The sequence below is a fragment of the Cyanistes caeruleus genome, chromosome 23, assembly GCF_971803275.1.
Source record: "Cyanistes caeruleus chromosome 23, bCyaCae1.hap1.1, whole genome shotgun sequence".
Classification (NCBI taxonomy): Eukaryota; Metazoa; Chordata; class Aves; order Passeriformes; family Paridae; genus Cyanistes; species Cyanistes caeruleus.
The window spans coordinates 4,947,444-5,077,667 of NC_141723.1; the positions used below are offsets into that span (position 1 = coordinate 4,947,444).

Consider the following 130,224-nt stretch of genomic DNA (forward strand, 5'->3'; position numbering starts at 1 on the left):
CAGCCAAAAGCTCTTCCCGGGAAATCAGCCCCGAGAGAAGACTGGGATGGTGGTGCTGCACTGCATCCACGTCTTACTGTGCCGTTGCCAGGGCAGGGGGAAGGAGCAGGAGATGAATGCACAGAAATATTCGTGTGTGTGTGTGTAGGAGCTCCCACCAGTCTCCCTGCAACACGTGAGGGAATTTCCATGTAGGATCCAGGGAAACTGCAGCTCCGAGACCTGGCCCTTGGCTTCTTTGGGAAGAGCGGGGCACTCTCAGAGTCCCGGGAGGGAGTTGTGCAATCCCAGCTGCGTGCAGGGACACAGCTTTTTCCAAAAAACTGTTTATTCAAAAGATTACAGCGCTTAATCTCAGCTTGGTAAGGCGAGGTTTATCAGCAAGGCTGTGCACCTAAACCAGCTGACGAGTGGGATATGCCCGTGCAGAAAAGCTACAGTGGAGCAGTGTTTAAGGTCACTGGAGGTACCTGGAGTTTATTTTTCCCCATGGGAAAGCCACGGTGACTCCCAGACCCGAGTGACACCACCGGGCAATTCCAGCACTCACGAGAGACCTGTTCTGCCCCCCTGCCCCGGGGAAAAGCCTGCTCGGGGTGGCCTCCAGCGAGGAATCAGCGTTCGCAGAGCCAGCTCCTCCCGCTGCCCGCTGGCGCTCCCCACATCCCCGCTCCGCAGCGCCGTCCCCGCGTCTTGGGCGCCGGAGCATCAGCGTAATGTGATGTGACACCTTCCCCCACACTTTGTTATAAATATCGTGTTTCACTGTAACTGTGTCTGACACCCCCTTGGAGGCATTTTCTCATGCTCGCAGCCGGGGTGCGGGCACGTGCGGAGCGGCCCCGGGGAGCGGCGGGGATGCGGTGCCCACCATCCATCCCCTGCCCTCCCTGTGCCCACCATCCATCCCCTGCCCTCCCTGTGCCCACCATCCATCCCCTGCCCTCCCTGTGCCCACCATCCATCCCCTGCCTTCCCTGTGCCCACCATCCTTCCCCTGCCCGTGCCCACCATCCATCCATCCATCCCCTGTCTGTGCCCACCATCCATCCATCCATCCATCCATCCATCCATCCATCCATCCATCCATCCATCCATCCATCCATCCATTCCCTCCCCGTCCCAACCATCCATGCCCTGCCCACCATCCCCTCCCGAGCCCGGCACCAGCTGTCGGTATCGGTGGCACCAGGCTGGGATGTGTAGGCTGATCCAGCCTGCCTGGCCAAGGACCAGCCCTGCTGGAACAGGGATTTCTCCCGTTCTCCTTTCCCAAGCAGAGTTCAGAGCTCCCTGGACTGATGGCTGATGTTCATTTCTGAATTGCCCCCGTGCCCCCCAGCTCCGGGCACCCCTGGGCAGCCACAAGTGCCTGTAGTTAGAGGAAATGCCACTAGATGTCTGTCAGGGTCCTGCACATCGCCTGCTGCGGACAGCCGGGCAAACAGGGGGGACAGGCACGGGGTACAAGCTGTGCCCGTGTCGGTATCCATGTCCCAGACAGGATTCCTGAGATATTTTTGGTGGGAAAAGCCTCAGTTTGCCATTTCACAGGTGCTAGGGATGGGTTGGGTTTGACAGGAGATTGAAGATCATTTTGTTCCACCCCTGCCATGGGCAGGGACACCTTCCACTGTCCCAGGTTGCTCCAAGCCCTGTCCAGCCTGGATCTGAACACCTCCAGGGCATCCAGGACTTCTCTAGGCTTTCATTTCCTTCTAAAAGAACAGAACCTATCCATTCCCTCTCCTCCCTGCAAGGCACAGCAATCCCATTGGGATGCCATGGCTCTGCTCCTGGAATTGCCCACGGCTCTGGGAGCAGAGGCCAAGTCTTTGGATGTGCTGCCCAAAAACCATCACTGAGGCTCCTTCCAGCCAGAGGGCAGCTGCGGCTTTATGGCTTCACCCCTTGGGTATCTCTCTGCAGCAGATGCGGGGAAATTACCAGCACTGCTGTGAGGCAATTACTGCTCGAGCTGCTTGAGAAATGCCAGTTCTTTTTCAGAGGAAATTTGGGATGGAAATCATCTCTTTTTGTGTTTTGGGGAATTTGAGCTTCTTTGGCGCTTAAAAGAAAAGGATGGCAAACGTGCTTTTCTTAATACTGTTGATGTAAAAACATATTAAGGAAGCACAAGGATAAAAAGAGTTTATTTTTGGACATAAACGAAAGTATTTTACATATTTTACTATATCTTTTTTTTTTTAATATACAACAAAAAAATATTTCTTTTCTATTATAAAGGTATTTATCTTGCTCTGTAATCGAGGTTGAATAAAATACTAACCAGCTTTAGGTCCAGGTCTCTCCTGCAGAGGTCAGGATAGCACAGGAGCCTCTGCATTCAAGGCCGTCCCTCCCCATGGCTGCACAGCCCAACTCCAGACCAAAGGAATTGTGACAGTAATGGAGCAGAAAAGCAAATTTCTTTCCCTTTTGCTTCACAGCTGACATCCCAGTATGGGACCAAAGAGAAACCCTGCTAAAACCTCCCAGAGAGGAGCTGGCTGAGTGCTGGCTGGGAGAAAAAGGCAAAAGGCAGTTGAAAAGTAATGGAGAGGACAGAAGGGAGAGACAGGGAGAGATTCTTGGTTCCCAAGATTCGGGGATGGAAGGAACACAAAGCATCTGGAAAGGCTCAGAAGTTGTGTCTGAAAAGCTCCCCTGGCTGATGTGTCAAGGAGCTTCCAATCGCCTTTCAAAAGCTCCCCTTCCCTCCGCTGCCTTTGTAATGGGTGGCTGTTTCTAATTATCTGTAAATGTTAAATGTTCTCTAATTCAATCAGAACAACTTGTTCACAGATGGCAAAGCCTTCATCTGCTCGGCTTTCCACGGAGTCTCTGCCTCAAGAGCCATTGATGTCTCTTCCTTCCCGGAGAGGCTGGCTGGGGACAGGCAGGAGAGGGAAGGAGCGTTCAGCGTACAGGAACAACTCCAGGTCTTTCCCTTCTCCCTGGCCACACCATCCTCTGCTCCTGTGTGACCCATCCTCCCTCCCGGGCGGGGAGCTGCAGCCAGGCTGGCAGAGGAAAGGTTTGGGATGAGGGATGAGGGATGAGGGATGAGGGATGAGGGATGAGGGATGAGAGGGATGAAGGATTCCTCCTCTCCCCGCTGCCGTGGTGCTGCTGGTCTCATCCCCACTCTGCCACAGGTGCCCTGGGTGTTATCCTGGATCCTGGCAGTTATGTCACAGGCTGGCACTTCCCCTCCCCGTGCCTGCCCGCTGCTGTCACCTCCATGCCATCTCCTGTCACACCTGTGCCCCACTGACGCCGATCCCGCCGGACTCTGCGTTTCTCCTCTTGTTTTCTGCCGCCGAGTGGCACATGCCAACGCTCTGTCCCTTCTCCTTCCCTGCTCCTGGCACATCCATCCCCCTCGGCCACAGTGCCTGTCCTTGCTGCTGTCCAGGTTTGATGGTTAGGGCAGCAAACCCTGCCCAACGCCCAGGAACGGCTGTGACAGGGATCCTAAATCAGGTGTCCCCACTCATGACACTAAAATTGGTGATTTACGCCAGGGGCGCGGGGACAAAGGAGGGGGCAGTGAGGTTTTCTCCTCAGACCCAAGGGAAACTCTTTGCTGCTGATTCCTAATGATTTATTGAAGCATCTACTCTTCCTCCCAGGCCCAGAAAAGGGTCTCGCCTTTGATCAACCAGTGACTCACCATCTGCAGCCGAGGTGATTTACGACAAGCACGAGCTATTTCTGTGCATGGAAGGGGAGAAAAATAGGGCTCCTCAGCAGCGGGAGGGTGGGGAGGATGGAAAACAAGCCGCCCACGGGATGTAAGGCTGGCGGGGCTGCTCCCCCCGGCTCCCCACGGCAAAGGTGCTGCTGGAAGGGGCGGTGAGGGGGAGACTCTGACTCAGTCTCACACAGATGGCTCCACGCCAGGATGGGAATAGAACAGCTCTGGTGATGCTCTGTGTGTTGGATCCAGGGCTGGAGAGGGGCTCTGTCACCCGTGGGGTGCAGGCCCAGCATTGACAGACGCTGCTGAGCACAAATCCTGAGCGTCACTCCAGGCCTGAACCTGCTCTTTTCCATGCCTGTCTTTCCCTCCCTCACGGCGTAGCCACAGTCTAATCGCTTCCAGATTAGTATTTTCTGGAAGAGTTTTTCCTTTGAAGATACAAAATTGAAATCCTTAAAGACCCTTATACTTTTTCCATGGCAGCACTAAAAGCCGGAGCATCACCTCCACCAACTCCCTGACTCAAATTTCCTTTATTTTTTAGCTAAAAGACATCCCCCCTTTCCAGGGAAAGAAGATGTCTGGTTGTTCAGGGTGTCAGCAGATTCACAGCTAACATTCAGCCACTGTGCAGAGCCACTGCTCCACCTCCTCCAACAACTGGCTAAGGAGAAGCAAAGTCATTAAAGTGTGTGTTATATTGGCTGGAAAAATCCTTGGGAAGGAGCTCCACACAGAGCCCCAGTGGGCTCGGCTGCTCAGGAGCAGTGATTAGGGAGAGTTTGTTAATGAAGCAGATTTTAGTGACTGAAGGCGAGTGGAGAGAGAGGAGAGGGAGCAGAGTGTTCACTGCTCTCCTGTGGGCCTGCTGCAGCTGTGGCCATAAACCAGCCCAGCTCTCCCAGCTTTTATCAGCTGAGGATGTGCCCCAGGGCACGTGGGAATCCCTGAAGTCCTCAGTACCATCCCACCCTCCCAGAGCTGCTCAGCTCTGCCTGCTGCAGATCCCAAAGCCCTTTGCAGGCATCCAAAGCTGCTTCAGAGCCAGAAAGGTTTTGCTGACTTTTCCAAACTTGCCTTTTTTCCCTGCAATCCCTTTAAATGAGGGGGATCTCCCTGAGGCAGAGGGACCCTGAGTGAAGTCCAGCCAGCCGTGCTGTTCTGATCTCGCTGTAATGAAAATCAGCATCACGCTGCGGATACCGACGGAACACGACCAATTTACTCTGTCTGGGGCTCTGTTCCCAGCTCCCTGGGCCGTGTTTTGCCCTGTGGGAGAGATGAAAGGCTGGATCAGTGCTCTTAAAAGACCCAACACCGTTTTTTGCCGGTGTTTATAGGAGGTTTGCACCCAAAATGCACCAAAAATATGGGTTTTGTTCCCTATTCCCTTTTCTAACCCTCCCCCATCACATTCTTTTCCCAGCCACACAGGGAATTCCCACTTCCTGCAGCAGATTCCCAAATTTTCAGGTATGATTTTCTCCTTTTTTTCCCTTCAATGATGGGCAACAGGAAAGAGACTTGATGGGGAGTTTGTTAACCCATAAGCCCAGGAGGAGCCCTTCCCCCAGAATAACTCCCATCAGGTGATGAGAAACATTCCAAACTCTTCAGAGCACTTCCCAGGGGATCCAGGCCCCCATGGCTTTCTGGAAGTGCCAGCCTTTATCTCCTGCCTTATCCATATCTAATCTCTCTGCCCGTGCTGCATCAGCTGTGACAAGAGGAAATGAGATTTGCTGGGCTGGGTGGTTTGGGAGAGACATCTCTCTTCCACAGAGGGGGAAGCTGGGACACCCAAAGTTTCTGGAAAAGTCATGTGAGGAGCTCTCCTGGAGCCAGGCAGTGCAGAAGCAGCAGACAGAGATTGCAATCAGATCCTGAGCAGCCCTTCCCCCTGTCCTTCAGGCACCATCACCTCAGTTTGGCAGCTCCTAAATCCCCGCAGTTAGCAGGGAAAATGAGGTGTTTCCCCAGCTATCCTTCATCAATCACTGCCCACCCAGCCCTGCTCATCCCGAGGATAAAGCCCATTTAGCCAAGCCCCTTCCCATCCAGCCCTTCATCACCAGGGATCGATATCCTATATCGGCAAAGCAGGGCCCAGCCATTAACGAGTTCATTTTCCATCACTTAGATGCAGATGGATTCCCTCAGGAACCCCGGGGTCACCAAAGTTTCATTAACAGAGGCTGTAAAAGTATTTAAATACATTTAAAAGAATCACTTGACAAATGGAGTGAGCCCACAGCCCTGCTCCACTCAGGTTATCTTGAAAGAGAAAAGAGACTTTTGCTGCCCACAGAAGGACAAAAAGCCCTTAACAGCTTGTCCCTGCCATTATCCATCTCCAACACTTCACCTCCACAGAGCTCCAAATTCCCCATAATGCTCCAGATGGAAACCAGTTACTCATTTATCCCAGCTCTGGCTTAAATAACTGAAAGGTTTTTGGCCTCCAAACTTCCCATGTTTGGTGGTAAACTGAGGCAGGAGATGAGGAAGGCTCAAATCTGGAGAGGTAGGACAGATAGCACAGACAGGCATTGGGAGATCTGAATTCTTGTCTCAATTGCTTGTATCAGGGTAAAATTTTTATTGTAACCAAGCTCAACCTGGCCTTGAACACAGAAAATTCCATGAGAAAGCAGGTGTCAAAAATACTGGCTGAACTCAGGGGTCTCTTTCTGTGGCTGAAAGTTTTCTCCTTGACACAAATCTGTAGAAAACATTGAATTTCACCACTGCCAAACTCTGTGTAGGTGCTGGCTTAGCTGTCTCCTAGTGAGAATGGAATTTGGAACCCAGAAACGTCACTGAATCCCCACCAAAACCCCCTGGAAACGCAGCCCTGCAGACAGTTTCCACTGTGAGCTCATTTTGTGTCAGAGAGCTGGAGCCACGCATTTGAAAAATTTGCAAACAGAAATTTAATGTGACATTTTTTTGTCCCCGCTCGGGAAGAGATGACTCATTAAGTCACTTTGCAGCTCTTAGTGGGTGCCCAGGGTGGCAGGGGCTCATGGCACATGGAAATAGAGCCACACATAGGAGGGAGGGCAAATAAATTTGTCTCCCCAAAATCCAAAGCCTGTGTGAATCCTTCTTCCTCATGGGAAGGCTCTAAAGTACCATTGATACACTGATTTTTTTTCCCCAATATTTTTTTCCCCATCACAAATAAACCCAAACAGAAAACAGGAATTAGGAGCAGAGCCTGTTGGCTGGTGGAAAGTCTGGGGAGTGCTCATGCTCACTGCCAGGCCAGAAGCTCTCCCAGGGAGATGGGCAGAGCCACCCAGGGCCTTTGGAAAGGTCTCAGGATTTCCTAGGTGTCCTCCTCCCTCCAGCATCTGCAGAAGAAACCAGAAACTCACAGATGGAGGAGAACAATCCTCCCACAATGAGCCAGGAGGAGGGAACTGGCCTGTGAGGAGAAGTTTGTCCTCTGGGACAGAGCAGTCGCCTCGTCCCACTGCCCCCTCTGCAGTCACTCCAGGCTGACAGAAACATTCCCCTTGGAGTCTCTTCAAATTCCCATTGATAACTCCTCATACCACAGCAAAATCCCCCTGAATAGACATCAGGCAGGCCCAGTTGGCATTCACAAAACAGGCTGGGAGGGGGATTACTCTGGGCTCACACTGCATTGTTCCGACTAAAACCCCTTCCCTTCCTGGGTGGAGGAGGAACATGCACAGGAAACCTCCCCACAGGAGATCCATGGATGCAGACAAGGTAAACTCAGCCTTTAGCACTCTGTTTATCAAGTATTAAAGCTGACAACCTCGGGCATGATAAATCAGCATCTCTGGGATGTGCTGATTCCCGTGTCCCACCTGGCTCAGTGGATGGGGCAGAGGCTCCTTGTTCTTTGGGACAGCCAGACATTAACGACACAGCTGGAAGAAAGGAAGATAAAAGATAATCTTTGCTGGATGTGCCTCAGAAACAATGGCAAGGACTCAGTGGGGCAGTCCCTCCCTGTCACTGGGGCTGCCCCGTGCTCACAGCAGCGATTGTGCTCAACTCACTCCAGGATTACACCGAAATTCCCATGTCTGGCATGGATTTGCTGAAGTTAATGCATTGGAGTTGCTGCAGGATTACACCTGGTCCAACTGCAAGGTCTCGAAAGGGTGACAGTGGCTTTACCCTGTGCCCCTCACGTGTGGGGTGGCTGCAGGAGCACAGCTCCCCGATCACAGCAGCTCTGCTGCCACAGCATCAAATTCACCCTCTGGTGACACTGCCAAGCCAGCCTGCAAAACCTCCCTGTGTGACCCAGAGATCAGGCCCCAGAAGAGCTTATGCAGGAAGAGAAGCCTATTTGTCCGACCACTAAAAGCAAAAGGCTTATTTCCACTTGTAAATTTGCAGCAAGTCTTGATCCCAATTCAAATCCAAAGCAGAGCGTGTCAGTGAATTTCCAGGGCAGGAGAAATCCTCTCTGTGAGTTCTCCCTCATGGATGGCTGCACAGCAGCCCCTAACACCCTCCGTCAGGAGGCTGCTCCCAGATTTGGTTTGGGACTCTGTCCTGCCTTCCTTGCCTGGGCACTGCCAAGGCCCTGGGGACAGCAGGGCCCAGTGCTGTTCAATAATAAATGCTATTTTCTGATACAGTAACTGCTGCCTCCAAACGAGCTGTGTCCGTGCCTCGGTTCAGATCTTGGAGCTGAGAGAGAATTCCCCTTGCTGGACCTCATCAGCAATGCCCTTTGAAGTGTTTCTGCTGATTTCATTCTTTATTTCTCCTCTGGTTTCCCTTTCCCTGTGCCACAGGGTCCCTGTGGATGCTGTGCCTCATCTGCTGCCTGGCTCTGGCCCTCCATGGACACGCACACACCATCCCCAGTGCTTTGTGTGCATGTAAGAGAGACCTTTTAATCCCTTCTTCCGTATCAGCTCCTTCTGGGAAGACAGCAGCTCCTTCTCTGCGGCATTTCATAGCTTTGATGAAGGAGCTATTCTCTGCTGATGGGAACAGGCTGACACAGAGCCCGCACAAAGCACTGGAGTGCCCAGCACTGCTGGCCAGACCTCGGGCCAGTGCTCTGAGCAGGCTATGGTTGGTGCTTGCATCACTCTTATCCATGCAAGACCCCAAATTCCAGCCCAAATTCCTCCCCAGCCTGTGAAAGCCACTCACTCCAGCCCTTGTAGGGCATTTGCAACCCGTGGGTCCCCCCAAGCCCACCAGCCTTGCAATTCCAGCTGCTTTCCACTGGAAATCCATAGCAGAACTCACCCTGCTTCCTGCAAGGCTGGGATTCCTAATCTCCCTTCTTTTCTCCGTGTATAATGAGGATTACGGTTTAATTCCTGCCTCACAAGGGGGTGCTGTGGGGATGGCCAGGGTTGAGGCACTCAGCTCCACAGCCAGGCTCTTACAAACCCTTCAGCAGAGGGGCTCAGAAAAAACACCCACTGCTGTTTGCAGCCTGCTCGCAGCTCCCATCAGCTCCCATTAACTGGGAGGCAATTTTCTCCCCAGTTCAGACCTAATTCCTCCTCTAACCGCTGGCCCTATCCAGAGAACAGCGGGGCAGGAACGACTATCAGAGCTGAATTGCCTTTTAAAATAGGACTGTGCAAGGAGGTCTGAGGGAGTGTGAGCTGCCTGTGAGGTGTGTATATGTAAGTTCATGTAGGAGGCTGGATCAGGAGAGCTCAGAAGTGAAGCCAAGCACGGAACCAGCTCAGGAAGTCCTTTGCACCTCTGTTCCCCCAGCGCTGGCTGCGCTGCAGACGCATTATGTGTGTTTACAGATGAAAAAGCAAAAATAAAACTGATGCCGGCTTTAAAATTCCATCGAGCGCAGCCTTCTGCACTGATTCCAAATGTTTATAAACACAGGAGTTAATGTAATCAGCACTGCAGCAAATACACACCAGGTACACGGCAGAGACAGGAGTGTCAAACGCGCTCCCAGCTCGGAGTGACAGCTCTCTGCTGTGGGCTCTGCAGCAAACAAAAGCAGCTGAAAAACCCCACCGAGGAATGCTTTAAAGAGCAATCCCTTCCCCCTTCCTCCTCCCCTCCTTCCAAGACTTTCTGGTGGTTATAACTGTAAAAATCTCAGAGAAGGTGTCCATCCCACTGAGCCTTTCAAGTGGCAGGGAGCCACCGGGAAGAGGCCACTGCTTGGGAAGACACTGGGAGAACTCCTGGCTCCCCTGAGGATCATCCATCAGCCCAACCCCGGTTTTGTGCTCATTCCACAGCAAACAGGAGCCACTTTTGAAAGCTTTGGACAAGCCTGACTGCAGGAGCTGTTCCGCCCTGGGGAAGGATGTGCATCAGCTCACCAGGGAAGATCCCATCCAGAGGAGTTGTGCCAGTGCAGAACCCTCACCAGCCCCTCATCCAAAGGAGTTGTGTCCCCACCAACCCCATCCCAACCCCATCCCAACAACCACGTTTTCCAGTTGGGAAGGGTTTGGGCAGGTCCCATTCCAGCAGGTTGCTGAGGAGACGTTACCTCACATGGCAGCATCAGCAGAAAACCCCGGGGCTGGCAGAGCAGCCAAAATGCTGGGAGGACAAAATGCTGTGAGCCTGTTGTTTTATTTCTTTTTTCTTTTTTTTTTTTTTTTTTCCAGCCAAATGTTGTTTCATGCTCTAATGGCAATTTTCAAGAGCAATATTGGCGTGACAACTTATGTAAGTGTGGGCCAAGTTCCTACACCACTTCCAGTGTTTGTACCTAAACCAGATTTCACAGGGGTGCACAGAAAAGGCTTTGGATCTCTGTTTTGGTGGCTACTTACCACCTAAAACGAGACTTTTACCACCCCTAAAACCCAAGAGAGGGTAAATATCGCAGTATTAGAAATTATTTTCCTTGGAGAAGGTGGGATTCTTCACAGCCCAGTCCTATCTGAGGCAGCAGGTGGGTTGTTTTTTCTCTCTCTTTGTTTCTACTGGAACACATTTATAGATTTATGGAAGGGATTTCTGAGTCTCACTGTGCTTCATGTGTTCCTGCAGTAGGAACCTTGAAATCCTCTGTCTTTTCATTGTAGGCATCACTGTCAGGGCTCCTTCTCCACGCCTCTGGCTGGGATGAGTTTTAGGAACCCACTGTTGTGTGGGGTAGAACAAAGGAGTAAAAAAATGGACTCAACCAGCTGATCTAGCAAAACAGAAGGCAGCTCCTCCAGCCCCTCAGAGGACAGGGACACAGAGACCTCCCCAAATTAAAAACAAAATACAAATGATGCAATTAAATGTGTTACATATTATGATCTTCCCCCCCCTAGAAATAACAAAAAACTGCCAAACCAAAGCATTCTGCTCCTGCCTCTCCTGCTCATGCACAAGTCCCCCTTGGGCTTCACGGAAATTTTGGACTCACAAAATGCTGCAGAACAGGGGCCCCATGGCACTGTGTAATAAATCTTAGAAGTTAACAGCCAGAACTGTGCCAAATGTGATGGGTTTTGCTTTGTGCAGGATCATGAAAATAATACATTCTGGCTCAGTAAGTCAGGCCTGATGCACCAGGGCTAATGGTCCACTGCTGCTGCTGCTGCTGCTGCTGCTGCTGCTGCTGCTAAATGGATTTACATTTTTGTCTCACATGGTTGAGGTCTGTGATTTCAGAGGCCAAGGCCCCAAGGCTCTATCAAAACTCCCCAGATTCTTGGAGGGAAATGTGAATTTTCCCCCAGGCTGAAACGCCACCTGAAAGGCAGGAAGGTGAAAGGAGGAGTGTTGAGGTGTGGCTGCCCCACAGATCTCAGGGACATCATCTCGGGTGCAGTGACAACAGAATAAATGGGAGGAAGGGGAAGGTAACACTGGGAATAATGTAAGCTGGAGCATTGTTATTGTGGGGAACTCCATGGTAACTCAGAGAGACCTGCCCAGGGGAACAATGTCTCATTGGAGGTATCTCTTTAATGGAGTTGGGAAAGGAAATAATGAGATTTTATGGATTAAAACTGAAGTTAGATACATGAACACTCCACGGGTAGGAAAACCAACCAGCAACAAGGGTGCTGGAACTCCCCACAGCCTGCCTGTCCACAAGGATGGGGGGTTGCACTCCTAATCTCAGGTCTGCAGCTTTAGAGAAGGGGCAGGAGGCAGAAATCATCAGTTCAGCAGCCTCAGCTCCACAGGCAGGATGTCCAAAGGAATCCCAGCGGCCTTACAGTCTGTGAATCTATTAACTAAACCTCATTACTACGTAATAACTTTTGTTATTTCGGAACAAACCTTGTATCTGGCTAATCCGCTTTGTTACAGAGCTGCCCATCCTTCCCTTGAACAGGAATTAACTTCTAAAGGAATTAAAAGGAGGAGGAGATTGCTGAAGGGGTCCTTAGGGGTATCTTTTTATAGCTGCTGGCTGCCCCCCCCTTTCCCTTTCCCACTATGTGTGGTATCCTTCCCCACTGATTCCGTCCTTTTCTGCCTGCCAGGCATTGATTTGTTCCTGTGTTGTTCTAATGGAGCTTGAAATCAACATGACTTTGTTGTTGGTTGTTGTCATTGTTGTTCACATCTTTGTTTGGGGTTCAGCATCCTTGCAGAGGCCAGGGCAGCTCAGGAGCCGGCATTAGCAGGCTAAACACCTCCTTAGCGAGGGATCCACAGAGGCTGTGGCTGTGTCCACATAATAAAGGCTGCTACAAAGCGCAGCGAAACCGCTGCCCCCTCCTCCTGCGCATCAGCTCTTGTGCCAGTTCTGAATCCCCTCGCTTATCAGCGCGCACAGAGGGTGGCCAGAACAAGCTCCTTCTTTCAGCAGGCCCCAGGAAAACGCTGTGTAGCCACATCCCAGGCGTTTCGGATTGCCGCTTTAGCTTCCACGTCTTTCACAACGCGCGGGGTGAAAAATATGTTCAGTCTGGGAGCCGGGGGTGTCGGCCACTGCCAGACCCGCGGCCCGGGCTCTCCGGCGTCCGAAGGGCAATTCGGGAACAGCCTCAAGTCCGCAAGCCCCGGGCGGCGAGGCGGGAGCCCCTGGGCCGGCCCGCGGCGAGGCGCCCGGGGCTGCGCGGCGCGGCCGGACACGGCGAACAAAGCCCAGCTGCCGCCAGCTGCCAACATCCGGAGGGGCGGGCGGCGAGCCCGGCCACCCGTCCCGCCCTCGCCGCGCATCCCCGGGAGCCGCCGGCCGAAGGGTTAACGCTGCGCCCTCCTTCCGCCGAGCGCTGACATCACGGGCAGGCCCCGCCCGACAGTGTGTGCGTGAGTGCGAGCGCGGCCGCCGAGCCCCGCACCGGGCACCGCACCCGGGCACCGCACCCGGGCACCCCCGCCCCGCGGCCGGCCCGGCCCCGCGCCCCCCGCCCGGCCATGGAGCGCCGCGCCCGGCCCCGCACCGGCACCGCCTGAGCGCCGCCGGGGCCCCAGCGCAGGGCGGGCAGCGGGCGGGGGCTGCCGAGCCCCGCCGCCGGAGCCACGGCACCGCCGCAGCCCGCGGAGGGCTCTGCCTCGCCGCTCTTTATTTGTTTTGCCTCCCCTCTTTCTTTTTCGTCTGGGGTTTCTTTAGGTTGATTTTTTTTTTTTCCCTCAAATTTTTTATTATTTTTTTTTTTTTTTTAAATCGCATTTTTTACCCCCCTCCCTCCACCCTTTCCCTCGTCACTCGCCCGGGCTCTGCGGAAGGAAGCGCCCGCGCTGCCCCGCGGCCGGAGCGCCCCGCGCCCGCCCAGAGGGGCCCCGCGGATGAGCGGAGCTCCCCCCGGAGCCCTCCCGCCCTCCCGCCGCCTCTTTGTCCTCACTCACCTACGATCATATTTTTATTTTTTTATTTTTTGAAAAAAAAAAAATTATTTTTTTTTTTTCAAGCAGACCTGAGCATCACCGGGGGCTGGGAGGGTGGGGGGCCCCGCGGCGCTGCCAGACCGACCCCTGCCCATCGCTCTTAAGGAACTCTCATGGCTTCACGGTTGCATACAAGTTGCCGTGCATCGTGGTGGACTATCGGAGTTTGCATCCTGGCAGCCGCGCTCCTACCAGGTGAGGCGGTCCCCGGAGGGCGCTGGGCTGGAGGCAGCCCTGGAGGGGGTGTGCGGGGGGAAAAGGGGTGCGGGGAGTGCGGGGAAGGCTGGGATCGGCGTTTTGGGGTGCGCGCCCGGCTCTGGAGCAGGTGTGGGAGCATCTGTGCGATGGTGGGAGAGAGCCGGGGCCGGTTTCAGCGTCGGCTCGGCTCGGAACAACACGCTCGTTTGTTTTGGAAGCAGCTGCAGGCAGCGGGCTCCGGAGCCCTGCGAGCTGAGGCCGTTTGTTTGATTTTTGGATCGAGCAGCGTCTAGCGAGACGCGGCAGCCAGGCTTCCCCGGAAAGGCAGCCACGAGGCTGGGCACGGAGCGCAGATGTTTCGGGAGGAGAGCTGGAGGGTTTCGGCTCTCCAGCATCCCCGAAATCCCCGCTCCTCTCCGCACACACTTCCCACGGGCTCTTTTGCGGAGGGGCTGGACCGCTCCCAGCTTTCAGCGCTTCCTTTCACTGCCTTTGAGCTTGGCTGCCTGATGGCATCTTATTCATCGCTTTGGTTCCGATCCATCCCTTGGGTTCTGATCCATCTCTGGAGCGGAGGAGATGGGCAGAGATGTGCAGCGAGTGCTGCCCAGCTGGTTGGAGCCACCCGAGCGGTGGCAGAGCAGTCCGTGTGTCCCTTCCCTGGGCTGGGACCTTCCCCGGGCTCCAGCCCAGCGCTGGGAAGCGGGAGGGTGACCCACTTTGGCGAGTGCCCTGCGGGGACTCATTTATTCTGCTCCAGTGCAGAACGGGTTAATGCCATCCTGGAGGGCTTTCCGGGAGTCGGAGCCGTGGAAAGGGGATCGGCAGTCTGCGTTTACAGCTTGTGAATGAACTGAGAGATGCAAACAGAGCAATGTTTTGCCTTTTTGGGGCTCGGCTGCTGGTGGCTGGGGCTGGAGCGCTGGCAGCGGGCACACTTAGAGCGGATCCAGCCTGTGGCTGCAGCAGCGCTGGGATCTGCGGCTGGACACAAGCTGCGGTGAAGGCAGGCTGCAATTGGCGTCCGCCCTTACGATATCGGGGCTGGGGCAGCGTCCCGGAGCAGCACCAGGCTGGCTGGGCTGTGACTCTGAGATGTGGCCGCGGTGAGCGGGGTCTGGCCCATCAGAGCAAATGGCAGGGCCCAGAGGTGCCTGGCGCTGGCAAGGACAGGGATTGATAACATCAGGGCACGGGAGATCAACAGATCACAGCTGGATGGTCCGGTTAAAATGGATGAGGACAGAGATGAAGTGGGCGGGGGTGGTGATCCAGAAACCGGGGAGGCTGTGAGAGGGAAAAGGTTAACTGGGCGATGAGAAAGCAGGGCTGGGTGCACCTCGGTGCTCCCAGCACAAAGGGATCTGCTGTGCATTGCAAAAAGAGGTGACGGAAGGGACAGCCTCGGGCTCCCTGCACTCCTCTGTGCTTGCAGGCAGGTGCCTGCCTGCGCTCTGGCTCCTCACAAGGAGTCTCGGAACTTTCCATGCTGTTCTTCACCCGGCCTTCCCTCCTCATCCTCCCACCGGGCAGCCCCGCGCAGGAACCCCTCCCCACAGCCAGGGGAAAGGCACCGGAGGGGCAGTAACGCTGTGGTCACCGTGTTGGCTGAACCAAAAGGACTTTGTGCTCCCCTGGGAATTGCTTTCACCAAGGAGACACGTAGTGACCCTGACACAGCCTGGCATCTCACCTTGTCCTGCCAAGAGAGACTTTTCCCTCCGCACTTCCCCTATTTTTGGCTGTTCTTTGGGCTGTGCTGCCAGCAGTCAGGCGGGCTCGTCTCCTGCCACTGCGGTAGCGTGGCACTTTGTCTTGCACTGTCCCGCTGACAGCTCTGCCAGGATAAGCCAGTGGTGCATCTCATGGTGCCTTGCCAAGCCCGGGGTACAGCCAGCTCCGCAGTGTTCCAGGAGGATAATCCTTCCCAAACCTTGGCCCTGAGCTCCGGTGCCCTGCAGCCTGTGTGGGCGAGACTCTCGGCCCGACCAGTTTAGTGGTGGATGCACCGCAGCTGCAGGAGTGTCTGATCCTGTATATTAAATATTTATTCATTCATTTATTTTGTTCATTTGGGTGCTGTGGATGGACACAGAGCTGCAGGGAAGCAGCGAGCCTTCACCAGACCCCAGGTCTGGATGCCTTCCTGAGGCAAGTGGTTCCTCGAGTTCACAATGCATTGTGCCAAAAATCATATATATATATATATAAACATATATAAAGCTGTATTTAAGCTTTGAGTACAGACAGGCTTTCTTAACAAGGAGAGGAAACTCAGGATCCTCTACTACAAGTGAATTAGTAGCTGTGGACTTGTTGGAAAATGTGGTTTCATACCCAACACCCAAGAAGGAGCAGAGCAGTGCCTGCTCTCTGGAAAACCTTTCATGTCCAGCTGATCAATGCCATTTCATTCTGTTCCCACCCACCTCCCCCTTCAGATAATGTTAGCTTTTTTTTTTTTCTCTCTGATAAGGAAATAAAAGTTCCGCTGCTGTAAAAGCTGTAAGGAGTCTCGTATAAAAATCTGCTTTACAAATTATCTTTAATGTGAGCAGTTCAATCGTCCAGAACGGATTCAATTCATGGCTCCTGCAGCCTTCCATGCCCATCCATTTGGAACCAGGTATCAACTCGAGCTCCGTTCAAGATATTGATATCAACAGGGGTTGCTGGAAAGCCATGGGGAAAGGGGAGGAGAGATCCCAGGCAGCTGATCTGCAGAGGTTAAGAACACTTGCAGTTAAATTTATGCTTTACAAGCCTTAACAATCTGTCTGTTTATCCCCGCCATGGAGCTCCTGCAGCTTGAGATGCAGCCACACAGAGCAGAGGCATCGTCTGTGCCTGGTCCTGTCTCTGCACATCTGGGCCTCTGTTCCCAAACGCTGGCTGCAGACAAATTCCTCTCTGCTATTGCTGGGCTACCTCCTCATCTCCCAGAGGGGCCTGGGAACGCTTTGCAAAGTGCTTTGAGATGCTCCACAGGGGAGAGCTGCAGAGGTGGCTGGAGCTGCTTTGACACAGGGCTTTTCCAGCGCTTGAAAGGAGCATTGACTGAGCCGTGGTGACCTGCGGGGCTGAGGTCAAACTTGGCTGCAGCTGGAGGGAGGGTTCATTTTGGGGAGGTACAACAGCTCTCTGGAGTGCTGGCAAGAGCCAGAGCGTGTCACTGCAGGATCTGCTCCATCTTGTACTTCCTAGAGCTGAGTTAATATCGCAAAGTAACTTCCAAAATGCAAAATAGTTGCCAGAGTCTCTTTCAGCCTTTGGGTTGAGTTCTTGGTTGTTATTTTTTCTTCCTCCGCCACCTGCCTCCTCCCAAAACTCACAAACAGCTGCATCAGGCTATTTCAGGAGGCAAAAGTGTATCTTTGGCTGATTTTTTTCTCATTAAACTTCACATAAACCGACCAGTCGGGTTCTACCCTGGCGTGCGTTGAGGAGCTGCCGAGTGTGTCAGCGTGGGTGAGGCGCCAGGCTGGGGCAGAGGCAGCTCAGCCCACGAGCAGGAGGGTGTCTGCCCCATGGCAGAGATGCTGTTTGCTCCCTGAACCGGCAGCATTCAAGCAGGCAGGAGCTCCCAGATTCCAGGGGCACATCCAGCAGCACAGCCAATGCTTGGGATGAGCTGGAGGCCGAGGAGATGCTGGCAGAGCCTGGCACATCTCTCCTTGCATCACCCCTGCTCTGGGCTGCAGCTGGACCAGCCACAAAAGCCAAGCTTAAAGGGAGGCACCACAGGGCTCCTTTGAGCAGGGCTCACACCTCGGCTGAATCATGGAAGGAACCAGAAGAGCCGGTTGTCCCTGACCTGCTTCCCAGGCCTGGCTGCCACTGGCACCTCCTGCCCTCTGCTAGTGCCACTCGGGCTGGGGACAGCCTGGGGGGACAGCAGCAAGTGGCCACCTGAGCCAGGAGGAGGCTCTTTCCCCTGGTGAGTTACAGAGCACTGCCAGCAGACAAGGATGGGGGTGAGCACTGCAGGAAAAAAGGGTTTTAATCACAGAATCCAGGATCATTTGGATTGGAAGGCACCTTAAAGATCATCTTCCAAACCCCTGCCTTGGGCAGGGACACCTTCTACCAGACTGGTTTGCTCCAAGCCAAAAATTTTTGGAAGAGCTGGAGTTGAGCTGTGCCTGAGAGCTACAGGGGTGAGCTGGCCTGTGCTCAGGACAGCCACAGTCCTCAGGGCAGCTGAGGAAGAGTTTGAATCTTGCAACATCCTTGCCCGAGGTGCTAGTGGCTCTTGCTCAGTCCCTTTCACAGGCCAGCCAGGCTTATCAGTGCAAAAAAGCAGAAACAAATGAGGGAGGGACAAAGAAAGGTACTCCAATCTCACAGCCCCTGGAGATCTTGCTTTTTCAAATAACGTCAGATTAAATCAGGGCAGCTCTGCTGAAGGGTGAGCTGGTGCAGGGACCCAGTTTGCATTGGAGACACCTCTTTGTGTTAATTACCAGAGCTCAGGCATCCCAGCACGGAGAATTCCAAGCTCCAGAACCCCAGAGCAGCATTTCAGGTGAAGGTTTGTTTAAGGAATGAGATGTCTCATGACACATTTCCTCCTGGCTGCTGTTAAGCCGTGGATGTTCTCCCAGGTGCACATTTTCCCTGGCTTTTCCCAATGAAGGACTAGTCCAGGCTGGATTGAGGCACATCCCAGCACACACACAGGGTTTTCAAGGGGAACCCCTTGGCTCTGTAGCAGAAGAAAATGCTCAAATGCTAAAGGGCCGCTCGTAGGAGGAAGAAGAATTGGAGAACCCTCTGTCACATGGAGAAATGGGAAGTGAGATTTGCTGCTCTGTGCTGTGTCCCAGCCTCCACAGGCACTTGGGGACACGCATGGAGCTCAATTCCTGCTGCCCACTGAGTGCTTGTCCCCATCTGGGCACCGACTGCAGCCATTCCCACAGTCCCAGGGCATACAAACAGCAGCTCCTGGCCATGGAAAGGGGAGACAGCTTCAGTTCCGTGCTGCCCCCAGCTCAGAGGGACAGGAGGGCCAGGCTAGGAAAGCACAGAGGGCCTGGCCAGCGGTCTCTTGTCAAGTCAGCAGCTTTGTGGGGTGCTGGGGATGGGTGGGAGGAACTGACCCAACCTGATGAACATCTCTTCTCCATTCTCCCACCACAAAGCAGTCCCTGCAGGAGGTTTATAATCCTGCCTTGACATTATTGGTGTGATGCAAGAGGAAAGCATTTCTAAGCATTATCCACCCAACTGTGCCTCTCTCTGCTGCAGGCCTGCCCTCCCTGGCTCTGAGCCAGACCAGTTGGGGGCTGGTGGACAGCACTTCAGCCTCCAGGTGTGCAGGGAGAGCCCAAGAGAGGCAGAATCAGTGTGATTCTCCTCCCCGGGAGTTAAAGCAAAGAAGGGGTTTTCTGTCCTCCATCCCAGCCTATTTGCCTTTCTAGCTGCAGGAAACAGCAAAGTGCTTCCATCTGCTCCCAGCCATGCAGGGATGCTCCAGATGTGGTCCAGGACCTGCAAATCACATCCCTGCCTTGGAGCAGCGGCAGGCACCAGATGGACCACCTGGCTGAGAGACAGCAGGTACTCCCAAGCCTGGTTAGGCAAGAGGACTGAGCCTCCACCTCTCTTCCCAGCAGTTCTCTCCCTACCTGTAATCAGGCTGATTTTGAGGCTATTTTGCTTTTCTCATGGAAGATCCATCCCTCCCTTCCCCTGTGCGCACCCTCTGCACCAAGAGAAATGCTGCTTGAGCAGCTTCCCACTGACCATTTCCACAGCCCAAGGGCACAGTTTGGGGGCAGAGTTCTGGCTGTGGGCTCAGGGTCTGATGCTGATGTGTACAAGAGGCTGGTGTGACTCAGGAGCAGAGAGCTGTAATTAGAGGTTGTTGGGCTGAGTGTCCTGGCAAAGCCAAGGGTTACAAATGGTCCCTGCTGGGCAGAAGTCACAGACCCAGGGCAGAGTTTAACAGGAGAAGTAAGGAGGAGAAAGGTCAGATTTTCTGTCACTTCCTGTTCCTGATTTCTGTGCAGAGCAGCTTGGCACGGGATGGTTTCGCTACCTTGCATGAGGAGCTGTGGCACTCAGGGCAGGAGAGAGCAGCAAGGGAGGGATGAGCCCTGCCCTGTCCTTGAGGCTGCTCAGCTTGAGCCTGGTGCTGGATGAGTTATCAGTTTTGAGTTAACGAGGTATCAGTTCTGTGGAGTCATAACTCACCCAAACCCATGGCCCTGGTGGAGGTTCCCCTTGCCTTGAAACCTCTCCCAGAAATATCACCCTACAAAGCTTGCAGTCAGCAGGACACTTTTCACTGGAGAATTACCTGCATCAAGCTCTGGCTACATTTTTCTTAGGAAGAGGCATCCAAGGGGCTTTACTCTGACTTTTCTTGGGCTACACAAATCAGCAGAGACCCCTTGGAGGGAGTCTTGTTCCCACCAGTGCTGATGGCCTTCCTAACCTGGGGCTGCCAAAACTAGAGGAAATGTTAAGGACAGGTAATCTAGGTCAGTTTAGGAGCTGTAAGAACACACAAGAAGATCTCCCCTATTCTGGAGGGGTTGTATTTCCTTTTTCTTGCCTGTCTCCTCACTTAGCCAAGGCAGTGTGAGCAGAAATGTTGTTTGAAGGGCTGGAACAGGAGTCAGCAGCAGAGTTGGTGCAGATAACTGCACAATCTGCTCAATCCTGGGCCTCTTTGGGCTCTTCCCCTGGTCAGCTGCACCAACAGAGTGTCTAGGGACCCTGCTGGAGGAAGGGACATCTCTGGATACGGGGCAGGACCAAGGCTGTGCCCATTTATGGCTGCTGAGGATCAGGGATGTGTTGCATAGCAGCATCCCTGCCATGCTGTAATTCATATCAGCTGCCAGTTTCCATTGGATACAGGACCCCTCTTGGCTCTGCTAGGCTCGATGGAGTGCTGGATGTTGTACTTGGGAATGGTGAGTTTATTTTCCTGTGCAAGGTGCTGAGGGGAAAGGGCAGTCTTGGATCTCTTTACTCCAGTTCAGCCCCCCAGTATCTGTGTGCTGCCGTGGGAGCAGGAGAGGCCAGAAGCTCTCTGTGTGTGAGTTTTTTGGAGAGACTTTTCCCAGTGATGGAGCTGAGCTTTGCCAAATTTACCTCGTGCTCAAGAACCCAGGGAAAGTGGGGGAGGGTTTGTTGGGATCTCGTGGCACAGGGAGTGATTACAGTGCTCTGATCTTTCGAGGAGGCTTGTTTGGGGATTTGCTGGATGCTGTGATGCCTGATGGGTGTGCTCGTGTATCCCTTTGATAGGAGCTGGATGGGATCCTTTGGAGGATGGCAGCAGTCCTGGGTAGGGGTGGGAGGGAGGGAGGGAGGGAGAAAGGCTTGAAGAGAGCAGAGCTCATAAAAGGGGGAATGTTCTCTGTGCACAAGGAGGGAAAGAGCAGCAGGACTGAGGAAAAGGAAGGCTGCAGTGGCTGCAGGGAAAGGCAGTGCCTTATTTGGGGTTCTCAGAGAGCCAGGCTGGGAGCTCTCACATCCTGTCACCTGCAGCCTCATTCAACCCCTGATCAGTCAGCTCTTGACAAGATTTCCTGGATGTCCACCCAAAAAGCAGCTCACGTGTGCCCACTCCAGCACTGACCAACTTTGCCTGGTGATCCTGCCCAGGCTGATCCATGGACTCCCAGCTCCAGAGCTCAGCTGGGCTCACCAGGGCAGGGACACTCCCCTGGGACATCATCCCAGACACCAAGCAAGCAGGGACAGGGCAGGAGTCACCCCTCAGGATTCCAAGGATTTGCATTTGCTGCTGATTCAGTTCGGAGCTGCAGTAACAATTTGCCAGTGAAAGAACCTTTATCCCCTGACTCCCCCAGTCCTTCTGGGAGTTTGATTTCTCAGCTCACAACAGAATGATGGTGGTAGCAGTGAATTCTCTGGGGCTAATATTGCCAGCTAGCACACTATAGAAAGAAAATTCTTTATTTGTTGGCGTGGCAGGAACAGACTTTGGAAAATGTACCCTGATTTTTAAATACCCATTTCGCCTGTGGTGTAAATACTAAAATGTGTTTTTTCTCTCCCCCCCCCCCCCCCTCTCTCTCTCAGAGTTTAAAAATATCGCCAGCCTGGGGAGGTGCATCTTTCACTGAGATTTATAACGGCTGCTCTCAAGTGATCTGGAAAATGAGCCTCCCTCTGCCCCATCCAGCCTGGCACCTTCCAAGAATTTATTTCCCGTATTTGCGCAAGCCTAAGAATACTTAGAGGCTGCATCTCCACCCGAGCACTCTAATTATTTAAGTTTTGTTTATGGCCACTCTCAGGGGAGCTGGGTACGTCCAGGCTGCTGATCCCTCCCTCCTCTGGGTAATTCAGCCCTGCATTACTGCTGTTTAATAATGGCCAACAAATCACGGATGCTGCACCATTTGCCCAGAATGGATCACCCTGGGTCTGTAAATTGGCCAAGCCCTCAGAGCAGGGGGAAGGAGACGTGCACGGGCTCCTGTGTGAGGAGAGCTTTGGCTCTGAGTCCTGCTCAGTGCCCCTGCCTCGTGCCTCATCCAGTGATCCCCTGCTCACTCATGGCTCTGCCAAAACCCGTGGCTGAGGTGAGGCAGGAACTTGGGATGGCAGGAGGAAGTGAGGAAGAGGAGGGAGGCTCCTTCCCACCTCCACAACCAACCTGTGGCTGCCTCTGGTCACACCCTGGTGCTGCACCCCCTGCCCACATCCCCGGCTCTTCCTCCCTTCTCTGCCCAGCCCCTTGGGGGGTTCAGGCCACCTCTCCTGTGTTCCTGCTCCTCCAAAAGGCGGAGTTTTGGCAGTGAGGGGTTCTTTTCACAGCCCTGGGGCAGAGCTCCCCAGCCCCAGTGAGATCTGAAGGAATCTGTAGTCTCGTGGCCGCCTCTGCTCCTGTCATGCTAGGTGATAAAGAGAGAGAGAGAGATTTTGATTACATTATGACAAGTGACAGAGAGATGGAGTGAAAGCTGCAGTCTGCCTATTGTAATTCCAATTAGCAGGGGTAGTGTGGCCAGAGCCTGACAGCTGTATTGATCCCAACTTTGGATGGGGACAACCTCTCCTGGGGTCCCTGGGGCACGGGGCCGAGCTCAGGGACAGCTGTGGGGCAGGGAGGGGAAGAAAAGTCTGTTTGTAATGGAGCACTTGAGCAGGCAACTGCATTTCACCTTCCAAAATGCCACAGCCAGCCTGGGACTTAAGCTCTCTTCTGGATTTACCTCAAAATCTGTGCTGCAAAACCCCCTTGGGGTTTCTCTCTACCTGCAGGATGAAGCAGGATGAAGCAGGCTTCTCCTTGGTGTGCACGTGGAGTGAGTTTCTCAAGACTCAGGTTCTTCCCTAGACAGAATGTACTCAAGTTAAATAAATCAGCATCCAGGGAACAGAAGCCCAGGGCTGCAAGGGAAGGGGGAGTTTGCCTTTCCCACTTGGAGGCAGCTCCTCAAGGTCAGAGCTGAGGCAGGCTGGCAGGGACTGTGGGCAGGCTGTTTGTGCAGATGCTGTCTCAGCTGTCCCGTCTCTGTGGCAAAGGGGAGGACTCCAATTTGCAGTTTTGCTGGTATTGATCTGAGACCTTTCACTGCCTCTAACCTCACTTTGGAAATAAAAGGCTCAAATCATTCTCTTTAAGTACATATATTTTTTTTTGTATTCTTGACATTTCAAATGCTGCCATGCCCGTGGAGTACCTTACAGTACCTCACTGGAAATAGGAATATCTGCTGCCTCACACCAACTCCTACCAGGCGTGAATCAGCTTTTACTTACAGGGAAAGAATGGCCTGGAGGTGATGGCAAAGGCAGGCTGAGCTCAGAAGGGCTGGCAGCGTTTCCTGGCTTTGCCACCAGCTCCCTGGAATATCCTTGGCCAGCTCACTTCACCTCTGTGTGCCTTTCCTTGTCAGGAGCTGCTGGGAGCTGTCCCTCTCTGCTCTGCCCACACTGCCCCGTGTCTGCAGGGTGCCTTGCACACCTGATCCTCCCCAATCCAGGCAGGAGACATTTGCAGAGCACAGGGAAAGGTGACTCCCTTTTATTTGGTCATTTTTTCACAGCAGCCAGAAGCAGGCGGTTCCTTGCCCGGGGAGTTTAGAAGGCAGGAAATGCTTTTGCATGGATCCACGTACAAATATTCTGTCAGTGCAAGTTTCTGGCTGCTCTGGGTGTGGGATGTGGGGTTGAAATCATGGAATTGAGTGAACATGGTCCATTGGCTTCCCTGCCTGCTTGAATTCAAAGGTCTTTTGACTTCTTGCTCTGAGTCTTGCATTTAGGTCACCTCTGGTTTCCAGGAGAGGGGTTGTAGGTGGGTGAGAGGTGTGGGCTGGACATCTCTGCACTTCCCTGCTCCTTCCCTCCCACAGCCTGGCTCTTTGCTGGACAGTGCACCAGGAATGACTGTCAGGTGTTCACATCCTGCCCCGTCCTTGGGTCTGCCCAGGGTCCTGAGGCAGGAAGGATGCCTTACCATGACAGCAGCAGCGAGTTTTGCTTCTCCCAAAAACTCCCTACACGGCTGTGAGCAGGATTCCTGACACTGACTTGCCCCGTGGTAGGATGCAGACAACAACAGAAACACTGAGCAATCACTTCCAGAACTCTGTGATGCTTCCAGCAGGTAGGGATGGAGCCCAGGCCCACTGTGCCACCCAGTTTGTCCCAGTGTGAGCCTCACGTGGCACCGATTGTGGCTGCCTCAGACAGCAGATGGGTTTAAACGAGTGTCTCTGTGCTGGAAAAGCTCTGCAGTCTCTCTCCTGGGTAGATGACGATTTCAGCCATATGCAAGAGTCTACGGCATTCCAAGGCTGGGAGAAACTTCCCTGGGAAGAACCACAAAGAGCCGCTTCATTCTGTGGCCAAAGGAGCTGCAGGATTCATTGGAGGAAGGAAGGGAGGTTCACATCCAAGCTCAGTGGAGAAGCAGCAGAGTCAGCAGCTGCCTCCTGCCTGCCCACGGAGTCTGTCTGCATCCTCCTCCTCCTCACCCTGCAGCCCCAATGCACCCCAGCACCCCGGGCTGGGAGTGTTCCAGACTGGGGGAGTTATTACAAAATCTTGGTCAGGACACAGACAGAGAGAGAGATGGAGGGTTTAAAGTTCGATAATTGTTAATTATTACCCAAGCTTCCCAGGAGACTTTCTGGGAAAAAGACGTGGCTCTCTTTTGCAAAGGTGTTTCGTGGAACATTAGTCTCTGTCCTGGCCACACTAAACCTTTTCACTCTGCTTCTTTCTGCCTCCTGTGGGATTAATAAAGTGCTGTTGGAGAGCTTCTTATCTCAGAGCTGAATGTTTGCAATACAGGGAGGGGGAGGCAGCTTTGATCCGGGAAAGGGAGCAGAGAGAAGGAAGGAGGTGGGCTGGTGGGGCAGGGGGAGGGTGTGGGGCAGGCGGGCACAGCTGCTCCTGCCCCCAGCCTGCTCTGCGGAGAAAAGCCCTGGCATTCCAGACACCAGCAGAAAAAAAAGTATCTGGCAACCCCCTGTGAAGGAGAGGAAGCCCCCAAAAGGGGTGCTGGTGCTGCCATCCAGCCCGGGAGGCTTTGCTGCCCTTGTCTCTGTTCCGTTCCAAGCTGGCAGCGGAGCGCTCTCCGGGCGGGAGCCCGCAGGCCAAGGGCCACACCTGAGAGGCAGGACGGGCTCCTGAGCTTCCCACGGTGTGGGCTGGGAGCCGGTTGGGCCGGGCTGGGCCCCCAGGCCAGCACCCAGCACCCCTGAGAGCGTGCCAGGGCCACGGGGAGGGAGCAGCCTGGCAGGGAAGGGCAGGGAAGGCAGGAGGGGTTCGGCTCCCTGCAGCCTCCCAGCGCAAACATCTCCCACCCTGCTCCCCATCCTCAGCCTCCTCTGGCTCCTGAGCCCTGAGGAATGCAGCTTCCCAGTCCCAGAATCTCCCCGGGACTCTGTGGGCAAGGAAAGAAGCTGTCTGTGCCCTGTGGGAATGGGGACAGGGCCGCAGAGCTCAGCCCCGATCCACAGGGATTTGTGTGGAGCGAGGGAAGTTGGGATAATGGTGGTAACAGCTCCAAAACTGGCTCTGGAGAGCGAGCATTGCTTTGGGTTTTTCAGGAGAAAATGGGCTCGAGCAGCTCAGCCAGCCTGTGGTAAAGTCCTAAAGGAGCAGCCATTTCTTTTTATTTTTCCTTTTCTTGCAGCAGAGTTTCTTGATGCCTTCAGCTTGTGTTTCCCCACAGAGTCCTCCACCTGTGCAGGCCCAGACAGCTTTGGAGGCTTTGAAGTGTAGCTTCACTCTTGCTGTTTTCCCCCAAAAAGGGAACCAGTTCTGGGGCTGAGCACAACAAGCTGCATCAGGTTTGCAGCTCCGTTTGCAAACAGGGTGAGGAAAGAGGAGGTGAAAGATGAGGTGAAAGATGAGGTGAAAGAACACCCTCTTCTCTCTGGGTGCCCAGGACAGGCCTGGCTGCTCCTGTCAGATATTCCAGAGGAGCTGTGGGATCTCCAGGAGGGCTCAGCTGTTGTTTGCCTGCTCCAAAGCCCCACACCACGGCCCCACGTGGATAGTTAATCCACAGGGAGATTAGTGGCTGAGTTTTATCTTCACCCACCCAGCTCCTCAGCCCAGTCTGGTCGGATGAATCCGTCTGGGAAAGCCAGCAAGGCTGGGACAGCTGAGGCCTGTGCCCACTCACTCCAGGGATGGGAATTCTGTCCCCTGTGCCTGTCCTGTTGTGCAATGCCCTGGTTTAGGGGTTGAGGTTTGCTGGAGGCGGGCAGGGAGATGCTCCAGATGTCTGACAAAATGTGGATTTTCCCAAAGCCAGGTGGATCTCAGACAGTTCAGGCCCCTGGGAGGGGAGCATCCCTGTCCCTTCTTCCTGCAAAACCACTCCAAGGTTTCCACATCCAGGAGGATGAGGGGAGGGGGTGATGTCCCTGTCCCCAGGGCGTGTGGCCCTGAGCATTCCCCTCGAAGGGGGATTTTCCTGCCAGGCCCATCTGTTCCTTCGGCCCGTTGCCATGGCAACGGGGTGGCTTCACATGGGCCAGGGACGTCGGGAAAAAGGAATCCAGGCAGGAAAAATATTCCTTTTTTTTTTTTTTTCTTAATCCTGGGAGGAACTGAAGAGGAAGAGGAGGGGATCCTTCTGGCTCCTCCCTGTGCCCCCCCTTCGGGCTGTGCTGCCCCCAGGCTCCTCCTGCTCTCTGCTTTTCCCTTCCCCTCCAGGTTGGGTCTCCCATTCAGGTGTGTGGCAGCAGCCAGGTGAGGGTTGGGGCTGTGCAGGTGAAGTCTGAAGCTGTGCAGGTGAGGGAGCTGTGCAGGTGAGGTCTGGAGCTGTGCAGGTGAGGTCTGGAGCTGTGCAGGTGAGGTCTGCATCTATTCAGGTGAGGTCTGGGAGCTCTCCTGCTTCCCCTGGCATGGCCACAAGCAGCCAGGATGCTCTGACAGGGGGCTCTGCCTCTCCCCCAGCCCTGGAGCAATTCCCATGGAATCCCAGACTGGTTTGGGTTGGAAGGACCTTAAAGATCATCTCTGCCCAGCCCAGATCCACTCACCTTGCCCAGGTGTGTGGCCAAGAGGAGCCTGGAGCTTGGTTTTAATGCGAAGAGTCACTTGTCAGAGCGAGTTACTCCCATTCTTTCCAGTAAGAAAAGCCTGGAATAGAGTGAAAATGGTGCCCTGCTATTTGTGTGCGTATGGCTCTGCCTGCCTGGGTGTATCTCAAGTGGAAATGGCCTGGAAAAAAAAAAGCAAACAAAAGAGGAAACAACAAATAAATATCTGTTGTTGACAGTGAGATCTGGGCTAACGTTTGACAGACGAAAGGGAAGCGAACACGAAGTGACAGATTGACAGAAAGACAGACATGTTTTTGTGCTAGTTTAGCATCCTGATAGAAACAGAAGATAATTCGGGTGTGCAGGGGACCTTGAGGGGTCACCTACCTGCCTGCTGAGGTGGGTGGGTGTGCTAAGCACCCACTGGCAGGAGCTCAACACCCCTGCTCCCTTCCCCTGGCACCAGAAGGCTGCTCTGAGTGGCAGGAGCTGGTTCCAAACTGGTGATACTGGGGCTGGGAGAGGCAGGGGGACAACAGAAGCAGGCTGGGGGAAGCTCTGTGGTTTAGTGATCAGGGGGTGTTTGTGCAAAGATTGGCATCGATGACCTTGGAGGGCTTTTCCAACCCTAAATGAAGCTGTGATCCTAAACCTAGGGCCCCTTTTGGGTAGAACACTTGCTGCAAAGGCAGTCTGAGGGTTTTGATGATGAGGCTTTTTGTTTGTTCCTCCTAAATCTGGGGAAGAGGGATCGATGGGGCGAGTTGTCCCTGTGCACTTTTGTGGTGGAGTCTGGCTGTGCTGGCTGCAGTCCCAGCTGGAGATTTTCCCATCTCTGGCTTTCCCCCTGCCCTGGACACATCTCTGAACAACCTGGAAGTTGTTCCTGTCCATGGCAGGGGAGGGGGAAGTTGACCTTTAAGTTCTCTTCCAACCCATTCCATGATTTTAGTCTTTGGGGCCAGGGTCCACGTTGAAGACAAGCTTTGTTTTCCCAGCATCAGAGCTGAGACGAGGAACCAGGTGCTCACATGGCCCCTGTGAGTGCAGAGCCGGCTTAAAGTCACCTTTGTGTTCCCCTTTATCCCAGATCTGAGTGCAGCAGGGCTGAATGTCACCTGTTCCCTTGTGAGCAGCGATTTACAAGCGCTCATCCTGCTCCTTGTTTGCAGAGCAAATGCCCTTTTCCTGTTGGCTCTGCCCGCCCTGCAGTGGGGAATCAGCAGATTCTGGGCTTGAAGCTTCTCCCAGATTTATGAGCTTGCTCTTCACCTTGAGAGTAAGGCTCCCTTGCCCTGAGAAAGCTTTGAAACCCAAAACACCAATTGCTGACTTCAGCAAACACCATTGATCCTCCTGCAAATAAAATTTCTTTCTTTTTCCTTTTTAGGGCACGGCTTGTGGGGATTTTGTTGTTGTACTCTTTGTGTTTCTCTTTTTCCTCTGGAGACACGAGTCCCAAATGGTTCTGAGCAAAATCAATGTGATCTGAAAAGAACTCATAGATAATCCTTATGGGGGATATTTCCTACCTGCCAGACAACAACAAAACCCCCACAAAAACCCCTCCTCTCATCTTCCTCTCCTCTTGAAAAGCAAGGTTCTTTAATTGGCTTTTAATCCTGGGAAGAGCAGAGCTGTTTGCATGGAATTGGTAATAGGGGATAATATCTTGCCCTGAGTGATGGGTTATTTGATCCTGTGCGTCAGAAACCTGAGCCCGTGCCTGGGAAATCAGGTGGGGAGGGGGATCCCAGCCTGGCTCAGAGCCCAAACACAGGCACAGCTGCTTTTTTATTTCCAATAATGATTAGGAGTATGATGGGGAACAATCCCCTTTTGTCCTGTTGCTCCAGGGGATGGAATGATGCTGGGGAAAAGCCTTGATGGATGTAGGGGGTGTACAAAGGTGGGGTCACATTGAGGATGTTGTTTTGACCTTGATTCCAGTGCTGTCCCACACCTGGCCCTGGCTGTGACTGCACGGGGACAAACATTGACCCCTGTGGTTGCTGGTGGCCTCAGTGCCTCCTGCACACTCTCATCCCATCTCTGTGTCCCTAAATGTCACTGCCAGGCCTCTGCCAGCCCCAAACTGGGCTTGGAAACAGGCATGAAAGGGTGACAAATCCAGCCCATCACCAGTTCCCCCTCACCCAGCTCTTCAGGTGTCACAGGGGTTTTGCAGTGAGATCCAAAGTGAGGACCACTGACATCAGCAGCACATGGAGCACTCCAGAAAGGGGTGCTGGGAGGCATCTGGAGCTGGGAGAGCTCCAACAGCACCAGGTCCTCGAGCTCTGAGCCCAGTGAAACGTGCTTGAAATGCCCCCTGGCTCCGAGCTGACTCAAGCACACAAGGGGAGCTTGTTGATGTGGATGACACCGTTCGTTCCTGGCTGGTTTTTGTTTGTTTTGTTCTGTGTTTCTTGCTGCAGCTGCCTTTGGAGCAATAAATAGCTGTGGAGCTTGCTTGTGGTCTGTGCAAAGTTGTTAATATTTAATCAGAGGTCTGAACTGGATTTGTTTGGTTGGCAAAAGATAAAAATGGCTTTTTCGAGGTTTAGAGCTCGGGACAGACCTTCAAAAAAATGCTCAGGGTCAGCTTTTAATTAATCAATTATTTTAAGATTGGAGCACACTGGTCAGAGACAGATTTTCTGAACACCTCAGCTCCCAGCAGTTCTAATACATGGCAAAGCACCTGAACTGACTGGCACTCGGCATGCCCCTGGTGTGAAATGTTATTTTCAGAGGAAGCCCTGCTGACATGTGTCAGCAAAGTGTTACCTGCATCCACTCCCCCTCCTCCTGCTCCTTCTTGGGGTTTGGATTCTCCAAAGGAAAACAAGGAGAGAATGATATCCTTCCTACACCAGGGTCTAGCTTCCCTCCCTCTGGCTTTGGTGGGATTAGGGATCCAGCCCTGGACAGCTGCTCCTGTAGAAACCCTGTTGCAAACTCCTGAGGGAGGGAAGTTGAGCTTTTATTCCCCGGTCTTGCCACATACAGAAACCTCTCCAGCAGGCACCTGCAGCTGGATGCCATGGCCAGGCTACCTGCAGAAACACTGGCACACACCCCTAGGAACTGGCTGTTCCCCTCTTTGCTGGGAGTGAATTCTGAGTGTCCTCAGAGCCAGCCAGACCCCAGAGCTCAATCCCTGCTTGAGGAACCCTGTCCCAGCTCCCAGGCTGCGTCCCAGCTGCTCCCATTTGCAGCATTTCCATGTTGACTCTGGCTCGGTGCAGGGATTTGGCAATGCCCAGGGCTCTCCAGTGTATTCTCTAGTGCCAGGTCTGTGGATTATTATCCCTTGGGACTGAGCCCTGGGATGGCCAGGACCTGGCCAGCTGGTGTTTGCCTCGTGGAGGAGGTCACAGCTTATTCGTGAGCAGCACCAAGCTCCAGCTTGTCAGCTCTAGTGCCTGATCCCAACATCCTTCCTGCTAAATCCCAGCCTTGGGATGAGCTCCTGAAGTCCAGCTGTCCACTCCAGGGGCCAGAGCCTTGCCATGGCTTGTCTCTGAGGTGCTGGGGTTTGTGTTGTGCACAGGATAATTGTGCTGACCCTGTGGATTGAAGCACTCCCTGCCTGGGGCACAGAGCTTTTCCACTGTGCTGGTGACACTCAGTGCAGGATCCAGGGAGGGGTAATAATCCACAGACCTGGCACTGCAGGATGGAGATGTGAAGGAAACAGGCTGGGGGTGCAGGTTTTGAAGGATGAGGATGGAAGGGATGTGAGATGGGGATGCAGGGGCTGCAGGATGGGGATTTGAGGGGTGCAGGATGAGGATACGAGGAATGAAGGGGGATGTGAGGAATGCAAGATGGGGATACAGATTCTGCAAAATGGGAATATTTGAGATGTAGGATGGGGTGTTGGGGGTGCAGGGTGGGGATATAAGAGGGCATAGGATGAGGATGTGAGTGGTACAGGATGAGGACGTGAGGAATGCAGGATGGGGAGGTGAGGGATGCAGGACTGGGGTGCAGAGGTTGCAGTTTGGGGATGTAGGGGATGCAGGATGGGGATTCAGAGGTTTCAGGAGGGGGTTAATGCTCTGCACCAAGGCATCCTTTGTTCTGGGCAGGCTGCTGAGGTTTGGAAATGGAGCGCTGAGGAGTGAACACCGCAAAATAGAAACGTCCGCACTTTCTGCTGCTGATTTTCAGTTTCAACAGCTGCTCCATTTGGAACGGATGAAAATGCACTCCGGCTTAGTAGGAGTCAATTAAAAATAAACCGAGGGAGAGGATTGGTGTTGGAGCCCAGCGACGCTCATCGGACATAAAAGTTGCATCCTCTCAAGCCTGGATTTTCGCTCCAATTTGCCACGGGCGGCAGGATGGAACCGGGAGCGCTCATTAGCATGGAAATGCTGTTGGTTGCGCTGAATTCCCGGCCCCGGCGCTTTGTTCCTGCTCTCGGCGGAGCGGGGATGAGCCGCCCCCGGCCCCGCTGACCCCCCCTCGGTGCGGGGCGCTGGGGAGGGGACAGCGCTGTCCCCCCGCGGGGTGACACTGCTGCCTGGCTGCCCGGGCGGATTAGGCAGCAGCCAGAGGACATCTGCAGGGAGGGGGCAGGGAGCCGCTGCTGCCTTTTGTTCTAGCTTTTTTTTTTTTTTTTTACCTTCTGTGCCCGGAATGTGGCCGTGGGTTGTGGCCATCCTTGGGGGATTTGCCTTCTGGCTCCCCAAAATAACAAGGAAAAACGCTGGCTTAGCACTGCACCTGCACAGGTGAGCATCCTGCTGTCTGGGATGCGCAGGAGAGGGATGCTTTGGGAAGGAGAGGTTGATTCTGTTGGCTTCTCTGATGTCTCTGCTCCTGTTCCTGCTCTGAACACCTATTTCTTGGCAAGAAGCCTCTCATCCTCCTGCCTGTGTGTTTGCCAGCAAGAAATTGCAAGCGAGGCAGGGAATCCAGGGTCATCCAGGGATGTATGAGTGGGAAAGGAGTGGAAAAGACCTGATGGCCCACAGTAGGATCCTAATTTTCCTCTCCTTCCTATTATTTCTACATGGATGCTCCACTTGAGCTCTGCTGAGCTGGGAAACAGGGGCAGGTCCTTGCAGTGCCTCCTCCCCTGCAACAAACCCAGCTGGGTTTCCACTGCCTCTGCCTCAGACAGGTCCAGGAGGGCAGGAGGAGGTGGGACCAAGCATCATTTTACCAAGGCTGGGCTGAGCATTGGGCCAAAATGCATCATCTTTAAGTGATGAGCCCGAAATCCTATCTGCAGCCGGTGTCACTTTTCTCTCAGAGGGGGGAATTTGCAAAGGGAGAAGGGGAAAGACAAGTTCTGCTCAGAAATTTGGGCAAGAACCAGTGGTGCCAAAGAGGAGGAGGCAGGCTCAACTGATGTTCCCCTTGTGGCTGTCCTGGTTAAGACCCACTAAAGGAGAGCAGCACTTCAGAAGTCATTTCTGAAGAGAAAAGGCTCTCCTGAAATGAGTTCTCCATCTCAGCAGCTCTTTGAGAAAACAGAGGCTGAGGTCTTCTGTACAAGAGATTTTAGCAGTGGTTGGGGAAGTCTGTGGATGAGCAGAGCTCTCCCTCTTGTCCAGGTCAGTGAGAATTCGATTTCACTGAGAGAGTTCCCTGCAAGACCCTGCTTTGAAACAAAGGGGGAAAATGCAGCAAATCATCCAGACTCCCTCGTGTCCGAGGGAAAAAATAGGCACTTCCAGAATTATCCAGCCCAAGGTGGATTTCTTATGCAGAGTGCCTGAATTAGGAATTTCTCTTCATTGACTTTGCAGTGACTGCAGAGAGCCAAGATGAAGATGTCTGCACTGTGAGCTGGATTTTTCCATCAAGGGGGGCTGCTCATTGTGCAGGCAGAGTTTCTCCTCCTCCTCTCACCTTTCTGCAACTTTAGGACCCGTTTCAGCGGCTTGGAAATGCTTAACACCTTCACAGTGGGGAAGGTGGCCCTTTCTTGAAGCCTCCTTCTCCCCTTTCCTGCTTCTCTCGTGCCTTCCTGTATTTTTTTGTGGTGTGTTTGCATGACAGGAAGAGAAAACGCAAGGATTGGAAATTAAATCTGGATAATAAATGGGAGATCTGTTAATTTATTAATCTGACAGAAGTAATTACTGTGTCTCCAAGATTCATCTCCTTGCCTGGGCTCCCACATGGTCCCAGGAGCCACATAACTGTGAGACCAAGGTTGGGAAGAGCTTCCTGAGGGGGATGGAGAGCAGAGCCAGGCTGGACAGGGCACAAGGGCATCCCATCCTCCCAGATCTGGGCATGAGACAGGGCAGGAGGACAGGGCTGAAGCCGAACCATCATCTCCTGTGCTCACTGCAGGTAATCCCTGCCCCTGGGACAGCAGCCCTGGTGTTGCAGGGGACAATCCAAGCCAAACAACCTGGCTGGGAGCTGCTGTCTGCACTGCAGGACTTGCTCTCTGTAGGTGGACTCTGAGAGATGAATTCTGGCAGCAGCTTCTGGAGTTCTTTGAGCTGCTGTGAGTCCTTGCACTCCTCTTGCACTCCTGCTCCTGTTAATGTGTCATTTAGCACAAGTATGGGTGGAATCCTGCAGTCCTGAGAGGTGCCAAAGCATGCTGATGAATCCCCTGGCTCCAGCTCCTGGCATTATCAATTAAAAAGCCATTTGTCCTCAGTGTGTGCGTTGAAAAGCTCTCAGTTCATTTTATTCTTCATCACCCTCAGTGTAGGAAGGCCTGGGACTCCATTTAAAATCTATTTGAGTGGCGGTTCAGAGGTTTCTCAGTGACTTGGCGAGGTTTCATAGGCTGTGCATTCAGCCAGTGACTTCTCTGCCTCCCTCAAGATCCTTTGCTCTGTTTCCACCTCTGTAAATAAACAAAGGCAGTGGATCAAGAGTTTTCAAACAGTCTCTGTGAATGCTTTGGCCTGATCCTTCCTCATCTGGCAGCTCCAAGCAAGGACAGCTGGGACTTTTTTGCTGTTTTGTGGCTAAAAATTCCTGTTGTGGTGCTTCCAGTCACTAGATGTCTTTGCATTCATGTTTGTGAAGTGCAGAGCTTTCAAGGCAGGGGTGACAGGGAAGTGTTTCTGCAGTGTGACAGGGCCAAGTGAGTGCCCCCTGCCCTCCCCTTCCCACAGCCCTGGCTCCCTGCACACTGAATTTTGCTGCTGTGAATTTGTCAGGCTGCTCTCCCTGGCACGGCAGAGCGATGCTGTTGTGTGCAGCTGTGCCAGAAAGGCAGAGCCAGAGGTGGTGTGGAGGGTGGGAGAAAGGGAAAAGAGATGGGAAGTGTGAGTCTGTCTGTGCTGTCTCTGAGCCTGCCACTCTGCCTCTTCCCCTTCCTCCTGGGAAGGCAGAGCTGAGAGACAGAGGAGCCAGTGCTTTGCTGGGACACGCGAGAGGGAAATCACCCTCACGCTCCAGCCCTGGGGAGAAGGCACCAGATCCAGGCTGAGCAGCTCCAGGGACAGCTCCAGGCTCCCCTTGGGGCAGGGGACAGTTTTCAGTGCCTCTGGGGGATCCCAGCTGTGGCTGCTCACCGAGTCACAGCGCTCATGGAATCACAGCGTATCCCGAGCTGGAAGGGACCCACGGGAATCTTGGAGTCCAGCAGCATCCCCATGGGAGGGTGTGAGCTGTTGGAAGTCGCTCCCTGATGGGATAGAACACAACCCCTGAGAGCAGGCAGCAGGATTTGAGCCTCACTGCTGCAGATTTTGGGTTTGGACCTCTGGCCTGCCCAGGAGAAGTTCTTGGTAGTGGCAGCAGGGAAGAATGGACAGCAGGGAACGTGGCTGGAAGGGGAGCTGCTCCCTGCTGAGGCAAGGCAGGATCAGCTCCTGTCCTGAACACGAGGGCTGGCTGTGTTCTCTTCCAGGTGCTTTTCTAAGGACCTGTGGGGCAGGATGGACCCTCCAGGGGTCTTTGCCACCCCGGCACTGGCTGTAGATGATGCTGCTGTGCCCCCAGCCCAAGGCAGCTCCAGCTCAAGCTAGGTCAGGCCGGGGAGCCTCATCCCTGCTCTGCTCCTCCTGCCCGGCCCAGCTGCGTCTCCAGGAAGGTTTCTCATTTCTGGGCTGGGTTTCTCCTTTGGCTGCTTTGTTTATGGGGGAATAAATGACACAATCAGGAGGCCTGATCTGGTGTGCTGGGAGGGAGGAGAGGCTCGATGCAGATCTCTGGGGATGTTGCAATCAGCTTAGCCATTCCCAGGATCAGGGGCTGTGGAGATCAACCTTGGGAGGGAGGCTGGACCCTGCTCTGCCAGCGTGTGGGTTTTGTGGGAGCAGGACCAAACCCAGCATCTCTAGCCAGGCCTTCCCAGTCTTCCAGCCCTTTATTCCCCACTGCAATGCCCCTTTTCCAGGCCCATCCCTGTGGACAGGCCTGTGACTTCCTCCCCTCCTGTCCCCTCTGTGCTGGCTCGCTCCATGTCCCTCATTTTTGGGGTGTCACTCTCCCTGTGGCTCCCATCTCGTGTTCCCATTTGCTCTGCTGTGCTGTGGGTGATGCCCAGGGAGCTTCAGGGGCAGCACCTGAGCTGTGCCAGCACCTGGAGGCAGCCACTGCCACAGGAGCCACAGCCGGACGTGGGATGGGGAAGGTGGATGGGGAGGCAGCGTGGGAGAAAGAAGGGCCTGTGCATGAAATATTCCAAGTGGGGAAAATTGGCAGAGCTGCTAATGCTCTAAAGGAGGAGGCAGCCCTCTCTGCCCTGGGGCAGATAAGGAGGCAATAAAGGAGAAGAAAACACCAGAAATGAGATCCGCCAAGCTGACGGCCCAAGCAAGCTGAAACCTGCCTGGGAAGGCAGCTTGTTCCAGAGTGGGAAGGGGCAGGTTCCCAGGCAGGACTGGCTCTGTGCAGGGCCTTTCCCATGGTGACAGAGCCCTAGGTTTCCAGGAAAAACTGGCCCTTCGATATCTGGAGAGGAACTCTGCCCCCAACCCTTAGCCCTGACTCCAGGCTGCCCCAAGCTGGAGGAGCTCAGTTTATGGGCAGCTGGAAATGCCAGCCCAGCCCAACAACTCCTCTGTGCAAGTTCCAGCTCCCAGAGCTTATCAGGACCCTATCTGGAGCCACGCTGGGGCTCATTTTCAATGACAGAATAAAAGCAGGCTCATTCCAGCACCATGCCAGGACCTTTCACTCCTGCTCTAGCACAGAGAGCCCGCCAGAATAGGAATGAGAAGAGTGGATCTGCTGTGGCAGCTGGATTTTTCCTTTGGGGAGGACACGTGCAGTCCTAAATATCACCCCACTACCAGGCTGCTTCATGTGCAACTGTGCTGGGGCTGGAGGAGGGGAGGGCAGTGCTTTTCCTGAGCTGAACCTTCCCTTGTCACTGGGGCTGAGAGCCAGGGGACATTCCTCAACAAGCCAGCACAGCCCCCTCCAGCTCCCTGCTCACACATCCCCTTGTTCAGGACAGCTCTGATACGTCCCAAGATGCAGGAGCTGATTCCATGTCCCTGCTGCTTTGCCTGTGACATTTCTCACTAAATCTGCTTTTCTGGGGCAAGCTGGAGCAGGCAGCCCCGGTTCTGGTTGGACAGGCTTTGTTTGTGCTCGGGGAGAAGCAGAGGGGTTGGGAGCAGGGATGGGAGGTGCACAGTTTGTGGCCTGGGAGAGAGGGGACGTGCTGGGACTTGCTGCCCATCACTCCCCCTCTCCCCTGTTCCAGCTCAAGGTTTTGAACTTTGAGAATATGTCCCTGAGAAAAAAGGGGTGTGAAATGGTGCCAGAGGGAAGCAAGGAATGGAAAAGGGGAGCAGCAGGAGTAGGTGGTTGTCTCGTGGGAGTTGTCTGAGCACAGAGTGCTGGTCAAGGCTGTCCAGTGTGGGGCCATGGAACAACCAGCCATCCCCCCTGAGCCAACACTCTGGGCTCTGGAATTGAATGGCTCCTGTCTGTGAGGAGAAGGAATGGCATTGTTTCCCTTTCCCCACTTCCCTCTCTTCTACTCAGCTCCTTCTCCATTTCAAATGTGCTTTTTCTCCCCCAATCCCTTCTCTTCCCACCGCCCTCCTCTCTCTTCCAACCTTTTGTCTCGCTCTGTGTGAACCCCTCTCCTGCATGCCTGCAGAATTCCTGTGCCCAGACACAACAGATGCTGAAGGGCAAGACTGGAACTACTCTAGATGCAATCTTCATTTTGCTCAAGGATCATTAATTACCTCAATGATTAAATACAATTAAAGACCCGTAAGACCTTTCTAATATCAGGGCCTTTAGCAAAGGCAGCTTTTAGGAACCTGCACCAGCAATAAAACAAAAGGAGGAGATAGACCAGTAAATCGGGGAATCCCAATTAAAATCCGTGCTTAGCTCATTAACCTAATTACACATTGTGTCTTGCTGGCCTCAGCTCGGCTGAGGGGAAGGCGAGGCAGCAGTGGGGGCAGGCTGGCTATCCATGTGCTGATCCTATGGGATTGTTTATGTCAGGTCTCCATTGTCCCTTTGGCTGAGAAAATGGCCTTGGTGGGGGATTGGGAGCCGGGGCTGCGGAAATCCAGGAGCGTTTTGTTCCGAGCCCTGGAAGCGGCCGTGTGTGCTCGGAGTACAGCACGTGTTTCCTCTTCCCTGAAATGTTCCCTGTGCCCACACCCTGCTCGGGGCCCTGCCTGCCAGGTGGCTCCTTCCCACACCCAGCTCACCCTCAGCCCTCCATGGAGAGCATCTCAATGGGATGGAAATGGGTTTGAGGGGCTCTCTGGGAAAGGGGAGGATGGAGAATCCCCCAACCAGGCAGATTCCTTTGCTGAGGCTGAAGAACACCAGACCCCCCTGACTTGGGGCTTGCCCTGCAGGGAGTTGTCTGCTCAGGTTATCTGCTGTGGCACCAGGAATGCCTGTCCCTCGTCCCCTTCTCACAGCAGGCTGCACAAAAGCCTCCCCTTCTCCCACCCTGAGGTCCAAGATCCTGCTCCCGAGCCTGGCACAGCAGCCTGCCTTCCCAGGATTACTGGGAAGGGAGTCCTGTTGTCCTGGGCCCGTCTGTCCCACCGAGAGAGGGAACAGGAACCTTCACGGGCTGGAGCCAGGTGACTCACGGGTTTGTGGCTTTTCCACACGAAAGTCTGCGGGTGCAGCTGCCTACGTGGCTGCCTTCAAAGGCTTGGGGAGGAGGCGGCAGGTCTCAGCACGTCCTGCCCAAAACCGGCCCAATTTGAGAGAGCAAGTCGGAGCTGGAGGAGGTCAGGGTGCGGCTTCCCATGCACCAGGGCAAGGGAAATGGGAGGAATGGGGACCCTGAGTCCCGTGGGACCCAGCTGTGGCTTTCCCAGTACCTGCAGGCGTGGGGGAGAAGGGATGGAGGCAGGGAACCAAGGTCTGTGCAGCAGAGCCACTGCCAGCTGGGATGGGACAGGATTCCCTGGATCAGCTTGAGCTGCCCTGTGCTTGGGAAGGAGGCAGAGGGGAGTTAGGCGCAAGCAGCAGTTTCTGACAGCACAGTTTGCCACATTCCTGGTGGGAAGGAGCCCTGCCATAGCCTCAGATGCCTTCACACAAAGCCAGGGTGACCCAAATGGCTGTCCCTGCTTGGGAAGAGCTGCTGCTCAGCCCTGACTCCCATCTGAATCCCTTGGGAAAGATGTGTTCCTTCCCTTCCCTCTGCCCACATTTAAACACACCCAAACACCATTTTCCTTCCCTTGGGTTTTCTGTGGGCATCTGGGGAAGATGTAGGGATAGGAGGAGAACTGCTGGGAGTTGGGAAGAGGATGGGGACAGATGGAGACAGACATCTCTGCTGTGGTAGGAATGGAAAAGCAACAGCTTCAAACCCTGCTGAAGTCCCTTGGATTTCTCAGTGATGTCATCCAGGTGGGAGGTTTGCAGTTGCACAGGCATTGCCCCAACCCAAACACCCAAACATGGGTGCAGGGAAGTTATCCCCACTGCCATAAAACTGTAGGGCAGCTCTCACCAAAGAATTTAATCTAACAGAGGATCAGCAGGAGCCTGGTGAGGCATCCCAGCCCTGCTGGGACAGCAGGGCTTGCTTTGCACATTGGCCATTCCTTGGCTGGTGCTGGGCTTGCAGGTAATTAAAATGGCTTAACCCTGCAGCCCCAGCAGCTGCCTGCAGATCGTTTTCTCTATGCCCAAGGGGCCCTGCCCTCACTGTCTGCTCCAGAGAATCCCCTCTCTGCAAGGAAGGTTTGGAGCATAAAAAGGTTTCATTACACAGGCAGACACTCAAATGTCTTCTTCTACAATCAGGGCAATGGAAAGAAAGAAGGCATGGGAGAAGAGAAAATCCTAGGGATGTGAAAGAACAGGGGGTTTGTAGATCCTACAAGGAGAGAATTCTGAGTGTTTCTCTGTTATGCCAAGTGGATCTGGAGTATTCCCAGAGCAAACAGTGCAATTACTTTGGATTCACACTTTGCCACTGAGTTGTCAGGCCCGAGGTTCCAACTCCCACAGGGCGCTGTGCAGACTTGCAGATGAGCTGTGCTTTCCCAAGGGATGTGGAAGCTCTGAGAGGAAAGGCCACGCTGACTTTTCTGAGGACAGCTGTAAACTTCCTCTTCCTCTTGGGCTTTGTGTTACTTCCCTGTCTGAGTCCCTCTCTTGGGGACATCCACAGTGAAATATGCCAGTCCCTGTGTCGGTGTTTGTCGAGCCTGGCTAGCCCACAGGGCTGGGAACAGCAGCGGGGATCACACGGGGCTGCCTCTCAGCTCACCCCGACAAGAGCTTGTTCTTTTCCTTTTCAGGGCTGTTGTTTCTCTCTGATGGGATCTCTCCCGAGGAAGGTGTGTCCCTCCCCTAAATGAAGGCTCTTCCTTTCCCTTTGGGGCACATCCTTCTCATCCTCCGTGCTCTGTTTGCTCCATCCCTGTGGGTCAAGGCACAGGATGACCTCAGATACAGAACCCACCTTGGACTGATCTCCTCTCCCCCTTCCTGAGTTCCCTGTGGCTGTCACAGCTCTGGTGTTGCGACAGCATCACAAACAGGAGGTTCTCAAGCCTGGAGCAAACTTTTGTTTTATTATATATAACTCCTCTCAGAGTTTTTACAGACAAACCATTCATAGTCCCTGAGACCTCCACCCTTCACTGCAGACTGAACCTTTGAAGCCTCTAAGCCCTGCACTAACAGGGGTTAATGACATTTATCTGCATACTTATCTTCCTTCTCCCCTGCCTCTTGTCACGATGAAGTTACCTCCAGTAACCCTCCAGTAACATTTTGTGGCACCCAGGTGACATCAACTCTTTTCTAGGATGGGACAATCGCTGTTCATACAGGTTCAAAATCTCCTTTTAGTCTCTTTTCCCTGTCTTCTCTTTTAATTCATTTTTCATTTGTTTAATACCCAAGTGCTTATTTCTGGAAGTCTTCCTCCACTACTATTCTGGTCAGTTTTTTACCAGATTGGAAATGGGACTTTCTGTCCTCTTTCCTTTTGCCATTAGCTATTTATAACCTCCCATCCATCTCCCTAGGTAGCCAAGCGTCCAGCTGTGTTCTCTCTGTCACTCTGGTCCCTAAGCAACAAGTAAAGATGGTTCTGAGCAGTTCTTAGCTCGAGCAGAGGTGACAAACAAGTGACACTTGAGCTGCTGTGCAGCCTGGGAGCACCCCCAGCCCAGCTGCCACGTCCAGAGGTGTTGGAGCACCAAGGGGAGCCACAGCCAGGCTGGTCCCATCCTTCTGTGAAGCATCAGGACCACAGGGAGGAGTTTTTGTCTCCCAAGGATTCTTTCTGCACAGTTCCTCCTTTCCATCCTCACCTGAGTGATGGTCCTGGCATGGGAGGTCAAGGCATGGAGCCACAGCATGCTCTGGGTTGGAAAGGACCTTAAAAAACATTTAATTCCACATCCTGCCACAGGCAGGGACAGCTTCCCCTAAGTCCCGTCCAACCTCACCTTGGACACTTCCAGGGATGGAGAGTCCACAATCTCTCCTTGCAAAGCCCAGCCCATCTCCCCTCCAAGCCTCCCTCCTTCTGCCTCCAGTGTTTTGTCTCCAGAGCCATTTCCCCCACCCTGGGCACTCTGGATGGAGGACAGAACTGCTTCTGTGGGAAATGTGATATTTTGGAGCATCCATCCTCGCTCCAGCCCTTTGGGGAGGCAGCAGGCAAGCGGCGTGCTGTGCCGGGGAAGGTGCTCAGGAGTTTCCAGCTTTTCCAAGATAAAAGTTCTGCTGGAAACCTGGAGGACCCTTTCATTCCTTCATTCTTCCTCCCACCAGGAGAGCTGCCTGACATTTTTGGGGTAAAGTTTGTCTTAAAATATGCACAATGTTCTGGAGGAACTGTGTCCATATTGTCATGTCTGCTAAAAAATGTAATAGTCTGGTTTGTGCTCCCTCTCTCTCCCCCCGTCTCTCCCTCTTTTTTGCCCCCAAATCTGAAAGGAACAGGAGTTCTCTCAGCCAGCCTCCCCTGGAGTTGTTAGAGAGTGGAAAGGCGCAAGCAGCAGACGGAGGAGGAGGAGGTGGGCACACCAGGCAGGTGCAGGGTGGGAGCAAATCCGTCTGTCAGGAAGGAGGAATAGACAGGGAATCCAGAGGGAGAGGTGCTGGAGCGGGGCTGTGGGTCCCACACAGCTTGGAGGGCTGGCCCAAGCCCCCAGAAAACTCCTAACCCAGGGACAGGGTGGGATGAAACCCAGGAGAGGATGAATCCAGATGGATCAGAGCCCAGAGTGGGCTGTGGAAAGTGAAGGTGGGGAGAGACACAGGGAGGTGATCTGTGTTTGGGGGTGAGAGCTGTTGGAAAGGTCAGCTGTGGGGATGACTAATGCGGGATGGGCTGGCAGAGTGGGGATGTTGGGCGTTTCAGAGGCAGTTCTCCTTCTGCTTTGAGCTGTCATTTGAAAACTTCCACAGAAAGGAAATTTCAAAAGAAAACTTTGGCCTGGCTTCATGCAAAAATGTCCCTATTCCATGGCAGCCAAAGCACCCCATCCTGACTGCACTCCTGGTTGGTGTTTTACCATAATGCCATTTAAAAGAAATGAGAGTTCACAAGGAAAAAACATTTTAAACTTATCAAAAAGGCCTTTTTTTTGGTGTGGTTTTTTTGTTGGTTTTTTTTTTTTTTTTTTAATCAGATTTTGCCAAAATCAGCATGTTCCAGTAGATGGTTTTGGCTTGGGCTAAGTGACACTTTCCATCAGAAAAATATGCTGTGCTGGAAAATTTTCCACCAGCTTAGGTTATTTTTTCATAGCATGCTTTCCATTTTTGTGGCAGCCCCCAGTTTGAGCTGGGAGAAAGCACACAAGAGTCCCCTGAGAGCAGCTGACCTGATCTTTGGAAGACCAGGATGAATCCCTGGAGTTCTCCCCAGTGGCACAGGAAAATCCATCTGGCATCCACATCCTTCTGCACGTGGTTTGTTGCTCCCTGAGAAGGAAACAGGGAGCCTGGTGCTGATGTAGTTGAGCAAAAGTCAATGAAATCACCATGAAAGTCAATAAAATCTGTCAATTAAGGCAAACTGAGCTGTTTAACCCTGAGAATCCGGGCCTGGTTTCCCTGGCACAGGGCTGGGAATGGGGTGTTGGCTCTTGGCTTGCTCCATCCTGCTGCCTGCTCATGGATCACCATGGGGAGTTGATTGCTTTTTGGTCCTGGCTTGTCTCTCGTGAATCAAGACTTGGGGAAGAGTTTTAGGGCAGATGTGTGATTCCAGCCTGCCACAGGGATTCAGGCCTGTCAGAGCTGCTGGCATCCCAACCTTCCTGCTTGGGCAGGTCTGGGATAAAAGTGAAACACCCTGAGAGAGGCCCCCAAAAGCAGCCCAGTGTGGAGGGCTGTGTTTGAAGGGCCACCTTTGTCCCTGGGCACTGAGGCTCTCAGCACTGGTGTCACTCCACCTCCCGAGGGACATTTGTCATCAAATTCCCCTAAAGTGTTGTGGCACAGCCCAGCTCCTCCCTGGGGCTACCTGGAAGCACAAAGCAACCTGGCTGGAGAATGGGATAATCAGGCATGGACAAATCTTTAATTTCTCTTCCTGGAAGCTCATCCCTGTCCCTCATTGCATTACAATCACTAAGGAGATACAACTTCAAAGTCCCCAGTGAACTCAGCAGAAGCAGTAATGTTCCCACTGAGAGGTGTCCAAAGGGTTATGGGAATTTGTGAAGCCTTCTCTGCAGGACAAATCATCTTCTTATCTGCAGAATTCCCTGCTCCTCCTGCCCTCTGCTCTGGGCTGAAGCTCTCTGTCTCTCTGAGCCCTTCTGGGCAGGTAGGAGTGGCTGTGCCTGTGTTGGTCTCCCAGGAAAGCAAAGCCCAGGCACCCCAGAGAACGGGGTGGGGAGCGTGACCCGTGCTGGGAGGTCTCCCTGCTGGGCTCTGACCCTCCCTCCCTGCTTTCCTCCCCCCTTCCCATGCTCAGTCTGCCTTTAATGGGTGGTCTTGTCACTTGTTTACAGTGCTGGCTCTTGCAGGCCCCTCTAAGCTCAGCAATCACTCCTCAGACAGCCTGGATGGAGGCTGGGAATTTAATGGATGGGAGAGCTGCATCTCCACCCGTGGGGGTCACAGAACGGTTTGGGTTAAAAGGACCTCAAAGCTCATCTCATGGCATGGGCAGGGACACTTTTCACAATCCAAGGTTGCTCCAAGTCCTGTCCAACCTGTCCACAGTAATTCCAGGGATGGGGCAGCCACAGCTTCTCTGGGAAACCTGTGCCAGTCTCTCAGAGTAAAGAATTTCTTCCTAAAATCTAATCTAACCCCGCTTTTCTTCAGTATGTGGAATATTTCAGAAATGTAGGGCTGGCTTTGCTCAGAGGATGAGTGGGACACTCACCCCCAGCCTCAAAGCCTTCCCTAATTTCTGGCACGTTTGTAGCACAAAAGCTCAGAGATTTGGTTGCAAGCAGTTTGCTCATGGTTGGGGAAAATTTAAACCACATTTTGGGGACCTTTAGTGGAGCTCTTGACTGGGCAATGTTTAGGTTTCCACGCTGTGCCTATTAAATGGATTTTGCACTTCATTTCCCTCGGTTTCCTCAGCCGTGGAAACGAGGGTGACTTTGCCATTTGCATTGTGGTGGGTGGGGCTGCAGGGCCTCCCCACAAATGTCTCCATCCCTCCTTCCTCAGGTGAGAACTGCCACCATCCTCTGCAGATCCCCACCTCCAACCAGCTGAGATTGCCGGTGCTTGCCTGGGTGGCCTTGGGCACATCTCTTTGTCATTCAGCACCTCTGGTTTCCCCACCCCTGAAAGCAGGGGTAATAAAGCTTTCCTGCCTCTCAGGGTGTTGGAGGATTAATTAGTTGCTGTTTGAAGAGCCTTTTGAAGATGCAAAGCTTTTTCCATAAATATGCAGAGTGATTCCCGCAGATGGGGCCCGGGTAGGACCAGAGCTGTGTCTGCCTCTGCTCTGTGGAGATCCTAAACCCGGGCAGAAGTGAAATTTGTACAAATTCTTTGCACAGGGGCCTGATGATAAGAAAGCTGAGCAGCAGCAGGCTGGAAATCCATCAGAGCAGTGAATCTGGGGTTATTTTGTACTCACTGTTCTTTCTGGGCTGTTGTTCACGGGCAGGAATCCTTAAACAACCCAGAGAAAGTTGGGAGGTCTGAGCCTTTCCCACTTCCCTGCAGAGATATCTCTGGGGCAAGATAAAAACACATTAAAAGAGAAATCACAGGCAGGGAGCCAGCGAAGGGTGTCTGTCCATTGCATCTGTTGGTGCCATGTTTGCATTTGTCTTGTTTGCAAAGCTTTTCCCTACTTGTCAGCCACCAGAACATATATCACATTCTCCTGGTTACAAAAAAACTTGCTTGTTTCTATCTTTCGAAACAAATTACAGAAGAACAGAGCGTGGCATTCCTGCTTTCGAGAGGAGGAAACATTTCTTTTTAACTTCAGGAGATAGTGAGATATCAGCAATATGTTATATCCTGAGAGATAATGGGAGGAAAGCAAAACCACAGGCAGAAAGCTGTGACTGTTAAACATGCATTTCAGCTATAGGAAAGCAGGAGTTTTGATCTTCTCCATGAAAATTACAGGGCTGGCCAGCACCATCGTGGTTTGGCAGGGATGCATTTTTCACCACGTTTTGGACAGAAGACCAGCGTTTGGATCTTTGATAATTTCCTGTGACCGGGCATCTCTCCTGATGAAAGAGGCTTGGTTTGAGTGGGGACAGAGGGAATTGGCTGCTGGGGCCAGCCAGAGGAGGCTGCCAGTTATTAACCCTGGCGCTGAAGTCACGCCTGAGTCAGCAGAGTTTCGGCTTTGTCCTGTTCCCATTGTGGAGGCGAGTGAGTCAATCCCTACTCCAGCCCTGAGAGCTCCCCCATTTCCTGCTCCAGCTCTGAGCCCACAAACCAGCCAGGGAAGGAAGGATCTGATGTTCTCTCATTTTTTTTTTCTGTGCCATCAAGTTTATTTTTGTTTTTGTCGAATCTCTTCAGTCTCAAGCTCCCTCGGTTCGGAAATGAGGCTCTCCATGGGTTACTATCTTGATCCCCTCTTCACAGCTCCTCATTAAATCTCTCCTTAGCACCTGGAGAGCTCTAATAGCGAGGAGATTTAGCACTGGACCAGAACTCCTTGTACAACATCCAAAGCAACAAGGAAGTCCAGGAAAGAGGCAGAGCAGAGCAAACACTCCTGTGCATTTGGGGACTCAGCCCATCAAGATAAGGTCTCAGGACAGTCTCAGCTTAATTAGCTTCCATCTTCTCAAAGCTCCGGCTTCTTTCCCTTCCTCCACACTTGATTTTCCAGCTTTTCTTCCCCACCCAACCACCAAATAAGCATTGGCTCTGCTTGTGGTCCCCTTTCTTTTGCTTACAGGTTAGAATTGGTAAGCAAAAAGACCTTGTTTTTTTCTTTGCTGGCTGGCAACAAGATGATTCTGGAGAGAAGAGTCTTGGATTTTTGGTTCTTTGTCTTTGCCTGGCCAGATGCCTGCTTTTCCCAGTGCACAATGTCATCATGGACATATCCACTGGTGGAATAGTGGCTGGGGATGAGAAGAGGCAAGTGTCTGAGCTGGAGTGAGGTGGTGGAGACACAAGAGGGGTGGGAAGATTTTTAAGGCTACAAGGGAAGGAGGGCAAATCAAAGAAAGGCACAAGCATTGACCAGCTGGACAGGAAATCCTGGAGACAGGCAGTGGGGAGAGAAGGAGATGTGACGTAGAAACTGCAGGAGAAAGGAGATTGGAGTTGTGAAACAGGGCGCTGGACAGGTGGGAGCAAGAGCACGCAGGAGAAAAAGAGCTGAGGAAGGAGCTGGAGTCACGTCCAGCCCAAAAGGAGAGGGGGAAATGGGCCAAGTGCACTGGGGCAGGCCAGGCAGGAGCATGGGGCAGCCTGGCGTGTGCTCAGGTGTGTGGGAACTGGAGCTGGGTGCCAGGATTAGCTGAGTACGGCGGGGACGGCAGCCTTTGTGCTTTGTTGCTGAGCATGGGCTTTCCCAGCTTTATTGCAGGAAGGCCTTTCCCAGTGCTGTGTCAGCTCTTTCTGCAGGAGCCCTGCTCTGCCAGCCTCCCTGCTTTTGCCATGGGGCATGTTCCCCTCCCCGTGACTTGGGGGGTAAAGCAAAGCAGCTGTGAGAAAGGCAGGGAAGGAACGGCAGGGAGTGAGAGCTGGGAGCAGAGGCAGGCTGCTGTTCCCATCCCACTCCTCTGCTGTGCAGCCCTTTTCCTGGCTGGATGCAGCTGGGGATGTTTGCAAAGTTGAAAAACTCATGGTCTAGTCCAGTGGTCACCAATCTGTGGCCCATCCCACCCTGGCCTCTGCTTTTCTTTCATCTCTTGCTCCAGGAGCACTGGGACAAAAACACGGCCTTGCTCTTGCTTGGGGCCTGTGTGTGAGCCCCAGCGGTGGCTCAGTGACCAGATTTCCCAAAGTGTAACAGGGAATAAGTGGAGCGTTGATGGATCAGGCCCTTTGGGGAAGAGCTTTCATTCAAGGGGCTCCTGAGGCTGCTTTGTGCTCCATTTATCCAGAGAGGAAATCCTGCACAGGCAGGAGAAGGCTTTACCCAAAGGCAGCCAATGGTGGCCTGGCTGGAGGCCTCACTCGATACAAGCCATTGACTGGTCCTGGGATAAAACCATCCCTGCTCTGCTGCCATGGGCTGGATCTGGGTCTGAACCAGTGACCTCGAGGAGAGGGCCCCGTGTTTCCCATGTGCAAGCCAAAGCCCAGCCCAGTCCTTTCTTGTTTGAGAGGGATTTATTTGGCTGAGGGCCAGGCAGGCCATTGTACAATGCTGCCATTTCCCAGCAGCTCCCATAAATCTCTCCCAGCTCCCACTGGGAAGGGGGAAGGGATGCCTGGGCGTGCAGTTTCTCTCTTGGGGTGCCCCCACCCCATCCCAGTGTTATCTCAGGCCTTTCATGTGCAGCCATGTCACCTGGAGCTATAATCTTGCCACATCTCTCTCATCTTCCTTCTAAGGCTCCCCCTCCCCTTGTGTTGGAAACTCAAGTTTTACAATCCCTGTGGTGCTCAGGCTCTGCAGGAGTGAATCACTGGATGACAGGGACACCTCCAGTGAAAGTCTGCTGCCACAGGAAGGGCCTGGGGGTGACTCAGTGGAGCCCACTGACTCACTGGAGCCCACTCCTTCATTGCAATGGGCTCCCAGCAGGGCGAGGCAGGCCCTGTGTTCTTGGAAGAGCAGCAGAATCCTGATTTAAATGCCTGGCAATCAATGCAAAGCCTCCCTGGCAAGAGCAGAGGTACTAACCCCAACCTCCTGGCCAAGTGCCACCTCACACCTTTGCTTCTTGCCACCTGAAATTCCCCTGCTGGGATTTCAGATCCTCTTTCCCGTGTTTCCCACCCTGCCTGACACACCTGGGATGTTTCTTTGGGCTGTTGGAGGCTCTGCCCCACAAGAGTTGTGTTTCTTGTTTTCCTTTGGAAAAGTGAGTTCAGAAACACCAGGAGAGAAATTTTTAAGTGCCACCAAGTGAACAGTTTTGGGTTCCTGTTCCATCCCACTTTTCCCTCATGGAAAATCTGCAGTGTCTGTGAGAGACACGGGACCACGGACATCACTGCCCGTGGCCACAGTGACGTCACAAAATCAGGAGCTTTTTGTGGCAGTTTATGCAGGTTGAAGTGTGATGCATTGATTTGTCCTTCTGGGACAAAGCTGCTGGGACTGAGACCATTGGGAGCGATCCCTGTGACATCTGCATCAGTCATGATATTGCCACACCGAAGGGTGGCTCATCACACTCCTGCCAAGGGCTGTTTCAGTGCCCTTGGGGGGAGATGAGTATCAGGGAACAGGAGGGAGAGAAATTGGTGAGAGGCTCAGCAGAAGCAAAGTTGTGCAAAGCAGAGTGGAGTTCACATGGCTCTTAACAAAGAGGCATTGAGTGAGGTTGTGACAGAGCTCACCCAGAGCCTGGAGATCATTTCCAGAGCTTTCTGTGTGGGGGAGCAAGAACCTGATTTGCAAGTGTGGGAGCCTCGCTGGAACAGCACCTCCTGGGCTTTTAGGAGAAAGGATTTTCTGGCCCAAGAGCCACCACCTGGCACTTGTGCTCCGTCCCCGATGCCCCTGACACCCAGGGAGGGCAGGTCTTCCTTCCCAGCCCGTGTGCCTCAGGGCACCCCGAGCTGTGCCCCCGAGGCCTCGGTGAATATCTGGGCTTGGGATCGTGGGGAAAGGCATCAACACAAACCACTTCAGAGGCCCAGGTGGAGGAGTAGGACCTTCAAGGTCTGCACTAATGAGGTCCTGGCACCAACACGTCTTTGGCGCACGGCTGAGCCCTTTTCGGTCCCTGACAAAAAATAACACCACAAAACTAATGAATAAAACGCAAGTGGGCAAGCTGCAACCTATCCAGCTAATCCTTGCCCGGGTGCTGGCTGCCCCTGGGAGGTGTCAGCATGGATTGGTGGGCACTGGGAGATCTGGCACGGGGTGTGAAAACAGCAGGATCCATCCCAAGCTTTTTCCCTGCCCTACCAACCGCACGGATGGTTCAGCAAAGGAGAAACGCGGCGAATCCCAGCACTTCACACACACACACATCCAGTTGAATATGTTCAAACCCCTCCAGAGGCTGATTAGTGATTTTATTTTCTCCTCCTCTGCCGGCCTTGCGTGCTCATTGCCATCAATTATCTATGCATTTGCCCTGATGAATTATTGAGTGTGTAACGGAGTGAGGGAAGGCCCGCCAGCCCAGCTCAGTCACCTTGCAAACAAGCACTCCCCAGAGCGTGGCAGCAGCCAAATTTGCCCTCTGGCTTCTGATTTAGGATGGGGAGCTGATCCAGCAACTTCCCAAACCCCTTTCTTCCATCTGTCCCCTTTCCTCATCACTGCATTGAGGTGTGGGTGCTCCTGGAGCAGAACAGGTGCATTATTTTCCTGATTTAAGGCTTGGGTGAGTGGAACAGAAAGAGTTTTTCCTGTCTTGCAAAAGAGTTGTTCAGTCACCTGGAAAGGAAACGCGATTTCCGCACTGTGTTTAGGGTTTTTCAGGGTATTTTTTTGTTTGTTTTGTTATTTCTTCTGCTGGGTGTTATTTTTTTGTTTTCCCTTTTCACCTGGAGCCTCGAGAAAGTTTGGAATGTGTTTTTGTCAAAGCTGCTGCATGTAAGGGCCTGAATCCCAGCTTTGGCAGCATTTGGCTTTTGGCAAGCTGTCCTCACTCAACTGGCACCAGCTTTTTCCCTGGCCAAAAAATCTGGCTCTTTATGCCTGGGCACAGGAAGGTTCTGCAGGACCATTCAGGATCAGGATCAGGTTTATCAGCTCCAAAATCCACTTTTTATCCAGTTTATGTCCACACCCAGCCGGTATTGATACACAGATCCCATGGCAGGGGGAGGGTAGAACTGGGAGTTGTTGCTGCTGCTCAAGGTCAAGATAAATAACTTGATTTTTAAAAGAGTCAGTTCATTAATTTGCAGGGAAATCACAGCGTAAAGCAAGGGCACAGTAATGATGGATGGAGTGAGGGACTGGACTGACCTCCCCTGTGCTATCCATCATATTCCCTGCTGGAATGGCTCTAGTTTGATTGACTTTATCTTCATTGAAGGGGCACATCTTGGTTGCCCGTCAGTGGTGGCCTTCAGGCTGGCAGTGCTCATCCAGATGTGCCACGAGGGACTGCCAGCCCTGCAGGGGTGACTCTGGTGGCCTTGCACCCTCTCCTCCCTGCAGCTGGGCTCCTCTGCTGCCGCCCTGGCACCGCTGAGCCGTGACTTCCTGCGGTGGCGGACGGGGCCGCTTTGTTGGGGTGTGGAAATCCCGCTTCAAAGGGCCCCGCTGGGCCCCACGGGGGGTCAGGGAGCTTGTGGGGAGCAGAGCCAGCTGTTGTGGGGAGCAGAGCCAGCTGTTGTGGGGAGCAGAGCCAGCTGTGCCAGCGCCCCAGCCCCGGGCAGGCCCCGCTGGGGACACGAGCCCTTGGTGGAAGAGGCGCTGATGACTCCACGCTCCTCCGGCCCTGGGAGAAGGAGGGAGTGCTGAGCACACCCACCCAGCTGGGCCGTTCCCAAGGCCCTGGCTACGTGATTGAAGTCTCCCCTGCAAGCTCCCACACGCTCGGGGAGGCTCTGGAGCCTTCTGAGCCAGACTGCTTGGCAAAGCTGTTCCTCACCTCGGCGGGTGTGGGCAATGCTGCGAGAGGCTCGCTCACCTCCGGGGTGGAAGGAGCAGCATATGCTGCACAGCGTGGTGGAGACATCTCCCCCCTCCCCTGTCCACCCATTCTTCCCTCAGATCCAGTGTGGCCTCATCTAAACCCAGCCCGTGCCCTCGTTTCATCAGGGAGGGTGTTGTGTGCACAGGCCGCAGAAAAGTCCTTTGCTGTGTCCTGCTGCTGGGACATCCTTCTCCAGAGGGCAAACATGGTCCACATGTGGCTCTCTCCCATCCTCATGCCTCTCCACATGTCAACCCTCTGCTTTGGGGAGGAAAAACCGTGGGGAAAATGGTGCTGGCTGTGCTGGGAGGGGAAGGGTGCACCCTGCCAGCCCCAGAGGACACGGTGGCTCGGTGCGTGCAGGCACATGAGGGCACCAGCGCTTTGCTGTGGCTGTAAGAAGCTCTGGAAAACATTCCTGAGCACCCAGCTGCAGTGCTGGGGTGTGGGGCTTGGCTTGGGGAACAGGGGGCAAGTTCACACAAAGCTCTGGAGCCCGAGTTTCGGTCAGAACTGCTGATGGCTGTGGTCAGCTGGTGGCGTCTTGTGGCCAGGCTGGGTTGTTGGGGCTTGTCCTCGGGGTCACAGGAAGGAGAAGGGAGCAAGAAGAGGCATGGTCGAGATGTGGGGATTAGGATAAGGCTGGGAACAACAAGCAGGGAGTGAGGGGGCAGTGTAGAGTGTGGGTGGGTGGAGGAGAGTTTTGTCTGCCTGCACTTGTGTGTGTGTGAAACTGCAGGAAGGAGACTCTTGGAGAAGTCCCAGGGCACATCTGCCACGAGGACCAACACAGGAGTTTATTTTAGCCTTGGACAGGGAGCCATTCATCCCTGGAAGAACAGAGTAGGGTGACATTTCTGTTAGGAGGTGCTGTCTTGTTTCTCTTGCTCTGCATTTTTCTTTCCCCATCCCCTCTCTCTGTTCCATTACTCTTTCATGTTCTTCACTCTCTGTGCATCTTCCTTTTTTTTTTATTATCCCTTTCTTTCCTCCCCAGCTCCCAGAATCCATCCAATTGCAGATTCTCCCAGAAGCAGGGAGCAAAACCCGCTTTTCTCGTTCTTACCACCTTGCCTCTCTATTGTATTTATCATACAAATACCGGCTGTATAATTACCAGAGCATTATCTCTAAACACACAGATTAGGAAAAGACACAGTGGCAGAAAAGATGAATTTCAGGGTCAGTCTGGTGGGAGATATTTTTCTCCATCTGTCAGGGGAGGACTCAACTGAGACAGAAGAGCTGTCATGAACTGCAGCTCCCACTTCTCAGGAGCACCTTCCACAGAATCAAGGTGGAACGTTCCTAAATTCAGCCACTTCTGGGGTTATAAAAAGGCCACAGAAACGATCTGGATGATACAGGAAGATCGTGCAAGGTGTAGAGGCAGTGCCTTAAAGCCGTTCTCATACGGGAATTATTTCTGCCCTGAAATGAGGGCTGAGTCTTTGCAGCTCCTTTAATTACTGCTGCAGCTCCAATGGGATTAAATGGATGTCTGAGTGTGTGTTAGCATATGTTGGGATGTGCTGTGCTGATAAACATCAGGGCTTTCACATGCCTGCAGACACACACACCCTGCATATTTACCAGAACCGATTCAGTGTCACCCAGAGCTGAAGACAAAAGGGAGGAAGGTGTTATTGATCCAGCCCTGTGCCTTTGGGTGATGATGATGATGATGATGAGCCCTAGGCTGGGCTGTTCATAGCAGGAGGAAGGTGTTTATGACTAAGAATGAAGCTGCAGGTGGATGCAGAAGGTGCCTGTAGCCACAAATTGCTCTTGTATCAGCCATGCCGATAAGAAACAAGTGCAATAAATAGAGGAGCTCCTGGGCAGTACCCAAACGCTCACGTGCTGCTGTTTTGTTGCAGGGCTGCAAGCTCAGACTGTCTTGGTCAATGACAGCGTCTCGGGGTTCATCGGCACCGACGTAGTGCTGCACTGCAGCTTCACCAACCCGCTGCCCAATGTGAAGATCACGCAGGTGACGTGGCAGAAGGCCACCAACGGCACCAAGCAGAATGTGGCCATCTACAACCCTGCCATGGGCGTGTCCATCCTGTCCCCCTACAAGGAGAGGGTGACTTTCCGGAACCCTTCCTTCAAGGATGGCACCATCCAGCTGTCCCGGCTGGAGCTGGAGGATGAGGGGGTTTACATCTGTGAGTTTGCCACTTTCCCAACTGGCAACCGGGAAGGGCAGCTGAACCTCACCGTGCTGGGTAAGGCTCTGGGCAGGCTCTGTAGGGTGAACCTCCGGTCCAACAGAGCTGGAGGAACCTGAGATTCATGTCCTGGGAGCTCAGGGCAAAGGTGAATTCAGGGTGAAAATTGTACCTGTGGTGGATTTTTAAGCTGACTGGGAAGAAGTGAAGGGCAGGGAGCACAGAGCAGGTGGTTCTGAGACAGCTGAGCTGTCACACCTCTTCTTCTTCCCAGGTCTCAGTTCCCCTTTTCCCTCCACATACACTCCTAATGCAGGTGCAGTAACAGTGACCAGATCCCTGTGGGAGTGGTGAGTTTTAATGAGCTGGGGGCTGTCAGGAGAGAAGAAACAACAGATTGATCCTAAACTCAACCAGAGCTTGTCCCTGGAGCTCAGGGCTGTGAGCGAACAGACCCCACCCAAGGTCTATATGATTCATTTTCTCTCCAATATCACTTCCTTTCTAACACAGGGATGGAAACTGGGAGGAAAGGATTGACATTTCATACATCTGTGCATTTAGGGCACCTCCACTATTGTTTCCCTATAAATGATGCAGGGAGATGGTGCAAGATACATAGGCATTGCCATAATGCAATTATTACATGGGAATTATTGCTGGCAATTTGCACAATCACCACAAGCTCTGTCTCAGCCTCAGTGGTGTTAGATAGCTCTTGGGATGTTGCAAACAGAGCAGCATCACTTTTCTAACCATCCCTTTGCACCCTTTTCTCCTCCTCCTCCTTTCTGCACTCCCCTGCAGCCAAGCCCACAAACTGGATGGAGGGCACCAAGAGGCCGCTAATTGCCAAGTCTGGCAGGACAGAAAAGATCTTGGTAGCCACCTGCACCTCCTCCAACGGGAAACCCCCCAGCACCGTCACCTGGGACACGAAGCTGAAGGGGGAAGCGGAGTTCCAGGAGATCCGGAACAGCAACGGCACCATCACGGTGATCAGCCGGTACCGGCTGGTGCCCAGCCGCGAGGCGCACCGCCAGCAGCTCATGTGCGTGGTCAACTACCAGCTGGAGAGGTTCACCGACAGCATCACCCTCAACGTGCAGTGTAAGGGGGCCTGGGCACAGCTGGGAGGGCTCCCTGCTCAGGGCTGGCTGAGGGATATGCTCTGGGAGAACAGGGTTTGTGAGGGGAGCTGCTGCTGGGCTGCTGTCTTGTTTTTGAGGGTGAAAACTGAAAAGATCCTTTGGACTAATGGTGGGTTTTCTCTTTTTCTTACCTTCTTTCTCTGCCTCTGTCATGTCCCTTTTGCTCCCCTACTGTGTCTCTTGTGCACTCCCTCATGTTCCTTGTCCCATCATCTTTCCCTCCTCATGTTATATCTCCTTCTCCTGCTCTCTCATCTCTTCCTATTTCATTTTCTCCCCTTTCCCACAATCCTTTCCTTTTAATCTGTCTCCTTTTCCTACCTGTGCCCCCTCATCTCTTCCCTTTTCTTTTCCTCCCCTTTCCCACAACCCTTTCCTCTCTCCTTTTCCCCTCCTGCTCTCCTCCCTTTCCCCCCACCCCTGCAGACGAGCCAGAAGTCACCATCGAGGGCTTTGATGGCAACTGGTTCCTGAACCGCAAGGATGTGAAGCTGATCTGCAAATCTGATGCCAACCCCCCAGCTCACACCTACGAGTGGAAGCTGTAAGTGTCCCCTGCTGCCAGCAGCAAATGTCACCTCCCAGCAGGGACAGGGAGTCTCTGCAGACACCTCGCTCACCCGCTGGTCACTCGGGACCATTAATGTCAGCGGTGGCACTCCAAGGTACAACCTGTGCCTGTGGTGAAGGTGGCTGCCAGCACAGTGCAGCCTCAATATCCAGGGAAAACTTCCCCTTCTCACCTCACTGGGATAATATTCTGCCCTGGTGACGTGAGGCAGCTGAGATGTGACAAGGTGATTAATGTGCCCAGCACCACCAAGTGCCTCAGTAACAGAGCTGGGAAAGAACCCAGGATTTCCCTGCTTTGAAGGGGCACAAATAACACAAAATTTGTCTGTGTGTGAACAACCTTTCCCTGGACTCAGCTCCAGGAGCCCCTCACGTGACTGACATTAAACAGCAGCTACTCCTTGTCCTCAGGTTTCCAGCTTTTGGCTGAACACACTAAAGGGACTTGAAAAGTGAGTGAGGGGTGTCTGGGCAGTCAGGTGGGAATTGATACAACCTGATGTGGTTCTCTCTGCCGCTCTTTCTTCTCTGTAAGCACTCATGTAGCTTTAAAAGAGGAAGATCAAATGGATCCTTTCTTCTTTTCAGCTGGCATTTGTCATCAGGAGAGAGGCTCTCAACATGGCTTTGCAAGGAGCACATTCTGTCTCATTCCACTTCCTAGATCAAACTGTTCAAAGTGAAAGTCTGAAGAGGATTGTTTTTCTTGCCTTTTTTCCTGGTTCTCCATCCCCAGCTCTCTCCATCTGTTGCTTCTGCCAGTCTGACTTAAACTCTGAGGGGCTCTCTGGGTTCCTCACAACATTTCCAGGAAAGCCTCAGAGGCAAAAATGCACCCAAGGCAGAAGAGATACCACTTGAGGCTATTTCTGTGCCTCCTCCCCTTCCTGGGGGTCTGCTGCTGTTTTGCTCCTGCCTGGAATGTAAAACCCAGCAGTGCTTTTCCTCTCCTCCCATTTGGGTGGCAATGAGCAGCAGTCAGGGGAGCTGTCAGAGGAGGCAGCAGCCTCCTGGAGCATCCCACACCACCCTTTGGAGCTGTGCTCTTGGGTTTGTAGGCTCAGGGCTCTATAGGACCATGGTTAAGGTGTTTTTCCATCAGCTTTGGGATCATTGCCTTGATGGAGCTGGAAAAAACTGTGTTTTCTGGACATATGTGCATATGTAGACATGCAAAATACATGCATTTAGGCACTTTACAATCCTAATTATACCCCCGTTATTCCCTTTTGTTTCTTATAAATTGCTGACAATATGTGCACATTTGGGTTGGGAGGAGGGGAAGGAATTACTTGAGTAATTTTTAATTGCCTAAGAGAAGTAATTACTTTACTTTGCTTCAGTAATTAAGAATAACCAGGCCATGTGTGTATTTTCCTAGCACACAGGGGCTTTTTTTTTTTATTTATTTTATTTTTTTTCATCTGCCTTTGTTCATTTATTTTCTGTATCTCTGGGTTTAGTTTTGCATTATTCCAGTTTCACACTTACCTGACTGTTCTGACGTGGGAAGGGCTCTAAATCAACACTGCTGTCCTTGAGCTCCTTGAGTTGAAATGATCACTGGCTGATCAGGAGAGTTCAGTGGGCAGGAAATTGGGGTAAAACAGGGTCAGGCTGTGTCCCTTTCCTGCCTGCATTAACGGGGATTTTCCAGCCAGCACCTCCAGCTCCTGCACCTGCCCAAGGGCAAGACCCAGAACGTTGGTGTCACCTCTGCAGCGCTGCTGGGTGTCACCTCTGGGGTCAACCATGGTCTCTGTCCCCCCCAGGCCAAACGGGACCCTGCCAGGGAGCGTGGAGATCCAGAACAACACCATCTACTTCAAAGGGCCCGTGTCCTACAGCGTGGCCGGCACCTACGTCTGCGAGGCCACCAACGCCATCGGGACACGCTCGGGCTTGGTGGAAGTCAATGTCACAGGTAGGACAGCACCTGGGCTGCTCTGGAACGTGGAAAAGGAGGTGGGGAGGGACACAAAGGTGTGAGCAGTTGGCATCTACCACTTCCATGTCCTCAGTCATCAGCACTTCCTTCCAAAGGTGGGAATCTCATGATGCAAACGGGGCAGTGGAGTTCTGGGCTTTGTACTGGTTTGCTCTGGATTGTTTTTTCTCCTTTCCTCTCGTGGTCTTTTCCTTTCTTGCACCAATTCAATTTGTTCCCCCCTTGTCTCGTGCTTTGGGTTCAGAGAGATGGTTGCACGTGTTAACAGCAAAGAAATGTCGGGGAGATATTGATCAGAACAAGGGCTAGGATGAGGATGTGGACTGTCAGAAAGGCAGGAGATGGATGAGTCACTTGTTCAGGATGGTGTTTGTTGTTTCTGGTGTTGGGCAACTCTCATGATTCTTCATTTGAGCTCCTTCCAGTGTTGCTCTGTGAACTCAGCTCACCTGCCAGCCACGGATTCCTGGGAGTGCTTGGCGAGCTTTGTTGGCTCCAGGAAGGAATCCCACCCCAGGATGCAGGCAGTGGGAAGTGGTGCTGTCATGTCACAGGAGACAGAAGGAATCTGACGGCCTGCAAAGCAGTGTGGCCACAGGAGGGAGGGAAAGACATGTGGGCAAGCCTAGGTAGTGGCAGGGAGAGAAAGTCATGTCAAGAAATAGCTCCAAGAGAAGAAATAACATATGGCAATAGCCTGATTTCTGAAAGCCAGAGCGACATTGTGAGGCATCACCAAGGGGGAAAAGTGCCTGTGGGTGCTTCGAGAGCACAAAAGGAGCATTCAAGCCATTCCTTTGGGGTAAAAGGAGCAATTTGGGTTATCAGGCAGTGACTGGTGGGTCTCAGGAGGGCTGGAAGTGCCTCCTGGAGCAGTGAGGTGGAGCACAGCCACACTGCAGCGAGCCCAGGGCTGCAAAGAGCCCGGGACAGCATGGGCAGGGAGGTGAATGAGGTTCACTGGGGGCTTCCAAGGCATGGGGAACACAGGACAGGCTCCCAGGGCTGTTACCTCTTCTTCTGTCCAGCCCAAGGCAGTCAGAGCCTCTCCTGCCGCCTCAGTTCTTGGGAATTTTCTGACCTGAGAGTGATGAAACCCCAGCCCCCTCCATCAGCTTTCTCTGGTGGGAAACGCTGAGCAAGCATAGAGGCGAGTCTGGGGCAGCTAAAATTAGCAACTGCTCTGTGTTTGGCACCCTCAGCACCTCAGCTCCCCTCTCTGTAACGTGGGCAAAGCAGGCTAATCTTCCCCTATCCGAGTGCTTCGAGGTCAATGGATGGGATGTGCTAATTAGATGCTAATTACCCGGTATTTATTTATGATCATTATCACTGTAGCAGGCCTTTAATTCACACCTCCTGTCCTGGATCCCTGCCTGCTGAGTTGTTCCTGGTACAGGCATTTCTCTGGGGGCTGTTTCTTTTGCCAGCCAAAGGCACTGGAAGAACAAAGCCCTTTGTTCCCAGCCCTGCCCAGCCACCCAAAACCAGGGCAAGGTCATGGCCAGGATCAGCTGCTGGCCATTCCAGGGGAGTTGTCACCTCAGTGTCCCTGGGGCAGTGCCTGGTACAAACGGAGCTGACTCCCTTTGGCGAGAGAAATCCATCCCACACAGTGTCCAGAACGTCTGAAAGAGTGATCATAGCTTAAAAACCTCCAAGCTCAGCCCTCACACACAGAGAATGAGGTGGAATAGGGACTGAAGAAGACTTTGAGAATAAGAAGCTCTCACTTTCCATCCCTCCATAGCCCCCGTGTCCAGTTCTTGCTGTCATTCTGTCTGTCCAACCACCCCACATCACTCGAGGTGTCAGGACACCAGGCACAGCCCTCTCTTCATGTTCCCTGCCTGTTCTTGATGTGCCTCAGTGGCACTGAAGGTGGCTGCACCAGCTCACCTGCACAGGCTCTTCTGGGCAGCTCCAGCTCAGGGATTTGGGATTGTCTCTTTTCCAAGGACTGGCTGGCAGAGGAAATGGGGGCTGGCAGGATTTCTGGGGTCAGGGTTGGTGTCTGCCCACCTGTAATCTCAGCTGGTTCCCAAAGGTGCTGGTTGTGGGGTTGAGGTTAAATGAGAGGGAATGAAGAGCTGCCCCACCAGGAGGGATTATCAGCCAACCCCACAGGCCAGGCCTGCACCACATTTAAAAAGAAAATAAGAATCCTTTAAGAATTCATGGGATCTGAATATGTTTATCCAGCTCTCCCTAAGGAGCGATTAGGCTGGTGCTGGGGAGGGCTCAGCCCTCCTCGCTCAGCTATTACAGGTACATTTGTTTGGGTCTTGCAGGCAATTTAGGGATTGTCAGTGGACCACGAAACCTCTTTCAAGAGCTGCATGCAATAAATGGAGTTCAATCTAGTGAGCAGCCAGCCTTGGGAGAAAAAAATCACAACACTGATGCAGAGAAAACCCTGCAGCAGCTTTTTCCCCTTCTGTCTCCCTGTTCTCCTCCCTTTTGCCACCCAAAATCTTCCCTCCAGGCCCCAGAGAGGAAGAGTGCAGGGCTGGTTTAGCACCCTGATGGGGAGGGCAATTTGTTCAGAGGGAGAAGGCTGAATGCTTCCATGAGAGTTATGGTGCATTATAGAGATTGATAAGTGAAAATTTAATATTTTATTCCAGCAATCTGTTCCCATAATAGCTTCTCCTGCCTTGCAGGACCTTTGTCAGTTGCAGGCAAGCCATGTAGTGTGACATGTAACTATTTATTACGGGCGGGTGGGTGACAGAATGAAAAGCTGTGCTTAGGGACTGCAGGTGTGTGATGCTCCTGCACAGAGAGCTGGCCATGGACATTCACACCTCTGTGATCCCATTTGTATCCTGCCCATGGACATTCACACCTGTGACTCCCAGTTTTCACCCTGGCCATGGAAATGTTTTTCCCAAACCTTCATGCGAAGGGATGCCCTTTTGCACAGGGCAGGAATTTCCATGTGGGAATGTCCATGGATTTTCTGGGTGCAGCAGAGCACAGGCATGCCCTGTGCAGGAGACATTCACCCATTCGTGCACTGGCTCCAGCCAGAGGAAGCAGAAGGAGAAAGGGGAAAAAAAGGCAAATGGGCCTTTGAAGGGGACTGGCAGAGCCGGGGGAGCAGGGAGAGCCTGTGCCAGCAGCTTTGCAGCCCTGGCCTTGGATGTGCTACAGGCTGGGGGGGAGGAAAAGCTGGCAGGGGTTGCTGACCCCCCCTGCTTGGCTTCCAGCAGGGAGTTATTTACACACCAGCAGCGCTCTCGTCCCGGCAAGGTCACTGCAAACAGCCCCTGGGGCTCGCTGGAGCTGCTGCCATGCAGCACCGCGCTCGGGAAAGCCCTTCCTGGGAAGTCCTAAATCCCAAGCCCTGCAGCAGGTGCTCCCAAAGCCAGGCAGATTTAGCTGGGAGGATGCAGGGCTGGGGGGTGCAAAGAGGAGCAAGCCCCGAGGGGGGGTCTGGCTGATGCTAATCTTCCGGAGTGACTGTGCGTCCTGTCTGGTGGCATCTGTGCGGGAGCAGGGCTTGACTGACAGGGGATAGGTGACCTGAGAGAGAGATTAAAACCTAAGACACGTTTGGCATCTGGCCTGAAAGCCGTCATGCTCTGAAACGCCAGTGGCAGCTGCTGAACTGCTGGATTAGTTGCCAGTGGTTTTTCCACCCCCACCCTCCCCGCAGGAACCCCTGGGAGGGAGAGGAAAGCAGGATCCCTTGGAATGCTGGAGATGGACATGCAGAGGTGCAGGGGGGAGGGAGAAGGTCAGCAGTGCTCTGGGCTTCTCAAATTGCGGCTTTGTCCCAAGGTTTCTCCTTATCTTCCCTCGTGTACATAACTTAACACGGGAACAAAGTCCTGGGACAATTTGGCGTGGGCTGTTCTGGCAGGGAAAGTTTGCCATCAGCAATCTGGCTCCTGAGCAAACCCTGCAGGGTCATTTCTGTATTTGCTGAGGCCATCTGCAAACTGGGAAGCCCCATGAATCCGTTGGAACTCAGGTTCCTGTTCCTCCCCGGAGCTGCTGTTCACATTGTGTGGATGTTTAGTTTTTCCAAGGTAGGAGGAAGTCCAGATTCTTCCTCTGGAAGAGCTTGGGCTGACACATGTCCAACAGCTAATTCCTCATGGAGTTTGACATTTTCTTCAGTGCCTGTGGCTACAGGGAGAATTTGGGCTGGTGCTGGCTGTTCCCTTGGTCCTTAGGATTGAGGGGAAAAGGAGGGTAAAGGGCCTTAAAGGAAAAACATGTCCACAGGAAGTAGTCTTTTAAAATATCCCAGCAGATGAGCAGAAGAGCTTTTGAAAGCTGATTTCCCGTGGATCTGCATATCACAGAAGAATTACTGGGCATCTAAAAATACCCTTTTTCTGATCTGGGCCCTTCCTGCCCCTGGGAGCAGCCTCCTGTTCCTCTGGGCTCTCTGATGTCTAATGAGGTTTAGCTCCCACCTCTGCCAAGGATCCCACTCCAGCCGTCTCCAGGAGCTTTCTGATAGGGATAATTTCAGCTCTTTCTGTTGCATAGCACTAAAATTGGCCAGCAGGTTCAAAAAAGCAGCAGATAAAGGATTGATGGACAGGTGAGATGATTTGCATGCACCTCATTTTTATTGGAAAACAGCCATTAAGATGGGAATTTTCAAAAACCTCTGCTTTTGAAGTCACTCTTGCGATGGGGAAGGTTTGGGGAAGTTTGTGGCCTCACAGTTGAGCTCTGGGGTGCTGCAGGAAGAGGACAGGAGATGCCTGGAGGCTCTCAAAGGGATCAAAGAGAACCTGTGGGCTGGGCCAGGTGCCCGGGGTGACCTCCTGTCCCCCTGCTCTCCCAGCTGCTGTCCCAGAGGTCTGGCTGCTGGCACAGGGACAGGAAGCTGGGCTGAATGTAACAGCTGGCAGAGCCGGGCACGGGCAGATAGTGTTGCTGCTTTAATTCCTATTCATACAGCACTCCCTCTTTTTATAAGGGCTGGGGGGTGGCAGGCGGGGGGAGGCTTTTCATGCTGGCATTAAAGCCTGGCTTGTTCCCCCTCCCTCGGCTCCGCTGTCTCCTGTTTCTCCAGGCCGCTTTTCACAGCGCCTTTAATTCTCTCCAGACTCTTCCTAATGGATTTTTCACACGGGGGCCCCGAGCACGCTCAGGCATCGCACCGGTTTCCAGAGATTTCACGCCCCCCTTGGACACAAAAAACAGGGGATCCTTTTCCCACACTTCCCCGTCTCTCCTTGGTGCTGCTCTGCTTGCACCCCGGATGCAGAACGGGCTGGGCAGAGGGCTGGAGCCCAGTTTGTGGGATTGGCAGGGGTGGCTAATGGAGCTGGATGTGGGGCCAGGTGACAGCGAGGTGACACCGAGGCACTGTCACAGGGCACGGCACCGCTCCCATCCCAGGGAGGGTCGCAGCAGTGCCCACCCTGCTCCATCAGAGCCGGTCTGTGCCGCCATCCAGTGGCAGTGCCGGGCTCTGGGGTGGCTGGACCCCTCCTCCCCGGACACTGACCCACCCCAGGGTCACCCCCCACACCCCAGAGCCCCCCTTGTCTGGCTCCGGAGGGAGGATGAGGAGGGAGGAAGCTCTGAGGGTGATTTGGGGCTGCTGGTGGGTGATCTCCCTCCTGTCTTTCTTTCTTTCTTCAGTCTGGGTTTGTCTTCTCTGGCAGGGGACACGGCGAGGAGGATGGGGATGGGATGAGGGGAGAAAATAGTTCTTTGTCTGAGCAAGGTGTGAAATCCACCAGTGATGGATGGATGGATGGATGGATGGATGGATGGATGATGGATGGATGGATGGATGGATGGATGGATGATGTGTTCCTGCTCGTGTCCAGGAACGGGGATGGTGAGCGCTACATCAGGGGTGGGCAGCACAAAGGGCAGGGAAAAAATAAATATCTCCTCCTGAGAAAGGTAGGAAAACATCCCCCCTTTCTCTTCACACATCCAACCTGGACTGTTAATGAGGCTTTTAACAGGAAAGTGGGCCAAGCTCCTTTAGAAATCAGGCACAGACTTCCCTCTCAGATCTGCTCTCCAGAGCTGGGGGGCAGAGGGATCAGTGTGGTGTGAGGGATCTGCACACCACATCTGGGGCTTTTCAGGATGGCATTTGGGAACTGTGGGGCCACGCACAGAGTCAGCCTCGCTGTAGGGAACAGCAGGGTGTGAGGAGGCTTCAGAGCTGTGAGAATATGAAGGATCGAGCTCCTGGGGCCTGAGCCAGCTTGCTGGGCTTCCCCTGCTCCCACTCAGCCTCCAGGTGCTCCCCTGCTTTGTGCACAGCTTTGGGAATTGGGCACCACAGAGGCTGGCACAGCGAGGAGCAGCCCTGGGGCAGTGGCCTGGGCAGGGGTGGAGGGAACAGTCTGGATGTTGTGTGGTTGAAGCTGAGCCCTCAGCAGGCAGCACCACGAGGGGATGGACGTGACTGTCCCTGCAGAGAGGTTCTGCATTAACCAGCTGGCTGGGACAGCCTTTCTCTTGATGCAACATGTGGCTTTGGCTTTCTGCAACCCAACCCCGGCTCCCCGTGCTGCCAGACATGGCCTTGCTGCTTCTCTAAGGGTGTTTTTGAGGAAAAAAAAACCTCCCTCCTGCCTGCACAACATCTTGCTCCTCATTCTGGCTGCAGCAGGGACCCTCCATCTGTCCCCCAGCCCACTCTGCCCCGTGGGCTGCTCTCTGTGTGGGTTCAGCCCCAGGAGGCTTCGCTCCAGGCGAGTCAGCAGTGCAGAAAGCAAGACACTGTTGTGGGGTTGATGTTTCAGGAGAGGCAGGAATTAATCATCTTCCAGGCACAAAAAAAAAACCCCAAAACATTTATGGCTCAGGCCAGCAATTGCTCGAATTCAGTGCCCTTGTCCAAAACTTGCAGCTGTTGCAGTGCCTTCACTTTTCTCCCCTCTCCCTCAGTGGCTGGGCTAAGCAGGGATGAGAGGGGGTGTAGGCAGCACTCACTGCCTCACATCCCTTTGGAATCTGCTGCCCTCGAGCCCCTCTTTCCCCACCACCCCACCCTGGCTGTGCTCAAGGATGCTGAGTTTGCCACTGGGTCTGCACCTCCCCTTGGCTGCTGGGGTAAAAAAGCAAAGGCCAGGAGGCTCCAGGGTTGGCAGACAGGCCTTGGGGGTGGGAAAAGCACTGGGAGAGGCCTCATGTGCAAAGACAAGGGGCATTAACCAGGTGCCTGCTGCCTAAACTGGGGGCAGGTAAAGGGCTGGGACACCCATGTGGTGTTTAATGCCTGCTGGACACGAGGGTTCAACAGGCTCTGAGCTTGGCCAAGGGCTGTAACTGAGCCCTGGAAGGTTGATTGAAGTCCTGGCTCAAACTTTATCTGTGCCAAAGTGTAGGTGTTGAACTGCATGAAAGAGAAGAGAGCTGCTTTCTCATCTCTTTCCTCTTCCTCTTTTTGAGTTATTTATTTTTTTTTTTAAATAGGTCAGGGTAAGCGTAGGAGCGAGATTAGCAGGAGGAGTGGCACTGTGCTGGCCAGGGAAGGGAAAGAAGCAGTGGGAGGGCTGTGTCCTTGTGCTGCAGGGTCAGCACAAGGGGTCAGGAGCCAGCAGGGCTCTGAGCAGCTCTGTGCAGCCACAGGGCAGCTGTGGGTGGCTGGGTGGGGGATCACAAGGCTCTGCTGCTTCTGATCCAGGGCTGCAGAGCTGCTGGGTGCAGTGTAGCACCTCTGAGCAGCTCAGTGCCCACCCTCAGCTGGGGTCTGGGCTCTCACTCCCTGCCTGGAGCACTCTCTGGGAAACTGGAACTGGAATTCTGTCAGCCGGTAAAACGGAGCGCGTCTGGACTCAAGACACAGGGCTGGTGGGATCTGAGCGTGCCTGGACACACCAGGAGGGCTGGGGAGGGGAAATCACTGCTTCCAGCCTGCTGGGCTCCTGCATGAGGCTTGGCCAGCTTGGCACGGCACCTTCCCCTTGCTGAGGCAGAGCTGACCCCTGTGAGGACGCCCCTCTTCCCCTTTCCCCACTTTTTCCCTTCCCTGTTCCTTACCCTCATCTTCCCACCCCCTCACCCCCCGCCCCAAACTGGCAATGAGAGCATGGAGGGAGGGCGCGTTTCCGCATGGTTTGACACTGTTCCCCCTTCCATCTGTCTTTTCCTACCCAGAATTTCCCTACACCCCGTCTCCAATCGATGATCACAAATCCATGGTGCAGCCGAACATCCCCACACCGGTGATTGGGGGCATAGTGGGAGGCGTCTCGCTGGTCCTGCTGGTGGCCGTGGTGCTCTTTGTGGTGCTCCGGCGCCGGCGGCACACCTTCAAGGGTGACTACAGCACAAAGAAGCACGTGTACGGCAACGGCTACAGCAAGGCCGGCATCCCTCAGCACCACCCCCCCATGGCCCAGAACCTCCAGTACCCCGACGACTCGGACGACGAGAAGAAGCCGGGCCCCTTGGGCGGCAGCACCTACGAGGACGAGGATGAGGATGCAGGAGGAGAGCGCAAGCTGGGCGGCCCCAAAGCCTACGAGGAGGATGCCAAGAGGCCTTACTTCACCGTCGACGAGGGCGAGGCCCACCCCGAACCTTACGACGAGAGGACACTCGGCTTCCAGTACGACCCCGAGCAGCTCGACCTGGCCGAGAACATGGTGTCGCAGAACGACGGGTCTTTTATTTCCAAAAAGGAGTGGTACGTGTAGCTCCACGCCCCTGTGCTACACTCACACACTCACACACACACACACACACACACACAAACACGCTGGCGAGCGATGCCCTCCCTCCCCTGCATCCCTCCGAGCACACCCACGCACGCCCCGGCCCCGCACAGACTTTTTGGATGCTCCCAGCAGGATGGGGCTGGGGGCAGGCGGGGAGGGAGGGCGGCTTTGCTTACGGATCCTTTGTTTTTTGTTTTTTCTGGGGGGGGAGGCGGGGCTCGTGCGGGAGGGCGGGAGGTCGGGTAATTATTTTCTCTCGGTTTTGGTTTGGCTTTTTAATTTCTCTCTTCGACGACTTTCGTCCCCTTCTGTGGTGTTCGTATTGGTCGGTGGCTTAGGTGTTTTACTCTTTGCTTTAACGACTGTTGCCCAGCCTGTATATTACACTCTGTTTGTGTCTTCATGTCTCAGAGTGCCCTTCCCTCCCTGAGGCTTCCCACTCCCACCCCCCCTGAAACACTGGAAATTTGTTTGTATGTTGTCTTCTTTGTTTGTTTTTTAACCCTGGGAGGGGGGCAGGTGGGCTGTCCGTAGGACAGAGGCCAGGAGAGTTTTATGGCAATGGAAACATAGGTGCCATTATCAGGTGAATGGATTTTGGGGTTTTTTTTCCCCCAATATTTTTTTTTTTTTTTAAATCTTTTTTGGTGGGGTCTGGGTGACATTCCCATTGCCTGCTGTACACCTGGAGAGAACCACACACAGTTTTTAATGACTCAATAAAAGGAAAATGAGGAGAAAGGGGGGAAAAAAAAGCCCTAAACCAAACCCCAGGTGCAGGGGCTGATAGCAGAGCAGGGAAACAAAACTGCCATTTTCCTCCCACAATTTATTATTGCCTGGCTTTTCATTTTTCTGTCTTTGTTTGAGTGTTCTTTTAAAAGAAAGAAAAGGAGTATTTATTGGTGACATTTTTCCCCCTGTGATGGCTCAGAGAAAGGCTGGCTCTTTTTGTTCTTGTTGCTGTTGTTGTCACTGGTACCAGCCACAGAGCAGTTCACTGGGGCACATCCACTGGGGAAGGGACCAACTGAGGACACTTTGCTTCCACACATTCACTGCCTTCAGCTCTGCTCTGCACACCCAGGCAGGGCAGGACCAGCCCCTGAGTTTTATTTTATTATACCACTAAGACTTAATTGTCATGTGTTTACACTTTATTTTTTATTCTGGTCAGAGCAGGGGGGTGCTTTTCTCTCTCTCTCTCTCTCTCTCTCTCTCCTAGCAACAACCCTGTGGCTGCACCACGTAGCTGGCATTGATTGCCACTTTTCCGATATCACATCCTCTCCTGAGCACAGGCTTGGCAGACAGGGTAGGAGGGATTGAGCCTGGGGTATTGATCTCGCCCTCCTTGCCTTGAGCCACAGCGGTGTGCTGGGGAGGTTTGGATTGCTGCTATCTCTGCTCTGTGAATAAATGGGATTCCAGACTTCAGGGCCCTCTGTCTCACACCGACCATCTCCAGATTAGGTTCACTGGGTTGGGGCTTATTTTTCTTCTTGTGGGTTATAATTTTTTTTTTTTTTTTTTTTAATTTGATGTATAAATAAATCTTTTGTTTGAAAAGAAATCCCCAGTTTTCTGAGCTGTATTATCATGCACATCTAAAAATAGCAGGACTAATTCTCCTCCTGCCTTACCTGCTGGGTTTTGTTCCACAGCGGTTATCCTGCTGCAAAAAGGGAGGAGGGTGGAGAGGCAGAGCCACACAGATGAGTCAAGGTCAGAGCTCTGATCCAGGCGGCCTCCAAAGCTTTCCTTTCCCTCGAGGTGCTCGGTGCAGACCACAGGGAGCTCAGCCTGAGCCATCCCCAGTGTGCTCTGATTGCATTAGTGGGGTACAATCCAATTGTAGGGCTGTAATCTCTCTGCTGTTCCTGCCAGCCCCTCAGGCTTCCTGGCTTCTGGCACGCCACACGCCCCAGGAAAGCTGCTTTGTGTCCTCTCAGAGCCAGGGCAGGCAGAGATTCCCTCGGGATCCCTCAGGCTGAACCATCCCAGCTCCATCCACTGCCACCAGGAGCACCCTGCTAGCAAGAAAGCCCCAATAAAGGAAATTAAACCTCTTAACATCTCTCCAAATCTCAGATTACCGATGATTAGGGGTGGGAATGACTTCCCTCCAGTGCCTCGGGAGAGCAGCACACACAGGGCTTTGATTCCCCCGAAGGGAGAGCCTGTAATCTGGATCAGGGCACAGTGTGTGGTGCAGGGAGAATTCCCAACAAAGTCCATCTCTAGAGTGAATAATCCTTTTGATCTGAATGCCACAGCCAGGCTGGGAACAGGATGGTGACAGTGCCTCCAACACCAAACTCTGGGGAGGCATCAGTAGGCATTGAGCGAGATCAGTGGCACTCACCCTGCCCTGCAGATTTCCCCCAGCACAGGTACACCCTGTCAGGAGGTGCCTTTGGAAAACAATCTTCCATAAAATCTGCAGGGTCCAGCAGTGATTTGTCACCTTCAGGCCACTGCTCAGGTCTGGCAAATTCCCCCAGCTCTGTGTCCTAAAGGAGCAAAGCCTGGCAAGTGGGGCAGAAGGGCCTGGGGGACATCAAGGCAGTCCCCAAGTTTGGGGATGACCAAAGGAACCCCAAGAAATCTGCTTTGGGAGTTATCAGTTTGCCTCTGAAGGTGTCATTTTTGGAGCTGCAGCCTCCTTGGCTTATTTATTGCCCATTCACATACTGTCCACTGAGTGAGGGCTCAAAAACCCAGGGAAAGGAAAGGAGAGACTGGAGCAACGTGGAATTTCCAAGCTAGAGCCTGTACACAATTCCCTTCCTGCTGCAGCACTTTTTCCTGCCCTTTTTGCACCAGCCCAAATTTAGGACTTAGCTCAGCCACTTACCTCCTCAGAGTGGTTCAGAAAAGGGGTCAAATGATCGTTTTTCATCCAGAACCTGGAGTGGAAGATCCTTAGCCAGCATTGCCCAGCACAGCAGCGAGGCACCCTGCGAGTTCAAGGTTCAGTGCTGCATTTCTCTCATCCTTGAGCTCTTCAGCATTGCTCCCCTGGTGCAATTATCACCACAGCCACCGAGAAATTCCACCTCTGTGCTGTCATTTGCTCCTTGCTGTCCCTTGCAGGGTCAGCTAGATGGCCAAGAGACTCTTGGGGTGGTGATTAGCCAAGTGATTAGCCATTAATCCATAGCAAGGTGGAAGGAAAAAGAAGTGTGGGGGAAGAAAATCAGATTGATGCTTCATCCGAGAGCTGGTTTGGTCCAGTAATAGCATCCCGGCCTTCTCTGGGTTAAACTGCTCTGAGGGGAACCCTTGGAGGGAATTAATGAGTTTTTCCAGCACCATCAAGCAGAAGGTGGTACCTGATCCTGCCGGGGTGAGCTCAGGAGAGAGGCCAAAGGGAGGAACCACGTGCAGGGCCTGCCAGGGCAGCTCTTGGCTCGGCTGATGGTGTCACCTGTCCCTTGGTGCCCCAATTTCCCGCAGTGGGCAGGTTCTGGGTCACACATCAGCTCACAGGCTGGGACCCTCCGGCTGCCTCAAGTGAAAAATCCCCCGCTTCTCCCACCCTGCTTCCATCAGAGGTGCTGAGGAGGTGGGAAATGCCCCCGTGGGACCCGGCAAAGAGCCAGTGGCAGCTCCCAGTTTGGAGAGGGAAGCTGTCCCCTCTCCTCCCCTCCAGCTCGGTGCTAGGGAGCTGCTGCTGCTCTCCAGGAAATGTCCCATTTCACACCAGTCCCGAGCTGCTGTGGTCCCCTGGCTGGCAGTGCCTCATCACCTCCCTGGGCTGGGCTTTGCCAGGGGGCAGAGACACCAGCCTGGTGCTTTTCCCTTTCCCAAACCCTCATCCTGGATGGCAAAGCTTGTGCTACCTCAGGGTGGGTGGGGAAGCAGCGAGAGAGAGGCCAGTGACTCAAAATTCAGGTGAATTTGGGCCAATCCCCCCCCCGTTTCCTTCCCGGTGTGAATTCAGGGAGCTGTGCAAGCAAACAGATCACAACCCACAACGAGCCTGTGCTTTATGCACAAAGACACCCTGCTGGGGATTTTCTCTAGTTTTATTCATTGCAATTCACCCTAGTGATGTTATTTTCCCTTATTTAATTACCAGGTTTGTTTGGGTTTTTTTTCCCCTGTTAAATTATTTTCATTCAAGCAGGGGAGAAAAAAAAACCCAAAAAAAAAAGAAAAAAACAACCTGAAGATTTCCTCATGAAATAAATCAACGAACTCAGATGGTTGCACCAAATTGATTGCAAAGACATGAGGGACAAAGGGAACCATTTTCCTGATGTTGAGTCAAAAAGAAACACAACAACAGTTCAGCAAAATTCGCGGAGGGTTAGGGAGAGAGAGATTCCAAAGATTGATTTTGAGGCAATTAGAGAAGGGAGTGTGATTGGAAGGGGGGCTGCTGCTCTGCTGAATGCTTCCCTCTGCACACACACAGATCTTTGGGGTCTGGGTACCAGAGTAGATGGAGGAGAAAACCCCATTGCCCTTGTGGGGGTCGGATGTGTCATTCCTGCAGGCTCTGAGGTTTCCCACTGTGGGAACAGGAGGATCCCAGGCTGCCAGAGGGTTAAAATCCACTTTAAAGTTTCCACTGTGGGTCTGTGCAGGCTGCGGGGACAGGGCACACTGCCAGCCTGTTCTTTATTGATGAGGTGTGAAACAGCACCTCGGCCTCCCCACCCTGCCCTCCTTCCACCCCCTCATCCCCAGGGAAGCTGCTGCCACTTTGGGCTTTTCCTTGGGATGAGCAGGGGAATCCTCGGGACAGGGGAGGGTGTGAAGCCCTTGGGTCCTTCCCCTCAGTCCCGAACTCACCCCGGAGTGGGGAGCGAGGGCAGGGGGCTCAGCCCATCAGCAAGGGAAGGAAAGGCAAGCCCCAGCGAGAGGCTGAGCTTGGCTTTGGGAGCAGGGGATGGTCCGTGTGTGATTCCCTGGGGTGAATGGAAGGAGCACACCGAGTCACATCCTCCGCTGGCAGACGCTGCTGTTGGTGGAGGGACTCTCGTTGAGCATCTGGATTTCCTTTTCTTTGGCCTTTCTCTTTTTTTTAAAACATGATTCCTCAGCTCCAGTGATTTTATCTCTCTTTTTCTTCGTCCTCTGGCTGTAATGATCATTGTGGAATTAAAACTGCAGACAAACAAACAAACAACCCCAACCCCACTTTTTTTTTTCTTTTTATTTCTTTGGGTTTTTTTCTTTTTTATTTTGTAATCTGTGTTGTAAGTGCTTTTGTAAAAAATAAAAAATAAAAATAATGTAATGGACTTTTATGATTTTGGTTTTTTTATTTTTTATTTTTTATTTTGGTTTGGTTTGTTTTCCATCCTTGGTAATTTGTTCATTTTGAGTCCTGGGGTGGGGGAGGTATTTTCATGGTTATAATTTGTGTGGGTGGGGTGTTGCATCACCCTTCCTTTTACTTGTATAAAAAACCGATAGTGGCTGAGCTGTGGAAAAAAAAAATGTACTTTTTTATAAATAAAGAATTTTAAAAAAACCGAGACTTTCTCTTTCTTTTTGGTGCATCCAAACTGCGTCGTTGTGCACTCAGTGACTGGGAGCTGTGAGGGGACTCCCAGCAGCAGGAATGGCACCTGTTTTCCAATGGTTAGAAATATCCCAGGATAAGCAATATCTTTCAGAAATTCCAATTATTTGTATTTTGGGAGCTGCTTGCAGGTGAAGGCTGATGGTGAAGGGTTAAGAGCTCTCCAAAACAGCAACAGGCTGGAGAAGGTGGACTGGGAATGACTGGGTTTGCCACTGGCATCGTGGTTTTGTGTGGAATTCTTGGACAGCAGATCCAGAACAGGCTAAAGGAGGCTGGGAGCGCTTCCCTTTGTTGATGTAAACAGTGAAATTCCTTGGCTGAGGCCCAAAGTCAACCTGAGCTTAAAAATAAATGGCTAGAACAACACAGGGCAGAAAATCCATCCAGAAAATCTGTGAAAAGTTAGGACAAGTGCCTGTGGCTGAGGAAGTTCTCACTGCTGGCTGCAGCAGATGGGACAGGCTATTGGAAAAATGTCAATATTTCCCTAGAAATGTGGAATTAGCTGGAGTCAGGGCCAGCACACAGGGACACTGGAGGATGTTTTATAGTGCCACACGTGCCTGCCATGGCAATGGTGCTTCAAAAGCCTCTGTGGGCTCAGGGTGAGCTCAGGGTGTATCCCCATGTCCCTGTCCCTGCCTTGGGAAGGACACTTTGCCTGTCCTTTCCCCAGCTCTTGGCTGCAAACACAGGAAGCCTTGTTCCCAAAGACCAAGGCCAGGCTTTTGTCAGGGAGGGAGAGACAAGGCAGGCAGGAGATCAGAGGGAACATTCGTGCTGTCCTTGCACTGATAGCAGCAGTTCCTCTGGGAATGTGGGATGTTCCCTGGGAAGGGGTTTTTGCACCCAACTTCAGCACGTGGGTGATGAGCTGGAGGCCAGAACCTAAATCTGACTCAAACCCCAGCGCTCCCCAGCACAGAGGGAGAGGGATGCTGACCCAAATTCGGATTTGAGCCTTTCTCCCTGAGCTGGAAGGAGAGTGGGATGCTCAGGATTAGGCTGGGAAGGTGTGGTTTGGACCCTGGGGCTTGTGGCAGGGCAGCAGGAGGCTGGTACCAGGCTGGTGATCTGTGCAGTCTCAGCCTGGCAGGAGAATCCTCCCAACTCCTGTGCTCACAGGGCCAGGTCTCAGTCATTCTGCTTTGGGAGGGATTACAGACAGCCCAGGGAACACTTTCCTTGTGAAAGAGGAGGAGAAGCCAGACTTCAAGGTGACCAAGGGGACTTGTGACCACTCTCTGGGCTGTGTCTATCTCATTTTTACTCTCATTTCTCCCCGCTGGCCATGGCAGCTGCTGGAAGAACAGCTTTCCTTCAGCAGTGACCACAGCTCCTACAGCACCAGCTCCCAGCAGCTGCCTCAGCCACTTCAGCCAAGTCTGGGGGTGGGGAGGGACAAAAGGAGCACTGGAGAGTTGGGAGAAGGACAGGAGGGGCTGTCTTGGCTGGGATGAACCCCTGGGAAATGCTGCTCTGGTTTCCCAGGCCAGGCCTTAAGAGTTCGGCGATGATGGATAAAACCCATGGCCTGGGGCCTCTCCTCAGCAGCTCGGGTTGCAGAGGGCTGAAGGCAGCAGGAACAGCCCCCCATGCAGTGCCCACAAGGATTGGGTTTCTTTGGAACCAAACAGAAACACGTTGGGGGTGGGATTGTGCCTGCAGCCCATGGAAAAATGGCAGTGTGGCTCAGATCCCTTCTCCCAGGCACAGACCTTGGATCCTTTCTCCCTTGGATCCCTTGTCCCTGGTGCAGAGCCAGGTTCCCATCCTGTGCACCCCACATCAGCTTTCCTGGCTACAAAGGGGTTTTATTTCTGCTCAAACAAAGGAGTTGGAGTAGGATTTGTGGTGAGATACAGCCCAGGGTAATCAGGGAATTTCTAGGGAACTTGCCCGATATCCCTGCTAATTCCCCTGGAATTAACACCTTGCACAGCACCCAAACCCAGGGGGATCTCCCAGGGATCTGCAGAATCAGAACTGGAAGTGCAGGAGCCAAAGGGCTGCAGCAGACAGAGGAGAGGGTGGGGACTGGGAGATGTTAAACCAGTGAGGGGGCACTGGAAACAGGTCAGGTCTCTGAAATGTGTTCCTTCAGTCCCAAATTCCTTGTGAGGTGAGAGTCAAGTCCTGCTCCAGCTCAGCTCAGAGCACCCAAGGTCACACACAGCCCATTAAATCTCCTCCAGCTACTGCTGGATAAATGGAACCAAGAGAAACCCACGGTGCAGGATGAATTACTTGTAGCAACAAATATGTTTGATTAGGGCTGGGTTTTGTTTTTTGGTTTTTTTTTCACTTTCAAATGATTTGCAATCTCGAGTTTGATTTGTATGAACATATTTGTTGGAGGAAATTGCTTTATGCAAATGGATTCCAGCTGAGGGACCTGTGACACCAAAAGTGCTGTTGAGCCTCAGATGCCCTCAGTGGTGCCTGGCAGAAGGAGGAGGAGGCTGGTTCTCTCCTCCTTCTCCTCCTCCTCCTCCAAACAAGGCATTTCACAGCCTTCCCAGACGTGTTTAGATGAAGCCTGGCTTTAGAGAATATTTGCAGCACAAGGCTCAGCCTGTAAAAAAACAGAATAAAAAAATGGATGCGTGTTGCACTGCTGGAATCTCACATCCCAGCCAGCAGAAATCAGAGAGCCAGGCTGATATTTTCACCTGAAATGTGGGTTAAAAATGTTGTATCACCCTCCAGGGGCTGAATTATTGAAAGGCAGTGATTTATGGATACCTGCCATCTGAGCTGCTCCCTTCACCTCAGCAGCTGAGGTGAATGTAACATCATCTGACTGAGCCAGGCTCAAGGTGAGTTAGGGATGCTCCTTCCTCCACAGATTTCACAACTGCTGGACCAAACACAGGTTTGGTTTCCCAGGTCCTGGGAGGAAGCAGGCAGAGGGTTTTGTCTGGGAATTTTGGGAGGAAAATGGTTTGAATGTGAACAGCAAATATTCTTTTTCTGCCTCCGTGCAGAAGACACTGTCCTGTGGTTTGCTGGGGAGCTCAGTGCTGGTTAAATCCCGGGAGGTGATATGGGATCAAACCCTAAGGGAGGAAAGGGAGCTGTGAGAGGAGGGGCATTCTGATTTTCCTGTTTCAAGTCATTTTCCAGCCTCACCCCTGAGTCCCAAGTGCACCTTCCCTCCCTCCCTCCCTTCACCCTGAGCTCTTCCCACGGAGAGAGGGAGTGGGAATGTTTCCATCTCTCCCTCATCTCCCTGTCCCCCCCCAAACTCCTGTCAGCCTGCTTTCCTCACAGTTTGGAAAAGAAATTTGCCAACTTCACACCTGTCAGGTTTAACTGATTGCCCGTGGCGTGGAGGGAGGGAGGGGAGGAGGGAATCCATCCCTATGGCTCTGCTCACCAGAGGAAATTCCTCCATTCCTCGGTGAATAAATGTTTCATTTCCAGTCTCTTCCCACTGCTGCAGCTCCCAGTCCTTCCACTGACCACAACAATGGACAGTGGCTTTCTGCTGGCACACAGATCTGTCCAGCCAGGGAGCTGATCCCACCCCAAAATGCTCGTCCCAAGGTCCATAATTGCCCCAGTGCGCCCAGCCCAGCTGCTGCCAGCTGTGCTCTGAATGCTGCAGCTGTCTGGGTTATGAATGGATCAGGAATGGGGTAGGAATGCCAAGGCAGAGTGACTCAAGTAAACACTGCCCAGGAATAATGGCATGGGGGGCTTTGCAAAGGGGAGGAATTGTAATTAAATAGAAATTAGTTACTTAAATGGTCACTTCCTGGGGTTGCGTTGACGTCCGATTAACTGAACTTTTAATTTGCATAAGCAATAAATGTTTAATTATGTTATTAATATATTTGAGTTGAGGAGCTTATGGGGTTTTATAATTGGCATTTAACTAGATAGTTCCAGCATATTAACTGATGTTTTATAGCTCCATGTGAGCTTCTCCAATTATAACTGACCTAAAAATTTGCTTGGAGGACCTGCCTTGAAAGTGTTACCTGAGCAACAGAGCGGGGGGAGGCGAAGAGGAGGATGTTGGAGCCTGTCCCCAAAAGGAGGGACATGCACAGGCAGCTCTGCACCTCCACTGAGGCTCTGAGACCCCTGTCCCATCCCCAGAATGTCCTTTCCTCAAGGCCCTGTGTCTCAGAGGGGTCACCTCTGCTCTCCTGGCATCCTGCTGAGCCCAGAGGCTGACACCCAGAAGGGGATTGGGGTGGGGACAAGGAGATTTACAGATGGGGAGGGTTTGTTCTGGGTTAGGGGGTGACCTTGTGACTGACCAGCTCTGGCAGCCTCTGTGTTCAACTCCCAAATCCTGTCAGCCACTCTAAATCTATTTTCCATCCCGTCTCTACACTTGCTTTGATGACATGACTGGTTTAGTAGGCAAAAAAATGACATTGTGTTTGACTGACAAGGCCCATTTCCCATGAACCTCACAGACTGGCATTGATTATATTCCTGCCTTTTAATTCTTTATTAACTGGAGCCTGTGTTTGCTTTTTCTGTGGTGCCAGGAAATCACCCTGTGGGATTCGAGTCATTCTCTGTGCCCTCCTCCATTCTGCTGGAATTTAACCTTCTCAAATTTAACTATTTTAACAAATAGTAAAAAACCAACAGCAGTGAGTTAGGAATCTCCTCAGCTGAGTCTTTCAACCCCTCTGTTTGCTTATAATAATTGGAGTATCCAAGGAGATGCTGTCCAGCAAACTCCTCAGCCTTGTCATCCTCAAACACAGGGAAATTGTTTTGTCATTTCAGAAGCCACAAACAAATGTGTGCCAGTCTCCAGAGACAGATCATGAGCAGTTTTTCAAATCTTCTGCCTTTTCTGAATCATTACAGGCCTCTTGACCACATCCACCTGCTGCAGTGCCTATGGAGCAGTGCAGGGATGTTGTTTATTCCTGTTGTATCCCCAGGGTAAGCCTGGCTTTTGTCTCCATGGCCTGTCCTTCAGCTTCTCTGTCCTGCTGACTGATTGCTCCCTTTCCTGCTTTTCCATTTGATCCATACTGGAGGAGGGGGAAGCTCCCTGTGCAAAGTGAGGAGCACCTGGCTGAACGAGGCTGCATGGCCGATTCTTGGTGCTTCCACCACGGCAGAAGTTGGGTGAGGTGGGAAGATGTGTCAGAAGCCATTCAATGCCCTTAAGGGGAGGGAGAAATCAGGAAAAGGGTCGGGAATGTGAAGTCTGAGTTGTTTTCTGCACCAGGTCCCTCTCCTGGAGCAGGATTGGGTGGGGGCAGCTGAGGACAGCAGGACAGGGACAGTGACAGTCCTGGAAGGTGTGTGAGGGGCAGGAGGGGAGGCAGCAGCAGCAGAGCCACGGGAGCATCCAGCAACTCCATCCTCACACACCTGGCAGCTCCCTCCCTGCTCCAGGAGGCTGGAGAGTCACTTTTTGGTCTGGATTGCTGCGGCTCTCGGGGGTTTTTGGAGAGGAGAGAAGGAAGGGGGTGTGAGGAGCAGCCTGGAGCCCTCCTCACTGCTGCAGCTGCCCGGGAACAGGAGAGCACTGTCCCCTTTTCCCTGCCCATGCACTTCTGGCCAGGTGACAGGGAAGCAGAGCAGCTCCTCCTCACCCTGCCGGTGCCTGTCCAGGGATGCAAAAAAGGGATGAGCTCATCCTTTGGAGCCATCCAGGACACAGCCGCCCGCTGCCATAAACACCCTGCCGGCAACAGGAGACAAACACGGCCCGGGGCACAGGGCCAGGCAGAGTGAGACGTTCCCAGGAGCGCTGCTGGGGATTGCTGAGCAAATTAACTCTATTAACACAAATGATGAGAGTCTGAGCTGCAGTTCCTGGGCCTTCTATCTGACAGAATTCATCTGGTGGCTGCTTGTAATAGCGTGACCTTAATGGACTCATCAAGGGAGCAGGGCTGTGTCTCTGGCTGAACACGGGCTGGGGAGCACGCTGTGCTCTGGGCAGGCTGCTGAGAGCAGGACAGACACACTCTGGTGTAATGGGCTGCAGGATCTGGCCCCTCCATCCCTCCAGGAGAGGCAATTTCAAGTGTCATCACCTCCTCGAAACTGTGCGGCAGAAGAAATAAATTACTAAAGGGATTTGATTGTTCATTACTCTGCCAAGCTGCAAGGAAATGAAGCAGAACTAAAATTAAGGGCTGCAAGGCAGAGGAAATGCCAGGGAACATTTCCCTTCTTCTCCAGGGCTCATCTTCTCCCCCAAAACAGGCTGGGGTGCCTGGTGGTGCAGGTCCTGGGTTGTGGGAGGCAGGGGGGGTCTGTGGGGTTGGCCAAGCAAGGTGGGGAGAGGGCAGGTGAGTTTGGGGTGGATTAGTGGCAGCAAGGTCGTGTTTGCCCCCTCTTTGCTAGAGTGGCACAGAGAAGGAAAACCAGCCCAGGAAGAGGAATCTGTGGTGGAGTTCCCACCAGAGTTTCTGCAGAATCCTCATCCCTGCTGGATCCCGTGGGGTTAACACCCTGCTCCCACCGCTGCATCCAAACCCCATCCTTGTTAGTGGCCACTGGCAGCATAAAAAGAGAGGTCATCAGGGCTAGGGCCACATTCCAGACATGTTTTTGCGGCCAGCAGCTCTTGAACCAGATGTTATTTAACCAAGGATGGGTTAAATAACCTCCTGCAGGGGAGGGGAGGAGAGGCACAAACTGGTCCTTGCATGGCAAAGCCATTCCCTGGCTGGAATGTGTGTGAAATCCCTGCTAAAGCCCAGCACATCCCAGCGTCCACTTCAAAGCTGGCACCCCAGGGAGAGCTGGATCCACACATTGCACTTCCAGGCTCTCCCAAAACCTCATCAGAGGCTGCAGAGAGGCTTGAAAAGCCTCAAAGTGCCAGTTGGGCTGGCAAAAATGACAGAGGGAAGGAAAGTGGTCAGGGATCTTCAAGGGGTGCTGTGGTCAGTACCCAGACAGGGGGATGGCCGTGCTGGGAATGAGCTGAGCAGCCAGGGAATAGCCAGATTCCTGGGCTTCAGTGGAGGGAAATTAGAGAGGAGATAGAGGGATTCCCACTTGTGGGAGGGAGAGAAAGGACAATGCAGAGGGCTCGGGGCATTTGTTTGTTTAAGCAGCCTTGGGGACTCTGATTTTCCCCATCACACACACGACCAAACCAGGACGCTCCCAGCACCCCTTTGCAGGGCCCAGCAGCGCAGTGTGGGAGGTGAGCAGCACATTTTGGGGGCCCAGCCTGTGCACAGGGGGATTTCCAGGGAAATGAGGCATTGTCAGGATCTCAGCCATGCCTTGGCACTCGCCTGTGTGGTGGCTGATTGTGTAAGTGAGAGTTACATCAACAAAAACCCCGATGGGAGAGGCTGTGACGAGTCTGAAAATTCCATCTGACTTGTATCAGGGCACAGCAGCAGAAGAGCAGCTCTGCCTTCATTTTGGTGTTTAACCTTTAGCTGACTGTTCTGCAAAATGTGGAATAGGTCAAGATTATCTCGAGCCAGGATGTTCCCTGCTGTCAGATCTTTGTAGGCTTTCAAGCCTAATCAGGAAGAAAGGAGACCTAATCAGAGGAACAGGCAGCATTCCTCAGCCAAGGACATCCTGGAACTAACAAGTTTTAAGGATGTGGTAAATGAAGATGCTGTTGTCTATCAGGGGAACAGAGAGCAGATAGCATCCCTTACTCCAGGACCTCCTGGAACTAACAAGCCTTAAGGATGAGTTCAATCAAGATGTTGATGGATGTCTATGTGTGCATTGCTAACTTGGGAAAACACTCAAGGTGCATTCAATGCACCCTGTAGCTGAGCAAGCTCCATTGTAATATTGAAAATCACATCAAAAATACCCTGTGCAGGTGAAAACTCCTCCCCTGAGCATGTGCAGAAGTTTGCTGGGGTTATATAAGTCACATGGGAATTGCTAACATGATGCTTTTGACTCCAAGTGAAGCCCAGACACTCTTCCTGCTCAGAAAACCCTGCCAGCCACCTTTCCTAACCACATCACTCCTGTTCCCCGAGCTGAGGTCCAGCTGCCCCTCTTTCTGCCACCAGATGAGCAGCACTTGGTGACAGAGCTGGGTCTGGATCCTGCCAGGGGTTAAGCGGTGCTGCAAACCACGAATTGATGTGGAACGTGGGTTTGTGTTGGCACAGGACAGAATTTCACTGTGAAGCACAGCCTGGTCACCTCCACCTGCAGTGAGGGAGGGGTCTGAGCTGGAGCAGGGCCTGAGGGGGCCTTGGTGGGAGCAGAATGAGCTGCTGTGCTCCATTCTCCTCTCCCCTCCAAACCAGGACCAAAGCAAGGGCTGTGAAGGTTTTGCACTCAGGGGATGAAGCGCTGAAGGCATTTCAACCTCACACACTCATGGTCCAGTGCCACTGGTGCAGCTTCCCCAGCATTGTCTTGCCCTCCTTAATCCCTTTTCATCCTCTGGATGCTCGGCTGTCCCTGGTAGGGATTCACTGAGAGCACACAGCCCGGAGAAACCCTCCCCACCTCTCCTCCCTCAGGTTCCAGATCCCTTTAACACCCCCAGTGCCTTGCAAGCTCCCTGTTCATCCTCCCCTTTGCCCTGTCAGCTCCACCTGCTCGGCTCGGGCTCTCCTGGGAGCAGCTCCCCATTAACCCTTTGCAAACAAAAGCCATCACAACAAGGCTGGGAAGCAGCTTGTGCCTGGGGGTGTGTGTTCTACTGGAGCGTGTCTCAAATTAGCCAATCCTGCTCCTGCCTTCAGAACCAAACCGGGGAAGTATTTGTTCTGCCAAGCTTTTCAACTCGGTTTAATTTAGCTCTGTGAACTTGTCTCAGGCTCCCTGGAATGTGTCAGGTGGGGTGTATTATAAATATGCATCATCTGAGCTCATTGTCGTGCTCTGAAGGACCAGCAGGCAGAAAGAGTCCAGCAAAGGTCTCCTTCCAGCAGGTCAGGGTGACAATCCAGGCTGGGGACAGGCTCAGTTTGGGTTGGAACTGGCTGGGGAGAGGGTGCTTTGCTGTAAATGCTGTGAGCACCGAGGTTACCTCAAATCCAGCTGCTACAGGAGTTCAGCACAAAAGAGAAGGATCCCAACCCCTTCCCCAGGCTGTGAGCGAGGCAGCCCCGTGCTGAGGGCCTTGGCCAGCCAGCCATGAAATAGGTGGGGATTTGCTGGCTGTGGGGAGGTGATAAATGCAAAGGGAAGCCTGATTTGGAATTGGCAATGGGTGCAGGCAGATCTCAGAGCAGAGGGTTTCTCAGAGGTGCTGTGTTGTGGTGGTGGCTTGCTGGGAAGCAGAGGGATCATGTTGGACTTAGGAGGGGGCAAAGACAGGAGAAGGGTGTGCAGGTCTCTTGGAACAAGTTAGGTGTGCTCAGATCTGCTGTAAACCAGCCCAGATTTGCCTGGGGGATGCAGGTCAGTGCCTCAGCAATGAGATGGGGCTCAGCCTCTCCTTGGGGCAGCTGAATTCAGGGCACACAGTCAGAAAATAAAAAATACCAGTGTGAGACCCAGTTGTGTGCCCCAGAGGAAGCCCTTCTGCCTGCCCAGCTCTGCTCCTCCCCTCCTGCTCAGGATGTCACTGTGGATGAACAAAGTGCAGAATGAGCCAGGGGTCCAGCTTTACAAAGCCAGTCTCAGATAGGCCCAGACCCTTGGTGGGGATACAGCATATCCCACTCTCAAGTCCTGATCCCAAGAACAGCCAGGCTGTTTCATGATCCAAATGACCCTGTAAATGTCCCAGTAAATGACCCTGTAAATGCCCCTGTAAATGTCCCAGCCACTCCAGCAGCTCTGAGGAAAAAGACCTCACTTCCAGAAGTGTGACAGACGCCCATCTCCCCGCTCCTTTCACAAATTCCCCCACATCACTCCCTCCACACCAAGAGCCAGTGAGTCATTCCCGCTCTGCCATAGCCTTCCCTGGATGCTTTCCAGTGGATCCATCTCTGCCTGGCTGCACGCTGCCGTGGGGAACATCTTTCTTGCTCTCCTGCAAGCTGCTCGTCCCGCTGTGCCTCGGTGATTATTGACTGCTGCTCCGGCAGCTGCACTGTGTCACCGCCGGGGTGGCTCTGTCCCTTTGTCCCTCGCTGGGAAAGGCTGGCCTGGCTCTTGGCAGCAAGCCACAGACAGAGCCACCAGCCCCGGGGCTCTTTGGGCTGTTGGGACAAAGGGTTTGTCATGGCCAGTGCCATTAGGTCGGTGGCACGACCGAGGCTGGCGCATCCCGCCGGGACACACAGCCGTGTCCAGCGGGCATCCCTCGCTTCTCTGGGAGCTGGCAGTGACTGGCAGCGTTGGAAGTGGCTTAGCTGAGCTCTGGGGCTGCTGGATGGCGGTATCAGCACCTCGCAGAACGGTTTAATTGGGCTGCTTGGTGCAAAGATCTTCCTCTGCTGGCGGCTCCCTTCGGAAAGGCGTGCGCGGCATCAGGTGACTGGGAATGATGCTTTATGGAGAGATAACCGCTTCCCTCCCTTTCCTGCGTCTGCCTCCATCTCCAGAAGAGCCGTGGGAGAACAAAGTAATGAACAAAACAGCTCTGAAAGAGACTGGGGGTGGGACGCCCTTCTTTTCTCCTTAATTGTAATACTGTGAATTAATTCAGCTTCCAGCAGGAACGAGGAGTTTCCCAGCAGCCCTCAGACATCCAGATAAGGCTGAGCTGTTTGTTGAGCCCCTCTGGGTTCTCTGGTACCTGCCTCACTGCCAACTGCTTCACACAAACTTTTCCTTTTTTTGGTTTGGTTATTTTTTTTTTTTGAGAGTTTTAAATTATTCAAGCGTGACACAGAGCACGGGGGTTTGCATTCTTAATTGGCAAAGCCTTTTCCCACTCCTGTCTGGAGGCCCCTGAGCTGTCCTGCCAATTTATTCTGATCCTGATTCACAAGCCTTGCAAACATCTTCCCAGGGCTGCCCAAAAGCCCTGTCAGTGGAACTGAATCCTCATCTGGCACTTCTGGGCATCTCCTGAAGCTTTTCTGGTTCTTTTTGACTTGAAATGCCCCTTTCTGCAGCCACCCTCCTCTCCAGAAAAGCCCTGGTGGTGCCCTCCAAACCGTACCAACTTCCCCAGGGGGAAATAAACAGTGGATATAGATGAAAAAATAGATTTAAAAGGGGAAAAGAAAAAAAAAAAAAAGGAAAGAGGGAAGAGCAAGCATAAAGGAAGGTTTCTCACTAATTCTCATTTTCTTCTATCCTGGGCACTTTTCTGCTCTCTCAGGACCTTCTTCTCTAATTTATGTTCCTCACCTCCTGGGGTTTCCTCCTCTTGCCAGCAATTAGCGTTGTCACCTCTGTCATCTCCCTGCCTGAACCCCTGTGAAGACACAACCAACACTTTGTGGCTCAGACTGTCCTCAGCAAGGAGAGCTGCACGTGTCAGGGCAGGGTTTGTTGTCACAGGGCTGTGCCATGCTCTGCTGCTTGTCCCTACAAGGCCACACAGCCCTGGGGTGGGCTCTGACACCGGCGTGTTCATGCAGAGAGCCTGGAAAGGAGGGGGGGACTCTCATAATCACCCTAAATATCTGCAATTCTCCTTATGCTTATTCATTCTTGCATTCCCCTCCTCCCCTTACTGCTTTCACCCACTGCTCTGTATTCACCTCTCCCTCTTCTGCTGTATTTCCCCCCCTCTCTGAATTTTCTCAGCCCCTTCCTGCTATTACCCAGCCTCACCTGAGTTCCTGGAGATCCATTTTATTTATTTCCTTTCCCTCTTTCTCCTTCCACCCTCTTCTCCCCCCCAAAAACACACACCTGATTTACAGCGGCAGCAGGAGGCTGATGTTCTCTGCCATCCCCAGAGCCATTAGGGGCCAATTCATCACGGAAATGCCCCAGCCAAAGCGACTGGGACATTCTTTACAGCCACAATCCCGAATGCTGGGCTGGGGGGGATGGTTTGGATGGCGAGATGTCAGCTGTGAGAGAGCTGTCTGGAGGCACAAATATTATTTACAAGGTGTTGTGGCTTATGGAGGAGGGATGAGGAAGAGAAGTGGCTGCAACCGCGGGTTCTGATGACTCCAGCATCCTGCCACCAACAACACACAGCTCGGAGCTCTTCATTCAGGAGCAGGGGAAGGCAGGGGGAAGGTGGGATGCTGACTCAGGGATGCTCCGGGGTGTCAAAGTTAGGCAGGAGAAAAGCAGGGTTTTGTGGGAAAGGGAATGGCCCATGGGTGTCAGAGCAATTCCTCAGCGTGGGGCTGGGAGCTCAAGTGCTTCGTGCAATTTGGGATCGAGCAGAGCAGGGAGGGGTTCCCAGGGAGACGTTTGCACACCTCAGTTCACTCCTGGATGACAGCAGCAAATCTGAGAGCTGGGGAAGGCTGGCTGGGAGGGGAGAGCTGGGAATACTCTCTTGGAAATGATCCAGCACAGCCCTTTTGTGACTGCACCTGGCATGGGGGGTTTCAGGATAAGCAAGTGCTGGATCCATGGAGGTGAGGTGGGAGGAAAAAGCAGATTTTTCACCCTGAAAAGTCCTGGATTTGTCATCCTGTGTGGTTTGGGAACGTGTGCAGATGTTTTATAGCCACATACATTTCGTTTTATTACTTTGCACATGGAAATTGGGCCTAATTCCGAGGCCTTGGGGATGGGTAGTTTAGAGGAGATACTGGTACCCAAAGCCAAAACTGTTGCAGAATAAGATCCATTAGCCCCATCTGGTCTCTAGGAGCAGCCAGTAGCCAGGGCATTAAGAAAAGTACAAAAATTAGATGTGACAGACAAGTTCTACAAAGCCCCTTGTTCCCTCATCCCTGTTTTCCCCCCTCCCCTGAATATCTTTTCCTCCTCCTCCTCCTCCTCCTTCCTCCATCCCAATTATCTCCTCCTTTCATCACTGCCGGAGTTGTAAGTACAAAGTACCAATTAGCTAGTTTTCAAGTTTAATTAGGTTGGAAGGTAGAGCAAATTAAATCCTTTTATCGCAGGTTTCAAAGCGCTTTCCCATCGGGATGGGTTTCCTTTGGATGAGGCCCGTGTTTGTCACCAAGGAGCTGGCCCAGGTCACAGAGCAGGGGGTGAAATGCAAGACTGGGTCTGTCTCCCTCCTTCCCCTAAATCCTGCACTCAGGACAGCTTTTTTTTGGAATGATTTGGGGTGCACAAACCTCTGCTCCACCTCAATCAATTGAGCACTGCTCCTTTAGCTGGTTTTAAGAACATTCCAGCAGCACCAGGAATTCAGTGAGGATGCTGTGACAAAGCCCAGCAGAAGGCTTTCAAAATTCTTCAACAGTATCAAGCAGCAGGTCCACATGAATGCCTGGAAGCACTTCTATTCCCTAAACCCTTCTTCCTTTGAGGCCTGAACAAAGGCAGAAAAGCGGATCCAGGAATAAACACCTGGAGATGAAACTGCAGAGCGGAGCGAGGGAGTGTTTCATTCTTGGAGACACAGCTGTGGCCACAGTTTCTGCTCCTCTTGAGCTCTGAGCAGTGAATTTCAACATTCAATATTCAATATTCAATATTCAATATTCAATATTCAATATTCAATCAAATTTCTGGCTCCCTCCATGGAGCTGCTGGATAGGGACACCTGGGAAAGCTGCGGAATTCATCCTGACCTTTTCTCCTGGTGGCACCAGCCCCTCCCCAGCCGCACTGTTGGTGTTTTAACCCTCTCCCCTGTGCTTCCCTGTGTGTTGCAGACAAGCCACTACCTCAGAGTGCCCCTGGAGGCATCATTGGGATCGTGGGAGGCGTCATCGCCGCCGTCTTCATCATCGGCGTGGCCGTCACCGTCATCATCGTCTACAGGCGGCAGCAGAAGAATCGCTCCGACACCGACACCGACCTGTGAGTAGCAGGATCAGCCCCGCTGGGGATGGGGGACAGCGCCCCTGGCCTTCCCTCCACCTGCACAATGGGAAAACTTGGAGGCAAAATGTTTTCCTGATGTTTCTGGCTCGTTCCTCTGGTCTGCTTCCCTTCCTTGGGGCTTCCTGGTGCGTCTCATCCTGCTCTCTGCTGTTTCTGAGCTCTTAGCACAAGCCTGAAGTGGAAGCTGGAGCACAGGGGTGCTCCCCCAGGGGCTGGGTTTGCTGTGGCACGTCCTTGGGGCACAGGCTCAGCGCCACTGTCCCCCTCTGTGGGTAAAAGAGGATCCTGCTCCTCCTTTCTCAATGGCTTCAGGCTCCTGAATGAGGCTGAGTCACATCCAGCCATCAGGGAGGGGTTTCTGACAGACCCTGAGCACCTCTGAATGCATCCCAAAGAGTCTGGAAAGGCTTCGCATCCACCAGCACCACAGTTTTGGACCCAGGGGTGACATAAACTCTGTCAACAGCAGGGACAGAGGCCACCACAGGGCAGGGACTTGCTCTGCTCTGCCCAGCACGGGGCAGCAGGGATCCCAGGCAGGGAACTGAGTGGTGTGGAGGTCACTTTATGCAGCAGGAACCTCTTGAGGAGCGTTTACCCCGGGCTCTGCTGAACAGCTCTATCTTGTCACCAGCTCTTCACCTCCCTCCCTCCCACGGAAAGCCCAGCACCCAGAGGTTGCTTTCATGTTCACCCACCCCACCTCATTGTTATTACACCTTGGGCACATTTTGTGCTCCATTTAATCCCATTTGGGAGAGGGCACTGGAGGATAGCGGGAGAGGCAGGGGAGAGGAGGGGGGGAAGCAGCAGGAGAGGCAGAAAGGCACACAAACAAAAAAAACCCAGCACCACAAGGTGAAATTGCATCAACAGCAGCGGGCCTGTGATCGAGATGCATTCTGACAATCCACTTCCCACAATGGCCCTCCACCAGGCTCAGGGAAGAGCCACTTTAGCTGAGAATAGAAAAACAACCATGCCCAGCTCTGCAGAGGTGCTGCCTCTATTGTGGAGGCTGATCCCGAAGGTAATAGCATTTCTTTTCTATAGAGCCATGAAGTCAATGTTTTACAGAGCCCCGGGGACCTGTTCTGCCCTCCCTGCCACCAGCACATTCCGGTCCCACGCTGGAATCCAAGGGAAGGAGCTCATCTCCGTCAGATCTGGTGGAGTCTGCACCCAGAGAAGGGAGGGGGGGAGCCAGCTAATTAGTGGATCAGAGTTTTAATAAGTTTTGTAAAAGGATTAGACACATCTGTGCATGTGAACAGAATGTGCAGAGACAGTCTCTAGGCTGGATTATCGTGGCTGCCAATCCCTGTGCTCTGGGGTAAAAGCTGATCCTTGGCAAGGGTCAGGGATAAATGTCCCTGCCTGGCAGAGCACGTCCATGAGGAGGATTCAAATTCCTCCTGGGAAGCCGTGGCAGAGCTACAATCCCAGAGGAGCTGCCGGGCATCACCTCGTTATCACTTTGTGGTGACAGTGATAACTCACAGCCAAAACACAAACCACCTCCCAAGGGACGATCTGCAGCCATTCCCCAGCAGGTATCCCAGCTGCAGCCTCGGGATCTGACACGGGGATTTGCCTGGAGTAGGGACAGAATGCTAGCAGGGAGTTTATTTCCATTAACAATTGTAATTGGGGTGAGGCAAAGGGCATGAGGGGAGTTCCTGAGGATAATCTATGTGATTGTATTGGCAATTTGGTGACAAACACAATCAAATCCTTGGGCACATCAAGGCAGCAGAGCCTTTTCTCCTGCTTTCTACTCAGCAGCCTCTTCTTTCCCTGCAGGATTGACCTCCCTCCATCCCACAAACCTGCCCCTCCACCAAAGAGGAAACAGGACATGAAAAGCCACCTGACTCCAGAAGACATCCAGGTAAAAATTCCTGCCTCTGGCATGGAAAACTGATTCCCAGCAGTGTCCACAGTGCCTGGATTTTGGGAAATGGGAGTTGCAAGGGCAAAGAAGTCCATGGCTTGAGTTTGAGGAGTAGAAAGTAAGGGTTTTTCAAGGTTGGATGAGGCTCTGAGCAACTTGGACTGGTGGGAGATTCAAATTAAATTGTCTTTAAGGTCCCTTCCAACCCAAACTGTTCTGACTCTATGATTCCATGACCCTGTGACTTGTCCCCCCAGAACTCCCAGAGTCTGGCACTAATTAAAATCAGGAATTTGGATTCTGCTCTGTCCCTTTGGTGGATATTGAAGTCTGAAGGAGTTGGTGTTTGGCTGTGGTGTCACCTGAGGCAGAGCTTGCCCCAAGCTGTGCCAGAAGATAACCCTTGCTCTTCCCATCCCTCTTCTCTGCCCTCTGCTCCAGGTTGTTCACTTGGACAACATGAAACACGAGGAGGAGATCCAGAAGTTCCCTCTGCAGACTCCCTACTACGACATGGCAGCCCCTGAGCCCTCTCCCTACAGTGACAAACTGGTAAGGGGCACAGGGTGACAGTGGCACTGCCTGGCACCTCAGCCCAGCCTCACCTGGCACACAGGACCTAAAAAAGCAAGTTTTTTAGTCTTTATAGTCTGGGATTATCCCATCCTGGAGGAAAGCAGCCTCCACACTCTGATCTCACCCTAATTCAGCTGTCTGTTGGCTCCAGAGCTGGGCCTTTATGGGTAGAATGCCCTGCCCACCCCAAATTCTCTACCTGCCGTGCACCTTCCCCACCCTGGCCTCTCCTCACCTCCTCCCTGTTGAGCGGAGGGAAGCAGCGGTGAGAGCTTCACAAAGCAATTATCTGCAGGGCAGAGCGTGCCAGCGTTTGACTCTCAGTTGACAACAGCAAGTTCTTTAAACCTTTTTTTTTTTGTTGGGTTTTTTTTTTTCTGGTGTGTGGATTTGTGCAGCCTCAGATGGGGAGATGTTAATGTGAGGCAGCAGCAGCGGGGAGAGATTAAGGGTCAGGAGGAGATGCTGGCAGTCACATGGGAAAGGCTGGTTTGCGAGGAGTGAGAAAATGTTAGATGCAGAGGGAGCAGAAAACAGGTAAGATTAGAGTGGGTTTTTGATGAGAAAACAGAAAACCATCCTCCTCCCAGGCCTTGGAGAGCGTCCTTTCCCTTCCTCACCCCATGGCATGGGGATGCTCTGGTTTTTTATCCACAGGAGACAAGATATCCCAATGTAAATCCTTCAGGTCTCTCCCAGACTCCTCCTCATGAGGAGTTCAGAGACTGCACACCCAGCCCCGTGTTTCAGCAGAGTGAACTCCCTGGCTGGAGAAAGGTGTACAAATATCAGCTCAGACTGGAGCAATTTTTTATGAACACCACTAATTATAACCCAGTTCATCCCGCTGGGACCCTGCCATGTGTGTTCCTGTGCAGATAATGGAAGGACAGGGCCCAGTGACCTTTAGCTGGCACAGTCTGAAGCGAGGCAGACACCAAGGGCGTTGGAAATCAAAAGCCACAGTTCTGTGCCGAGCCAGGTGGATGTGATCCTATTTACTTCATCCCTAAAGGAAAACTTCCCCTTGGAGCCCTCCCTCAGTCCTGGGGCTGGTCCCCAGCTCTTTCTAATCCTTGCTGAGTTTTAAATGAAACACAGGATGCTGGAGCCAGACCCCTGCTTGAAAAGCATCTGAAAGCTGAATTTCAGGCAAGCAAGAGGATGGAGGAGCTCATTTTGGGAAATAACGAGCAGTCAGTTAATTAAGTGGCAGAGTTAGTGATGTGAGATGCGGCCTGATGGGTTGCTGCTCTGTAACCATGGGAACAGAGTTTGCTGCTCTCAATCCTGGCCGGAGAAGATGCATTTCCATGTCCCACGCCTGGCACCGGCTGCTCCTCACCGCGGATTCAGCCAGGAGGTGATGGGCTGTGGAGCTCTCGTTTCCCCTGGCCCACAGAGAACCGGCTCTGCAGCAGGGACGTGGTGTCTGGGGCACTCCAGCTGCTGCCACAGCTCTTGGCGGGGGCCTGGCACAGCTGGGGCTGCTCCCTGTCCTGGCCCAGCTCTCCTGGGAGCGGCTCCAGGCCCGGCCAGCACGGACCTGCACCGTGCTCTGGCTCTGTGCCCCAGCAGCAGGATGCAGCCTGCTCCCATCCCCTGTGAAATCGCTGCATCCTTCGGGCAGGCAGCTGGCTGCTCGAGTTTGGGACTGGCAAGGGAGAGAAGGGTGTCCTTGGCTGATTGTGCTGGATTTTTCCCAGATCAGGCAGGATGTGCTGCCACAGCCAGGCCAGGGGTGGGTTGTGTTGTCTAGCCACGCTTTGCAAAGGAACGAGCTTTGCCTTCCTCCCTGCAGGGGAGAAAAGTGACTTGCATCACTTTTTTTTGCGCTTTTAAAGCACTGCAGAAACCTCGTTTTCATGTCACAGTGGGATTCTGAGGAGTGGGAACCCTCAGGGAACAGCAGTGCTTGCCAAAACCACCATGGGATGGAGCAAGACCTGCCCAATCCTTCACCTGAGGGCTGGGTCAGCCGGAGGATGAGGAGGGAAGCACATCCCTGGTCCTTGCCAGCTTCGCTTTGGCACAGCCCTGCTCCCAATCATGCTCAAAATGCAGATGCAGGCGGCTGCTCCAGGGTTCTGGGATCCTTGAGAGGGAAAGGCACAGCAGAAAGGCAGGATATTCTTGTTCTGCCTGTACTTCATCTGCAGATTTGGCTTGAGAGGGCAGTGAAGAAGATGAGAGTGGAAGGGAGCAGGAAAATGGGGCGGGTGCATTCGGCTTTAAATGAATTGTGCAAAACCTCATAATTTGGGATAAAGCAGATTTATCACGAGGCAGCATGAAAGCCACTGCCTGGGGTTGACGATTTCACAGCACTAGAATGGGAGTCAGGGAGCGATTAGAGATGGCAAAGAGTGAGGGAGGGGGGAATGGGAGAGGTGCCAGAAGAAAATAAAAGAGGCAGGTGGAGGAGGAACCTCCAAGAGGGTGTGCAGGGACATGTGCTGGCAGGGGAGCAGGACAAGGGGAGAGGCTGGGGCATGTCTGCAGGGTCAGGATACCTGCAGGAGGGAGCAGAACTATGAATGAATGTATTTTCATTCAAATGTGTATTTTTAGGTGTTGCAGGCTGTGGGAAAGCCAACACAGAGCTGACAGCCCCGAAATGCCCAAGGACAGCAGCGTGGCCACTTGAGGCTGCGGGGGTGGCTGTAGGGGTGTGGGGCTGCCTGCAGTGTTTCTCTCTGAGCAATTTTGGGGTAACAGTGAGGATATCAAAGCAGGAAGGGGATGGAGAGTGTGTTTCAGGTGTGTGGGTGAAGGCAGGTGTGCCCTGGCAGTGCTTTTGTGTCAGGTGAATGCTCCGTGTGTGTGTGAGAGGCAGCAGGAGCCAGACAGAGTTGGAGGCAGGAGCGGGTGTAGGAGCAGAGCTGTGATTAGTGTCCGTGTCAGCAGGGCCCATTTGCACAGGTAGAAGGGGAAGTTTCATTGCTGCAGACAGCAAAATAATTTCTCTGGGTTTGCAGGGCAATTACCGGGGTGCCGATGGTGATGATTTACACCAAGCGCTTGCGTGAGGCAGTGCTGGGCCTTGTATACAAAGCACATTATTGATATTGTAATAAATTCTGCTCCAAACAGGCAGCAAGGAGCAGGAGAGAGCCCAGGAGTGGGAGAAAGCAAGGGAAATCCATGGAGAAAACACCTCCTGTGGGAAGGAAGCAGGAGAGGAGTGAGGCAAAGTAGACAGAATAGGAATAAGGAGGTAAAACTTAGTCTGGCTTCCTCCAGGGGTAGGGGACGTACTGAGACACAAAGTTCAGGGGGAAAGAACTCTGCAAGGCCTAGATTTAGGTCTGAGACTGGAGATGGCATGGCTAATTTTCCGAAATGTCCACACTCTGGGTCCAGACACGAAGCAGAGGCTCTGTAGGATGTGCAGCTTTCATGCCAACAACTCGCCACTGCCATCTGGCCACCGAGGGCAGGACAGAGGTGACCTCCAGCCCTCTGCTCCTCCAGCCTCCAGCTTTGCTGAGCACTGGAATTGCTGCTGCAGCTCCGTTCCCCATCATTCCCCTCATCCCTGTGGCCGAGGGGCAGGATCAGGGAGCCAAGCCCTGGCACAGGCCAGCGCAGCAGGCAGAGATAATCACTGAGTGAACAGCCCCTTCCAGCAACAGGCACTCAACCAGCTCATTACAGGGCTATCAACTCCTGAAAATGGCTCAGCCACAGCTGGTCGGTGGCTGAGGACACTTCCAAACAGAGAAGAGAGGAACACTTCCAAATTAAACACCTTTTGCACCATCACCATGCAGTGCAGCCATTTTGGAAAGGGGATAGAGAGAGACTGGAAGCTGTTTTGTTTGGAAGAGACAACTCTCTCCTCTCAGAGAGGCTCTGCAGATGCCTGGCTAATGCTGGCACTGAACCCAGCCCCAAAAGTGAGGATTAAAGGAACTCCATGGGGCAAGAAATCAGGATCCCCCTCACACAGTGGTTGCTGGCACCAAGGCTCCTGCTGGTGATCCACATTCCCCACTGAGCCACAAGCTCTGGGGGCTATCCTGCCTTCCAGGCTTCTCCCATTATTATCTGCATGAAAGATGTCTGGGTAGGAATGATCAGACAAATTGGATAATATTCCATTCATGCAGCCCTTGCTGATAAGCCTGCTTAGTGGAGAAATACCCATAAATATTTCCATGCCAAAGGAGGATGCTTTTAGCATCTCTTAGACCATGCTACAATGACAAAATCGTGCTGCAGAGTTAATCTGCAGTGCCAAGCTGTGCAGCCAGGCCTTGTGTTAAAGGAGGCACTTCAGAACTCCACAGTCCCAGAGCAGCAGTGGTGGCCAAGCAGTGTCATTCCCCTGTGGCCATGACTGGAGTTTTGGCTTTAAAGCCATTCCCTCTGTGTATTTCCTTCCCAGAATCCAAATTGCAAACCAATGATTTTCACTCATGTTCCCCAAAAACCTGAGTTTGCAATGAATCCCAAGCTCTTGGGTTAAAACAGTCAGCTCAGGTGCACGATAAGGATTGAATTCACTGATCCAGCCCCAGCTAAGGAAAGTGCTGCTCCCAGAAGGGTTCAGTGGAAGATCAGAGCAGTGAGATGCTGCTGGGAGCAGCCCCAGTGGAAGGGGCAGTGGCTGGGAGTGCTGGGTCACTCAGCTCTGCATTTGGGGGAGCAGCGCCTTTGGGACTTTTGCTTTGATTTGGGATTCTACCTGACTGATTATTCATTACCTCCCTACCTCCCTCTTTTTTAACTGTTTTTTCTTCCTCCTCCCCTCCCTCTTCACCCTTTTCTTCTTTCTTCCCCTTCACATCCCCCTCCGTGTCCTGTCTCACCCCTCACCATCTGCACGCACCCTCTGTCCTCACTCCCCACCTCCTCCCGACTCCTCCCTCGTGTCCCCACCGCCTTGCTGCTCTCTTCTCTCCAGAACCCTGGCAACAAGGACTGTGATGTCCAGTATGCAGAGCTGGACACGTCGGCTCTGGCCGCGTCACCCAGCCCTCGGACCTCCATCCATGCTGGCGGAGACCTAGTCGAGTATGCAACCATCCAGCCCAACTTACGCTAGCGCATGTCACTCTAGGCCCTTTCCCCTCAGATTCTGGCCTCAAGGTACACATGGCACTCTGCCTTCCTCACTGCACCCCTCAAAGGCACCGCTCCCCGCTCTCTGGATCCCTCCTTCCCTGTGCAGCGCTCCCTCTGCGTCCCGTCTGTCCCTCCCTGCCTGCTCTCTCTCTGTCTCTCCACTGCCCTGGTTTTTGGGGGTGCTGCCCAGAATGCCTTTGCCTTGCCTTGCCTCTCTGCATGCTCTTTTTGCTGTGTTTCCTTTTGCTTCCTGCAGCCAGGCATGTGGGAGAGGGGGAGAGGGTTCATGGCTTCGTGGCAGAGCAGGGGTTTGTCCTCCCTGCTCCAGGTGGGTCTGGAGTTCCTGCTCCTGTTCAGGGAATTTCTGCAGCTCCTGTGAGGAATCAGAAGTCAGAGATGCTAAGAGGGCTTTTCCAGGCCAGGACAAGGAGGGGAGGGAAAGGAAAAGGGAATGATTGAAAGGAAAAATGAAAAAAAAAGAGAAAGGCTTTGTGTGCATGTGGAAGTAACTAGAGAAGATGGAGCATATGTGCATGTGTGAAAGAACAAGGTGGGAGAGGATGTGAGAGAATATGGGAACACCTAAAGGTTCCTGCAGCTGAAAGACTCCGTAGATAAGAGACAGGCAGACAGGGACTGTGCATGTGACAATGACAGGGCTGGTGTGGCGTGAGGCTGGGGCAGGTGGCAAGTTTGGGAGAGGGGGAGAGATTATTTGCCTCGGTGTTCTCCTTCTCAAAACTAGACACAGACTGAGCCCTGTTCTCCTGACTTTTTCAAACTCTTTCAAGCTGTGGCAGGGAGTGATTGGGACTCCAATATCCAGTTATTCTGGACAACTCCAGTAACCCTTTGAATGGTGATTTTTTTTAGTGGAAAACCACTAAAACTGGGGTGACTTCAGCTCTTCCTATGTTCCTTTGCCTCATAAATCACAGTTTTTCTCAGTTATTAAAGCCACCAGGTTCCTGGAAGGGAGACATCTCTCCTTTCCCACCTTTGCTGGATGATTCCAAGAGTTTTGGGCCAAGGAAATGCCACTGGTGCCCCTCTCCTCGGCTCCAGCTCTCTCTCACTCCTGTGTATTCCTGAGGGTGTGGTGACTCCAGGTCCTGCCTTGCTCCTTCCCCTTTATTTTGCTGCCTTTCCAGCAGCAGGGAGGACCTGTGGGTTTAGAGAGAGGGAAGGGAGAGAAGAAAAGGCAGAGAGCAAATGGAGAGGTGCTTTGCAAGTCCTTGAATCCCTCCTGGTCACCCCAGGTAGATCAGAGGAGGCTCAAGAGAAGCGGCAGCTTGGGGACAGAAAGGGACAGCTTGGAGAAGATAAAGGACAGCTTGGAGAAGATGAAGGACATTGGATCATTGGGAAGGAAGGAAAGAAAGGAGGATAAGCAGCAGGAAAATGGCATTTTGGTGAAGCCCCCCCTGGGCAATCCTGTTTAGAGCCTCCGTGGGATGAGGAGCTCTGTGGGTGAGGGCGCAGCACACACACCTGGGGCCGAGGTGTGCAGGGGGCTGCTCTGGTTTGCCTCTATCCCTGTGCTCCCTGGTTTTCCCGTGCTGGAAGCAGCCCTGTAGCTCCCCTGCCGTAGCAGAGCCCTCCTAGGTGAGTGTCTGCAGCAGCCCCGGGCCGGAGCAGATCCGTAACCTCTCTCTCTTGCGGTGTCTCACCCACTCCTGCTCCCAGAATGAGGATCAAGGTCTTCGTAGACGTAACGAGCGAGAGTGGACAGTAAGTTTTGGATGGGTTTGGTTTTTCCTTTTCTCCATTTGCTTGTGGGGGGCTGTTTGTCACTGGACTCCCAGCAACTTCCAGCCTCCTGCATCCTCTCTGGGATGAGAATTCCAGCACTGAGGAAAGGGTGGTTGAAACCACCAATCTCCCTCGTGTCTTCACCTCCCATTCCCAACAGATTCCTGGGCTGCTCCCACTGTTCCAAACAAGGCAAGAGCTCCCTAATCCATCTTGGGAGGTCTCTCCTCGTCCTCCCCAGGGTGGGGAATTTTATTGTCAGCAAAAGGACAGTAATCCTCCAAATCCAAATTTGGAAATCCTCCCAGTCTCTCTGAAGTAAAAATAAAGCCAGTCATATGGTGCTTTGAAGGTGTAATCTCCCTGCTAAGACACACCACAGATCAGGGCAATTTAATTTTTTTTTATGGTTTTTTAATTATTTCCTCCCCCTTCATCTCCCCACACTCTGGCTCTCAGTTTTGCTTGGGAATTTATTGTCCCTGTTGCAGCAATAGCTGGAAACCTTCAGACCAAGAACACAACAAATCAGTGACCAGGGTTCAGATTCCAATTTCCAAATTGCAGGAGAAATAAAAGAGGCGGTTCCTCATTAGTTTCCCATTTTTAAATGAGGATATCAGCTCTGCCTTGACTCTAAAAGGGTGGAGAGGAGTATTTGGGAGAGGAACAGCAAGGAGGGAAATGTTTGGGACGATTGATGGAGTGAGGTGCTGTAGGAACACCGTCCAGGTACGTACCAGAGGCAGCAGGGGAAGAGAAAAGCATGCTGTGAGAAGGAATGCAATGCTCTGAGCAAGTTTTCTGCATAAGTGATACTTGCATGTGTCTGAATGCATCCCTCACCATAGGTCCTTGCTCTGGATTTTGGGAATTTCAGCTCAATCTTTTTATTTCCTGAACTCAGGGGCGAGTCCCTCTGCCCCACTTGCCCTCAGTTTTGTCCTCACAGAAGCCCAAGCTCAGGACCATGGGGTCCTGCTCATCCCTGACACATCAATGCTTGTTCTTTACTCAGGACAGGGATTATCCAAGAGCTCCCTCACAGATAAAGCATCAAACACAGCAGGAAGTGGAAAAACAGCTGGAATACCCCAAGTAGGGAGTTCAGACCCAAGGGAAGAGAGGATGTGAAGCTCCCAACACCAGGAGGAAATACTTCTTTTGGCTCCCAGTGTATTTTCTGTCCAACTCTCACCTGTAAAATCTTCAGATTTCCCAAAAACTATAGGAAAGAAATCCTCAGGTCACTGAGAAGGAGTTTTTCACTTTCAGACCAGTAAGAACTCATTATTCCAAGATGATTAGAAGTACAGGACATGGTCAGCTGCCTCACACCTCCTGCTACCCAAAGAAATGTTCTGCAAATAGAAGAAAAGATGGAATTGGGAGTGGAGGGATGGAGAAGGGTTGAGTTAAAGTCATGGGAGAAATGAAAGCTCCCTAATTCAATCAAATAAAGCCTGTTTAAAGGTAATCTGCCAGGCTGTCTGAAATGGATAGATTGCTGACATCCCCTTTAATCAAGCTCTTGGAAATAAAACTGAGAGGGGAGGATGTAACCCAGATAATGAAGAATTGCATGGAGGCATGCTGGAGACAAAGGCAAGTGGGAGAAGTCAGGTGGGGGAAGGTGGTGGAATCGTGTGCCAGTTCAATTTAATTAGTTCATTATCCCTAATTTAATTTCAAACTTCGTTAAAGATAAATTGGATTGGGGAAAAGTCACAGTGGGACTGGGGAAGGAAGTCAAAGGGCACCGGCTGCTAAATATGTTAAAAAACACCAGGCTGGTTTTGTTCTCCTCCCTTTTGCCGCTCTACAAATGAGTTCAGGGAACAAAGCAGGAGCAAAGCAACTCAGTTCAGGTGCTGAGCAAAGGTAAAAGGAGACGGATTTCTCTTCCTTTGGCCCTGACATTCTCCAGCTGCCCTGATCCCACTTAGGAGGAGCACAAAACAGGGGCCAGCAAGAAAAGGAGGATTTGTTTGCACTCACCTGTGCAAACAGAAGTGCTGACAGAGCTGCACTGGGTGTCTTTGGCAATGTTTTGTGGGCACCTGTCTCGTGGCCACATTAACTGGGAGATAAGCAGGAAGAAAAACGCTTTCCTGACCTAGTATATTGTCACAGACAACCCATAAAAGAGTGTCTTACAGCCCCTTTTGTTGCCACCTGATCACACCCAGCTCAACTTCCACTTGTGTTAACTGAGGATCTCTCCAAGGAGACCTTTCTGCCCGCCAGACCTGCTCACAGCACTGAAAAATCCTCTGCTTTTCTCTTGCATCCTCAAAAAGCACATAAACTTCCCCTCCCACTTAATTGATAACAAATTACAAGAAACCCCCTTGCCTGCTTTGTCTCACTAAATTTCTGTAATTAAGACAACTTCCCTTTCAAGTTAGCTTAACCCAGAAAATTAATGATCTCTACAAAGCAGGAGGAGAGCATAGCTAAATACAGATTTTTCCCCCTGCAGGTGTGGAAAGGGGCTCTGTTGAGTGTGACAGCTCTTGGGAGTAGATTGTATAAGGAGAGGACTTTGCACATCCCATTTTCCCTATCTGGGAGCCCTCTTTTTATCTCTTTTCATCAGCTGGGGCTGTCAGAAGAACAGCAAACATTTATTTAAGGTTGAGTTAGTTAGGTTTTTTCATGCCCCTGGCTTGGGTTCCTCCAGTTAAAGAGCTCTAATGCTACACTCACCCACATTTTCACTTGACAATTAAAAGGCTAAAGTGGACAAAAACTGTGGGAATGGCCCACCCAAATTTAGGATCCCAGCACAGCAACTCCACTACTGACTTCTAAAAGTTTAATCTGTAGGATAAACAGTTTTGCCAGTGGAAGGGAAATGAAAATGAGGTTGGCCTGAGCATTGCTGCTGTTTTCCTGGGGCTCAGGCAAACCTTCCCTCCCTGGGCTCAGCCAGACTGTTCCCAAAATTGCCTTTGTGCCTCTCCCAGCTGTCTGAGCCATCAATAAATTATTGTTGACACCTTGTTTTCTATAGGATTTTTTTTTTAAAAAGCATCCTGGTGAAATATTCATCCAGGAGCTGGCAGCAGATGAGCTGAGTGGATTGCTCTGTTCCTTCAGGCATTTTCTCCTGAGGGTCAAACCCTTGTCCTTTCCACTAAGCTGACTGTTCCTGGGATTTTGAAAGGGAACACAGAAGGACTCAAGGGCAAGTTGCTTCAAACAGCCCCCGCTCAAACCACAAGCATCAAAGCATTTTCCAGCGCTGTTTGCTCCCTCTTGGAGATGAAATTATCTCCTGGTGAGCGCCCCTGAGCGCAGGTCGCTTTTTAAAACATCCTGGCTAAATGTCCATCCTGCTTGGGCCATCCTGCAGGGTTTCCAAAGCAGGAAAGGCTCTGGGAGCAGGGAGGAATCCTTCCCATCTGCTGCCACCCTCTGGGAGGCCTGGGCTGTGGGAGAGATGCTCCCTCAAGCCCAGGAGAGCAAAGCGTCCACACACTCCCGGCAGAGGGAAAACCACGGGAGGGACAGAGCAGCCTCGGGTTTCAGAAAGGTTTTCTTGTTCTCTGTAGTTGATTTGACTCACAGACCCGGCCCCGAGGCTTTCCGGGGAGCTGTTCACACAGGTGAAGCCCAGCACTCCTGTCTCCCACGTAAACACCGGGCAAAATAAGCTTATTTTACATCCCAAGCCCCCGGTAGGACACATGTGCCCTTTAAATGGAAGAGCACGGGTGTGGCTTAGATTAATGATGCCTTCAAGCACTGCTTTTCCAAAACTCAGGCGTGGAAGGAGTTAGAAAGCGTGAAAATAAACTGCCCTTCCCTTGGCTGGCTGCTTGTTTTGTCCAGAGAGCAGAGAATTTACAGACAAGGGACAAACCATGTCCAATCCATACATATTCATCAACGATCTGGGTATTTCAGGGAGTGACACAAAAACTTTGCAGTGTGAGGATTTATCACCTGGGTTTCCAATTCCTGAAGCAGCGAGCTTGGTAAACTGGTTAATATTCCATCCTGCTTGCTCTCTGTGTGTCTCAGCAAGGAACTGAAGAGCTGTGTGTGTTTTCTGTCCAGCGATCCCGGAGTTTTCACCCGTTGACTTTTGTCTCTACTTGCAGAACTTTGGAAAGTGTCACTCAGAGATATCGAATGCGAGTGATTACCTGACCCGCTGTTACTCACATGAAGATCGATATCTGGAGAAGATCCCTCATGTCTATGCCCCCTTGTCAGACCTCCCACAAGATCTTTATCCTCACCATTCCGACATCTCCTTCTGCTGCCCACCTCCCGGCTCCCGGGCTCCTTACATCTGTCCTAAGGAACAGTATGTTTAAAGTGTCAACACAGCAGAAAAAAAAAAAAAAAAAAGGAAGAAACTCATGGTTTTCACCTCTCCTGTCGCCCAACAACCAAGGCCTTTCAGCCCCTCCTCCCTTTGCCATCGCTCATTTTATTGATTGATTTTTAAATCCGGGTGCAATTGCCATGATTAGTTCCAAGTGTCTGCCTGGCTTGCTAATGCTTAAGGGAACACTCTGCCTTCTCCCACGTCCTCTCCAGAACCTGCATCTTTCTTTTCTGCTCCTGGCTCTGTGTGTGCATGTGTCTGTGGGTGACAGCTGTCCTGTGGTGGATGGGATGTGCCCAACCCAGTCCAGTGTCCGTCGGTTCTCCCCCGTGTCGATTCCCGCACTCTTTGCACCGCGGTGGCCGGGTGTGGATTATTCACAGCCCTGGCTGCAGCTTGTGTGAGGTTTTACAGCACAGCCAGTGCTCACATCTGAGGCTGTGGCTTTTTATTTCTTCTTCTTCTTTTTTTTTTTTTTTTCACCCCCTGCTCCTTTTCCCCCTCGGAAGTGGGGACAGCAAATCCCCGTTTGTGAAGAGCTAAACAGCCAAGATTGCTGAACCAAATCATAAGATGCTTATAACGAAAGATGCTCAAAACCAACCCAAAAATAGAGATCAGGACTTGGTTTAGGCGGTTTGTTTCTGTCCTTTTCCCTTCCTGCTCCCACTCCCAATCTCTTGGATTAACTCTTTTAAAGGGGACATATTTTGGAGTCAACACATTTGGAGAAAGCAGCCTTTAAATAACAGGTCTGATAACCTGAAACCCAAAGGAGAAAATAATTATAAAGGAAAACATTCTCTCTGATTTTCCTTTCAAAGCCTAACGTGGCCCCCCACGAGCTTTTCCCCCCTCTCTTCCTCACATCTGTTGATTGGAATTTAAAAATTAACTCAGGCAGAATACAAAAAATAAATCAAGATTTCAGGTAATCTCCTTGCTCTTAAAGAAGGATAAAAGCCAATAGAGGAATTTGGCCTTTTAACTTTTATAAAAGCATCTTAGTTTTGGGACTACACCTTTTTTTGATATTGGAATGTTTGTGGGTGTGTAAATCCAAACGTGTGCATTCCTGTGACCACAAAGTATTTTAGAGAAGGGAATTTATCTCCACATCACATTTGTGTTCACTTGTATTAGAGGAAGAAAATATAAATATCGATATACACTTCAATGTATATAAAAGCAAAGAAGAGGAAGAGGAGGACAAGGAATGAACATCCTGCCTAAGAGCTTGGTTTCAGGGATAACTTCCATCTGTTTCACCCATGGCATGGAAGAGGTGACAGCTGGGATGGTTCTGAACAAGGGGATAAAGCTTTGTGGCCAGAGGGCATTTCCTTTGGCTCAGGTTGGGAATTTGGCATTGTGCAGACACTAAAATCCCTCTGGAAAACGTGAGGATGCTTGAGCTGAGGGCACGTGGGAGGGAGAGGTGGGCACCACGCCTTTATCCTGCTGCCCAGGCACCCAAAACCCAGCAGTGCTGCTCGTACAGGTGAGAAATGAACCTGCCAGCAGGTGCCAGGTCCTGCCAGAGGAGCTGTGGCCCCACAGATGTCCCAGCCCAGCCTCCCTCACCAAGGAACCTGTTTGGTTTTGTCCATCTGGATCTCAGCAGCTCTGCTTGCTCTCTGTCCCCGCTGTGTCCCTGTCCCCTCACCCTGCCTGTCCCTCCTCCTCCTCATGGTGGGCTCCCTGCAGGCTGACAAACCCACAGGGATGTGGCAGAGGAGCCTGTACCCTGCTCAGTGGGGCACAACAGCCCTGTGGGGGATGGCACCACGGGCGTGGATCCCCCTGGACGGCAAAAACCAGCCCCAGCTCTTCCCAGCCCTTCCCCAGTGCACGCTGCCACTCTGTGCTCGAGCCAGGACGGTGGCTGGTCACCAGGACAAGGTTTGTGGGGGGAATTGCTGCACCTGGAGAGGTGTTTTCCTAACTGACAGGTGGGTGCATCAGCTGAGCGAGCTGGGGGTGCCTGGCTGGCTGAGGAGTGGATGAAGGGGAATTTTTGATGCATTTTTTGGCCAAGCTGGAATGGGCAGCAGCAGCTCTGCCACGTGCTGGTGCATGGAGCACCCTGGTTCCCAAAGGAACAGGGGAGTATCACCAGGACACTACCTCAGAGCACTCCCCACAGCCTTTCAATCCCAGCCTGCCAGCCCTGGCTGATGCAAACCTTTCTGGAATCATTGGTATTCACATTTCCTCTGCCAGTCTCCAGAGGATTCAGCCGGTCATTCCCTCACACCAAAGGACTCCAGTGCTCCGTGTCTGGGTTCAGAAAATGCGTTTTTCTCTCTGGTTTTCTTCCCAACACACCTTGGGTACTTCCTGCTTACCACAGAGCTGGAAACTGGCTGTGCTCTGAACTGAAGGCACAGCCACCACATTCACCCCACACTGAATCTGCCAAATCTGCCTTTGCTCCCTCTCTTTGGAAAGGTGAGGAGGTGCTGGAAGCCCCACAGGTCTCTGATGTCCTGGAATCAATCCAGCACCACAGCCCATGAGGAAAAAGCAAGGAAAAATCCATTCCAAACTTCCCTACCTTGCATGCCTGGAATAGCAGAGCGCTGCCTGTACTGTGGTTTGATTTGGAGCATTCACCTGATGTGGTTTCAGACAGATCCAGGAATTTAAATGAGAAGTGGAATATGGTCTTCAGATACAAGAGGAAAGAAGCCAGACAAAATGATTGCTTGCCAGAGGAGGCAGAGAACACGTTGCAGGTGGTTTTCTCTGCTGCCCATGTCTGGGACGAGGATCCTTTGATGAGGAAGGGGAAGGCAGGGATACAAACTGCAGCATTACAGAGAAATTCTGCTTGCCTTGTGCGGCTTTGAATCTGAGCTGCCCACAGAAGTCTGCCACAAAGGGTTTTACTGGGCTTGCAGCAAAGCAAAAGGATTTCAATCCTCCTTGAAAAGGTAAAAGGCAGGAGAAGCCTCAGTTCAAAGCAGTATTTTGACTTATGCCAGCACAGGTATTTAATCTAGGAATGCCTTGGTTCTCTCTGCCTCTCCTGAAGAGCTGGGCTGATCTCAAAAAAATGGCAAGAGGGACTCACCACACACCACCAAATTCCTTTGCACCCTAGGAAAAGGGGGGAAGCCCTGAAGGAAAACCCTGAAGTAAGAAATAGTGAATCCATTTGTGGTTTTACAAATCTGTGCTTGGAAATGGTTCTGGCTCAGGGCTCAGTCCTCGCTCCCTTTCCCTACCAGCGTTTACCCAACAGCTCTTTCCAAACCTCCCTGCACCTGCTGCCACGGACTTACCCTCACTTTGCTCCACCATAAGGCTGCCCATGCCTGGGGGGAGCTTGCAGGTGCTGAAATCAGGGCCAAGAGGAGGTGTTCTGCTGCTGACACGGTGCCAATTGACTTTAACAGATCCCTGCTCTGGAGACTGAGCCATCCAGCAGCGTTGTTGGGCGTAGATTACTGAACAAGTCCAACTGGAAACTGGTGGAGTGGGATCCAGTGGGCTGGCAGTGCATGGGAGGAACTGGTGTTATAGGATAGAGAGTCATTTAGGTTGAAAATACCTCTAAGATGGAGCTGTTCTTCCTGTTACCAGGGTGAAATGTCACGGGTTCTGTTCCATGTGTTGGTGGCACTGACACCAGAGCTCTTGCAGATGGAAAAGACTGATCACAGAACTTAAATAAAAGTGAGCTGAAGAGTTACAGCAACTTCTGTCCTGCCTGTGGGACCTGTGTGGGGTGTTTGATGTCTGCCTTGCTCTCAAGGCTGCCTTCTTGCTGAGCTGTCCTCCACATCCCTCATCCCTGGCACTTCACCCCCCAAAATACACCCACACGCACTCCTGCCTTCTCCTGGGAGTTACTGCCAGTTCCAGAGGCTCCTCAGGACTGGAATAATCCACTTTCCCCATTGCATCCCTCCCTGCCTGCAGCCCAGGGGACACAGGACTCAAAGGTAAGCAGAGAAGAGTTCAGTGACCTCCAAGGCGATGTCTGCTGCACTTTCCTGCCCCAGTTCTGCCCCCAGAGCAATTACAGTGCTCAAGAGATGCCAGTGTCACTTCACTTTGTTTGGGAATCCTCCTCCAGCCTCCCCCTGCACGTGGGTGGGACAGAATCAGTCACAAACAGCCAGTCCTTGGGGCCAGCAGCTATTTAGGGAAAGAAAAGGGGGGTTCCTCCTCCTCCTCTCCAGCCCACTTCTGATGCCAGTGGCCTGATTTCCTTGTGCAGGCACTCAATCCTGGTTCCAGAGGCAGGGAGACACTGAACCTGTGCTACTGGGGGAACAGGGTGTGAGCCCAGGCCAGCTGAATACTCAGAACTTCCTCAGGAGGTTCCCCAACAGGCACAATTGACCAATAAACCATTTCTGGATGGCTTTTTTTAGCACTAAGCCTGAGAATCAAAAAGCCCCAGGATATTCCTTAACAGCAAAGCTGCACTGCACAAGGATGGAGCCTCTGCCTCTGGATAAAAGCCTTTTGGAAAAATTTAGCCACAGATTTGGGGCAGAGGGATGGGGCAGGGGGGTTTCTGGAGGGAGGGTGGAGGGTCTGAATGCACCTGCAGCAGCAGCAGCCAAAGCTGGTTATTGCTGGGAGGAGTTTCTTGGGTTGTGGGAGAGAAGCTGACACAACTGTGCTGAGAACTCCAGTGTTTCTCTGGGCTGTTTCTCAGAAATATCGAGGAGAGACACAATTCTCCTCAGGGCCAGGATATCACACAGGATGGTGGGAGCAGAGGGCTGGCAATGCCCTCCTCAGTCTGCACAAAGACAGGTTCATCCTGTATTTCTGGATCCTGCCATCTCCACCCAGGACTGTGGTTACTTCCCAGAAAGGGGAAAAGCATCTGGATTTACCTCCTGCATGGCAGTTTATAAAACATTTGCCCACAAACAATGCCCACCTAAACGTGGTCCCTGTGAGCTGAAAAGTCACACAAACACCCAGTGTGGCACCAGAAACGCCTTGCACAGGTGAAAGCTGCCCACTCCAGCAGAGGTGCTGGGAAACACATCCATCCCAGCTCCTTTCTTATTTCCTCCTGGCTGTCAGGGTCAGCACTGAGCTTTGTGCTCCCTTTCTCCAGTGCTGAATGTCAGATCAGTGCCATGTCAGGACAGAAAACTTCCTGCTGGGTCATTTTATGGTTGTTTAGAAATTTATGGATCTGTTCATATGTATAAAACTGAAATACAGCTCTTGGACTGCACTAAATATATCAATATAGAAATATATCAAACCTATCAAAGCACTTACATAGGATAAGTCAATTGATTCTTATGTAGTGTGAAAAGCTGTTGTTTTACCATCTAATCACCTTTACTTTCTATAATCTATTTCTTTTATCACCCATATATTTTCTTCTAAAATTAAAAAAATAGGCCCCATGGAGGGTGGAGGATGCTCAGAGTGGGGCAGGGGAGCTGCAAATTCAAGGCCAGCCAAGGAAAGTGCTGCCCTGAAGATTTCCCATCCCCTGCTGCAAACAGGGCAGGCTGAACTCTATCATTTTATTTTTTTATTTTTTTTTCCTCTACTGTCATGCTCTATTTTCTTCCCCTTTATGGCAGATGGGAGGTGAGGTTTTACAGGCTGCCAAGAATGCATCCAGCCCTGCTCCTCTGGCGGAACAGCACCATGGATGGAATGAACTTTCTCCAAGCTTCCTCCCACCCCCAGCCTCCCCTCCCCCTCGTAATCCAGGCTCGAGTGCCATCATTTTCATATCAGTGCTAATTACATTAATTATTCTCCTCAGCATAAAACTCATTACGCTGGAATTTACGGTTCATTAAGTCAGAGGCAGGGTTCTTCCCCGGCGCAAAGTTGTGGGGTCAGGATTATTTCTGTCCTGGCTGGGGTCAGGTTCCAACCCCTGCCTCCCTTTAGCGCCTGCTACAGTGAGACCAAAGTCGTGTGTGCCACCACAGGGGTGTGACAGCCACGGCAGGGGTGTGACAGCCACGGCAGGGGTGTGACAGCAGGCAGGGGGTGCCCCTGAACCCCGGGAGGACTGGAAAGGTCAGCACTGCTGCTGTGAAATGGGGTTTGTTCCAGCTCAGGTGTGACTGGAGGCAGGTGATCCAAGGTGCAGCAGGATGTGCTTGGTGCTGGGGGAAAAGGTTTGTTCAGCAGGAGATGCAGCTCCACGTCTGCTGCAGAGCTGTCCTGAGCCTCTGGAAGCTGCTCCCAGCACAGGACACAGAGGATTTTCTGCCTGAGCCAAGGCAACGCGCTCAGGGGGCTGAAATAGGTGGGAGATGTTCTCCAGAGAGACTTTGAGGGTGTCCAACCACTCCCTCTGAGTGCCATGGGCTGGAAGGCCCATCCTGGCCATGCCTTTGGGGTGATAGCAGTGGTGTGGGCCAGGCCCAGGAGGGTTTATCCAGCTGAGGGGCCCCACCTGCACTCTCAGAGACCTGGAGGTGATGAGCACTTCCACACTCCTGGGGGTGATGGTGTCACCTCCTCCCCTCCCAGGGCCACCTCTTTCATTAACCAGCATCTGCCCTTCTCCTAAAGAGCAGCCAGGAGACATCTGTCACTGATTTTGGAGAGGAAAACTCGGGAACAGGAGGGCAGAAGGAACAAGGAGAAGGTGCACATGCCCTGCCTCGGGTTCCTCAGCAGAGCCAGCTCCCAGCCCTGAGGCCAGGAGCTGGGAGGGATGAGCAGGATCACTTCCCAAGGGACCTGAGCCACGGGGAATCCATCTCCTGCGTGCAGTCCCTCCTTCTCACGCTGCACAGGTTCCTAGCACGCTCCCTAATTACTGTAATTAGGCAGTCACGCTGAGTGATGTTAGACACAGGGTTCAGAGTTGTTACAGCCCTGCAGAAGATGAAAGCACCCCCATCTCCCGGCTCTGAGCTCTTCTCCATGGCAGTGATGATGGGTCAGAGCAGGAGGCAGAGCTCTGTGACACGGGGCTGTGTCATTTGTCACGGCTCTGGGGTCACAGCATCCTGTCAGTGCCTGTGACCTCCACATCCCCGCAGCTCCCAGGGGCACAGGACTGTCTGGAGCAGTAGATTGGAAGGGCTGGAAGGGTAAGCTCCTGGTGACTGGCACAGAGATGATGCCTGCATGTCTATTTTGTCATCTGTCAAGAATGAGGATATAAATATGCAGCTGGATTTGTGCAAGTGCAAAGTCCTGTGGAGCAGAGAGAGGCCCTTTTCCACTGGATTTGCTCAGTGCCCATCATTTTCTCCCTCTTCTGGTCCCCTTTAGGAAGGAAGTCTGAGATCAAGCAGTAACCAGGCACGATCCTGGAGTTTAAACCCATTTCCTCATGGTTTAACACCAGCCTGAAATGGCCTTTTCAAAGGCACTGGCTGGCAATGGCAGGGGACTAAACTGGAGACAACCTTTCCAATCCCACATCTGCTCTCCCTCCCTCCCCAACCTCTCCTTTTTCGGGGGCAGCCAGTGCTTTGCAGTTCTGTCCTCACAGTGCAGGAGACAGGGGCTCAGTTCACACACAATTGGCATCTAATTCATTTCTCTGTGAATGTGAAAATCAATAGTGTTTATAGAACCCACAAAGGCCCTCCCATCGGTCACTGTCCTTGTTAGGTTTGTTCCTGGCTGCCAAAAGATCCTTTCAGGAGGTGATTCCACGAGCTGAAGAAGGAAAATAATGATCCCCATGGCTTTAATGAAGCCTGAGAAGTCTCCAGGCTCTCACCCAGAGCAGAGGGAAGGAGTTTCTTGGTAATTTTATGGGATGGACTGACTTTTCTCAGAGTTTTGCCTGGATAGTCAAATTCTGGTGCTTGGTTTAGGTCCAATTAAGCTCAAAGTGCCTTCTCACACATGCAAGGACATGCATTTCTTCAGCAGACACTCAATGATTTCAGCTCTACTTGTGCTTGCAGATTTTGTGGGCACAACACTGAAAGCCAAGTTCAGGCTGTCCCACAGCACCAGAGCTCCACATCTTTTTTAGTATTATTAATAATTAAAGAATTTTTTTAATTGTTTTCTTCTGTTTCCTGTGCCTCTAATTTTATCTCTAGGAAGTATCCTCAAGCCAGTGTTGGATGTCTGTGTCCTGCCTTTGCTAGGAACAATTCCAGCCCCGTGGTCAGCTGCTCCATCTGGGGATGTTCCAGTGGTTTGTACAGCTGTTGACTGCTCCCCTTTCCCATCTGTTTCATCTGTTTCTCTCCTCCCTGACTCATCTGTCCAGTCCACCATTCCCAGCATGGCAGCACCACCTGGAGCTGTTGGAGAAGGGAGTTTAGCAGAGCAGGGAATCCAGGCTGAGCTCTCCAGTTTGCAACTGCTCTTTTTTTTTTCTATTTCTTTTTTTTTTTTTTTTCAGTGTTTGCCTTCCGAATCCCACGGAATAGTTACTAATATTCCATCCCTGCTTATTGATGGGAAACCAGCTGGAGTGTGATTGCTTGTTATATCTCGGGGCCTGCTGATAAATGTCGCTGCTGAGCTGGCCATTTCCCAGCTGCCCGGGCCTCAGATCCAGAAAACTTCATTTTTCTTTTCCCTAAAAAAACTAAAGGGATTAAAAACTAAATCCACTGCATTTACACCCATCCCTAAATGGCTCCTGCTCTGGAAGGGCTTTTAGGCACACAAAAAGGACTCAGCTGAACCTTGCTGGCTGCTCCAGGGCTTTTCCTGAGTATTTTTAGCTCTTCCACAGTTCCATCCCTCTCCTGCAGCATCATCCTGGGTTGGGACAACCCTGGGGCAAGGAGCCCAAAAATGGCTTCACATTCCCTGCAGAGAGGGAGCTGATCCTCCCCTGGGATGGTTTAAAGATGGGACTTGGCTTTTCAGCAGCAGCAGCAGCCTCAGAGCCCCAGGACCATCCACTTTTCCACCTGCTGCTCCTCAGGGATCAGCACAAGATATGAGCAATGCCCCGAGTCAAGCCCAAGGGTAGGAAAAACCCACAGGAATCAGGCTCTGTGCCATTCTCACTCACAGGGAGGAATTGATAAAAACAGCAAAAAAACCCAAAAACCTTCAGAGTTCAAATTCATCCTTTTTCTTTCTTTTTTTTTTTTTTTTTTTTATCCCTTTATGGAATTTTTTTTCCAGCATGATACAAATACAGTCACAGAGCTCCTCTGAATATTTGGATTTTTTTTTTGTTTGAGCACCGGATTCCTCTGTTCCCATTCGCTCAGCTAATTACCCTTTTAGCTTGCTTTTGCTCTATTTTCACAGATCTCCTGGTTTATTTATATCTACCTATCTATAATGATTTCAGAGCCATTACTCACAGCAGCACCAGGAAACATTACATTTCCCAATTTACAATTGCAATTATGATATCCGTCAGAAACAAATGCAGCTGCCTTTAATTTTAAGCAATATTTTGATCATTGTAATTAAAAAAAGAACTTATGGCAGTGCACACATTAGAGAAATTAATGTAATTTCCTGGTTGCCTTTAAAGGCATGCAAATAGTGGTCGCTGGATGAGAGATTTAGGGGAAAATTAACCCTTTTTGGTTGCTTTCACCACTCTTCAAGGCACGTTGAAAGCCTTAATGATACGTTTTTTTAAGATTTAACTTCAATGTAGGATTTAATATGTGAGTTCTTTGTCCTTCAACTTCTTTTTTCTCCTACTATTCTCTTTCTGAAATTGCTGGTTATTAAAGGATTTATGTGCAAACAAGACCATTTTCCTGTCACTGCTCATTTCAGCTTGCCTGTTTCAATGTGTGGGGACAGATGAAATCCAGTTGCTGATATTATAATCATCGCCACAATTGCATATTACAAACTCAATAACAAACTCTGGCAGATCCCAGGCCTGTGTCTCACTGTGCTTTACAACGAGGAGAATTTACAGCCTGAATTTGGATTAATGACACACAAAAAAGGCATCTCTGAGGGAAGCAAGGATTCAGATGAACAGACACAGAACATCCTTTTCATGGAAGTTGAGGCTCATTCAATTAATTTTAATGTGCTGCTTTAGCCATGAAAGGTGGAAGTTTGACTTGTTGTTGTCTTAGCAGCAGGGGATTCATCAGTGCATGGCTTTTCTCCTTGTGTTATTTGCTTTCTCCTCGGATCCTTTGGCCACTGAATGCCTTTCCCAGCTTGGGGCTTGTTGTTCAGCAGTGAAATGTTAATAACAGGCACATGGGAACTGCCAAATGTGGGCAAACCTGGGGTTCTCCCAACTTTCTGTCCTTTCTCAGAGTCTAAAATAAACAAGGAGGAGAGGTGGCCACTGCTCTTGTAGTGGACAGAATTTAATTGTTGCTCTTACCACTGTTTGTGCTGTGGTTTTCCCTGCAGATCCTGTCTGGCTGGTGCTGTACCAGTGGGAAATGTCCCTGTTTTGAAACTGCTAATGACAAAAATGTTGGGAAAAGGGACATTCTGTGGGACCAGCAAACACACACACACAGCCTGGGAAAGTGTGGGTGCTCCAGGATCACGTTGGATGAGCTGGGGGAGAGCAAAATGACACCAAACTAAATGATCTCATCACAATTCCCTCTGTTCTGCTTCCTATTTCTGCAATCTGGTAACTGTTCTGACCACAGATTTCTATCAGGTACAAGATGATCTTAAGATCATTTGATGTCTGTCAGTAACAGGTCAGGAAGACAAAACGCCTTTTTTTCCTCCCTTTAAGCACCCAGAAAAGAGACAATCCTATTGCAAACAGAAAATTTAAGTGCAAGAGAGGAAGAACTGGCTACTTTTAGGAATTTTCCTTCAGGTCAACACCTCATCAGGGTGATCACATTCTTAATTTCAGCCTGGAAAGATCAATCCAGTTGAAGGAAATCAAGCTGCAGTCAGTTGTCTGCACATCAGTGCTCGGAGCATGGAACAATAATCACTCCCTGATCAGAACTGGCTTTGCCATTATCTGCCTGGTGCTGGGCTATGATATATGAAGCAATTTTGGCTGCGACAGTTTCTGTTTTGTGTGCAAGCAGATCCTGACTGCTAAAAACTATACAGAATTGTTTTGGGTTTTGTTTTTTTTTCCCCTTTGTGCTTTCTTTTTTTCCTTACAGAGGAGCAATATTTTAAACTAAAAGGAGTTTTCAAACCACAGTCACCATCATTCATCTTTACAGTCCTGGGGTAGGAACAATCTCTTCATTAGACACTGAATTTTTCTCCATTACAGCACTATCTGAATGCATTTATTCGGTCATTTATTAGAAGTCACTTGATGGGGTGCAGGGAAGGAGAGGACTAAATTAAAGCAAAAGGGCTGTGTGTGTAAACACGCCTGTATATTCTAAAAGTGGAGGAGTCCATAAAAATATTCCAACTTAATAACAGCCATAACTCTGGGACTCACAGTGAAAACACCTCACTTGCTGCAGTGATAGGAGGGGCTGAAGGGAAAAAAGGGGGTTGGCCCAAGCCCCATCTGCCAGTGGATTTTTATCCAGCTGGGGCTGAGGAAAAGTTACTTCTCTTTAAATTTTGCATCAGTATCCAACTCTTTGTTCAGGGATGGCCTCGTCTGTCTCAGGCCATGAGTGTCTTGTTGGCTGCACTTTCTTTTGGGAGATCTGCAGGCAGCCAGGATTGAAGTGCAACAGGGTTTGATCAAGCCAGGCTTTTGCTTTTAGGATTCCCTAGGCCTGGCCTGGGCTTTGTGCTCCAGGAGTGCCTCGGGGCCAGCTGATCAGAGGCTGGATCATGTGGATTTCACATCATTTCATGGATGTGGAAATTCAGCTCACACCAGGATCGTGCACAGATGGAATGGGCACCACCTGAGCAGCATCGCAGGGTAACCCCCTCCTGAACCCAAGGCAGCACAAAGGGCTCTGCTGGCCCTTATTCTCTTCTAATGGAAGAGAATAAACCACAGGAGAGCCTGAATGGAAATGTGAGGCACCAGCAAATTAATGCTGGGAAATTCAGACTTTATGGGCAGGTCTTGTTGTTTTCTTCTTGTTCAGAAGCCGGGCGAGCTCACTTTACAAACCAGAATGTGCTGAAGATGGAGAACCTCGTTCTCCCACAACAAAACCTCCCTTCTGCACCCTGCTCATCTCCTCCAAGCCTGCTTCTCACCCACACTCCCTCTCCCGCCCCTCTTGCTCCTTGTGTTTCTTCTCTTGGCTAGAGCTCTGTGCCAGCAGTGCCCATTCCCCCCAAACCGTGTGAGCTCCTTCAGAGCTCTGCTGCAGGTTGTACTCCAAGGAGATCACACCTTTCACTCCAGTCAGAACATTGCTTTTCCACCCAGCATCGTGCTTGGAGCTTGGCTGAGGAGATCAAAAAACCTCTCCCCCATTTCTGTGCATGTCACACCATCATTCCCAAGTTAGTTCTCCTAGGATGCCTGTGAGGCTGCTAATTTTAGAGGATCTATCACTGTTTCTGGGTTTATTTTGATTCCCCTTCTCACTTTTATTAAAACAGACAAGTCTTCCCTGCATATTCCAGAAGGCTGCTATGGTTTCTCAGAGGAGATTTGTAAAAACTAAACCAAAAAGAGGGACCATTTCCATCCAAATACTCTTAAAAATTTAACAAAGCAACACAACAGCTCACAGCTCAACAGGAGCATTTAGTCTTTTATGCTTAATTTCCACTGTGAATCTCTCCCTCAGAAGTGTGCTCATGAAGCCAATTGCACAGTGAAAATGCCAGACTGAAAAACAAATGCAGCGCAGGCATTTGGCCTCTCCAAAAGATAGCAGGACATAAAGCAGGATTATGATCCCAGGATGCAATAAAAAGAGATAAAAAATTCAGAAGAGATCAAAGTAATTTCGGAAGCAAATGAAACATTTACATGGGAATCAGACCTTATAAATGGGAAGAGAGCAAATGGTATCAGCCTGGATTAGTGTCTAGGGGGTCTAAGGGCAGATGTGCCTCAGGAGCTTATTTAGGTGTTAGGTGCATCCTCAGAGCAAAATCAGGGTGAGGAGGAGGAGGAAAACTGAGCTGTGGAGGTCACCTGAGGTCCCCAGGGAATGGGGAATGGGTGCTGAGTGGGTGGATAGCTGGGAAAGGTCAGGTTTGTGGGAATAGCAGGTATTTATTTGCAGTCACTTGTTTGTAGATAAACAGCCATGAGAAGGCCTTTTGCAGCCTAAAACTTGACAGACACCCAGAGCAGGGAGATTTTGAGCTCTTCCTGGCTGGAAATCCTTTGTAGCCCCACCCCAGTCAGGGAATCACCCAGGAGATAAAGCAACACTTCTCTGCTACAACTCACACAGGACAAAACAACAGGATTTCATGGTGTAAATAAAGGAAACAGCTGTTCAAGTGACACGGGTGAGCAAAGCCAAGCAGTTGGAGATGAAAATATTATTATAACCATCTTTCAGCCTTTCCTTTAGGAGCCCCAAGCAGATGGAAGGGTCAGCATTCTTCGTTTTAGAGGTGGCAAAGCAATGCACAGAGGGAAAGAAATAGCTTGATCCAGAAGCAATAGCAAAGGGAAAGAAGGGACGGGAGTCAGTGCTGAGAGAGGAAACAAAAGGCAAATGAACACAAAGCAGGCACAGAAGTGAGAAGAAATCCAAGTCTTTGGAGGAAGAGCAGCTCTGTCTGAGGGGGTGGATGGTCCAGCAGAAGCTCCTCAGCACGCTGCTCACTATCTGTGCAGGGCTGCTCAGCATTGATGGATGGGGGTGCTGGCAGCCTCTGAAACAAAGCCCTTTGACAAAGTTGTTAATTAGATCCAGGGCCTTATCACCAGCATGGACTCTCCATCTATTTCCCCACATGAATTGGGATCATTCCCAGAAGAGACACAAAGGGAAGAGGAGAGTCTCGCCCCCAAACCTGGCTGCGATCAATTCTAATTTGCCTGGGACACGTTACATTTTTTTGTCTCACCTGACACAGGCTTTGAGAAGCAATTTTTAAATGTCACAGCTCATGACCTCCACCTCTCCTGCCTTCTTTCAGGATTCATCCCTGCTCAGGCTGGGGAATGAGGAAGGTGCAGCAGCCCTTGGGAGAAGGTTTCAGTTTAATGCCCAGCATGTTCAGCTTTGGATCTTCTATTGAAATCAGGGAATTTGTTAAGCTGATGAGGGAAGGCTGCAGTAGAGAAACACAATAGCAGAGTGGGATTAGGCCTGGAGTAAGTGTCTGTACTTTGGAGGATTAATGAGAAAACTGCAATGGATTTTACATGGTGAAAAGGATTCGCTGAATGCTTTAGGTGAAATGAAATTAGTCCCACTCACACTCTCTGAGCCTCCAAGCAGGAGAGGAGACTGGCACCCTCCCATCACGTGTAATAACCTGATCCCCTCCGGCTGCTCTTCTTTATGGAAAATTCCAGTGCAACGCTGCTGGCCATTTATTTCCATTTAGGATGGCAACCCTGGCTCCATCTCTGGGCACAGAGAAATCCTAACAAAGCCAACTCTGTGTCCAGGGACTCCAAGGCTCACTGAGGCTGCAAGTGAGGAGAAACACTTGCCTCAGACATTCCAGATGTTCAAAATCCTTGAGGGAGAGAAGGCTCAGAAGGACAGGCCCTGAAATGGAGAGGGGAGAAGGAACACGGGTTCTTCACACATTGATTTTTCAGGGGAAAGGTAGATGGGGTTAATAAACATGTGGATGGATGAAATCATTCCAGGGTCATGCTGGCACATGAGAGGTGCCAAGGAAAGACTTCCCAGATCCCTGATGGAGGGGACAGATGGGAAAAAGGGACTTGCTGCTGCCGGAGCATTTACACTGCCCAGAGCTGCTGCTCCTGGAAACAGAAGAGGCCACTGAGAGCAGCCTGGGCTGGCTCGTGCCTCCTGTGTGTTGCCTTCCAGTCCATCATTCTTTCTAATTAGGTACCTCTGACACACAATTAATCCTATTTGCCTGTGGGCTTTTTTATCTTTCCTTCTGCTTTTATCAGGCAGAGAATTGGTGCTCTGCAAAGTGCACTGCACGGACCTGGCTTTTCAGGGGGATTTGGAAACTTTTCAGGAGCCAGAACCCATGATCTTAAAAGTTTGTTAGGAGTAATTAATTTCCTCTCTCTTCTCTTCTTTTTCTAATCACTGAGTGTTGATTTCACCTATGCTCAGACAAGCAGAAAGGCAAAGATGTGAGGATGGGTCAGAACTCAGTTCAGTGTTGCAAAGTCCAGTAAATCCCAGTTTTCAGCCTGCTCCCCTCAACTTATCCACTGTCCCCATCCCAGGCTTCACCTGGAAATTCCACAGACCTTCAGAGCTGCACTTTCAGGCCACAGTTTCTCTTAGCAGGAAAGGTGGTGGGGACTGAGACTTTCAGGTCCCTTTTCCACCCCCTGAAAGGATTGTGGTGGTCTTACCACCCTCCAAGAAAGAGATAGAAAAAGGGAGTTACAATTCTTGAACTCACAGCACGATCACTTTGGCAACGAGACAGGTTAAATCTCACTCCTTTCCTGGGATTTCCCCATGAAGTGCCTTCCCCTTAACTGGGAAAAAAGGAAAATCTGCACTCAGGCACAGTGAAGATGAACTGCAGATAAGGCCTAGTGACCACTGAAGCCAATATTTCTTCCCATGCACGGGTCAAAGGCAGAACAAAGCTTCCAGATAGCCCAGTGCCTTTATCCTGGGAATAAGGAATAGGAAACAGGGATACATTCCCTTTTCACAAATATTAAACTCCCTCCCAAATCCATCCTTCCAGGCCCCTCTCTCTACCAGCTTCATACATCTCCAAATACATTTCCAGCTTCACCCTCAGCCATGTTTTTGTTCTTGTTGGGAACAAGGATGAGAAGACTGTAATAATACGAGTTCTGCACTTGTTTAGGAAATGAAGAGGCAGGGAAAGGCCAGGCTGCTCCCCCTCCCTGTCACCTGTTCAGCAAGAGCTGTCTTCCCCAGCCAGCCCAACTCCAGCCCTCCTGGCAGCCACCCTGGGGATCAGGCCTGTTAGTCCCTCCTTGTTCCAGAGGCTTTTGTGATTCCTGTAAAACAATGATTAACAAGACACTTCTAACTGAGCAGGTACTGCAGAGAGCTGCACCTTCCCCACCAGCTTCCTCTGCTGCCTTTTATATATCACACTGAAATGTAATTATCTTCACGGTGCAGGGTGTAAATCAGGGTGTGTGTCAAGACGATTTCCCTCAGGGTTTTATTTTATTGCGTAATAATATTTGACACAGGGCTTAGAGGTGCTGTTACCTGCCTAATCGTGTGAAACAATTTCATGTGCAAACAGCTGGTAAGTGTGAAAACTACCATAAACCAGCTCCAGGGAGCTCTGCTTCCCCTATCTATTCTTGGAAAATACCCCCTGGCATTGGTGTTTCCCCATCAGGATGGGAGGAGCTGCTCTGCCCTCACACGGGGAGAATCCAGCTCCATCCTCCCTCCCAGCCCAGGAGGGAATCAGGGTCTCCATCTGTGTTAAACCCCTCAAGCAGAAGGGATGAAGTTAATTTGGAGTAATTAATTGGTTGGGTGTATTATCTAAGAGAGGAAACCCTCTGTATCAGGGATATTGCCCCAGCCTAATCTCTCACAAATAATCTGGGAGGGAGAGGTTTGGCTGTCACCCTGCTCAGGTGCAGAATTTTCCATTCAGTTTCCCTCAACATCCATCACTTGGGGTTGGTGTTTCACTACACTTTGTCCTGAAAGGGGACATGAAGGTCCTGAGGGCTGCAGGGACACATCAGGCACGTGGAAAACCTCTGGGAGTGCAGCTGAGAGCCCAAAGTGGAGCTGAGGCTCTCAGTCCTTATTTACAAACCCTGCCCAGGCACATGGTAAAATCCTCCTTCACTTGGGCGTGTTCAGGAACACAGAGATGAACCCGACCCGGGTGTGGAACCAAGATGGAAAAATTCAAGAGGCCAATTCAGGCAGGAGAGAAGTGAAGATACCCAAATCTGAGTGCATTACCTTTCACTCTGGGAGCAGGAGGTGAGCACAGCTCTGTGCCTGTGCTGCAGAAAAACCCACGTGTGCAGGGAGAAAAGCTCAGAGCAGGCAGGAGAGCTCAGAGCAGCCCTGCCCTGCTTCTCCTCAGCACAAATGGGAGCCTCGGCTCTGCCTCGGGGAGAGGGCGACAAAGGAGAGGCAGAGATGGCAATCTCGGGACAATGGTGGTTATTTATAAGGCTTTTTTTGTGCATTGGAGATCATAGCCAAAAGGCATCTGCCTGAGGTCTGAATTAGTCAGAGTGGGGTTGGGAGGAGAGCTGGGCAGCTGCTTGAAATCACAGCCTTCAAGTCACTATTTTTTTTTCTCCTCAGGGTAGCTGGCATTGTCAATGATGGTTTAACCTACTTACAATAATAATCCCTGTAATAAAGGCATTTTTAAAAAAAAAAATCCCTTAGCCCGAATGACTGCGTGGAGGGGTATGGGAGCTGCTGTGCAGGGAGGTTCTGTGTGTGGCTTGCCAGGGAGGAGTGGTGAGACAGCTATGTTCTGTCATTTTTCAATACACTCCCAGACCACCACCCCCTGCCAGGCAAGAGAATTCCTTTCCAGGAAGGGATTTGGCAGGGGCTGTCCCTTCCCCCCCAAAAAAAGACCTTCTCCCTGTGGATTAAGGCGTTTCACATCTGGAGCAATATCAGATCACCGAGGTTTCTGATGCATCCTGAAAAACCCCTTATCCTGGCCACCATCTGCCCAAAGCCTCTCTCCAGCTGGTGAGCCCCCTTTTGCACACCCAGCCATCTCAGTGCCAAAATGTGTGAGCTGGTGGCACCACCAGCAGCCCGTGCTGCTGTCTCAGGTGCCAGGGCAGGCAGCTGTGGTGCCAGGGGTGTTGCAATGGGCACGGGGAGACCTGGGGCCAGCTAATCTCAGGCTCAGCTGCCTGATCCTGTTCCTGAATAAACCATCCTGACACTGGGGCCAGCCCTCTGGGATGGCTCCGTGGCTCTGTGGCCAAGGTCTCCCAGCTGTCTCAATTTCACAGAGATCTTTAGAGGCCATGGATAGAGCCAGCTCTTTATCTGTGTTTTGTTACTATTCCTCAATACAAAGCCCTTCTCTCTCTGCTCCCAAGGCTTTTCCTTCTGCAGACCACGGCTGTCCAGCAGCACCATCACACCTCCTGACTCCATTTAATGAGGTGCAGACCTCACTGCTTCCCTGACTCCAGCTTTGATAAGGTCTTGGCTAAACCCTTCCCTGCTCACCCACTCGAAAACGCTGAGGAAACCTGAGCTGCTGAAGCAAGCACACGTTGGAAGGAATGGACTGGAACCTCCTCTCTCTCACAGAGCCTTCCCCCCTCAGGGCTCAGGGTAACACGGGGAGACAAGAGGGGTTTTTTTGTGTATTTACCAGATTTCTGTGTAGTGAGTCACTGGGAACAGCAGGAGCTGTGCTGGACGTGTTGGGAACAGCAGGAGAGCAGCAGGGCTGGCAGAGAAACGTCTCAGGGCTGTGCCTGGCTGTGGGCAGGCAGCGAAGGTAGGGACTGGGGGCTGTGCTATCCCCTCCCTCTGCACCCTGTCGAGTGCCTGGACACTTGGCACAGATGCTGCCCTTCATCCCTGTGGGCTGGGTGAAGCTTTTCCACCCAAACCCCTGGTGAGGGTGACAGGGACACTAGAGGGATGGGGTGCCCTCAGCCAGGAGACACCAGAGGCAGCCCGGGGGCTGTGCCTGCTCCCCTGCCCAGGCAGAACATTCCATACTGAGTGCTGTTATTCATGAGGGTGCTCAGAGACTTTTATGGAGCTGCAAATCCCAGCTGCTCCAACCAGGAATGAACCAGCTGTGAGCCTGGGAGAGATTTCCCAGTGCTGGAGCAGCAGTTTGCTGGGCTGCCATGGGATTAATGCAGGCAAGGTGACAGCAGCTGCATGGATGAGTCCTGGGAGGGAAGGAGAGCCTGCCTTTAACATCCTGGGGCTTGTCCTGGTTATTTATCCTGAAAATCCTTGGAGGGTAAATGATGATTTTGAGCTCATGCCCTCACTGGAGGGACTCTGCAGCACCTGGCACACGGGGCCTGGGGTGTGACACCCACGTGGGACAGAGGACCAGAGAGCAGGAGCCTTCATCTCCATCACTGGAGCAACAAATCAAGTGTTTTCTCACTTTGGAGCGCCACTGAGGAAGATGATGGGGGTGGGAACAGGCAGCCCTGGGCTGCTGCTGCTGTCAGTGCTGTGAGCAGGGCACAGAAGGCACAGTGTGTGTGACAGCCAGTGGCTTTGAGAGCATTCTGGAGCCTGCCCAGGCTAATGCAGGGTTTTATCCTAAACCATCCATGAAACACAGCTCGAAAATTGCACTTGCTATTGCTACCTCAGCCACTACAATCAAAGCTTGAGGAAATGTGCGGCTCAGAGAGCTCTGAGAAACAGCCTTAAAAAAAAAGAAAAAAATAAAGAAAAGGCAGGTCAAAAGGGAAATGGAGGGAGAGCAGAGCTCAGCAGCAGTGGCTGCTGTGATTGCCCTGATGCCAGGGAGGAGCACAGGGGCTCCCCAAGTCTGGGGGGGCTGCTTCTCTATTCCAGCATCTCAAGGTCAAAGGAAAAGAGAGGTACAATCAATAATAAGATGCAAGAACAAATCTGCCTTTATTTTCATGGTGAGGAAGCAATTCTGGGAGTCCTGTTAACCTAGTGTAGATCATATTAATGCCAACAAAATACTTGGTGCTCCCTCCAAAAATGGCAGCATTTATTAAGTGCTGCAATACAAGCAGCTGGATCTCATCACTCTCCTTTTGCCTGGGATTTCAGAGGGGAAAGGAGCAGTGTTTGCTTTGAACATTATTGCCAGAAATGAACATTTGAACATTATTTCACAGGGACACGATGGTGTCAAAAAGAAAGGTGGGATGTGGTGACCCTAGAAACGTCTGGAGCAGTAACGGGGTCATCCCCACGCTGTTGTCACCTGAATTCCTTGGAGCCAGGAGGTTTCACACCCAGGCTGTGCTCTCAGCTTTGCCATCTTTGCTTCCCAGATCTGTGGGAAGGGCTGGGGAAAAGGAACAGCCTGAGGGGACAAATTCTGCATCCCTGCAGACTGTCAGGTTCAGATCTGAAGCCAGCTGCTGGAGACAGTTGCAGGATGGATTACTCCCAGCTCTGCCCTCAGTCTGGAGGCAGAGATAACAAACTGGTTTGATGTCACAGACCACAAGCCCTGCCTTTTCCATCCTCTGCATCCCCACATTCCTCCCATTTGTACAACCTCCCCGGCTGCCAGGCAGATCTGAGGTATTAAAAAGAGGATCCTAAAGAAATCTGGCAAAGGCTTTGCTATCACAGCCTCACAGCAGAACAAGATATGGAGCTGAGGGAGCATCTATCAGAGCACACAGCACCCAAAGCATCCCCCCAAAGAGCAGCAGCCACCCTCTCCCAGGACTTATCTGAGGGGAAGCAAAACATCTGTGGCAAAGCAAGAATGTTGTGTCTTTCACTCACTTTCCACACGCTGGGATGGCCCAAGTGACAGCCACCAGGACTTGTGAAAAATACATCTGAGCAGCTGTAGTGGTCATTTCCCACAGCACCTATGGGGTATGGGCGTGATGGATGCTGCTGATCATCCTCTGCAACACTGAATTGCCTTTTTAGATGGGAGTTATCAATTTTGCTGCCATAGCAACCCCAAAAGTCACCTAGAGGGCTGCCTGTCTGGGAGAACAGGGATGGTTTCTCTATGAGATCAGGGAGGAGCCAGGATTTCTGGGATTCTGGGCCCAGCTGGAGGGTGTGAGAGCCCAGGGACCAAAGCAGGACAGTGGGGGACAGAAGAGAGGAACCAGCTCTGAAAGTGGGTGATGGTGTTTCTTGTCACAACCCAGCAGCATCCCCAACATCTTTCCTTCACGAGTCCCTCTTATGTACAGTCTAATGACACTGAGAGCCCCTGCCCCTTTGTCACAGTTGAATAAAATCTCTCAGAGGGCTCAGGAGTTGTAGGAGGGCACAGAAAAGCCTTTTCTCACTGATGCCATATGTGGTGTGATCCCATACCTCCATTTCCTTGGAACATCAGGCAAGACCTGGCACACTCCAACCATTTCAGTGCTTTTCTGTGAATGTTTTCAAACCCAGAAGTTTAGCAAAACTGCCCCTTTCAATGCAAATAGCTACAATTTAGCTAAACAGTGATTTTCCAACCAAAGATTTCACAGAAAAATTCCCAGACAGCTGTACAGAACAGCTCAGAGAAACCAGGGTTTCCTTCCTTCATTCTGACATTCATATATTGCACATTTTAAACATGTCCCTGTCTGTCTGTGAGCTGATGTCAGATTCTCATTCAGACCAAGTGTTTGAAGTGTATTAATTTTATTGAAAGACCTTGTCAAAGCTGCCTCTGTGTCCCCATCTAGGATGCTGGCTCTGCAAAGCCATTTTATTTTCAGTCTGACCCACTGAGCACTGATTGCAAACAACAATTTCTTCTGCTTTCGCATCCTCTGCGTGCCGCCCTCCTTTTTGTTTGGAGTTTATGGTCACTGGCTCTGGGTTCTGTCATTATTTGTCTTTGTTCTGTGTTTTAACCTTTGTTAGAGACTCAGCCATTGTGCAATCTCTGTTCAGTGACCTATAATATCCTAATTTAGTTGGCATTTTGATCTGGGTGAACAATCCACTGTACTCAAGGCTTTCTTTTTTCTGTTTCTCGTTCCTTTAAAAAGGTCTCCTATGTATTTCCTCACCCTCTTCACACCCCACTCTGAGTTTGCTTGGGTTGTCTTTCACCCTTTCTCTCTTTTCTTGTTCCAGATCAGCCTCAGCTCTCACCCCTGCTCCTCTCCCAGTCCCTGCACCAGGAGGTCCTGCAATCCAGGCATCTGCTCAGCCTTCCAGGATCAGCCTGATAAAGAAACTGCTCCTCTGTTGAGGCTGAAAATTTTGTCAGGCGGTCGTAGATGAAATAGTGACCCTGAAAAGCTCCGGGGAGTAAAGCCCACCCACATCTGAGGACCAGCAGCGAGTGCCTGTGGTGTTCACCATCACAAGAGGGAGTTGCTACTGCTCGGTTTTGTTACAGGAGACAAAGGAGAGGGAAGCACGGGGCTCTGGACAGCTCCTGGCACTGCAGCCCTTCCCTGGATCGCCACAGGATAGCAGCAAAGGGAGCAACCCGTGGCACATCTTTGCAGCCGCGTTTCAGGATCCTCTCCCAGCTGTGCTCAGCTGTGCTTTGTCACGTAGGGTCCCAAGGACAAGGAGCTGGAGCTCTGTGTTCCTCTCCTGCCTTTCCCGGGATCCCCAGGGCCTGAGATCCACTGGGCTGTTCCACAGCCACATGGGGCAGGGCTGGTTTGGAGCCTGAGTGCTCAGAGCAGAATTTCTCCCACTTCTCCTCCTCCTGTCCCCACTGGCTTTGAGTTCCTCTCTAGTGGATTCCTCTGCAGGAGACCCCAGCTGGGAGATCTGCCTGAGATAACCAGCTTAGGGAAGAGGTAAAATGGGTGAATAATTTCAAAATGGGTGGAGTGCTCTAATTATGATAGTGGGCTGTTTGTTAGGGCCATCCAAAAGGAACAGCATCCCTGTACCTGGCAGGTGTCAGCTGGTTGGGAGCCCCGTGTCAGTTCAGGCCTCTCCTTCTTCCCCTCCTTGCATCCTGCTAAAATAACAACACTGGGCAGCCACACTCAGCTCTGGTGCAAGCCTGGGGATGCTCCAGTGCACACACCCAGGAGAAGGACACACAGGAAAACATCCTCCTGGCAGCCCTAAACCTCTGCTGTCCCACCGCTGCGGAGGCATCGTGATGAGGGCATGAAGGAAGGAGATAACACTGCAAGGGAGGAAAACAAGGCCTGCTTTTCTCTGTCCCTGCTGTTTGGAAACGTGGCACACAGGACTATCAGATCTGTCAGCATGACAAGGGGAGGGAAGAGAAATGCTATTGTACACCCCATCACCCCATCCTGGGGCTGGCTGGGGGAAGGAGAGGGAAAACAGAGGGAAAACAAGATGGGGGTATTGGACAGGGAGCCAGCAGGCTCGTTATCAAAATGGAAATGCAGCCCTTTGTTGATGGAGGTGTATCTGCTTCCCATTGTCTCCCGTGCCAGCCCAGTGAAAGGCTCCTTTGATGGCTCCGTGTTTGTGCACCGGCTATGAAATTGCTTCGGAAGACAAAGGGAGTTGGTGCTCGTGGGTAATGAAAAGGAGGTGAGGGCTCTGCTCCTCTGGCCCCGGCAGCGCAATTTCCCCTGGAGCAGCTGTCAGAGGCTCGCTGAGAAAATTGGAAGGCTGAGGCTGGATGGGGGGCCAGTGATGAGCAGAGGGAGTGAGGCACTGCTCTTCTGCAGGGCTAATGTGGCCATCTGCTCTGATTGAAGCGCTCTGCTCCAGCCTGAGCCTTCCCAAGCCCTGCGGCCGCTCCTCCCCGGTGTGCCGTTCCCATTAGCAGTGAGGACAGGGCCAGGAGCTGTCTGCCACACAGTGCCACTGCCAGGAGCTGGGATGGGACCTTCCCTGGCTGGGGAAAGGATAGGAATCCATAGCTGGAAGAGCCCGAGGGCTGCACATCTCTCTCCTTTCCTCGCCCTGCTGATCACCAGTGAGGGCACCAGGGGTAGGTTTGCATGTAAAGCAGCATCAGACTGAGAGAGAGCAGGTTTAGATGAAATATTAGGAAAAAATTCTTGGTTGTGAGGGTGGCCAGGCATTGCCCCATCCCTGGAAGTGTCCAAGGCCAGGTTGGATGGGGCTTGGAGCAACCTGGTCTAGTGGAAGCTGTCCCAGGGGGTGGAAGGAGATGGGCTTTAAGGTCCCTTTCAATCCAGTCCAAATCTATGCCACAATTCTACAATCCTGTGATCAAAACTGCGGGGATAACAAATGCAGGAAGCACACCAGGCACTGGAAAAACACTCAGCAAAGCTGAAAAAATGTTAGTACCCAAAGCACAGCCCAGCTCAGCTGGACACTCCACCAGGCAGCAGCAGCAGCACTGCATGGCCCACTCCTCACAGATTCACCTGGAATGTGCTTTTCACCTGGATTTGTCTCTATTTACCTGCTCCTCACCCTCAGTTCCTTGCCCACCTCTCCGAGGGGTCACACAGTGTCCCCCCATCTCTCCTGCCTTCCCCCTCCATCCTGTTCCACACAGAATCTGGGGCCAGGTGTGCGTGTGAAAACCCTCTCTGATCACACACGCAAATTCTCATTAACTAATGGTGTTCCTAATAGGAACGGGTGCCTTTCTTCACCCCTCCTGCTCGGCTGCAGAGTTTAATGGCTCAGTCATGCTCAGCCGGCCTCGCTCCTTTATCTGCTCAATAAAGAAATGGTTTATGGCACATCCACGCCTCAGCCCGAGCTGGCAATTTCACACAGGCCTTATCAGCACTCACACACGCTGTAAGGCCGCTGGAAATTAGACGTGGGATTCGCATGTCTAACAACCGGGGTTAAACGCTTTTTTTCCCCTTTTTTCCCTGCTTTTCTCCTCTGCTGCTTCTTCTTCTCCCCTCCCTCCCTTGTCTCACTAGTTACAACTCTGACAATGGCTTTAAAAGGATAGTCTTGCCTGGCTTCTGGTAAAAGATGTTAATTTATTGTAGTCACTTCTTTATTTGATTATTGGTTTATTAAAACTGCCAGGGGTGAGAGCGTTTCTCCTCAAACAAGTCCTTTAATCTGTTACCAGCTCCATAGGCAAGACAAACACGAGTGGCTGTGGATTTTTGGGGGGATCATGACCTCTTTTCATCAGGAGGTGGGAGCACAGGGATGCAGCCAAGCCAGTGTCCCGTGCTGTGCAGCCCAGAGGAGCTGCCTGCCAGGAAAGGCTGTCCCCAAAAGCAGTTGTAGCTGTCACACTCTCCTCAGCCTTGGACACACTCAATTTCCATTTGTTCAGCTCACCTGCATCCTGAAGAGCTCTTTGGTAGCGTGCAGTGACTCCCTGAAACTCTCTGTTTCAGCCTGCCTGGCAGGACCCCTCTGCCTTCTGCACCCCAAAGGGCCCCTGCACCTCATTTTTTCACCCCCAGCCCCGCTGCCCTGCTCCTGTCCCACATCTCCCCTAGAACGGGGGGACCCTGCTCTCTCCCCATTCCTTCAGCCCTCAAACTCAGGTGTCCCACACCTGCTCTTACCCTCTTGCCCAGCATTAGCTGGATGTCACCACAAGTGCCCGTGGTCCCTGCAGGTGAAGGTGGGACTGGTTTTTCTCAGGAGCCCATCGGTATTCAGAGCCAACCCTCCCATGTTTGCACTCAGGGATGGAGTTATTGCAGCAAATCCAGCTGTGGAAGCACTGCCTGGTGCATCCCAGCCCCAAGGATTCACCCAGCCCTGACTGTCCCCTTCCCTCTGCCAAAGCATCCCCCCTTCATCCCTCTGAGTTGCAGACCCTGATTTTCCTTCTGCTCTGCCTTCCAGCTCAGCCCCAACAGGGATATTTTCCCTGTACTGGGATGTTTTTCCAGTGGCAGCAGCTTGTTCCAGGCTGCAGTTCCTGCCACATAAAAGTCAGCAGCAGCACAGCAGAGCGATTAATGACAGTGGTTAGCGTTTTATACAGAGCCTTCCAGCCCAAGAGTTGCAGGGCACTTAGAGGGCTGCATCAAAACACAACCCCTGGGTCTCTCCAGAGACAGGAAAAGAGTCCCCTGGGCAACATGAGCTGGATTAGTGACATGTGGGAAGCTTTGTCCAGGACCTGGGAGGGCAAGCAGAGGGGAATGTTGACTCCCTTCCTTCTGAGCTGGAACAGGGCACTTCAAACAGCTTTAAAATCCTCACTTGCAGGTCTAAAAGTGAGACAAATTCATTGCTTTGGTTTAGTTTTTTTTTAAAGGCATTGCTATTGTAATTCCAGGAGGCTTTGGGGAAGGCTTGGGGCAGATTTAATTTGGCTGAGGGGAGAAGCAGCCCCTAAAGCAATTGCTGGACCTGCAACTTGAACTCCAAGGACAGAAGAGAGGGGAAAGCCTCCCCAGATCTGCTGAACTCCCTCCTCTTCTCTCTCTGCTGCTTTTCAACAGAAAGTCACCTTCAGCACTGATGGCTGGGGCAGGACAAGGTGCCTGTGGCTGGAATTAAATCAGGTTTTATCCATCCTGGGGAATCTGCACATTGCCAAGGCTCCCACACTCAGTGATGCTTCTGAAATGTCTTCATCACAACTGGCTCAGCTGACCCTGTAATTTAATTTTCTTCCTTTCTGTCTTAGACCTGTGCAGTTGCATCCCTCTGCCTTTCACTGGAGCAGAATCACAGATACCCAACACCTCCTGCAAGCCTCTGAGGGAGGGGATTCAATGACTCTCCTAGATAACTTGTTCCTCACTCTTCTCATTAAAAACCTTCCCCTTAGACTTCACGTGGATTGTCTTGCTGCATTTTTCCTCTCCCATTCATTAGAAATAAATAAGTGATGAACCAAGCAGTTTTCCTGCCTCCCTTGCTCCATAAGAGCTTTTGACGTGGTCCATAGAAAATGAACCTCACCCAGAACTTAATTTTTTGTTCCCCAGCAGAAGACACTTGAGATTAAGGCCTGAGACCCAGAAAAAAAAATTGCTTTGCACATGTAAATAAGGGGCTTTTATGCAATATCTTGATTATAAACCTGGACCTGTCCTCCCACAATGAAATGGTGCCTCAGGGCATTAAACTCCTGCTCACATGTCAGTGTTACGGGCAGAGAGGGCTGAATAATTCATCAATAATCCTCCAAATTTGGCTTCCCTGCCTGTCTGGGAGCTCTGTCTCTCCCAGAATCTGTTCATTAGGTGAGGTAACTCATAAAAATGGCAGAGGGACTCCAGGTGTGAAGCCCTGCTCCGAGTGGAAGTTTAGAATTTGCTTTGCTTTGCATCAGGAATTAGCTGGGGAAATTCCAGCAGGGAAATGAGAGCTGTTTGGTGTTGGTTATGCTGCTCACATGGCTCTGGCTGCCTCCTGAGCAGCTGAACTCAACCCCTGGAATGAGTTTCCTGGGTGAATATCACACTGGATTTCCATAAATGTGCTAAAACATTGCTTAAAATTCGCTTCTCTCAGTCAGACTGATCTATCTCTGTGTCCATCTGTATCATTTTATTTCCACAGCACCCATCACTACTCCAATTATTAATTCCTCCACTGGAATGCTTGCTGCAAGCTCCCATCAAAAGCTTGGAGATACAGCTGGAGTAAATCAGTTGAAAAATGAAAAAAACCCCAGATATAGCCTGAATTTGCCTATACTTAATCCTGATTTTCCAAGGCCTTTAAACTTTTGAGCAACATTCACACATCCAGGAAAGGGTGGGAGACATGGGAATGAAACTAAATGGACATTTACATTCACTCAGATGAAATTCCACTAAAAGTAGAAAAATCTGATGGAAAGGAGAAGAGTTTGATGATTATTTTTATTGTAGGAGCGTTTGTGAGCCCCCAGAGCAATGTCAGGACACTAAGCCTGGAAGCAGCCAGGGAAAAGAGTGGAACAGCTCAACTCGGGAGGCAGGAGGTGTGGTAATACCTGGGGACAAGGACAGGAAAAAGTGATAGAGCATCTTGAGAAGGATGCAAGGAACCTGTGCAGGGAAAGGATTACTGGGATCATTCAGGGAATGACAAAATTGCAAGACAAGGCAGCGGTATTTTTGTCAAGTGGAGGCTGAAAGGGAGTCAGATGCCAAAAGAGCAGAGGAAAAAGGAGGGGGAAAAAGCAGAGGAAAAAAGAATTTCATCCCTCCAGCTAAACAGGACCAAGGAGGGGGCAGTGCCAGGCAGGCAGCAGCCAGGAATTGTCTCCTTTTCCCCACCAGCCAGAGATTATCAGAAGCAGGAGATTCCAACATCATTCTCCATGGATTTTAAGCCTTGCCCAGCTGGAAGGGAGGGGAAAGCAGAGCCCGTTTCTGTCAGAGACGTCGCAAGAATGAATCACTCTCCCCTCACCCTGGAGTGCCGCCGTCTCCTCCAGGTGACAGCTCACGTGGGAGGATAAATATAAATAAAGAGAGGGGAGCTGCAGCATTTTGATGACTCATGTAATATTCATTTTGAATTAGTTTGTACATGATTCTATAAAAAAAAAAAAAAAAAAAGGCAGACATTCCACAAGATTTTTATTTTTTTTAGCGAGCTCCAATTTGCTGCTGGCAAGGAGCAGCGCTCGGGTCTTTTATGGGTATTAGTTCCATAGTGTATAGCAGGAGGCAGAGGAAGTTTAATTATGATTCACTGAGCCACATTGTGGGTATGTTTTAAAGCCACTTAATTAGTGTAGAAATATACAGCTGTAATTATCCTGAAATATGGCCTAATTAACCTATCGAAAACCCATGCACGTGGCTCAGGAAACTTGGAAGCATTAATAGTCTATTAATACACTGGGGCTGACAGCCCATCATGCTCACATTTGGGAACAGGAACCTCCTCCCGTGACCTCCCATTGAGCAGAGATTCCTGTGGCAGGTAAATCCTGCCCTTTCCCTGTGCTGGGACAGCTCCTACCACAATCTTTGTGGATAAACTGGAATAAAGTTGCTCTAGTCCAGCTCTTCTGCTGATCATCCAAACCTTTGTTCTGCCATCCTCAGTCCTGGAATTCTTCTCCCACTCCCTCCAGCCCTCACCAGACATTCCTGCAAACTCAGGGTGTCCTCAGCCACTGCAGCCCTGCTCTGTCACTGTCCCCTCTCTGGAAGCAGCAGGGATTAAACGCTGCAATGGGCCACTCCCTCCTGGATGGATTCCCAGCCCTGGAGCGGAAAGGAGATAATCAGGGAGATAGCTAAAGCACAGCCCAAGCAAAAAGGTGATGGAGAAAGGTCTCTTGTTCAGTGCTGGCTGTTAAAGCTGATAAAAGCTGGAAAAACCAATTATCACTTCAAAGGCACCTTAATACCCAAGTCCAGGAAGTGTCCCAAGCCAGGGACACTGGGGCTTGGAGCAGCCTGGGACAGTGGAAGAAGCTTTAAAGTTCCTTCCCACCTGAACCATCCTATGATTCTTTCACAGATCTTCCCAAACCATCCTGGAGACCCAAGGATCAGCCATTTGCCCTTGGAATGCTGCTTACAGGCGGTTTTACAAAGCAAAACAGCAAATTAATGCCGTGCCCCTTATTCCATCATTTTATAGATGAGGAAACTGAGGCACAGGCCTGGAAATTTAATTCCCTGACTCTGCCTTCCTTAGGCCCTGCTCCAGCAATCAGGCCACGCTGCTTCTTTACTGGGAAAACTGATTTTAACAGAGCTTCATCTTCCAGGAAGGGGCATTTCTTTCTTCCACTTGAGCTGAAAAGACAATCTCTGGATTGGCAGGGAGGGGTGATGGGGGCTCAGAGGGAGAAGGAAAGGCAGCAGCTGGCAGGAGGTTCTTCAGGCAGAGCACACCACCAAATATTCCAGCGGTGTCTTCATCCTCTTGGTGATCAAAGCAACCCAGATTGAATCCGGCTTGTAATCATCCACAGGGTAGTTTGCTTAAGATTCCCCTAATTATGGAAGTGCAGAAAATTGCTGCTCCGTGATGAACTGAAGAGGAAATTGAAGGCTCCCACAACCCAACTGCTGCCACGGCAGCTTAAAGACAAAGCACGGGGGAGGTTCGGAGGGAAGGAGAGACAAAGAAACACAGGAAATGAGCAGAGAGAGGAGGGGAGGACCAAGGGAGAGAGGGAATTGTCTCTCTCCTGTATCTCTTTGGGATGCCACCAGTTTTGGAGAGCTGAGAGATGAAGAGAGCACTGAAATGCAGCCTTGCTGAGCTGGCCCTGCCACTTCCCAAGCAATTCTGACACTTGACACTGTGCCACAGGCAGGATTTTGACCAGAGCTTCTGGCTGAAACCCAGAGAACTCATCTGAGCACCATTCTGCCCGATATGCAAGAGTGGGGCATCTCTCTGGATAAACAATCTGTATTATTTTCTCTCAGAGTGCTCTTGCAATTCCTCATGAGAGGCACCACGGAGGGCTCAGCTGAGTCACTTAGGGACAAGGGGCTGGATGAGGTTGTTCTGTGTGAACTAGAGGTGTTCTCTTTAAAATTTACCTACATTTTAGGGCAGTTCTCAGAGCAAGTCCTCTCCTTGCCCTCTTCAGACCAGGCGTGAGCAGGATCCTGACAGAGTTATCTCGCTCTGGATGTTCTGTACCGAGTGTGAGCGGGAATTCTACTGGCTCCATCTCTCTCAGGAGCACACCCAGGCTGTGATTAAGCAGAGCACTTTGCCCACTTAATATCAGTGTCACTCCCAGAGCCCCGTGTTGGGTCGGAGTGAACGAGCTCAGCAGGGCAGAGCAGAGCCCAAGAGCTTCCCTCAGTTGCAGGCGGCTGCTTGGGCTCCATCCTCCTCCTCCTCCTTCCTGCACAGCACATCAAAAGCTGCCTACAGGAGTCAAATCATCCTCCTGGGAATGCCACCCCCATCAGAAACCAGTGCTGGGGCGGGAGAACACCACAGACAAGTGTAATTCATCCCACCCGTGTGTTTGTACTGGAATAAACCCTCCGGTTCTTTTGAGATAAACAACAGCAGAAAATAAACACTGAGCCAAAAATGGGCCTTTTTGCAGCAGCCTTGGCTTTTTTCAACAATCTTCAGCCATGGGGAATACCTGTGTTGATAGGAGCTTAAGTGGGAATGGACCCAGGGTAATTCTACCCAACCTTCTGCTCAAAGCTCTGTGAGGTCACCCAGGGGCAGGAATTTCATGACAGTTAAATGACAGCACATCAAAGCTGCTGGCTTTGCATAACGAAGGGATTGCAATTAACACCTCGGTCCTGCCTCCTGTTTGAGCACAGCTCCTGAAATAGTGCAGGAAAATGATCCGGAGGGAGTTATCTGTCCTGCTGTAAAGGGGATGTGCTGCTGCAGAGCACTTTGCCCACTTTGCAGACCACAGAAATTGTTCCATCCTCTCCTCACCTCCCCCTTCAGAGCTCTGTTGAAGTCCTGTGTCATTGCTGTCACCTGAAAGGACCTTCCTTCCCATACTCTTTTCTGAATTCTAAGGAAAAATGTAGTTTTCCACCAAAAAGTGGTTTTAATTTCTACATCATTTTAATGTCTTCATACACTTGTAAAAAAGTTAAGCACTGACTATGTGAGAATTTCTCTTTCTCAAGGAGGAGCAGTGGCTGGTGAGGATTTAAAGCTCTGTAGTGGAGCAGAGTCTGAGTGTCCAAATTAGCTCCTTCTTCCACTTCAGGTGTAACATTTCTCTTTTCTGTCATATCTCACTGAAATCCAGGTGAGCACAGGGCTTTAAATATTTTCATCACATGCAGTGGCACAGGACTATCCTTCTTTTTCCTTAATCCAGGTGTTTTTCCCCCTCAGAATTGTTTATTTCATAGTCAACTTCCAATATAATTTGTACCTTGTTTTGCATCCCTCTAAATCATTTCATTAATGAAAAAAAAAAAAGTGATTATAAAACAAATGTACAAAATATACAGAGCTAATCTTTCCCTTATATTGCAAGGATTAAATAAACAGAAATATCAGCAGAAAGTATTCCAGACACGTTGCACTGCCATAAAATTTAGTAGGTGAACTGTTCATTTACATATTCCCCAAATGCAATGGGATGACACTTTTGAAATTAAAAACTGATGATACGAATGGCATTTAAAGTTCATTTAATATTATTTGTTGAAATTTCGCTGACAAATCTGTCACATGTGAGGCAGATCCTATTACTAGGAGGAGAAAAGAAAAGCAATTGAAATCCAAACCCCCCCCAACACTGAAGGGTCTATTAAGACAGTAGATGAGAATTTGCATTATCAAATAATCCTAACAGGAGAATTTACAAATGGAAATGTAAACTGTGCAGGGTTTTAAACGTTAATTCATCCCCATAACTAGTTTCATAAACAGATTGGCTGTGTTTCTCCTGGAGACAAGGCAGAGATGTTTCCCTGGGGGATTGGGAGTACCCAGACAGCAGCACCTGGGTTGGTGAATACAGACCTGGAGTCACCTGGGATTTAGGATTCAGTGCTGTGCACTGGGTCTGACCCCAGCCCTGGTTTTGGCATTTCTGTGCCCCTTTGCCACCCATTTCTGAGTATCCCAC

The 130,224-nt window shown here is 51.8% G+C and overlaps 2 protein-coding genes across 4 annotated transcripts; both read left to right on the plus strand.

The window, feature by feature from the left end:
• Positions 1-12,754: 12,754 nt before the first annotated feature.
• On the plus strand, positions 12,755-66,880 carry LOC111939307 (nectin-1-like). 3 transcript variants are annotated; one of them, XM_086861463.1, is made up of 7 exons: positions 12,755-12,909; positions 13,520-13,687; positions 52,679-53,029; positions 53,780-54,082; positions 54,550-54,667; positions 56,469-56,620; positions 64,745-66,880. In XM_086861463.1, the coding sequence occupies exons 2-7, from the start codon at positions 13,606-13,608 to the stop codon at positions 65,284-65,286; spliced, it is 1,548 nt and encodes a 515-aa protein (XP_086717589.1). In that variant the 5' UTR covers positions 12,755-12,909; positions 13,520-13,605; the 3' UTR covers positions 65,287-66,880. The 3 variants fall into 3 exon arrangements, with proteins under 3 accessions (XP_086717589.1, XP_086717591.1, XP_086717590.1); XM_086861465.1 differs by having other exon boundaries at positions 12,818-12,913; XM_086861464.1 differs by lacking the exon at positions 12,755-12,909 and adding an exon at positions 13,111-13,217.
• Positions 66,881-83,201: 16,321 nt separating this feature from the next.
• On the plus strand, positions 83,202-101,965 carry LOC111942916 (uncharacterized). The gene is made up of 5 exons (XM_086860976.1): positions 83,202-83,241; positions 84,460-84,607; positions 86,435-86,522; positions 86,967-87,077; positions 98,033-101,965. The coding sequence occupies exons 1-5, from the start codon at positions 83,202-83,204 to the stop codon at positions 98,249-98,251; spliced, it is 606 nt and encodes a 201-aa protein (XP_086717102.1). The 3' UTR covers positions 98,252-101,965.
• The last annotated feature ends 28,259 nt before the right edge of the window (positions 101,966-130,224 follow it).

Coding starts and splice junctions, on each gene's coding strand:
- LOC111939307 (XM_086861463.1), top strand. CDS start 13,606: ATGGCTTCACGGTTGCATACAAGTTGCCGTGCATCGTGGTGGACTATC. Junction 53,030..53,779: donor GCTGAACCTCACCGTGCTGG/GTAAGGCTCTGG, acceptor ACTCCCCTGCAG/CCAAGCCCACAAACTGGATG. Junction 54,668..56,468: donor CACACCTACGAGTGGAAGCT/GTAAGTGTCCCC, acceptor TGTCCCCCCCAG/GCCAAACGGGACCCTGCCAG.
- LOC111942916 (XM_086860976.1), top strand. CDS start 83,202: ATGGGGGGTTTCAGGATAAGCAAGTGCTGGATCCATGGAG. Junction 86,523..86,966: donor TGACTCCAGAAGACATCCAG/GTAAAAATTCCT, acceptor CCTCTGCTCCAG/GTTGTTCACTTGGACAACAT. Junction 87,078..98,032: donor CTCCCTACAGTGACAAACTG/GTAAGGGGCACA, acceptor CTCTACTTGCAG/AACTTTGGAAAGTGTCACTC.